This window comes from Mytilus edulis, chromosome 11, assembly GCF_963676685.1.
Source record: "Mytilus edulis chromosome 11, xbMytEdul2.2, whole genome shotgun sequence".
In the NCBI taxonomy this organism is placed as follows: domain Eukaryota; kingdom Metazoa; phylum Mollusca; class Bivalvia; order Mytilida; family Mytilidae; genus Mytilus; species Mytilus edulis.
The window spans coordinates 17,958,002-18,102,180 of NC_092354.1; the positions used below are offsets into that span (position 1 = coordinate 17,958,002).

Here is a 144,179-nt window from a genome sequence, read left to right on the forward strand (position 1 = left end):
CCAATTTTAAAAATGAGTATATGCTTTACCTCGTATGGAGCTATTAAAGACCTCGAAATGACAAATGTGTTTGTCTATCAGTAAAATGATAATTTATGAACTGTCTTATATTTTCTTACCAAAAAGAACGTGTAAAGATGTGACGCATCATTTCACAGAATTTGAATTTTTTGTATTTGGATATATTATACGAATGAAATGAAATTGTAAAATTAAATTTTGATCTATTTCCTGGGTTATGTTTGAAACAATTTAATATACATGATTTCCGGTAAAATATTTGATAAAAATTTATAATTATTTCCGTATTTTTTTTTTCATTTGTTACAATGATATTACATGTTTTATAAAGATGAGAACATAAATGTGTTTGTATTTATTACTTACTTTAATTCCAGTCTCTGGAAGTCAAACATGCAAGCTAAGAACTAACAGGTATGTCTATATATGAAAGGTGTGATTTTTTTAAGAAGGGGGGGGGGAGAGAGGGGTATAATTCTATATATTAATCAAATGTTATTATAACAGGAAAACTTAATTGTTGTCAAATATTTAACTGCAGTGACACTAAAAATATTTGCAACAAGTTTTGTTCAGTTGATTTTTTACATTTATTGATTAATTTATTGATTTAACGTCACTTTCACATGCACTATTGTGATATTACGAGTTCCAAGTAGTAAAATTGAAGTTACATGTATCATCTTAAACATTTCAGAAACGTCATTATGATTCGATTCGATCGTTATAGAATTGTTATGTCGAAAATTACCATGCACCATATATCTTTTTTTTTCTTTCTATCATTTGTCGATCGATTTATGGTTATTGTTTTGTATCTTGGTACTTTGTCGACCTTTAATTTTCATGAACGTTTATCACAATCTTTCAGTGGTATAGTACAAGATGTATGCTGTGCTGATCATGAATCAAACGCAAAAGGTTGCACGCGTAAGTCATCACTATATTATTTTTATAACCTCTGTTCATTATAACGTTCTGCGTCATTTATAATTAAAAGCGTGACTGTAAGTATCTAAAACATACACATGTACAAAAATGGAATCGACTGACGGTTCAATAGTTTTAATATGTAAATACAAAAGTCTTGTGGTTTAAGTCATAGCAGCATCTTACTATCAAGTCCTTTGTTTCTATCGTGATGTCAACTTCGCCATTAGATGAATACATATCCTTTAATACTCTGATGAAAGCTGGTTCTCGGCTGACTCCTACACTTCGTTGAGTTAGCACAATACAAGTGAGACCCAGTTTAATTCTTTCATTGGCAAATGCTTTCAGGGATGTTATGTTTTTTAAAAAGCATACACACATATATAATAAAATAAGAGGATGTTGTATGATTGACAATAAGACGACTATCAACCTAAGTTCAATTGATGTGAATGTGGGTTATATAGACAATCACACAACATTCAACAATGAGAAAAATCCATATCGCATTGATTCGGCTTTAAAAGCTCTCGATTTAAAAAAAAAAAACAGATAAAGCAGTTAAATACCAAAAACTAACGTCCACTGAATTACAAAACACACGAACTATGGAGTAAAATATGATTGAACTTCTCCTGCAAGAGCCAATAGCAAAACCTACTGTTTGGATATACATAACAGAGCATTTAGGTTGTTTTGTGCGATAAATGCCTTCTAGAATTAATATTTATGACTATTATTCCAATTATATTTTTTTTACAGCAGCAGACAATAAGTGCAGCCGCTTTTTGTTTTGGTTTGAATTTGTAACAGTTAAACAAAATATTTATAAATGTTTATATGTTAATATGTTGATAAAAAAAAACGGGAAGTGTGTACAAGTATAATGAACAAAGGGAAAAATCTTCATTGTGAATTCCGGATACAACCGTCGTTTCACAATCAGGCTTTGAGTCTTTGGTTGCCATTTTACCTTCCGGAAACCCAACTCGCATCTATATGCCTAAAATATGCAAGCCACAGTCAAAAGATCCCAGTGGTGATCGTTTTTTATGCAGTTAAGCTGCATTGTACCAACACCCTAGATTTGTGTTCTACCCAAAAAATACTGAAATACTTGCCATTGTTATTATCGAGCTGGCTTCTGTTATATGTTTTATATAACATGTATAACTAATTGAACACTTGGAAGTAGTGCTCATTAGGAATCCTTGTGTAGTTTATTATGACCTGTGCTTTTGGCTAAGATGTCAAAGACCATTTGTATGAAATATTTAATCGCCGAAAATCTCTTAAGACATATAGTTTAGATTTTCGAAATGGCAAGAGTCGTAGGAATATTGTTTGTCATCAATACGTAGTACAACAACGTCAGTAGTCTATTATATAATAAGTTCAAATGTGCATGCTGTTGGCTGCAATTTCAAATTAGAAGACGAAAATTTTCGCATCTTTTCAATTTGGAGGCAGGGGTGCAAATAAGCGGTGGTCTTCCCTTCCACCTTTTCACCAAAGTCTACAAATAAACGATCTAAAAACTTATTTTCCTCATTATTATTCATATAGAAACTCAAATAGAATTTACTGACCCCGGCCATATCAGAGACCGAGTCCCCACTTGTTTGTTTTTAACCAATGATATTCCTAAATTCCTAGGTTCTGTTATCAGAATGCTTTATATAGAATAAAGACATGATGATGTGATATAATAACATTAAAAACAACGACCCAACAGGGACCAAATTAAGAGTACATATGGCTGAAATACAGTGTATTATAGATTGTTCCCTGTGTTGTTTGGATAAACCAGAGTTATACAGGGTTAACATAACAAATAACATATTCTTCATCTGACATTAGCTCAATACTGATATAATATCATATATAAGAGCTCGACATTGAAAGGTGGCGTATCGAAAAATCCAAAGTTAGACATTCTAAGTTTAGTACTTGTTTTATAGTAAAATCGTAAATCATAACAGCATGAAATCTACAATTGGAACTATATCACAAACAGATCGCAAAAGTCGAGTGGAATTTCAAAGCGTGTTATCTGCTTCTAATCATTTGTACAAATCATGTATTTTCGTTATACTTTCATACTTCGATGTTCTAACGCGTAGATTCACAAAATAACGCAGCGAACAATTGTCGCAAAAAGCCAAAATCATACAAAAAAAATGTTATTGGTCACTAAATCAAAGTAACATTGGTGTCATTGCTAAGCATTTAAAAAATAAAAACCGTAAACATAATAAAAAATTATAATATACCAACATTAAGACGTGCTGCATATATAGTCTTATCTGGGGTCACTAACACATATAAATATAGATATATCATAATTTGATCAAATGTTTTAACAGCTTGTTCCAGAGGATACACATCGGAATTTGAACAAAGCTGCAGACCATGTCAACATAACACATATGGTGAAAGATGCCGATATGATTGTTCTTGCTCAGATTTTAAAATGTAAGTATGCTTTTGATTTTTTTCCCAGTATTTCTGGTCTCAATGGTTGCAACTTTTTAATTATTATCGATGTGAAAGGAGCAGCATAGCTGACAAAAAACATCTATTGAGGTTCAGTTAAATTGTCTCTTAACATTTCGATAAATTGTAGAAGATTTGTCATAGTGAAGATACATAAATGAAAAGTGATGACGTTTTAAAAACGGTCATCAAAAACAAAAATCCTATTGGCATACAACGTATTCTTTTAAAAATGCATGAGATAAATGTTTGATACGTATACGCTATCTATATGTTATAAAATTTTATTTCAGATGTAACCACGTTTACGGCTGTGTTGACCTTTTATCACGAACTAGTATTTCAGTGTACGAAACGTCTGGTAAGTTGGAAAGAACAATAGACATCATGACTATTATCATTTCTATAGTCGAAAATATGTATATAGATATACGGACGGTAGGTCGACAAGTAATGACAATAAATACTTTTGTTCGTAGTTCTCTATTCACTTCTATGTTAGCCAATACGTTGATCGATTAATGCGGTCATGTTAACTTATTTTAAATCTGTTTTTGCTGGTTAGTTTTGCTGTTTGCAGATATTTAAAAGATATTGTAGTGTTTGTCAACAAACGAGATAAAAAAAATAGTGAATAAACAGCTTAAATATTGAATGATGATTACTATTCGGTATGTGTTTTCTTTTCACATTGTTGACGACCATACAATGAGCGTTATTAATTTACAACTGCATTTCGTCTCTGGTAAATAGTTTGTTTATCGGCAATCATATTATATCGTTAATTTATATACTAGTGTGTATTCGTTAAAACAAAGTTGATAGTCTTGTTTCCTATTGTATTCCTAGCCGGAATCACATTCCTAAAAAATACATCTAAATAATTTATGCTGAGTACATACCAACACACACACTCACAAATCCAACTTATTGTATTGAGTTTATACTAAAAGTTTATGGTATAAAACAGTTATTTAAAATCTAATTGTTATTTTTCAGATAAAACGATATCCACTCTCAACCTTGAAGCAACTTCAAACGGAGAAAACATCGGTACTAGTGTACAAGGTATATGTTATTAGTTTGGTGGCCATCATGCAATTTTAAGCAATGTAAAACAAGTTAGAAGTTTAGTTAGCTATGAAACCAGTTTTGATCCAATATTTTCTACATAAGGAAATGCTTGTTTCAATTCAGGAATATGATAGTTGTAATCTATTCGTTTGTTGTGTTTGAGGTTGTAATTTTTCATTTGATTAGAGACTTTCCGTTTTGAATTGTCCTCGAAGTTCGGTATTTCTGTTATTTTACTTGTTACAACAATATAAGGAAAGGACTTGTTGCCGCCATTGATACTTTTTATACTTGTTTATGAACATTGAATATTTGATCGATTTATGCGTACTGAACACAATAGGTTTTACCCATCAATGATTTATGTAGTTTCAGCAAAATATATTGTCCAAATGCAATTGGTTGTAAATCATTGGAAAAAGAGGATTTGTTTATCATTTTGATTTGGTTGAATGTATTGTGTATAATTACCAAGATTGTGTTATTTTTGATTTGTTGGTGAGATTAAACAGTTGTCGTTATTAATACACGAATCTAAAATTCGGCATTCTGTTTCTTTTTAATTTGATCAATTTCATAATTATACCTTTTGATTACTGTATTATTATTTTTTTTCATTGCAGGGCAGTTGTCAAAAGAACTCATTGTTTGTTTTATATTATCAGTTTTTGTAATGGTTTTCGGTATAGGGTTTTGCTTTGTTTCATTCAAATATATGGCATTAACAAAACAGAGAAAAGCAACTTCCAGTATCATTCAATCACAAACTTCCGCAATACCTCAAAATAGCCAAAACATTGAAATGGAGAACCGTTTATATGACATCATAAACGAGACAGACATGCTAGATGATCAACAAGTACAGCAAATGGAAATGTCATCTGCGTATCTTGATGTAATTGACGATTCAAGTAAAGGAGAAAGCAGTGAAATGAAAAGTTGTACGAACAATGAGAACCCTTGTCAGTTGATGTCGAATACAGAGATGCACAGACAGGAAAACAATATGAAAGAAGATTGTTGTTCCATAATGAATGGTGATAGTACTTCCTCTTGCGAAGAATATCAACAGGATTCAAAACAAGATTACTTAAATCCGTATCAATCTATGATCCAATCTGAAATGTCACCACCGGAAGTAACGGAGTATCTTACATTAGCACCAGCTAACAGCAGTATAGACAGTGAAATGCCTAACCAAAAAAGTCATAAGAAAAATAGTCTGCAGCATATTCGAAATGTAGAGAAAAAGGCTATGACCAAGACATACGAAAATGTGTTGGATGTAGCTTACCCTTTGACAATGTATGGTTTACAAAAGTCAAATATAAGAGGACGAGAATTGAAGACAGTGGAAAAGTTGAATACTAGTAGCAAACCTTCTGGAAAAAACGAAACAAATATGCAATCAAAGGATGAAAACGAACATATACAATCGATTAGAAAATAAAATGAAAATTTACAATAATAATGAGTCAATGTCACTTTAGTTTTTCCTGTAAATTGTTTTGTTCAATTCTTTAAACTTTTTATACTTTTGTCAACACATCAAGGTAGATAATGAGTCTTATGCCGGCGTCACACACGGGCGTGTAGACCGGCGTGCACCAAATGTACAGAGAAAATTGACAAAGTCGGTATACATTAGTTAAACGCCAGAGGAATGCTAAACAATCGTTGAACGCTAGTTACATAAGTTTGAAGTACGTCGAAATACAAAGGTATACGCTTGGTGAACGCTACAACTCGAGGAATTTTTTATGCAGCATACATATCTTCATCCAGCTCAAGCGTGTGTCTAGCGTATACCTGTACGCTACACGCACATAATACATACGCTACAAGCTCGATAAAAACGCTACAGATAAGTTTGAGACACGTTTAGGGACGTTTATACAAATTAACTTATCATAGATACCAGGATTAATTTTGTATTTACGCCAGACGCGCGTTTCATCTACAAGAGACTCATCAGTGACCTCGAATCCCGAAAAGTAAAAAAGGCCAAAAAAGTTCGAAGTTGAAGAGCATTGAGGACCAACATTCCTAACAGTTTTGCCAATGACAGCTAAAGTAATCTATTCATGAGGTAGAAAAGCCTTAGTATTTCGAAAATTTAAAAGTTTTGGAAACAAATAATTTTTATTTTCTGTGTCAATCAAATCATATTGTATTCTTAGTGTTAAATAAGAGCTAACCAATAGTGTCTTCCAGTTTTATCCCTAGCTTATGTAACTTCAAGAAAGGAATTATTTAAATTACACCGATAATAATTGAGCTCTAGTTTACATGAGTGCTATACATTTTTGGGAAATAGCAGTTGTTTGTTGCTTTATATCATATTTGATTTCCGTTTATTGTTTTGAACATACCTTCGACGTCCTTTAGTTTTCTCGTTGAATTGTTTTACATTAGTTTTGTCGTTCAGGGATATTTATAACTGACTATGTGGTTTAGAATTTGCTCATTATTTTAGCCCGTGCTGTGACCTAAAATTGTTTACTTCCGTGTCATTTGGCTTCTGCTAGAGAGTTGTCTCATTGACGATCATATCTTATCTTCTTAATCTTATCTTCTTAATCATATGAATGTATTAATATGCTAGCCGGTTTATTTTTGACATACATCTAAACAGATGTAGGAAGATGTGGTATGAGTGCCACTGAGACAACTCTCCATCCAAGTAACAATTTATAAAAGTTAACCATTGTCAGTGTACGGCCTCACAAAAAACAGCAAGCTATAACGGGCCCCAAAAAACATTGCTAATAAATTTGACCATCGGTCACTGACGATTGCCAAACTTTAAGTCAAAGAGGTTACTTTCCACATGCTAATTGATTGTGTAGAAAAACGCAAAATATTTATTAAAATGTAAAAATTCAACATATTCACTCTGCACCTGCTATATTTGCAAAAGAAATGCAATACTAGTAGTCTTTTTTTTTTTTATCTTACCGACTTTTGAGTCCAAATTTTATATTTTTTCGACTGGTTACCTACCCTGTGGTTAGACATCCTGGTACCAAGTCAAGTACGAGCAACGTAAAAGAATAAAATCAAGCTTTCAATATATACAATTTTTGGGGAAAATTAACTGGCGTTTAATATTTTCTGTACACCATAAAATCATTGGAAAAAATTAGACTTTCCCCACCAATCAATCGTTTATATGTTTGATTTTACTTATTTTGGTTACTCTAACTTGACTGAGTAACTGGGTGTCTTACCACAGGAGAGGTAACATGTATAAAATCCGGAGTTAAAAGTTGGAAATATGAAAACAGTCTATTGGGATCAGTTTATGTATTTTGCATTCATGTAGTCAATAATTGAACCTTGGTGAAAAGAATTGGAGTTTTATCATTTAAGAATGTATTAATATATGCAAAACTGTAAGCCTACATGGTTTTTAAAACTGAAGTTCAAATAAATAAAGTAAAACCGAAAAACCTGTACAAATTATATCTCCCATATTCTGGTTTTCGTAGCATTAGACAACCCTAGTTAAAGTACAATGTAAGTCCATCTTAAGCTGACGTTTTGAGAATATATCAGAACTTAGACGACCTTTTAGTAATACACGTCTCATTATAAATAATTTATAAGTAATAAAGTTGGACAAGCTTTTTAAAAGCTACGTGTTTTGGTATAAAGCGTTCATAATTTATGATTTAAATATACACAACTGATTTTTGTCAATCAATACATACGTGATTGCTTTTACCTGTGGTAACTGATCATTGAAGAAATGAGGGGGGTATTGGATAGAGACAGAAATGTAATCCAGCAACAAACCATCTACAGACTTAAAAGAGAGTTTAAGTTGAAGCGCGAAGTTAAAAAAATATATATAATATTTTGATTGGTTGCTTTTGAAATCGTACGATTATGAGTACGATATTTGTATGTACAAGAAATATGTATAACGTTTCAAAAAAAAAGAAAAAAAAAAGGATTGAAACAAAAACAAAAAAAAGAATAAATAAGTTATGGTGCTGGTTATCATCAAATATCTGTTTTACGTCTTTGGTTGGGTTGTTGTCTCCTTGACACATTCCCCATTTCCAGTCTCAGTTTAATCGAACATGAAAACGAATTTCGTTTTGTAGATCCAATCAGTGAACGTGATACAACAATTCCTGTATTGTCTCTATAATAATGAGATATTCATATTTATATGCAATACATTTTAAGATAATCTTTATTTGTTTATCGATGATTGATAAACAAAAAAGTTATTAGCAAGCTTTGACTAGGTTTGAATATAGATTCTACCACTGCATCGAGTGTTATACGATAGCTATTCACTCTCGACTGTTACATTTTCAAATTTAAGAAAGGATGCTCGCCGAGCGTTTTAAATATTTAAAATTGAACTGTCGCGAGTGGACAAATATCGTTTGACACGAGATTTGGTGGTGGAATCTGTTTCTCTAATGGTTTTCTAACAATATGCAGGCAAAGTTATTCATTCTTTTCGAATCATATTCAAAACGATGTGTTCTTTCTGTAACGTCATCAGATATGGTCGCCTTTTTTCATGCTCTCACAATAGGCAATATAGAGCAAAGCAAGAACTTTCAACGTCATGAAGAACTGAGATGAAACGAGCAACAAGTTGTTTAGATTTGTTTACACAATTGGTGCAGAGAGTGAAAAATTGACGACGAATTAGAGAAAACTTGTTTATCCCAACATTTTCGGGTTTTAAACATACAATTACAGTTGTTTTAGTCTTAATATCTTTGGTTGATATAGTAGGGCTTTTCTTATTGTCAACGTTTTTTAATTACTTTTTCCAAACTTACCATGGAGTTCGGTATTTTTGATGCATTTTTCTATTCAATAATTAAAATTCCCAGGAATGTCCCTATATAATATAAAGATAAAAAGATGTGAAATGGTTGCCAATGAAACAACTTCTCAAGAGAGTCCAAATGATGTAGAGGATAAACAGATACATGTATAGACCACCGTAAACCCTTCAACAATGAGCAAATCCGATACCGCAAAGCAAGCTATAAAAGACCCCGAAATGACAAAATAGCTTGCTAATGAGACTTAATGACACAGTTATGAACAACTATAGGTCATCGTACGGACTCCTTCAAAGAGCAAAGCCTATACCGCATATTGAGCTATAAAAGTCCCGAAATGATAAATATTAAATCAGTCAAAGGAAAGTTTATAGAATATCATACAGTCATTTTCTCACAAAAGAAGAACGTCTAAACATGTGACGCATCATTTCACAGAATCTGACTTTTTTATGTGGAGATATTATACGAACAAAATGAAATTGTAAAATTCCATTCTGATCTATTTCCTGGGTTATGTTTGAAACAATTTAATATACATGATTTCCGGTAAAATATGTGATAAAAATTTATAATTATTTCCGCATTTTTTTTCATTTGTTACAATGATATTACATGTATCATAAAGATGAGAACATTAATGTGTGTATATTTATTACTTACTTTAATTCCAGTCTCTGGAAGTCAAACATGCAAGCTGAGAACTAACAGGTATGTCTATATATGAAAGGTGTGATTTTTTTAGGAGGGGGAAGGGAGGGGTTTAATTTTATATATTAATCAAATGTTATTATAACAGGAAAACTTAATTGTCAAATTGTTTAACTGCATTGACACTAAAAATATTTGCAACAAGGTTTGTTCAGTTGATTTGTTACATTTATTGATTAATTTATTGATAAGTATTTAACACCACTTTCAACATGCACTTTTGTGTTATTACGAGTTCCAAGTAGTAAAATTGAAGTTACATGTATCATCTTAAACATTTCAGAAACGTCATTATGATTCGATTCGATCATTATAGAATGAATATGTCGAAAATTACCATGCACTATATATCTTTTTATTCTTTCTATCATTTGTCGATCGATTTATGGTTATTGTTTTGTATTTTGGTACTTTGTCGACACTTAATTTTCATGAAAGTCTATGAAATACTCTACACTGGAATAATCCCAACCATCATCGAATTATATCAAGTAAACAGTTCGCAAAACTTTATTTGAAGATTTATGATTTGAAAAACGCGTAAAACTATATTTGATTGGTTAATTGTTGTAAAAATAAGAAGATGTGATATGTGATTTTGAATGAGACATCTATCAACCAAAGTTTGAATGTGAATCATAAGACATTGAAACTTTGAGCTGGCTCAGCTCAATAAAATAGAACATTAAAAGACTATGGAATAGAGGTATAGTTTCTTTTTTTTTAATTATCACAATCTTTCAGCGGCGTAGTACAAGATGTATGCTGTGCCGATCATGAGGCAAACGCAAAAGGTTGCACGCGTAAGTCATCACTTTATTATTCTAATAACCTCTTTGGTCGATGCCTCTGCTGGTGGACTATTAGTCCCCGAGGGTATCACCAGCCCAGTAGCCAGTACTTCGGTACTGGCATGAAAATACGGATTTTATTTTTTGTGTTATTAAAATTTGCTGTTACAAAATGATAAAAATTATTATAAATTAAGGAATGTATCTCCCTCATGCAAAGCTCTGATTCCTTTCACGGATTTGGCTATACTTTTTGGACCTTTTGGATTATAGCTCTTCATCTTTTATATAAGCTTTGGATTTCAAATATTTTGGCCACGAGCATCACTGAAGAGAAATGTATTGTCGAAATGCGCATCTGGTGCAAGAAAATTGATACCGTTAATTTTATTATTTTTATTGTTTATAGCGTTCTGCGTCATTTATAATTAAAAGCGTGACTGTAAGTATCTAAAAGATACACATGTACTCAAATGGAATCGACTGACGGATGCTTTCAGGGTTGTTATGTTTTAGAAAAAGCATACACACATATATAATAAAATAAGAGGATGTTGTATGGATGACAATAAGACGACTATCCACATAAGTTCAATTGATGTGGATGTGGATTATATAGACAATCACACAACCTTCAACAACGAGAAAAATTCATACAGTCAAGTCGGCAATAAAAGCTCATGATTTAAAACAGATGAAACAGTTAAATAGTAAAAACTAATTGTCCCTATGAATAATTATAATAATACACACGAACTGTGGATTAAAAAATGATAGAACATCTTGTGTAAGAGCCAATAGAAAATCCTACTGTTTATGTATACATTTCAGAGAATTTAGGTTGTTTTTTTATTAGATGCCTTTTAGAACTAATATTTATGACCATCCTTCCAGATAACGACGAAAAGTGGAGCAAATGGCGTCTATATGTAATTTATTGTCTATTGATAGAAATACTGCCATGACTTTGGTCTTAGTTTGTTCCTTACTGTTTTAATTTAACATGTTTAATATGCCCACTGAAAAAAAAAACCACATACGTTTATGAGATATGTGTACATATTAAAAAGAAAGATGTGGTATGATTGCGAATGAGACAACTCGCCACAAAGCCTACTCTGTTTTGTTTTATTTAAACATAATTTTTGGGAACACGTTCAGTACGCACGACATGTACTTCTGAAAGCAAGTACTCTCGAGTTTGCAAACAAGCAGTGGTTTCAAATTGTTTCCCCAGTGATAAACCCTTGCCTGAATTTTACCCATGGTTACAGGCATCGGCATTTCATTAAGTTCTAGCGTGAACATAAATTTGAAAAAAAAACATTAAAGCCAAATCGTTTGAAAATAAATGGAATTTGTTGTCGGTTTGGTTATTAAGCATCTCTCGTTTTTCGTTTTTACAAAGATAAGACTGGTTTTTTTTCTGAGTGATTTATTTTTACACTCGTCATTTTGCCATTATAACTTGATGTTCAGTGTGAGTCAAGTAAAGGATCTGTTTACAAGACTGTACTTTAATCTTAATTTTTTAACTCTTTTATACAAATGACTTGGATGGAGATTTGTCTCATTTGCACTAAAATTACATCTTTTTATTTAATGTTTTATTTTACAGCCTGTTCCAAAGGATACACATCAACGATAGGACAACCCTGCAGACCATGTCCAAACAAAACATATGGCGAACGATGTGGCAATGATTGTTCGTGCTCAGTGTTTCAAATGTATATATATATATGTCGTGTACAAGTTGCAATTTTGTATAATTATCTAATGTAACTGTCATTGAGGAATGCAAGCTTTTAGAAAATAGTTTCACACTTATTTAAGCCATGATGTACTGCATAAAACATAAAATTACATGAAAACACATTTTGCCAACATAAGTCATGACACATATATTTCTGAAACTTTGTGATCATTGTCCTCTACAGAAAAAGTCACCTTCTGGCCTATTTATTGTTGTTCTTTATGCATTGGTGAATTTAAATGTGTATTTTACTTCATTAAGATTTATTTTAAATTTTGTACAAAGTTAAAACCATTTTTAAGCAATATTTTGTACAGGTTATAACATGTATGAGGTACTTTTGTACATGTTATAACTTGTATTTTTGCATTATACAAGTTATAACATGTACAATATTTTTGTACATGTTATAACCTGTACAAAATCGCAACTTGTACACGACATATATAGTATAAGTTAAGAATCATTTACAATTTTTGTTTTAAGCTAAAACAAAAATTTGTATGGTGATAAAGTGTATTTGTTTTATGAATTTTGGGTTCTTGATGATTTAAAACATTGTACTTTATTTGGTCTTTTAAACTCTATTTGATTCGAGCGTCACTTATGAGAGCCCGTATTGCGTGCAAAATTTAATCCTGGTATGAGTGGTATTTTTTGTGAGATTTTTTTACGTGTTTCTCGGTAATTATGCATCCTCGACTTTAAACAATGTTTTACATTTTATTCTTAAGCATTCCTGGTGAAATTTAACATAAAGGCGTTTCAGACGCATTCAATTTGCATATTTTCTAACATTGCATTTACCATTCCTAGTAAGATTAATTGATTGATTGATTGTTGGTTGTTTTACGTCCAGTGCCAAATATTTCATGCATGTTCAGGACGACATAATAGAAGAGTACCGGACAACTGACATAAATTAAACTGTATCTGTAGGATCTATAAGGTGCACATATAAATAATGTATAATAAGAAATTTTCTGGCCAAAGGGATATAATCCAATGTGAAAAAAATTCATTCGATTCTCTTTAGTAATTTTATCTTCTGAACACAAAAAAAAATGGTGAATAAACATGTTGGTTGCACGTTGTATGCCAAAAATACGGTTGGATAGCGGACGCAGTAAATTCTCAGTAGAACTTAATGTAAGGGTGACGCTAAAACAGAATTTAAGTTTTAGAATAAGTTTTAAATCACAGTTCAAGGCATATATACAAGTTGAAAATATGCTGCACAGCCCAATATTATGTTTCGTCCTTTTCAAGATATATAATAGTGCATACAACATTGTCATGATGTATAAACTTTCCTTCCAGGATATATAAAATGTTTACGAAATTTCATGGAAAGAGTAGCACAGTATCAGCAGTAAAAAGGAGTTCCCATAGAAAGTTGAACTGTCTCCATTTTTAAAAACGCAACATATACGTTGTATATAAACTAAATAGTACATAATTTAGTTCAATAAATGCTTTCTCTAGTTCAGATACTTGTAAAACGGTTATAACAAACGAAAGAAGATATTTTCAAATCCCGTAAACTAGGTGTACCTGTGAAAATACCTATTGCATTGAGTGCAATATACAGTATACACATTACACATGTAGTAGTTTTATGAAAACACTTTTATTTCAGTTGTGACCACGTTAAAGGATGTGTAAAAATTCCAACAACGACCTCAGTACATACAACGTCTGGTAAGTAGCCTTACGGACGACATCACGAGTTGGTTGACCATTATGGAATAACCGTTTTACAGATGATATCGGATATGTTCCTTTTGTCGTAACTACAATAACCTTTCCCTTCTCACGGATGTGACTTACCGAATTAGACTATTTACCTGATTTGTAAAAGCATAAGCAACACGACGGGTGCCACACGTGAAGCAGGAACTGCTTACCCTTCCGGAGCACCTGCGATCACCGCAAGTTCTTGGTGGGGTTTGTGTTGCTTAGTCTTTAGTTATCTAATATGTTGTGTCTTCTGTACTATCATTTGTCTGTTTGTCTTTTATTTTTTTGCCGTGGCGTTGTCATTTTTTTTCTATCAATGGGTTTGACTCTCCCTCTGGTACCTGTCGTCCCTCTTTTTCAATGACTTTTAACTTCAAAAATTTATCAGTTAATCTATTCAGAATTGAATGTTTCTTTTTTGTGATTTTATAACGTTGTAAATTAATGCATAGGCCTATACATTTTGTATAAAGCGCGGTAAATTGCACACGATCAACGCTTTTACACCCCTTTTAAACTGCAAAAAGATACATTCTATTCTTTTAAATACATATAATTACATTAGATGTATGTTTCATTATAATACGTTATTCTGATTGGCTAAATAGAAATCTCGTGATATTCCTTAATCAATTGCATTAAACAATGCAACTTTTCATTCATGATGACACGAGGTCCTACAATAAAGTGCACAGGTAAATGAAATAAAAACTTGATAAAAGGCGTGTTTTCATGATCCTATAGGTAAAAATGTAATTATAAGTATTGAATGCCTTTTTTTGTAACTTTATAGGGTTGTAAAAGCGTTGACCGTGCGCACATTTTTAGTATGAAGCGCTTCCGCGCTTCATCCAAAATGTACTTCGGTCAACGCTTTTACACCCCAATAAATTTACAAAAAAGAGCATTCAATTCTTAAGTACTATATGTTACAAATATTATATTAATTATTTAAAATATTTTTCTTATCAAATAGGTTTCACAGAAAATCCCGTTGTACATAACACATCTACGTAACTAAGTTTTAATACATTTATTATTGTAATTAAATTGCAATACGCGTATCAGGTGTTCAGTCCGTAGAAGTTCATAATATCAATGAAAACGTATGAACCTCATACGTAAACGCAAGGAAGCTTGCTTATTTCGGTTGTTGATTTTCGTATCATATGAATGTTGTTTTAAATACATAATGATCTTTTTTATGCTCTCGTATGGCCATATTTGGCTAATACAAATTTTTCAATTCTATTCTATTTTGTTCTATATTCAACAGCACCTCTTGATCATTAATGATCGGCCATTAATAAATGTATGTAAAAAGAAAATAACACTTTATGCATTTTACCCTCGAAGAGCTTTTGCAGATTTACCTTCATCGCAGGAATGTTTCAAACGAAAAATTCTCAAGCCAGTGATGTATAAGTACAGAAACACGTTTTACAAAAGACCTTTATACAATTCGTCTTAAGATACAAGCTTAAGATACAATGTAGATTGTAATTTTAACACTTTTTTGTTATAATTTATTTCATAGATGACAGAACATATCCATGGCGCAAAAGAACACCAACACATTCTGAACATGACAGTTTTTCACATACGACAGTAAATTTTTCAGGTACGGTGCTTTCATAGTTCTTTTTGTTATCCTCATCCGTGCGTTGTGTTATATTTAACCGATCAATTTTCAATCTCTTACATATGGATCTTTAGATCCGGAAAAAAATCTAACATCTGAATGACACAATAATAAGGAGATGTGGTAGGATTGCTTATAGAACAACTATGCACCAATTTATTCACCTCTACAGCCTTCAACAATGAGAAAAACCCATATCAGGTATTCTTTATCTGTATCTGTATTAAAGTTTGGAATACTGATAACACCAATTTTCGAGAGAGAAAAAACACCAACAATTAAAGTATTGCCGGGATTTTATTATTTTTGATTACATTTCTTTATTACATAAATAGTTTACCTGAGTATTGTGGTCTTACCCGCTTGACACAATGTAATTTCTTTATGTTCGTACGTTGCTTTCCAAAGGCCAACAAGACTCACATTGTAGCTGGTGGTAGATATTTTTGATTAACCTACCCCAATATGAAGCAATGTATTTTTAGTTACATGATGTGTTAGTGACCTGATCACCGTGTAACGAATTTATCTTACCGACTATCTTCACATGTGGTATTTTGACTAGCGGCCTATCAAAGTGATCAAGTCTTCAATACTTACTATTAAGATCCTACTTCCATTTGTCTATACAGAAAACAAATGCCAACAATAATTTATTTTTTATAAATTTAATTCAATCGTTCATTACATGTATTAATTTCTTCGTCTGTTGAATCCTTTCAGATTTCTTTTTCGTTTTGAAAGAGAAGTAATTCCGTTATGCGAACAATAACAACTTGTTAGCTTAAATTATGTTTTATGAATTTATTTCAACCTTTCATCATCAATTTCTTCGTCTGTTGAATCCTTTTAAATTTTTCATCAACACCGGGTTGTTTATATAAAGGTTTGTGGCATCTTTTGTGTTTTGTAAGGGAAGTAGCTCCTTACTAACCCCATAGGTAACTAACCATGTATGGTAACTAACCCTATATTTTTTACGACACCCTATATCAAATTTATCAAATATATACAGTCACCACGTGCACTTTCACCAATCATATCTCTGTAAATCTATAGGAGGTAAGATAAATAGTGTAATATAATTGCTTTATTCCTCTCATCCTGGTTAAAATAACCCGGACCCGCTTCCCTAAGTGTCATGTTTATAGATATAACTTTATACAACATAAGTTATTTCTTATACATGAGTTAAGTATGACGTCCATTTTCACTTAACTAGTTTACAATTCGCCGTTTCAGAATCTAATGCATCCTGGGTAATATTTTCAAAAGTGTTCACCAAAACGTCGTGATTGGTTGAAAATGTCATAAACAATGGAAATTCAACCAATGACGTGACGTTATTTTCATTTTGGGGTACAAACAATGAAATTACCCATGATTCTTTAGATTCTGAAACGGCCAATTATCGCTGTGTTTTACATCCTTAGGTAACCTTTGGCTGTTTTTAGTTTATTCGACGGGTTGTTTTTTCTATAACACATTCCCCATTTCCATTCTCAATTTTATTTACTCTTTTAATCAAAATGGATTATGATTCTTTCAGATGAAGCAACTTTTCCTCAAGTTTTTGATGCAAGTAAAAATGGAGAAAGCAGTAATATCTTTCAAGGTATATGTGGATGGTTAAAGCTACCAATTATTATGCATTCACCCGACCACATGTTCTTTGTATTGCCTTGCTGAGTTAGCATTTATTCATTAAAAATACTATATTTACTTTTCTATGGTTTGTCTCCAGTGGCAAGTATTTCAAGCATTTTTTATAAAATAAAAATTACAAACAATAAATCAAATAAAGTTAGGTTCTGAAAAGAAAGTTGAAAAGCAAAAACAAAGAGATTTTATTATATATCTGGTAAAATACAACAGCAATATGTTTAATTTGTTTTGTTTTTTAAAAGTTTACATGTGTTCGAGCAAGATATTGTTAATTTGAAATTAAATCTGATGTATACTTCTTAAAGTATCTACGCAATGATTGTTTGTTTCCACTATTTTACGAAAAAAAGGTTAAATAAGAGAAAATAAACGAACTCCAACGAAAATGCAAATCAAAATTTAATGTCCCTAATTAAATGGCAAACTAAAGACACATCAAACGAATGGAAAACAACACTTTGTGCAGCCATTTTCTTATGTATTCTAAATAGTGGTTTAAACCTGGGGTTATATTTAGCTTACGACACAATATATGTGAACTAGTTTATAAACAGATATATATTTTTGGAAAACAAATACGTATTTTGACATTATTAACTCATCAAGTACTGATTTGTTTTGCAAACAATAGTATAGTAAATATGTTGGCTGTTTTAAATATTATCTTTTCCAGGACTGCTGTCAAGAGAAATTATTGTGTATCTTACATTATCAGTCTTGGTTCTGATTTTCGGGATGTGCTTATGCTTTTTATTCTACAAATACAAGACCGTGAACAAAAAGAAGAAAGCAACAATCACACAATCACAAAACCCTTCGCCAACCCCAAACAGTCATGGTATCGAAATGGAGGAACGTTTGTATGACGTCATCGATGACGCAGACTTGATAGAAGAACAGAAGCTGAAGGACAATCAAATGTCACCTGATTACCTCGATGTAATAAGCGGGTCAAATAGCACCGGAAGTGGTGACGGCAAAACTGAAGAAAACCATGAAAACATTTTCGAGTCACTGTCAACTGATCAGATAAAAATGCTTGTAAACAAAGTAATTTGTAGTTCTTTGAATAATAGAGAAAGCACTTCATCTTCCGGCGAAGAGCACCAGGAAACAAAACAAGAGTACTTAAATCCATATCAGTCCGTGATTAAAACGTCACCAACAAACATTAGAGAATATCTTACATTAGCAACAGTACACAACAGGACAGACAATTGCATGGTTGATAACAAATCAGACGTATTAATTAAAGATGAAAATATACTTCAGTCTCCCAGGGACCTAGAGGAAATCGGTTTACGTCGGCCGTACGAATACGAGAATTCTTTAATTAGAGTTGAATATGCAGTTCCCCAGCGATGTTTGTCAAGAATTCGAGGGCGAGAAACCAAGTCGTGCGAAAACTTGAATAGTAACCTGTTAAAAATTAAAACATCGTTAGGCAAAGACGATAAAAATGTAACATCGAATGTTAACAGCCTTGAATATTACAATTTAACTAGAACTAGATCAGAAAGTGATATCTTTTGTAAGCAAAGTTCAAAGGAATGATCGTTTCCATTTCGTAGGTTAAATAAAATGTTAAATATAAAACCGATTTATGAACTATGAACCGAAGCACTGTTCAAATCGAGTATGCATCATAAATTCCGTTGCACGTTGTGACTACGTTGTTGTTTAGAATTCTCAATTTTAGTAAAGCTGAAACACTATAACAACACAAAAATGTATTTATAATAAGTGGACTCCATAAAGGTAAAAAAAAAAATGTCGATATAAGACTTTATTCATATAGAGAAGTGAATAGCGCTTTGGATATTTTTTATCATTATCATCCTGTACAGTTAGATAATCAAATGTATTAAAAATCCAACTTCGATCCTTGTATTTCGATTTTTTCTGTCATGGGATTTCAACAATTATTTGGATTAATAAAAAAATCCGTGTTTGATGAAAGTCAAATTGTCCTGCGATACTAAACCTACAAAAAAGAAAGCAAGTGAGATTATATTGGTATATCCATCATAAACTGAAAATGAAAGATCATTAATTTTTATTTTTATCTGACAGTGTATTACTGCTTCAATAAACACTGCTCTAACTACTGGTATAGATAAATCTTCTTGGGACAATAGTGGTCATTATATTTTATTTTCTTAATATAGATTTATATGAAATAGCATTCGTTTGCACCTGTACGTGGTCAGGATCTGATTTCAGTGGTTGTCGTTTGTTCATGTGGTTCATACGTGTTTCTCGTTTCTCGTTTTTATATACTTATTTCCGTTAGTTTTCCCATTTAAATGGATTTACAGAAGTCATTTTGAGGGCCCTTTATATCTGGCTGTTCGGTATGAGACTATGTTCTGTTTTGAAGACCGCACTTTGCCCTATAAAGGTTAACTTTTACAAATTGTGACTTGGATTGATAGTCACAGCAGATATATAAAAACAGTGTTATTTTCGTTTGCTTGCTTTCGTTTGCTTGCTTTTAGAAATGGTCTAGGCAAGACTATACATTTATAAAAACTTTTCATTTTTTCTCCGGCGAGTACACGTTTTGGAAAAGATATCAAAGGTATAATAAAATCTCAATTAAACTGATAACGACATGGCATTAACAAGGCACGAAAAGACAAACATTACAATACAGTATAAAAAAAAACTTGGCATAGCAAATTTAAGAATGAGCCACAAACCCAACATGAAAAACGGGTGATCTCATGTGCAGAAAAAAACAAATGATTTGTGATCTGCTGAGAGTAAAATTTTATGCAAAAGATAAATTGTCAGTCATAAAAAAAAATGCTTCATTGTTTTGGTACAATACCCGATGACCAATGATGTAATGGTGGACTCGAGAGATTAAAAAATAAATTGCCAGCAAAATCAGTTATATTGGACATGTATTTTACGCATTTAGCATGTTCAGTCTGTGCATACATTTTCATTATATTTATTTTAATTATAATCATATTAACATGTGTAAAGACTAGAATTTTCCAGAAAGCCTTTTTTATTTCTTTCCTGATTTTAGCTCAAAAACAATTAGTCCATCGTTTCCGATCAAGTAAGTTATGAAATATGTAATAGTTTCCTTATGTTATATTTGCCTTTATGATCGCATAATCATTGAAATGAAAACAAATTGCGTTTTATTTGGATTTGTTTTATTATTTACGTTCAGTCGACTTGCTTGGAGTAAAACATGCAAAGTTAGGACTGAAAGGTATGTCTAACGATTCCAAGAAGCTGTTTTAAATTTAATGACATTTTAAAACAAACAAAAATGTCATCCAAATGCTTACTTTCATTAACACAAAAACTCTGCCAAATCATTTGTTTGGTTGACTTGAAAAAAAAGTATGTTTAGACAGAAAAGAGTACATTTTAAAGCTAATGTTGTGCGAAATACAAACATGTTTTCTTACTGTTTCGATCGTGCTGTTTTAGCACTCTTGGCTATTCATGTGGACCAAATTTTGTTGGAAAAAACAGTATTTGGAGGTAACCACTGATCTCAGACAGTCAACATATCAAGTAAGACAGGAGTCAAACGCACTTTGTCTAGTGCTTTAGAAGAATTCAAAACCTTATTGATGACTGAGGCTTTAGCCTTTATTAACAGATTTCATAGTTCGTTCTCATGTTGTACTATTACAAAACTGTAGCCAGTTAAGGAAAGGGTTGGGGAAGGTTGGATCCAGCTAACATGTCTACCACCGCCACATTTTTGTATGTTTGTGCCTATCGCAAGTCAGGAACCAGTAATTCAGTGGGTTTCGGTTTATTTTGCTGTCACAGTGTTATATATTTGTTTTTCGCTCATTTGTTGGTATATTTATAAGGCCGAGATTTATCTCGTTGAATTGTTTCACATTTGTTATTTCGTGAATTGTATAACTGACTGGCGGTATGGGCATTATTCGTTATCGGTTGCTGTAAGGTGATCTATAGTTTTTAATTTTATGATCTTTGGGAAGAGTTTCTCATTTAAAATCATATTACATCTTCTTTTTTATATTGACTGTTGAAAAAATATTAATCGGTAAACCGGGGTTCTCACACCTAGACATTAACGATGGAAATTGTCATAGTAAAACGTGTAAAATATACAATTTTTTAAACAGATATTCTGATTTTTTTTCATTGGTTGCCTTTTGATCAAAATATAATGGGCTCGTGTTTATATAAGGTGTCTAGAATTATGTAAAGATTGTTTGATACATTGTAGAGATGAAATAAAAACAGTATGTTGTGCTGATTACGAAGCAAAGGATAATGATTGCATTGGTAAGTCAATTTTATATTTATGTGTAAACGTGGTGAACTCTATAGTACTTGTAAACTTAGTCTATAAGCTACCCGAAGTTTGTTCTCTAAGGAAAAAGATATTATACAAGCAATTAAACATGGACATAAAAAAACACACATTTAATTTGATGATGGTTTAATGAACTCAATTTTATTCATACACATATTTCTAGAAAAGTAAAGACAAAATCAAAACAAAATCAAACAAGCGAGTTGTTTACGAAAGACACGTTTTGAATATTTGTCATGTCGTTTACCGTAATTTTATTTAAAATATTGACAAGTATAAGAATAGGCAGACAAGTACAAGAATAAGAGGTGACACCAACAAGATTTAAAAAAAATATACAAAAAGGTATTATACTGATATGTTTTTAATTTAATTTGTTTAAGAAGATGCCGGAGATACTAAGAGGATATTATATAATCAGATTATTGATAGACAATACATGTGAAAAATTAAGTTAAATGTTTTGGGATTTAAGGATATACATCAGCAACCGGAAAAAACTGCAGACCCTGTCCAAACAACATGTACGGTGCAAGATGCGGATATGAGTGCTCTTGTTCAGTTTTTCAAACGTAATTAAATATATAGCAAATGTATTCTAATTTATTTCTACTGTGTGTAAAGACGCAAAACCAATTTCCCCTGAACTTTGTTTCGCGCAAAGTATCTCTCCAAAGAGTCCTACATCAAATCTACAATATAATAATATAGACCAATCTGTGTATTTTGAAAATATTACAATAATTTGAATATACAACTATATTTGCAATGCCTGAAGATGGCCCAAAACCATGCGTATTTTAGATTTCCTATTATTTAAGTTCCAGTAGATTTAAGCATACTGTACTTTCGTGCAAGAAAACACATCTCAGTGAAATTAACTTTTTTTAACCGATATTTTTCTTTTTTTAAATGATATCTTGAATTGATGTTCAATATGATGGTCTATTTATTCGAAATATTTGGAATTCCAGCCACCATTTCAATAATTACAATTGTAATGGTATCTTCCCTATTCAAACAAGTATTGATTAACGAAAAATCATAAACTTTGAGTATTGAATCTACCAGATATACAATTTATGTTAAGTAAAAAATAGAAGTTGTTTTATAACTGTTTTGGACATATTACCATTCGAAAAATGTTCAATTGATATTACACTCCAAGGCTTCAATAAGAATATATCGTACGTTTTACTAAAGTGTTCATGATTTGCTGAGACCTTTGTGAGTCCTTTTTTACCTTTGTCCGTCTGTATGTCTGCATATCTGTATGTTTATACCTACGTACGTCCCAAAATTGGTTTCTGTTCACTAACTGTAGTTTTCCTTACACAATGCTCATTAACATTAAATACAGATCAAGTTGAAGTTATATGCGTTCATTATTATCGTTTTAAAATGTTAGTAAAATGGCCATTGTTACATTATAGTTTGTTTCTGTGTGTGTTACATTTTTGTGATGTGTTTTTGTTGTGTCGTAGTTCTCTTATATTTAATATGTTTCTCTCAGTTTGATTTTTTTTTTTTTCTATCTATTTATGAATTTTGAACAGCGGTATACTTATGTTGCCTTTATTTACCCCTTTACAAATCGTTTTCGTTCTTTCGCCTACAAATTTTGGTGGTGTCACTATTACTGTTCTTGAGTTATGTTCCTTTTTAACGTTATCATAAGCGGACTATCATATTTGTCCCATGAACATGTTTTAATTTATTTTCTGATTAGATTTTGTGAAATACATTACAGATACATTTATAAAAAAGAAGATGTGGTATGATTGTCAATGAAGCAATCCCCACAAGAGACCAAAATGACACATAAATTAACAACTATAGGTCACTGTAGAGCCTTAAACAATGAGGAAAGCACAGACACCTCTTCGTGTTGAGTACACACACTCATACGCTTATATTAGTTAAGAGTATTTGTTAAAATGTATGCATATTTAAATCTGCCTACCAGCTGTATAAATACGAGCTGAAATTAAATGTGTTTTTTCATGTAGATTTATTTAATTCCAGATGTGACAAGGTGGAAGGTTGTGTTGATGTTTCCTCACAAAATGGCACCTTAGTGATAACAACATCGGGTAAGGAATATCAGTAACATAAATGTTAATTGCCATAAATACCGAACTTCAGAGTGATTGTAAAACTTTATATTCTAAAGAAAATGTGAATTAGATGTAAGTACTAGAAAACTCCAAAGATATGCTGAGAACCTATGATGTTAGGCTCTCAAATCTATAGCAGTAGTACTAGTAATAACATATTTTACTTTTCTATCCTTTATATTAGTATTCCTCATTTAAACCCTTAACACAAATTGGAAGATTTGGTCCTGCTCTGTTTCGTTTTGAAAATGCAAGAATCGTGTTTTAAGGAGAAGTAAGTTGTATTTTGTTTACAGTTTTTGTGTTTTTTCTATGTTGTGATTTGTATACTATTGTTTTTCTTGGATTGTTTCTTGGTTTTTGTCACTGCTAAAACATTTGACTTTTCTACTCTTTACACAAGTATTCCACATTCCAAATTAAAAGACAAACTGAAAAAGTTGTTATTGCTTTGCTTCATAAAAAAGAATGGCCAACGTTGATACAAGTATCTTGTCTTAGAGAGGGATACATTCTTCATTGTAAAGGATCACTCTGGTTCAAACAAAATTTTCTCTGAAACTGATAATATCTAGATGCTTGATTTTTTTAATGACAACATATTTGTTACGTTCGGAAGATGTGCTTTTGGGAACAAATTGTGCCCCTCTACTTGCCGACTTGTTTCTTTATTATTATGAGGCTGACTTCATTCAGGAACTTCTTAGTAAGAAAGATAAGAAGTTAGCAATATCTTTTAACCCTACTTTCCGCTATATAGATGATGTTCCTTCACTAAATAATTCAAAATTTGGTGACTATGTGGAACGCATCTATCCCATCGAACTAGAGATAAAGGATTCTACAGATACAGTTAAGTCGGCTTCATATCTTGTCTAACATCTAGAAATTAAGAATGACGGTCGGTTGAAAACAAAACTTTATGACAAAAGAGATGATTTCAGCTTTTCAATTGTGAACTTTCCATTTCTAAGTAGCAACATTCCAGCAGCACCTGCAGACGGGGTATATATCTCCCAATTGATACGATATTCCCGTGATTGCATTTCCTATCATGATTTTCTTGATAGAGGGTTGCTGCTCACAAGGAAGCTATTAAACCAAGAGTTCCAAATGGTGAAATTGAAATCATCCCTTCGTAAATTTTAAGGACGCCATCACGAGTTGGTTGACCGTTATGGAATATCCGTTTCACAATGATATCGGATATGTTCCTTACGTCGTAACTACAATCCATTCACTTCCCTGTCATGAATGTGACCTTCCGAATGAAACTTTTTACCGAATTTGTTATCACATAAGCAACACGACGGGTGCCACATGTGAAGCAGGATTTGTTTACCATTCCGGAACACCTGAGATCACCCCTAGTTTTTGTGGGGTTCTTGTTGTTTTTTCTTTAGCTTTCTATGTTGTGTCATGTGTACTATTGTTTGTCTGTTTGTCTTTTCATTTTTTAGCCATGGCGTTGTCAGTTTGTTTTAGATTTATGAGTTTGACTGCCCCTTTGGTATCTATCGTAAAGTGGCTTTACTAATAAAAACTAGATATGTAATAAGAAAGACGTCTAAACTGTATGAATTTGTATTGATGACTAAAGTACAAGATAACGTCATAAGTAAACGACGTTGGATATACATTAATGCCGCGTTACGTGAACGTTCTCTTCTGTGCGTGATTACCAACAGTATCTTTCGTCCCTCTTTTGTAAGTTTGGCATCTTAGATTTGTAGTAGATGTGGTTCTATGTTAAGGAATGCTATAATGAGGATCTAAGGTTCTGATATATATTATCGTTAGTAGAAAAACTCTTTCTGAAAAAGAACATAACATATATAAATAACTAGCTATTCAAGATAATATAAGTAAATACTTAAACGGAATATCACAGAGTGTTATTGTTGTGTACCTTATAATGACGACTGATGTGTAGTTTTTTTTTTCTTGTTCTCATATCGCGGATCATAGGAAACGCAAATAATGGTTGGAACTAAGACAGTAATTTTAACTCGTACTTTGAAATAAAATAATGTTGTTATTTGTAGATAGTACAACTTTACCACAGGAATTAGATACAAGTATTTAAAAAAAAAAAAAAGTATTTACGATGAAAACACAGAAAAGAGCGTTCAAGGTACAAGCTTTTATCATCCTACTTGGAACTACCTTTTGAAATGCTTTTGCAAATTCAAAGTTCTTTTTCCTGTGCCTATTATATGTTGTTGCGTTGCATGCTTTCAGAAACAACGACTAATTCAGCTATCAGTTTTATCTGCACTAAAAAAAATGTATATTATAAAAATTGCAAAAGAGATCAAGAATGGTTAGTTCTGACAAATGAATCAACCGGAATGCAAGGCAAAATAATATAATACTGAAAACAAAACTTGTTATAAAGTTTTGATTTTTGTTTCATCTATTTAGTTGCACATGTACATGCACTGTGGGTAACCTAGATACCGTATAGCGGGTTATTTTCGCGGGGTGTAAATTTTCGCTTATTTTCGCGGATAGAACAAAATCACCAAAATAAATTCCGCCAATTTAAAAGTGTACATGCAAAGGTAATGTTAAAAATGTTGAATCCGCCAAAATAATAACCGCCAAAATATTTCGTATACCTTATTCAATGAAAATCGCGAAATTTTGCACCCGCGAAAATAACCCGCTATACGGTAATATGTATTTTGTTATCATGTTTCGGTAAAAAATCCAGTTTTTGCATTTAGAAAGGCGATTCATATTTCCATATAAAAGTTATGATACGGTATCAATTTGATGACAAATCTGTAACTATGAAAAACGTCTGCATTTTAAGAATTGAAGTTAATGACAAGTTCAAGTGTGTCAACAGAATACTAGTTTCACCAAAACCAACACGAGAAAAATAATTTAAAACGTTATGGAAATTATCAAATTCGAAGTCGGTAATACTTAAATATTTAAGTTGTTGGTTTTCTGGAAATAAAAACATAAGACATTTTAATGCAAAGAAAATCTGCCTTTGTCAATAAGAATTTGATTATTTCGTCTTGTTGTATCGATGTGTTCCTCCTTTTTGTGTTACCGAGAAGTTCAATACTGCTGTTATACTTTTTCTTCTAAAACCATCAGAGTATGTTGGAATATCATTTGGTACTGATGTTGAGTATATTTAGTGTTTGATGTTGTCATTTCAGGATTGTTGTCAGGAAAGGTAATTGTAATCTACATATTATCAGTTACATTGGTGGTTCTCGGAATATGTTTATGCTTTATATTCTACAAACACAAGATGAAAGCAACTATCACCCAATCACAAAACCCGTCGCCAATTCCAAACAGTCATCATATCGAAATGGAAGAACGTTTGTATGCCATTATCAATGACGCAGACATGCTTGACGAACAACAGCTGAAGGAAATTCAAATTTCGACTGATTACCTCGATGTAATAAGCGGATCAAACAGCTCCGGAAGTGGTGAAGGCCCAAATGATGACGCAGCTATCACCCGATCACAATATCCTTCGCCAACTCCAACCAGTCATCATATCGAAATGGAAGAACGTTTGTATGCCATTATCAATGACGCAGACATGCTTGACACACAACAGCTGAAGGAAATTCAAATGTCGGCTGATTACCTCGATGTAATAAGCGGATCAACCAGCTCCAGAAGTGGTGAAGGCCCAAATGCAGATACCAATGAAATCATTTTCAAGTCGTTGTCAGCTAATCAGATGAAAATCCTGGTCAACAAAGTAATATGTAGTTCTTTAAATAATAGTGAAAGTACATTATCGTCTAGAGATGATAGCCGGGAAACAACACAAGATTACTTAAATCCATATCAGTCCGTGATTAAAACGTCAACACCAAGCATTCGAGAATATCTTACATTAGCAACAGTACACAACATAACAGAGAGTACTGAGTTCGATAAACAATCAGGTTCACTTAGAAATAATGAGAATATACTTCGGGATCCGAAGGACCTAGAGGAGATCGGTTTGCGGCAACCATATAAATTATACGAAAATTTCTCAATTGGCGTTGGATATGCAGTCTATCAGAATTGTTTATCAATTAAAAGGGAACGTGAATCGAAATCGTGCGAAAATTTGAATATCAACTGGTTGAAAATAAAAACATTTTCCGCAAAAGACGTTAACAATAAAACATCAAGTGAAGATAATAGCTTTGACTATTATAATATATTCAAAACTAAATCAGAAAGCGACTTATTTCGTAAGCAATAAAATGTTCATAAAAACAAAATCGAGGAGTCATGCATCAATGCTCATTGCATAACTTGTATGTTATAAAAGTTTCTTTTTATTTATGAATCATAATACATCAATATTGCAGTTTAAAATACTGAATATACGATGATACACAAGTTTACGCATTATACGAGAACTATCAAAGCTTAGAACTACATGACTGTATAGTTTTGCTACATATTGATGTTGATATTTAACAAAATAAGTAAAGTGCGCATTGCTTATTTTAATCAATGGCATTATGTACAGTGATTTGATGTAAAAATAAGTAATAACTAATTAAACATGTTTGAAAGCCAACTACTAGGTTATTATATTTTTTTTGTTCTGTCATCTGATATTTACAATCATATTCTACCGAAACCAAATTGTTGGTTGAAAATAATGTCGAATTGTCCTGTAATAAGCTTTACATATTAAAACCCATTAGGGTTACAATATCTACGCTACTTCTGATGTTGAATTAGAACTTCAAATTAAATACTAGTAAAAACAGCTTGACTGGTTGATAAAAAGTAAAAGAAAAACGTCGTGTATCACGTTTCTTTTCATTATATCGTAATTATTTCCGCACAATGTAGACTCCTAAATATTAAGTTTTCGCCCCTAAATGAGGCGCGTTTTATTTTAATTAATTGTAACGTATGTTTAACAAAAATATGTCAATAGTACACGCATGTTCCATCTGCACTATCATTTTCTATGTTCAGTGGACCGTGATTTTGGGGTAAAATCCCTAATTTGACATTATAATTAAAAAGATCATATCACAGGGAACAGGTGTACTAAGTTTCAATTTGATATATAGGACTTCAACTTCATCATGTTCATCAAAAACTACTCTGAAAAAAACTATAACTAAAAAGAACTTTTACCTTAAGATGGACAGACGGACGGACGAATGGACAAACGTACGGGCGAATAGACGCACAGACCAGAAAACATAAGGCAACAACTATTTTCTTATCGGGGGAAGGGGGGGGGGGGCAGGGCTTGGATTTTTATTTTGTTCATAAATTTTTTCAGAACCTTCGTCCGATAATTTTTCTTTCTTTCTTTTGAGAAGGAAAGTAATTTTTGTTTTCCTATAATGTGGAACAGAAACACATTTTTTTTTTCGTCTCATAACCATAAAATTTACATAAAATTTATTTTAATTTTTTAATTGATGTAAAAGGTGAAGTGCATGGCTCTGTCTATATCCTGGCATTGGCTGTTGTCTCTGTGTTTTTTTTTTTTCGCCCACTTTCTACATTATGACCACGACCTATTCTCTTAGTGACAGTCCGTCTTATAGGTATCACAGTCCCTATGAAATGGCAAAAAGTTAGTAGTTTCAAATTATAAACATCCACTGTTTCCAACTATGATAATTGACATTCCATTGAAAAACGAGGTATAAAGAATGATACAGAATGATACAAAGGAAAATACTACCGGTATACAAGTCTGTGCCATACACAATCAGGGCCTTTAAAAGACTACTTATGATACCATATATATCCCTGTTATTAAAGGACCATTGCATGTTTATAATAGTTGCAGTTTTAAGTATGTCTTAATGTAGTAGCATACATGCGGGAGATTTGGAATGCTTTTAAATATTGTTGGATCAAACACTATAACAGGAAAATACAAAAAGTAATAAGGCATTTAAATAGAAATCTTAGGGTAATCTATATATACCCTGGACAGATGTTTATAATCTGCTGTTTCACTGTCTCAACTGTTGTTAGTTTCATTATTCTCAAATTCAGCAGTGCACAATTTTTTTTTCAAGCAGGTGACAGCATAATTATTTTTTCAGCAACAGTGCAAAACCTTTTTTTTTCTTTTAGCTAGGCCATTAAATTATTTTTTTCAAAAAAAAATCCCCCACCCCCATCCCTCTCAAGTTAAGAAAATGATTGTAGCCTAATGCCCATAAACTGGGCATAATAAATAGGGTATAAAAAAAGCAATCATATATATATATATATGTCAAAAAACACATGTTTGAATGGGTTGATGATAAAATGTGTATTTTAGGCTTATATAGACAAGTTTATTTAACAATATTTAAATGACTTATATCTGTATAGTCTAGACTATTTAAAGTACAAACTTGACCTTGGCAATACTATTTATAATTTCAGTATCGCCATTTTTTTGTCCAGGACAACATTTATATTGATAAACGATTATAAAGAATACCTTTATAATTTCTTAATCAAATATCAAGGATTGTTTGGATTTGTTAATAAACAACGTAAATAAAATGTAAGTAATGTCTCTAACTAAGTTCATATTTTAACTTTCGATTTAGCTTTGCTACACATACATATTTATAAAACAAACAAACAAATTCGTCAATAATGAAGCGTCAAATGAGCAGTCAAATTATAGTAATCTTAAAATTAAAATAAGGAGATGCATGTGGTTGGATTACTAATTAGACAAGTATACCAGAGTTTACATGACATGTATATAAGCAATTATATGTCACCGTACTGGTTCCAACAAGACTTCGGCCGGCATGAAAAATGTTTATACGAAAATAAAAAAATTACAACCTTATACATAACAATACAGTTACGAAAAACAAATTTTACTGACATGAACCAAAAAAAAATTCAGATTAACCAGGGTCGGATCAAGCCATATCTAAAGCGAGGACCCCTCCCTAAATAAAAAGGGGGTTTCAGCTATTGGTCTCCATTCAAATGCATTGATCGTCAACAAAAAGGGTTCCAAATCCCGTAATTCCTCCTTTGAATCCTCTACTGATTACAGGCTCATAAATTTATATGAACATACATATATAATTTAACAATGGACTAAAACATGACAAAAAGAGATAACAAAACTAAACAATGTCAAATCTTCCACTGCACTAAAAGAATTGAATAAGTACTTCTCTATTGTAATTAATGGAGGGCAGATATCAGAAATGAAAATCATGCTGATTCTTTTTTCTCAAATTATGTGCACAACCAACTCAATCAAAGTTTTTTTTTTTTAGTTGGAGCGCCAAACGTAAATTTAAAAAGAACGCCTTTCATTCAAAGTTTACCCCTTAAAGTTCAGACAGAAAAACAACAAAAAAACGTTGCGTATCACGTTTCTATTTCATTATTTATGGAGTCTTTATTTCTTACAATTTAAACTCATTTTCTTCCCTTCTAGTGTTTTATTAATCAACTGTAACCTAAAACATATTAAAAAAAAACAATCATACAGGTATGACAACAAACACATTTTGGTTAATAGATAGAAGAAAAAAATATGCATTTAAAGCTTACAAGTTTATTTATCAATTACATTTAAATGACTAAATCATTTAAAAAAACAGAATTGACCTTTGTAAAATTATTTATAGAAATATATGTCGGTGTCGCCATTTTGTTTGAAGAACAACATTATATTGATAAGCGATTCAAAAAGAATACCTTTATAATTTCTTAATAAAAAATCAAGGATTGTTTGGATTTGTTAATAATCAACGTAAATAAAATGTAAGTAATGTCTATAACTAAGTTCATATTATAACTTTCGATTTAGCTTTGCTACACACACATATTTATAAAATAAACAAACAAGTTCGTCAATAATGAAGATTCAAAGGGACAGTCCATTTATAGTCTTCTTTAAATTGTAATAAGCAGATACTTGTGGTTTGATTACCAATTAGACCAGTATACCAGAGTTCACGTGACGTGGATATAGGCAATTATATATATGTTACTGTATTGCCTTCAAGAGATTGGGCGGCATGAAAAATGTAAAAAAAAATTTTAAAAAATACGAACAATCTTATAAATAATACAATTTACGAAAGACAAATTCTACCGACATGAACGACAGCCCCACACTAACCAGCGGCGGATCAAGCCATTTTTAAAACAAGGACCGAACCCAGAATAAAAAGGGGGGTTCCATTTTTTTATCATTTCATATGCATTGTTTGTCAACTATGGAGGGGGTTCAACTCCCGGAACCCCTTCTCTGAATCCGCTACTGATAACAAGCTCATACATTTGAACATACATATATGATTTAACAATGAACTGAATCATAACAATAAAGGGAGATAACAAAACTAAACAATGTCAAATCTTCAACTGCACTTAATGAATTGAATAAGTACTTCATTATTGTAATTAATGGAGGGTATACAATGTAGCGAGATTTCAGAAATATAAACCATGCTGATTTCTTTTTCTTAAATTGGATGCACAACAAGCTCAATCAAATTAATGAGTTGTTTTTTAAAGTTGGAGCGCCGAATTTAAATTTAAAGAGAAGTTCAACGCCTTTTGTTCAAAGTTTACAACTGTAACAGCCCAGGTTGTGATAAGGGACTCCTGCGACAGTACTCCAGTGCACTTCTAGCTGAAATACATGTAGCCAACCAAAAACGTTATCAACAAGGGGATTAAGAAATGGATTTTGAAAATTAAAAAGGGTCTGGCATCTAGTTGATGTAATATATATATTTAGTGATTCTAAAAATAAAACAAATGGGTTAATGTCCCTTGAAGGTGAATAGTAGGTACCTTTAAGAAAATCGATTTGGAGAAGTTTGTGATTTTTATTCAAGGGTAAAATATCGTAATGATAGGCCACACAAAAATTACAAAATGAGTTATTGATTATTTTTGGTTGCTCTACGTCCAGTGGTGAATATTTCATGCATATTCAGGACAAGTACATGTCGACTTCACAATACATACAGGTAGGTTCTGAAATAAAAGTCGTCCGAGATGAAGATCGGGGCAATTTTTGACCACCATTGGAAAATTACAGGACAGGAAAAAATGACTTGCAACAGACCACCTACCGATCCCTCAACGGATTTTATCTAGCAGATTTTTTAGCATCGGATTTTATGTTTCTTTATGATCGCACATTACTGCGTACTTGTACATGCTGCACAGCCAAACAAACGCCACACTCAAGTGTGTTAAGGTTAGTCATTAGGAGACCTAAGTGACCATATTTATATTCCACAGTCACCTATGAATTAGACATTCTTGACTGGAACTAACAGTACAAGTTTGAGCTTTCTAGAAAGCTAACGACTGCTTTGCTGTTTCATAATTTAAGGTAAGTTTTTGTCATATAAAAAGGTAAATAACTCAATTCTTTAAAATATTTATAACAGAATCAAAGTTCTTTTATATAAATTGTAACGTAAACTTAACCCACAAAAGAACACAAGGCCTACGTTTACATTGACTACTGACGGTGTGTAGTCAATCCCTGCTTTAAACTATCTCAATGTAAACACGGCCATACTCTGGTTTAACCTTTTTTATTTTATTTTTTTTATTTTGTGGATAACAAACGGGAGATATTGTGCATTTGATAATGATGCAAAATCTGTAATTGAGGTCAAGTATTTTAAAAGACAGGAAAATAATCCGTACCACTGTTTTAACGGAAACAACACTAGTAAATATAAAAAAAAACAACGGTATGCAATATTTAGATTATACACAAATGTTTTATAACAATAAAATCAAAGTCATAGTAGATTGAAATACTGCGGAAAAGTCGGAAAGTGTTCAAAACCTTTAAAACTTTTTTAGGTTCATCCCATTTCTTAATTGGATTAATGATAACATGATAACGGACTCTTTCTCTCTCTTATGATATTGAATTAGTATGCGTGTGTGTCTCTCTTCTTCTTTTGTTTGTGTTGATGTTTTTAATTACTGCGTAACTTGTTTAAATCAGTGGCGGATCCAGAAATTTTGATAAGTGGGGGCCCACTGACTGCCTAAGAGGGGACCCGCTCCGGTTATACTTCAGTGATTCCCTATATAATCAACCCAGAAAAGGGGGCCCGGGCCCCCATGTGCCCCCCTCTAAATTCGCCTCTTTTGTTTTCGTCTTTTAATGCTCTTAAATAAATATGTGAATAATTAAATACCAAATTGAATGGTTTTTTTTTTATCTTTTTATTGTAACAGATTTCCACTGAAGATGTTTAAATGACAGAAATAACAGACACAATTTCAGTTCTGACTTTCGTCAGGTTGTTCTTAGTATTCCAAGTAAGTCTTAAATTATCAGTTACTATCTAATATTGATGTGATAGTTGATTGGTTGGTAGATTGTGGTTAATAAAAAGATAACGATGTGGTATGACTTGGGGCAGGAACATGCAGGATGTGGCGGGGTTAAAAATAGTTTGAAGGCGCCTCCCCCTAAACCAGTGGTGTGACAATATAACATTAGAACACACTACGGAAATAAGTTTAAAAATTCTTAACTCATCAGTTGATATAAATAGTAAAACATCTAACAAAAACATAGAGTACACGTGGCACGGTACTCATACATCCCTACAACAAACAGACACGAATTAGAGATATGATAATACTCGCAGTTACTGGTAGCTAGTTTATAGAATAATTAAATAGTTTCTGAAAGGTAGATCAATCGATAAAATGAACGGTAAATTCAGACTGTCATTTGACTAGACTTGTGTATGGATGGCTGATTTACCGTACAGCGGCAAATGTATACGCATATTCAGGAAGATAACATGCTAGTACGATATGAATATGGACCCCACTTTGTACAAGACCGACACATGAAGTCTAAATTTTACTATATTGAATATGAATGCACATTTGTACCCATATGGGTTGAAGGCATACATAAATCAACATAATAATTTTACAGTACATCATACAGAAAAAAACAACAAAAGAACAAAACATTATATACATATATGTATCTATCATGCAGTTGTTGAGTCCAACCTTTCAGTGCCCATGACTTTTAACAAATGAAGCAGCATACTGCATAATTGGCGGACAAGAAAGACACAAACCAATTTATCCAAATTATCCATGTTATCTATATCAGAATAGATATTTCTAACTTTCTGCAAAAATTCAAATCTCATATCTTTATATTTTGTACATGTAAATAAAAAATGCTCTTCATCATCTGTTTTATTTAGACAACAATGTTGACATAAACGTTCTTCCCTTTTTATATTTTTGTATCTACCCTTTCAATTTCCAAAATATGGTCACTCACCCTTAATTTAGTATTTTTTTTCCTTATTTCAAAGTTATTCTCTTTAAGTAAATAAGGCTCAGTTTCATATTTCGTTTTAAATTTACTATTATAATAGATAAATAATTTATTATTTTCTGTTAAAGAATTTAATTTTTCAAAGAACAGCTTTTTACAGTTTTCTTGTAAAATCTCTTTCGTGTGTTTATCCATTTTATATTTTTCTTTTATAAAGTCAATATTTTGTATATCAGATATATTTAAATGTGACTAGTTAACAAAGTAACAGTCCACATGAAGACACGTATTCCATTTGGTTAATAGCGGATAGTTGTCTTTTGTTTAATTCATACCACATCTTCTTATTTTCATCTACCTTGACTCATCATTCCTATACACCACGAGACCATCTTGGCGGTTGACTTTCAATTGGAAATGACGGTATGCTGGACATGTTGGATGTGGGCAACATTTCTCTATTCTGACGTGCATGTATTTCTACATCCGCACAACCGAACGACCTCACCTAGGCTATTATGTTTATACACCCCAGTCTATGCATCAGTAATAAATCTAAAGGTTTTTTTTAACTTATCAATCAAATATACATAGTGTGATATGTTTATAATTCTGTAAAATTCATTAGTTTAGAATTTTAAGTATTACTTTTTGTTTTTGTAAGAAATATCTTTTATACATGTATGTATCAACATAAAAAAAATATTGACCTTGTGATACACTTTCAGTGCTAAAATATCTGTATAGAGATAATTAGTATAGATTTACTGACTACAAAATCAATATGTATATGTATAAACATATCGGTACTCATATATATACATTTGATACTCATTTAAAATGATGTATACCAGTTTGAATGTTTTATTATTTGCAGATGTTAATATCAGATGCATACTTTTACAACTTTAAATGTCCTTCGGAAGCCAGTTGGAAATTTCGGGCGGAAGTAGAGTGCAACAGTACCTCGAACTACTTTTGCTTATACAATAACGTAGACTTGAAGTATGTTGAGGGTTGTAATGGACCAGACTGGGATAGAAAAGGTACATTTTCAATAGCGAATACGAATATTACCTAATATTTTAAAGAAGAAGTTTTGGGGTCGCTTTAATGTTTATGTGTATCTTGGAACACTATATTTTACGGGAAATTAATCTGATTGTCAATATATAATGTTCCTAGGTGTATCGAATTTGTAAAGACGATAAAACAAGCAAATATTTTTCGACGCTTGTAAAAAAAAAGAAGTTAACAACTATAGGTGACCATCCTTCTTTCAACAATGAAGAAAATCCATACCGCGTAGTTCGTTTTTCCCCATTGGAATCTTTATGGGGAACATGCATTTCGTTATTTTGTTTTAAAAGAAGCTGCTTTGCTGTTAATAAATACGAACCCATACGTCAATCATCATTACGTGCCGACCTGCTCTATTATTTTCCATTTGATTTTCATGAACTTGTTAAATGTCACTTTCAAGATACATATAAATGATGCAGCAACTCCATTACATCACACAACTATAAGAACTAGTCTACATGCAACTACACTAGACTGCTACCGATGGATTATATCTGTCTATAATTCAGCGGTTCGATGTGTGATTTAACTTGACAGTAACAATGAGGTATGGCGTCAACATTGAATTATCCGAACAGCAAAATATGGTATGAATATGATGTAAGACAACCTTTGACAAGGTTTCTTACTAGAACGAACACTTACATATATAGACTAGTAGAGGGTATGGATGGGTACTTCATATCTGTATTAATGTCTAGCTCATTATTCTTTATTTAAAAAAGGGGGTTACTGTATTTAACTGATAACGGTTACTTGACATTGTTCTTTTCTGTAATCAATATATTTTACCTAACCATAGACGAATCCGGGGGAGCCCCCACCCCCTTTCCCTTTTGTGGGAAAAATGGTTGTTTAATAGGGAAACACCGAAGCATGGCTGGAGCGCCCCCTTTTTTATAAAAAAAATTCCAGATCCGCCACTGATAGATCATTAATATTTGCAGTTATGCAGTTATTCTTAAAAAAAAATATACATTGTATTTGAATACCCCCGTATACTATATTCTTTATTATGTTTGATCCACTCTTTGTCCTGTAAACCCTATCTACACATCCAAGGTATACTATCATGCGGCGAAGTTAAATTCTAATTGTCCATATAAACAGTTTTTTTTTTTATTAAACTAAATTATAATAACTATGAAGATAGGAATTTGTTTAATTCGTTGTCCTTTTTGTGTTACAGGAAGTAAGCGGATTTATGTTGGAGACTTTAGCAGAGGAAAATGTAAGTCTGACCGTTTCCAGCCATTTAAATTCTTTACTAATGAAAGCATGACCGACTGTTACTATGCTAAATCAAACTGCAGTGAAGAAGGACAAATTCTGCAAGAAAAAAGTTCATCAAAGGAAGATAGAAGATGTCGATGTAATCATGAAAAGAATTATGCATTTATTAAAACTCCAAGAAATGTATGCTTTTGTATTCCAACAGAAGAAGACTGTTCCTGTTATATTAAATCATGTCCAGTAAACCAAACACTGGCAGCAGGTATTTAACTTTTAATTTGTTTATAAGAAGAAACATTTAATTTGACACAAGATATACAATGGTTTCGAAAAGCATGTAGAAAATATTGATAATGTGAAATTATGCAATGGTAAAATTAAATGAAACGCTATAAAAAAATAAAGTTTAAAGATCAAAAGATCAAAAGATAGCTTACAGTCTATAGTAACAATACCTAATTATGGCTTACTACATATATTTTGAACAGGTTAAATACTACCTTGCGATATAAAGAACGATTCAATTTCGTCTTTTATCATGAAAAAAGTTGACTAAGTTTCACAGATGTAGTTTTGAAGATTCTTTAAGTAGTATTAGCAAATCAATTTAAAAACATTTAGTTTATAAAAAAATCTATATCATATCCTGTTGTTACGATTTTATAATTCCCAAATAAAATCATGTATTCAATTTGAATTAAATGTTATATATATAATAGCGCCTGGTTAATCGTGTGTGTTAAATTGGTAGATTTAATTGGATATCACTTCGCCGTAGAGGTTGAATTTTATACGTGACGTAATTTCTTGTCATATAAAATTGAGAATGGAAAAGGGGAATATGTCAAAGCGACACCAACCCAACCATAGGTCAGTCAACAGCCGATGGCCACCAATGGGTCTTCAATGTTGCTAGAAACTCCTGCACCCGGAGGCATCCCTCAGTTGGACCCAAACCAAATATCTTTACTACTTCAGTGATAATGGACGTCATACTAAACTCCAAATTATACAAGAGACACTAAAATTCATACAAGACTTACAAAGGCCAGAGGCTTGGGACAGGCGCAAAATTGCGACGAGGTTAAACATGTTTTTGAGATGTCAACCCTCCCATTATACCTCTAGCCAATGTAGAAAAACAAACGCACAACCATACGCACAGTAAAACTCGGTTAAAGAGAAGTCCGAGTCTGATGTCAGCATGAAACATTTTTTTTTTATATCAAAATGACAATAATACATAAATAACAACAGACTTCTAGCAGTTACTGACATGTCAGCTGCAGACCTCAATTAATCTGATTGAAAGATCATGTCTTCATCATATGAATATCAGAAACTACTGGGCCATATTTAACCAAACTTAGCCACAATCATCCTTGGGGTATCTAGTTTAAAAAATGTGTCCGGTGACCTGGCCATCCAACCAAGATGGCCGTCATGGCTAAAAATAGAACATAGGGGTAAAATGTATATTTTGGCTTATATCTTTGAAACCAAAACGTTTAGAGCAAATCTGATAGAATAAAATTGTTGATCAGGTTAAGATCTATCTGCCCTGAAATTTTCAGACGAATCAGGCAACCTGTTGTTGTGTTGCTGCCCCTGAATTAGTTATTTTCAGAATATTTAGCAGCTTTTGGTTGATTGTTGTTTACTTAACGTCCAGTGACAAATATATCATGCATGTGTTCAGGACGAGAACAACTTAACAAAAAAATCAATAGGTATGTCCTGTAATATTGAGGCCATTCGGGATGAAAGACGGGGAATGAGTACTGCCGCTGGAAAATGAGGGTAAATAGGATAGGAACAGAACTTTCGCATTGCAACCTACGGACCCTTTAAAGAGTTGCTGCAATTTTTCTAATGATGAAATGAGCATTGCATGGTCAACATGAGGCACTGCTGACCGGACGTGGCTGCGCATTTAAACATCCAGCACAATCAAACGAACGTCCTACTTTTTTTCAAATATTAAACGGCCGGTCGAAAGAAGCCAACTTGTGACTTAACTTCTATTTCCCAGTCGCCCTTTGAAAAATAATTCTTACATGTCATACCTTGTCTTTACCTATATGTTGTTCACTTGAAACCAATTTTTTGGTTTCTAAATCACCTGAATAAAATTGCCGATCCTCTGGGGTTTCAATGAACTAAACATTTTATATATATATATGTCAAGTCGTTGGTACAAATTTGACTGAATGAAATGTGTTTTACGGGTGCTTGACGTATTCTTGAATGCAATGTTTCCTTTAATTTCAGATTATATTTGCACTCACAATGAGAACCTGGGAAAATCAAAATGTAAAGATATACACAAGTAAGATTATTTCCTAAATACATGCAGTTTACTTAACTCAAAGCAGTGTAATGAACTTTCATATTTCAATAAACTTAGTTGTCACTAGACTTTAGGCAAGCGTTTTTTTTGTTATCATTTTAGTGATATACTCAAGTTATTTTATTTGTAAGAAAATTCACGATCAAAGATACCACTTAATGTTAAGAACTTGCACAGTTGACTATCTTAACCTCATTGACTAGATAAACTGAATAAAATTTAAACAAAAAAATTGTAAGGGTTCCGCGGAAACCAGTGTCTCTCCTACTTTTGCTCTAAATCGCAGGCTCAACAAAAATGAGGGAAAAAATAAATAAAAATATTCCGCTTGATACTATCTTTTGATTGTGAAAGAAGCTTCTGTCCAAGTTTGGAAAAAATCCAGGATGAATCTAATAAATGTTTTAAAAACTTTAACTATATGGATATACAATGTAATGTTAATTTGAAGACAAACTAAGTCCATTTATTATAAGTAAAATACAGATACACAGGTACAAAATATTCACAAAATTTCCTTGAAGATACTAGATTTTGATCATAAACAAGCTTCTGTCCAAGTTTGATATAGTATAAGAAAGTTATCATAATTTAAAAAAAATTAACCATAGTGCGAGTGTGTTGTTTCATGGCAGAAAATCTAAGTCCATTTAAAGTAAAATACGGAAAAAAAATCTCGTTTTACAAAATTTACTTCTGGATACTATTTAATGATCATAAACAAGCTTCTGCCCAAGTTTGGTACAAACCAAGGATTGTTTAAGAAAGTTATTAAAATTTTAAAATGTATAACCACAGAGTGAATGTTATGTTTTCAGGCAGAAAAACTTAGTCCATTTATAGGTAAAATACGGAAAAAATGGAATTTTCTTTTTACAAAATTTACTTCTGGATACTATCTAATGATCATAAACAAGCTTCTGTCCAAGTTTGGTAGAGATCAAGGATAGGTTAAGAAAGTAATTAAAATTTTAAAAAACTTTAACCACAGAGTGATTGTAATGTTTTCCTGCAGAAAAACTAAGTCCATTTATAATTAAAATACGGAAAAAATGGAATTTTATTTTCACAAAATTTACTTCTGGATACTATCTTATGATCATAAACAAGCTTCTGTCCAAGTTAAGACTTAAGTCGAAGGCTCGACAAAAATGAGTTGCCTTCTATGGTATTGGGGGGAAAGTTTGTCGTTATACATATACGAACTTCTCGGAACGTCAACCATAGCAATTTTTTCAACGGTTTCATACATTGTTCAATCGACATCTTGATAGAATATTAGATTGTTCCTAGGCAACAATACCACTTAACGCCAAACAGTTCAGAAGACAAAATAAGTTCTGCAAGCCTAACAGTAAGTGATGCATATTCAAATAAGTGATGTAATGTGCAAATATTGACGTTAGATTCCAATGTCGTTATTGTTAATATATATATAATTGTAGATATTACGTAACCTTGAATGAAACAACAGAAGTCAGAATGGGGAAGAATAGCACGTGGTTAAATAAATCAAGTAAGATCTTAGAGTAGTTAACTCAATCTTTAGAATGCGCAAAAACGTTCAGACTTTATATATTAACTTTAGGATAGCCGATTAAGTGTTTCGTATCCTTCTAAATATATATTTATCATATACTTCATGCCTAATACAATGCTTTTTGCATATGTGTAACGACCGGAAGAAAACAAGCTGTATTTGCACACCCGGTCTGATAACCCCGTATCAGCGCAATGACGTTTCGACCCGGGAAGAAAATCCATACCAGCTTACGGTGTTAATCTTCTTTATTTTCGAAAGTATATGATAAAGAGATTAATAAATGGCCTTTTCCATATTGGCCCGCGTATCATCCATCGACCCATATCAGAACCTCGACTACGTCTCGGGATGATACCCGGGCTGATATGGAAAAGGCCATGTATTAATCTCTATATATAATCCAACGAACTTGCATAGAAAGTACATAATGCTACAGATATTGTTTTCAAACATAAGATCCGCAGTCAAAGGATTAAATGGAATTCCCAAAGTGAGCAAAGATATGACCCGAAATTAAACATAATCTTCTAACGTAGTACACTATTTCATTTAATCTCAGAATATGAGGGTCGTATTTTACATAATAAGTTTTCTGTATATGATTTCTTAAATGTGACATGCATTTGTTATATGTTTATATTTACACGATACCAAAGTGAACATATACAATATATCTATAAGTTTGCCTATTCAAGAGTGAGGGGTTTGGTAAGTATAATTTTATGACATCTTTGTCGACATATATAAGCGTTTAGAAGTTGCTGGCTCTCTGATTATCAAAAGATATCGCCATTCATTCATTAGTTCTGCTATTTTTCACCTGTTTGGTATTAGCATAGACGAAAAACATGTGTTGTTGCTTTATTTTTAATAAACAGTAGCAACTTTCTATAATAACTTTTTTTTCAGCTTCCAAACAGAGGGACAAGTTTATTGTTTTTATCATATGTTGTATAATTAGTAAGTATATAAGGTAGTATAGTGTAGTAAAGTATTTATTATTTCCATTATAAATTTAAAAATTGTTAATGTTCCTAAAATACAGAACAGGCTTACATATATACCCTTTTAATCCTCAATGTTTTTTCGTTTTGTCCCCTCGTAACGCGTTGCGGGGGACATTGAAAAAACGGGTTTGTCGGTCCGTCCGTCTGTCCAGTCTTTTTAGCACTCAATACTAACAGGTACAATTCTTGACACCAGCACTTCAACTATGTCTGAATATATCGTGCATGCGGAATATGCATTGTTTAATTTCTTATCAATTTTGGGTCATGCAATCCAAGGTAATGAAATAAATTCAAGTAAAAAAACACATAGTAGGAAAGAATTTTGATGACAGAACATGGACTCAAAATGCAAAAATAAATAAATAGGGAAACCATCGACATCGTTGTTTGAATTCACGTCGCTTGACATAATGTTTAACGGCAAACTATTATATTAAAAGTAGCTGTTATTTGTACAAAACTAAGCGAACCTCCAAAAAAGGTTGATCAATTCAGAAGTCAATGCTACGGTTCTTACATTAGTTTAACAACTTATCTTCACCTATTTAGGTATAACACATCATTAGCTTTTTAACACTGATTTGGTTCGAGCATTTCTTATGGTCCTGTTTCGTGTAAATTAAGAATAGCATTTCGCATGCACGAAATTATATATGTATCAAGTGTTACTTTCAATTAATTTCCAATATTTAAATAATTGCCTTAAAAATTGCAAACTCCTTTGTCATATGTTAACAAAATTAATGATGTCTTATTCTTATTTCTTTTCAGTTATCTGTGGATTTGTTGTTGTAGTTTTTCTAAAATGGAAAAATGAAACACAAGAATTATTTAGAAGATGTTTCATGAGAAGAAAAACAGGTAAAGTAAATTTCAAGTTCAAAAATCTTTTTTTTTTAAGTCAATGACCCAAAGCGACTAACTTAAGGTGACTGATTTATTCATTGCACACATACTTCGACATCTGGTGAATGAACAGTTATATTCTTAATTTTGATAAATCGTTGTAGATCCCGAGAAAATCGGTGTAATAAAGAACGAACATGGAAACATATCAACTTACACTGTGGAAGGATACGAAACAAAATCTCCTGAAAGTACTCTACTTGATGAAGAACAGAGTGTTTATAAAATAGAAGGTATAATTTTCTAAAATGGATTAGAGTTCAAATTTAAAAACATTTTTATTATCTTGATCACATCAGTAGCACGTTTTGTTTTTTTCTTCAGTGTAACACAATATTTGATAATAATATAAAAGTCCGTCGTTAAAAAGAACACAATAACAATAGGCTTTTATAAAGTTTATCATTATAATTTAAGATAGAACTTTATTTTTTAGTTTTTAGAAAATTTTAAAGACATTCTTTTTAAAAGATGCTTGCAGCAACTAAAAAAAACCTGTTCATTTATTTTATTGTTTCAGATAATGTTGATAGCAAAGTCACAGCAGTCAACATAGAAGAACATCATCTAACAATACGAGGTAAGTAGTCACTGCAATTATTACCAAAACGGACTTATGAATTCCAGAATAGCCGACCTACATTACCGATAACCTGTCAGAGTTTAATATATCCTCTTCTTTATAACAAAACATTATTGTATAAAATTTCAAAGCATATGCTTTTTTTGCGCACCAGGGAAAAACAGAACAACCTTGTTATAGTTATTTGATGATTTTAATTACAAATAATGCAATGCCTTCCTAGGTACACTGCACTCTAAATATCCAAACTATATTAATAGGAAGTTGCAAAATTCATGACACATATATTTTGTAAAAATCAATTGTTCCAAATTTAGATGAAGCCAATGTTATACCAATAGAAAAAGAGATAGTGAACACAGTTGGCCGAAGCAATCTTGAGTCTTTGGAAAGTACAACCATTGAAAAACCACTGGGTATTAGTATTTACATTTAAGATTTACACTTTAAAAGTAAAACCATGTCTCAGCAGACATGCATGATATATTTTGTTCTTGTATAATGTGAAAAATATCATTGTCAATTGGGTTCTAACATCGGAAAGTTCAGCATTATTATATACAATAGGTAGTCTTAGTTTTTGGAAGTTCAATCTCATAAATTGACGAAGAAGACAGAGCAAAGTAACAAACAAAACACAAATTGAGAGAAACCTATGAACTTCCAAGCGAAACCAGGTGACAGTTTGTGATTTTTAACTCACCTGGCCCGAAGGTGAGCTTTTCTCATCACTTGGCGTCCGGCGTCCATCGACGTTAACTCTTACAAAAATCATCTCCTCTGAAACTAGTGGGCTAAATTAATCTAAACTTAGCCACAATCATCTTTGGGGTATCTGGTTTGAAAAATGTGTCCGATGACCCGGCCATCCAACCAAGATGGCTTTACGGCTAAAAAAAGAACATAGGGATAAAATGCAGTTTTTGGCTCATAACGCAAAAAACTCAAATTTAACTGGGGTTTAAGTGTTTATCAGGTCAAGATCTATCTGCCCTGAAATTTTCAGATTTACGGTCAACTCGTTGTTAGGTTGCTGCCTCTGAATTGGTAATTTTGAGGAAATTTTGCTGTTTTTTGTTATTATTTTGAATATTATTAATAGATAGAGATAAACTGTACACAGCAATAATGTACAGCAAAGTAAGACCTTAAAATAAGTCAACATGACCAAAATGGTCAATTGACCCTCTAAGGAGTTATTGTCTTTTATAGTCAATTTTTAACAATTTTCATAAAATTTGTAAAATTTTTACTAACATTTTCCACTAAAACTATTGGACCAAGTTCATTATAGATAGAACAAATTGTAAGCAGTAAGAATGTTCAGTAAAGTAAGATGTACAAACACATCACCCTCACCAAAAACACATTTTTTTCATGAATCCATCTGCGTCCTTTGTTTAATATTCACATAGACAAGATGAGCGACAGAGCCTCTAATTTTTTAATTGAACTGAAATCATTATCTGCAATACATTTGCATAAAAGTCGTGTCGATTCAGACATGTACCAAGCAACAAAAGTTGTTGACGAACTAACACAATAGCTTCTGTGTTGTATTATTGATTCGTATTGCCAATACATAGCGGATACGGAACAGAATATCATTATTAACTCTACGGGACTCATAAATAAACTCACAATAGATACCAGGGTTGAACTTTTGTACCTGCGCAAGACGCGCGTTTCGTCTTCAAAAGTCTGTCAATGACGCGTGAATTGAAAAAGTTGGAAACGATGAATAAAATACGGAATTGAAGAGTTTGGAGGACTGTAGACGTTCGTCTTGTGAAAATATTTCCGAGATTAAAGTTCAAAACGCCAAAAATAAAATATGTACAAATCATTTGGGTTGTGTGTAATCTGCTGATTGGATGGAAAAGTAATCAAATGTTTTTTGCAAATACGTTGTTGGATTTTTTTCTCAAAAACTAACGGTAATAGCTCGTTAATATTGTACATTTGTTAATATTTCTTATTATCTCTGCTTCCAAACCGTCTTCTTTTGAATATTCATGTTCCGGAAAGTAAATCTCATTAGTTCCATGTGATAAATATACATTCGTATAAATTTAACTTTTTAGTATTTGTTGTGTTATCAAACGAGTTTATACTGCACTCGTTCTATTTGTGCAGTCAAAATGCAATGACTGTATATTTCTATGTCATATACAGTCACTGACCTGATATCACTTTTCCTCATGAATATTTAAATTGAAATTGCCGAAATTGTAATTAATTATTCATACGACCTATTCAACCTGTTCTTGTTTTCAATGTATACAACGACTCAAACTACTTTCTTTTACAATTTTTAGAGAAAAAAAATATTTCACTTAAATCATTATGTTTTATGCTTATTGTTGATATTTTAGTTCATTCTCAAACAATAATTCCTTCACCATCGATTAAATGTTTCATTAGGAAATGTACATTTCATTGTGTTGTATATTTCTCCGCCTGCATGAGATGAGGCCTTTTTATAAAAGGGGGAGTTAAATCAAATAATAAAATTAACACTTTACAAATCAATTGAAAATGTTGTTTTAGATTGCAGTATAAAGACAATAATAGTGCATTGACTTGACATATCAACGATATAAGGATTCGGCACGAAACGGGGAAAATGCTCGGCATAGCCTCGCTTTCCCCGTTTCTAAGCCTCATCCTTATATCGTTGATATGTCAAGTCCATGCACTATTATTGTCTATTTTTTGCGTTCTGAAAAGAGCTGACGTACTCAATACAATATATTCATAACATTTTCATTAAATCCAAATAACTAAACAATGTGTTCCGGTATGAAATCAAGTTCACACCACTTGACATAACTCAGTGCAAACTATTGTTTATGTGTTATTTCCAAAATCAAATTGTGTGATTTAGTGACATGCTAGAGAAAACAATGTCATATTTTGAGATAACAAAACAAAAACGTTGCCTAAAACATACAGTATTGAAGAATTGATATAAAATTTAGCTACATATTTACATTTTATGGACATCATAAATGTTGTTTAAACAACAAATGTAAGTTTTAAACTACCTTGACTGGCTATAAGCCCTTGTACGGTCGGCTGTTGTTTAAATGGTGCTTTTTACTGTACTTATGATTTTCGAGTACATTGAAATTAATTGTTGCAGATACCGAAGAAGCCACAATTTCAGCAAAAGAAGTAGATATTGTGGAAACTTTTGATAAAAATGATTCTAAATCTCTAGAGATTACTGCAGTTAACTGCGAAAAAGGTATAACTGATATATTCAAAAGTTATGAAAAGAATTAAATTTAAAACAACTACAGTAACTGTCATAGTATTAATATTCTGCTAAACCTGCTGACAAAAATGTTGCTTTTATTGAAGGTTAAATGTTATTGCCACTTGTAATTGTATCATATGCAAAGTTTATTGTAGATGATTTATGCAATGACGTAAATGATACAATATTAAAAAACCATTTGATTTCTTATAATTTTATAGATTTTGGACTTTTAAAGTGACAACTAAACGAGTCGAAAGTAAATAAACTCATGAAAGATACCAGGATTAAATTTTATAATTACGCTAGACGAGTGTTTCGTCTACAAAAGACCCATCAGTGGAGATCGAATCCAAAAAAGTAAAAAGGCCAAATAAAGAACAAAGTTGAAGAGCATTGAGGGTCAAAATACCTTAAAGTTTTGCCAAATACATCAACCTTAAAAATTAATAATGATTCTATGAGCTATAGTATATATAAGAAATTTGAATTGTAATCTACATTAGACATACTATTTGTTTTTTTAAGGTTGTGGATATCTATCTCCAACCATTATCAATTTAATCATTTTCTCTTTGAATGTCCATGAACAAATGGAGGTATGGGATATATGCAAATGAGAAAAAAACGAAATATTTGTACATACACTTTTGATATTTTTAATTGTACTGGTATATCAAAATATTTTTGAATTCATTACTTAAAGTTCAGAATGAAATATAAGTTAATGAACTTATATGGAGAATTTTGTTATCAATAAATAGTAGTGGACTGCTTTTAGTAAAGTCTGTACTTTTCTGTTATAAATCAGAACACAATCATAAATCCTGATATTAAATATAAAAAAAAAGATGTGGTATGACTGTTAATGAGACAACTTTCCAAAACAGACTAACATGACACATAAATTAACAACTATAGGTGACTGTAGAGCCTTCGACATTTAACAAAGCCAATACCGCATAATCAGCATTTACAGGCCCCGAAATAACAATGTAAAACAATTCAAACGAGAAAACTAACGCCCTTATTTATTTTTGAATAAATTGAAGCCTAGTTCATTTTAAAGAAATGCAATATATTCAAATTTCCAAATGAAGAACAATTGACGCTAGAAATAGATAATGATTGCATGGAATAATCATGAGTGCACGGATTGTAAAGATTATAAGACTAAATCAGTCATATTATTAAGAGGGTGTCCATGGAAAAAACAGGCAGTGGATGGCACATATTTTTTTTAAGTTTTGTTCATCTGTTTCATATCACAAATTCATTCTTTCTCAAAGTTTTTTTTTTATCAACTGCAACAAATTATGAGAAAAGAAATACATAGAAAGCACTGAAAATTCACTGAAAAAGGGGAGATAACTCTTCATTTTGTACAAAATTTTGTTGCATTGTTAGTGAACTTTGAAATCATTTTCGTAGCCATCCACAGTTGATTCAAAAATATCTTTGACATATATATCCTTTGTATGATATACACATTGCATTGGAACCAAAAATTCAGTGGGAACAACAATTTGTTGGATTTGCCTGATATTTACTTGGACAGCCTCTAAATTTTATATCATTGCGAAAAATTATAATTGATGCATTATGAACTTATCTTCTACATGAAATGAATTTAGCAAGGAATTAAGATTGAGGTTAATATATATAGAAATAATATCACATATAAAAATAATTAAAACAACAGTTATCATAAACATCAAAAGAATGATTTAAATTAAAAACAGTTAATTAATTTTACGCCTTTGTTTTTCATATTAATTTGAATGTTTGAAGTAATATTAAACAATGTCCATTATGTTATCCTTTCTAGTTGAACCAAGAGTAGATGACATCAAGTACTATTTACGAATAGTTCATTTACTATTCAGAGTGGTATGTCCAGTAGTGAGAATGTATTTTAACCAGGATACATGTATCAAACCTGAGCAGTTACGAAAAACACTTGATACAAATAAAGCACAGTTGAGACGAAAATACAGAATGAAAGATTTTGTCATCAATAATGACCAGTGGAAATTATTATATGATCATGTTAAGGGTAAAAAGTTAACTCAGTAGGATATATTAATAATGTTAAATAGTTTTGTGTCTGCTACATTGTATCTGTAGTTATACTCAAGGACTGTTATAGGTAAAAAAAAGATATATTAATAATCGTTTTACCTGTGATACAATGAGTTTTGTAAATGGAAATTGACGCTTGTTTTAATAATGTTTACATTCCTTTCATTCTTGGGGATTCAACTGAAGTTCAAATGGATACGGATGAAAGTGAATAACGATATTTTTTTACTACTTTTGACAAAACTGAACCAAACTGGCTGCTACAAGAGAATTATTATTTCAATATTTAATTTATAATTTATCAAAAATTGAACATAAACAAATTATACTTTAATTAATTTTCTATATATCGTAGCTAATATCAATTTAATTATTTCTTACAAGGTTTATAATTATATGTCTTTATTTCATTTCAAGGAAAAACACTTACTTCAGAGGATTTTGACTTAGGACTCATGATATATCTATTACCAACAATTAAGTCTATCGACCTCGGGGATTTATATCCAGTCAAAACTAATACGAGAATCAATGCAACGCTTACCAGAATTAAATATATAAGAAATAATGTTATTCAAAGCATAGTCGAATCACATTCAGATGAAAATTATCATCAATTTCTGGATGATCTTGAAGAGGTAAGAACATTGTTGTTTGTGTTCGTGTAGTTGGTTGATTACAAACCTTTGATCAGTCTTCATGTCGTTTCATTCAATACCAGTTGGTAAAGAAATAGGGTTTGGTATTTTGATCATAAAAAATACACTGAGAACAGACAAAAGTTTTGGTATTAAAACAACATTTACAGATAAGCAGTATTTTTTATGCTGCACATCTACATTTTGAAATCTCACCCCTTGTATATTGTGATTAAACAAATAAGTTCAATAAACAATAACTGAACATAAATTGATATAAAAAAGACGTTAATTTCTAGTTATACCTGAGTTTAATTTTTTTTTTTAATCTAAACATAATGTGTTTGGCCTTTTTAATGTATGCACGAAAGTTTGAAGAGAAACATAAGTTGTCTTGCAACTAGTCACTTAAAAGAGCCCCGATGACTGATTGTTCGAAGATGTTTAATAACTATAGGTGTATTCCACCATTGATTTTTCCCTATTAGTCTTTGTTAAATTGACACTTTTAAAAAAATTGTACAGTATTTACCTTTATTTCAACCAAAGAAATACTTTGCATGTTTAAAGTTTAATCCTTTCCAGTGATACAGTGAAAATTTCACACTACATTTCATTGTATATAAGAAAGTAACCTACGCCGGAAGTAAACAACCCAATTTTTACACTGTTATTTACTGGTTACCTGCTTTGGTAACTATGTAACCTTTACGTTCCAAAATATTTTTTAAGACCATCAAATAAAAAAAGAATGATGCTTTGAGACATCCAACATACATATTTACGACTCAGAAAAATTTAAGTGCATTGAAATGCAGGGTTAATTTTCTACAACTGTCAAATTCAAGGGAATATTTTTTTAGGCCTACTTTCGTTACATGATTTGGTGGTATTACACCTATACTGCTCGCATGTCAAAGCTAAGTAAGGAGTTTGAATCACGTACGCGGCAGCTTTTGTTGAATCAAATCCAGGTTTTCTGACTTCCTCAACCAATAAATATGACAACTGCTATATAGCCAAAACCAATCAAGCAATCAATAAATCAATTAATATTTATAGACAGTTGGTTTGTCAAGAAGCTGATTTCTTTTGTTTTCTTGAATTACGATCATGACAATGTTGCATTTATAATTAAACAGTTACTTCACAATAAGTTTCAGATTTATAACTTCTGCTAGTAAAATTCTACTGAATAAATTATACACATAATTTATCACATATCCTATTTAATAATTTATACGTTCATGTTCTGCTAATAGATTTTTTTTAATAGGCTGTACTTAATTTGTTGCCACCACATACATATTTCAAGGAGAATGACAAAGACAAGAAACAACTTATTGGTAAGATGCATTAGTTAATCAATTTGAAGGAAATCTTTGTTTTGTTTTTTTATGTTTGTTGAATAAACACTTGATTATCACAAAATTGTTTTTTTTTTATTAATTCTCTAATTGCCAAGGGTACATAATTAAGAACCGTGTTTTAGAAATGCTCTAACGGCCTGGGAAGCAGAACATGCAAGGGGCTAAAAAGGTTAACATTTTTCTATAGATTATGCGTTTACTAAATAAAACATGTTAATGCGAATAACAGATGTAATATTTCTGCCCCTTATCCAAAATATCCTCATTTTCATGGTATTCAAAATATCTCGCCCTTCAGTCTGCTTACATTAAGTAGTATTATCAGTGTGTTAATTTTTACTTAGTTCAATTCTTGAATATATATGACGTGAGTACCACTGAATAAAACAATCACAAGTGACCATGTATGTTTCCAATTTGCTTAAACCTAATTATTTGTATCCAACAGATGGGTTTGTGTTGCACCAATCTGAAGTGTGCTTTGTATATGTTGTATAGTGTTGTTGATTCCAGTTTGTTGTATTTTGATTATTCTTTAACAAAGCATTCTTATAACTTTTTATCTTGATTTTTTTCGTTTATTTATTTCAGATAGACTCCTTTTATTGAATCCCATAAATGTTAACAATGATAAGCTGTTTGCCTTTATCGCTATGTCTGAAATATATCCTTCTATAATACTACAGAAACTCATTTCTGAATTTTTGACATTAAATGAATTAAAAATAGAACAAGTACTAGAAGAAGAAAAACATCAGCTTTATCACAAACGACATAAAACAGAAAAATGCTGTACGTGCATAGAAATATCAGCAACATATATGAAAGTGCTTACCGAAGAACAATGGGAAGCATTGTATGAATTGAGGGGTTGTACCAATAGTAATGACTGTAAATGTATGCTCAAAATATGTAGTAAATCAGTTGTTCCGAGGAAAGATTTCAAACTTGATTCATGTGATTTGTCATTGGTCGTGTCACTGATTCTTTATATACCAAAAATATTGAAATATTTTCTTTGCATTTACGGTTTTCGCAACTTCTTGGTGAATTATCAACATACAATTTACCATTATATGGAGAACAAGAGATGTTGTAAATGTAAAGAACAGCTAACTGGAAAATTAATACTAAAAGAAAAGGAATGGAATAAGATTTTTATTAGAGATAACAATAAATCTTGCCAGAACAGTAATAAGAACTGTTGTTGCCGTTATAAACCAATAGATGGAATCGAATGCTCAAACGTGAAAGCGACGTTGTTGTCAAAAATTGTATATGCGGCAGGCCCTATAAGTGTTCTTACAAAAATTGGACAAGAAACGTTCTTATACTTTATAAATTGGACAATTGATGATGTAAAATTATCTGGGGCGTTAAAAGAACTATTAAGAATGATAAAACCAGATGAAACATTTTCTCGTGACATTTTACATCGGATAACATCCAGTAACTTCACTCAACTAGATAAAACTTTGACACAACATATTAATCCGCATAGATGGATTTCAAGACACTTGCAACATCAACAGGTATGTCTTTTACTGTAATTAATCTCCTAAAGCATTAAGAATGGAAACGGGAATGATGTCAAAGAAACCTCAATCCGATCTAATAGAATAAAACATCCCATGGCCACTAATGGGTCTTCATCACAGCGGGAAAATCCCGAAAACAGAGGCGGGCTTTAGCTGGCATCTTTTACAAAAGTGTGATAAGAGAATGACTTCCATGTTAAAGGCCTCAAAGAGACCTATAGTTGTTAATTTCTGTGTCATTTTGGTCTCTTGTGGAGAGTTGTCTCATTTGCAATCATAACACATCTTCTTTTTTATATAAACATAGGACATATGGTCAATACATACAAATGTCTTCTTTGAGATAACCACTGATTAGAATGAAATCATGCAGGGCATGGATATTCCTTATGCGAAGTTTAACCAATGTTATTACTTTCACCATCCAAGATGGCAGCCAGCTGGAGACTTCGTTTTACAAAGGACTCTATAGACAATACTAACACATTTTTTCTTTTAGAGAACCCCTAAACGGAATGAAATCAACATGGTATGAATGTTCCTGATTGGATGCTGACCAAGAGTTACTGTGTTGAAGCCCATCAACAATCGTAGGGGGCTTATAGCCGAGGACTTCGTTTAACATAGGACAAAATGAGCAATACATACAGATGTCTTCTTTGAGAAACCACAGACTGGAATGAAACCAAATATGGCATGAATGTTCCTAATGAGGTGTTGACCAATTGTTGTTACTTTGTAGCTGATTGATCATCAAAGATTGCCGTAAGCGGGGATTTACTTTAACACTGGACCATATAGAAAATACATACAAATTTCTTCTTTTAGAGATAAGCTTAATGGAATGAAATCAAACATGGCATACATATCCCATGAGGTGCTGATCAAGTGTTGTAACTTTGTCGGCCATCCATCGTCCAACATGGCCGCCAGTTTAGACTTACATGTAGTTTACCATATGACCCTATGAGAAATGCATACAAAAATGCATACAACTGTTTTCTTTTAGGTAACCACTGAATTGAATGAAACCAAACACGGCTTGAATATTCCTAATGAGGTGCTGGTCATGTGTTGTTTCTTTGTAGCCAATTAAACATCAAAGACGGCTGCCAGAGGAAACTTAAGTAATGAAAAACCCCTATGTGAAATACTTAAAAAAGTTTTCTTTTGAAGAACCACTGGATGGAATTAAACCAAACATGACATAAATGTTCCTTATCAGGTGCTCATCCGATCCACTAACAAAGATGGTTGTCAATGGGGAACTTTATTAAACAAAAGATACTTAGGGAAATGTATTACTTTTGAGGTGCTTACCATGTGTTGTTACTTTGTAGCTGATTTGTCATTACCAATATGAAGTAATTTTCTACAATTTCAATGAATTTGTGAGTGATTTCTGTACTTACAAAAATCTTCTGCGTTTGATTAATGTACGATGCTAAAATAAATATTAAATCTAATTTGGCCTCGATGATTATAAGTATATCAGTTATGATTTTAATCTCTTTTTTAACATGAATTCAAAAAAAGTAGAATCAGGTGAGCGACACATGCTCTTGAGAGCCAGTAGTTGAATTTAACCTAAATGGACAGTTTTCATTTTTTTTACCCTGGTATCTATAATGACTTAATTTTTACAGTATTCGCACGGCATTTAGTTCATAGATTTTGAAAACATGTCTTTTTAATTTTTGTTCTCAGGCCACAACTGGAAAATCTCTTCAAATTCTTCTACTCGATAAAGGTATGTAATGTTCATTAATAAATGATAATAGAAATACAAATTCAAAAAAAAAAGTTGTGATGTTTCACTACTGTCGCGGTTTAGCAGGGGAATGTTTTGAAATATCAGATTGTGTATGTGCATATTCTGAAATAGAAGACGGTTTTTCAGTATTTTTTTAGGGAAAGATTGCATGAAATGCAATCAAAACAATATGTTACTGCCTTGATATCTATTCCTTTCAAGGCTTATCACTACCTTTTTTACACACAAAATATAGTGCATTGATCGTAACAGTCTATACTTCCGATCCATGAACATTTCCAGAAATTAATCAATGAAATACATTATATATATGCTCAGATATTCAAGTCACAAAACGATGTTACGCCTGTCAAGAAAATTGCATGACTTTTGCAAGGTGCAGGAATATAATATCTGTTTTTAAAAAATAAACGGTGTCATTGCTAAAGTCATTTTTAAAGTATGAAGATACATCTGTATCTCCCATTCTCCAGTATTGTAATTAAATCAACCACAACACATGCTTTATTGACAATTCAATATTCAATTTTACTTCCCACTGATAAATTTACGCAGACTTTAAAAATAAAATTGAGAAAGGGAATGGTGAATATGTCAAAGCGACAACCACCCGACCATAGAGCAGACAACAGCCGAAGGCAACCAATGGGTCTTCAATGTAGCGAGAATTCCTGCACCCGTAGGTGTCCTTCAGCTGGCCCCATAAAATATGCATAATAGCACAGTGATAATGGACGTCATACTAAACTCCGAATTATACACAAGAAACTAAAATTTAAAATCATACAAGACTAACAAAGCCCAGAGGCTTCTGACTTGGTACAGGCGCAAAATTACGGCGGGGTTAAACATGTTTATGAGATCTCAACCCTCCCCCTATACCTCTAGCCAATGTAGAAAAGTAAAAGAATAACAATACGTACATTAAAATTCAGTTCAAGAGAAGTCCGAGTCCGATGTCAAAAGATGTAACAAAAGAAAATAAATAAAATGACAATAATACATAAATAACAACAGATTACTAGCAGTTAACTGACATGCCAGCTCCAGACATCAATTAAACTGATTGAAAGATTATGTCTTCATCATATGAATATCAGGTACAATCCCTCCCGTTAGGGGTTTATTTACCCTTTTGTGCTCACAATAACTTTAAGTGTATTATTTGTTGCTATATATCATATTTGTTTTTGTATCTAGTAATGTGTCCATAAAGCAAGCCGTTGGTTTCCTCTTTTGAATTGATCTATATTTATATTTTCATGGCCTTTCTAAAGCACAGTTACATATTGTGCTTAATAGTTATCAAAGGTACCAGGGTTATAATTTAGTACGCCAGACTCGCGTTTCGTCTACATAAAACTCATCAGTAAATCTCATATCGAAATATTTAAGCCAAACAAGTTCAAATTTGAAGAGCATTGAGGGTCCAAAATTTTCAAAAAGTTGTGCCAAATACGGAAATACAGTCTGGGATAGTGAAAATCCTTTGTTTTTCGAAAGAAAAAAACATTTTTTTTTTTAAAATTTGTGAAAATTACCATATTATTGACATTCATGTCAACACCGAAATGTTGACTACTGGCTGGTACGAAACAAAACGTCCACCAGCAGTTGCATCTACCAAGTAGTGTAAATAGTTATCAAAGGTACCTTAAAGTTGATGTTGTATAATGATCTTTAAATTATTAAGCAGGATCTGTTTCCGCTTCCGAATCACCCAATTTTTTAGTGTGGTTCGTATTGGTAAATCTTTTGTTTTCTGTGTTGTGTTTTGTGTACTGGTGTTTATCTTAACGTCGGGTTTTCAGGTTTTTTTTTTTTATTTTGCCATGGCATCGTCAGTAAGTTCCAGACAGATGAGTTTGGATATCTTCTGCCTCTGTTTATTCCTACGTCATTTTGTCATTATTGGCGTGTTGTCTTTAGAAATTTAAAAACACATCCTGTTATTTTTAAATGAACCTCGTTACATTCTCGATATGCGTTTTCAAGTTCTTGACTTCGTTTTTGTTCTGTTATACATGTTCCTTCAATATGAAATGAAGGATTTTTCTTCGAACTATTGTTGCAGTCTACATAAATGAAGATATTTGTTTTTGTAAGGGTGAACATTTACCGGATTTGTAATCACATAAGCAACACGACGGGTGCCACATGTGGATCTGCCTACCCTTCCGGAGCACCTGAGATCACCCCCAGTTTTTGGTGGGGTTCGTGTTGTTTATTCTTTAGTTTTCTCTGTTGTGTCATGTGTACTGTTGTTTTTCTGTTTGTCTTTTTCAATTTTAGCCATGGCGTTGTCAGTTTGTTTTAGATTTATGAGTTTGACTGTCCCTTTGGTATCTTTCGTCCCACTTTTTTTAAACGTATTTTCACGTCTTAACTTAAGAAAGTTAAAACGAAATAAGTTACACAGTTTGCTACAAAAATTTTACGATATACATAGGGTTAGTAATTTCTTACGGTGTAAAAGAAAAAAGCTCGAACCCCATATGAAATTTACTGACCTTATATGTATCGTAGTATGTCAATAGCACATTATGTTACCGTCTGTGACAATATGTGGCATTTGGACTAGTGGCATATCTAGCGATCAAGTTTTCAATATGAATAATTTCCCATGGTTTGTGTACAACAAATGTCATCATTTACAATTTATTAGCTTTTAATGCATTTATTCCAATCGTCCAGTATCAACGTCTTCGTGTTTTGTCATTGTGAAACGTTTCAAATTTTTCTAAACGTCTTGTTCATGTTGTTGTTTATTTGAAGTAATAGGTAGTTGTGCAATTTTGCCGCATTTTCATGAAATTTTAGAAGCAGTTTGAGTATATAGAACTGTAAATTGATAACGATGAAAATAGATATTAAGTAAGTTTTATACTTTTATATATATAATATACAGCCCTGACAATGTTCTGTAAAAACTCACAAGAAGTACAAATATATCAAATGCACGTAAATATTCCTTAAAATTGACATGATACTGCCACTAAAATGTCTGTTTTGTATGAAAGTAATAGGGGTTTCGAATTCGTATTTGTTATAAATTACTCAACGGTTTCTCTGTGATATATTAAAACGTATAAAAATAGAAATTCTTACCAAGACGTCACGATCATTTTTGCCTTTTTTAAGTGCTTTTCCACGCTGTACAGAAGATTCAATTTTCATTCTAAAAAGATTATATCGGCGACCCCCTATAAATTTAATATCAATAAAAAGGACAGTTAGGTGACTAAACGTCACTTTTATATAGAACATTCTTAGAACAGGCTTACAAAAAATATTAATTTTGAGACAAAATCCCTGTACTTATCTACTATATTCACATGTATTTACTACATTTATTCTACTATTTTCCGGAAATTATATTTGTTATATCTCAAAAGTTCACAAAGTTCCATTATTTGAGATAATAATATAATGTGTAATATACAATTCAATTTGGGAAGATGCAATCATATCTTAACTTATTAAATGAGTGCCCTTTAGGTTGTAGTGGATTTTTTTTTATTACAAATTAAAGCATTTTCTGTCTAAAATCTAATTGATAATGTCTTACATATCCTAAATCATTTAGGTAGTTGTGAATGAAACCTAGTATTTTGTGTGACATCTGTGCACATGATTTATTGAAACCTGTAAATATATTTACTAATTTTAGTTTTGAAATGACAGAACATATCTAATTCATATAACTAATGTTTAAAACATGTTTTTTTTAGGATTTAATCAATACAAATCAATGTTTCCTTTGGTTAATTTGTTTTTATTGGCAAAATCTAACATGTGAATATACAGAATAAAAAAACATTTATTTGAAATTTTTCGTTTAGATGATTTGCATGTTAAAAGTGTACAGATCCCTAAAGATTTCCCTTTACCTCATAGAACGTAAGTAATAACTACAACCTTTGTTTTGAGAAAGTATTCACCACAGGCATGCTATTGGTTGAAAGCGCAGTGTTGTTTATCAATTATTCTGAATAGAGTAAAACAAAATCATTTTGGCTCTATCGTTCTTCATTGGCAATACATGAACACATTTAAAGTTAAAACTTAAATTCCTTACAGATAAAAACTGTATACTAATGCATCTCTCATTAAAAACACGTTATACCTCTTTTTTGGATCCTTTTATTGACTGCTTATTTATGTTCATACATTGTTGTACACCTTGCCAAATTACCTTTTTACCTTTGTATCCGTCGTTGTTCGTTAACTTAAGCAAACATCTTCTCCTCTGAAACTACTTAATAGAATTTAACCAAACTTGGTCACAATCATAATTAGTTATAAAGTACAAACAAATATGTGTCCGATGACCCTGTCTGTTAGTCAAGATGGCTGAGAAAAAATAGTACATAGTGCAAAATGCATGTTTTGTCTTTCATCTTGAAAACCTATGAAAGGGAAAAATCTGGCAGAGCAGATATGGTGAGAACATGGTTATCTGCCTGCTGTCCTTGTTCGTCAGAACTGCCTTGTAGGAGTTATAGAATTTTCTTAAAATCTAAAGTTTTATAAATTCTAATAATGAAAATTTAAAGATTTTTATCTTTTGTAGAAATTATATGACAGATCTTACTACCGACGAAAATAATTTCTTAGTTGTAGTTTACGTACTAAAACAAATACTATGTCCTGTGATAAAAAATGAATTTACCACCCAATGCCCTAAGCATGTATTAGATGAAATCAGAGATCGTATATCTGAACTGCAAAAACCCAGAGACTTGCGTAAAGTTGAAAGTAAAAGCGGAAAAGAAAAAATTTACCTGACGCAAGATCAACAAACACGATTAATTTCGCAAAAAGGTGAGTTTATTTACAATTTTGATAGCTTACAATGAAAGTTTTATTTTGTTTTACATATCATTATCCATGTTTGTATCTTTGAATCTTGCGCCATACTTTGTATATACTGCACATTAAATTTTGTTCTAAATCTTAAGAAATTAACTTAATATATGTTCTTTATTACAATGTTCAAACGAACATAATATATGTATGTGCTTAACTTGCTGTAATTTTCTTGTTCCATTCTGCACCTCATTTTGAGTAATAAAAAAACTATTATTGTATAAATTTATATAAATAAGACCAGACTATTTTTCAAACTACCAGACACGGTGCACTTTTCGATGAACAAAGAAAACAGGACGTGTAAATGTTATGAACCTAAATTCTTAGATAGAAATAGGAAGATGTGGTGTGAGTGCCAATGAGACAACTCTCCATCCAAATAACAATTTAAAAAGTAAACCATTAGAGACTTTTGCAAAAGCTTCCCAGAACAGTAGGGACTATCTTACCTATAAATGACTACGTTATTTCCATTTCTGTAACTTTATGTTTGCTCTTATAAACAAAAATAATGACATGCAATATATGAAAGACTATGTGTTTAGCTGTAATGTTGCATATTTGAAGTAAAACCCTGAAATTTCATAAATATAGACCTTTAAGGAAAGTGACAATATTTTTGAACGAACAGTCATAACTTAACTGGTGTGTGCAAAATGTTCCGTGGATCCATGACATCCTTGGCATCAATATACTGTAACAAGTTTAATATTAAATCAAATTATTATTTTCTGAATTTATATTGCTATTAGTAAAATATAGAAATTGACAATATTTGTTCGTCTATTTTTTAGAAGTGTAAGAAAACTTCGATGGTTGATTTTTGTCTTAAAATGTTTGCGGAGCGTTCTTTAGAACATTACTTGATTGATTGCCAAAGAACTAAATGGGAGCCCATGTGATTGTTTTGTCAATAAAAGCAATAAATCTTGATTTTTAATGGCTACATTGGAATAAATTTAGATTTTTCGTATGCGAGTTAATCATGATGAGTTACAGATTTAGTTTAAGTTGTGTATCGCTCCGCTAATTTTTACCGAAATTACGGGCTTTGGACTTTGATAAATTGTTGAAAATCACAGTTATACGGACTTTTTTTCTATACGCCTTCAGATTTTGAGTTGATTTTTTATATGCGAGACTACCATTATGTTTATGTCCACAGGTGTTATTCAAATTGCAGATATTCAACTGTTTGTGACGGGCCGTTCGTGTCGCTTTGACACATCTAGTTTTATTGGTCACGTCGACTTGAACTTATATATTTTGATCTTACATCTTAACATGCTTGAAGCTTATATTTCATCATAGGGAACACGTCGAAAGTTCATTTTTATAATTACTTCTAATAATATAAATACCTGGTCAAAATTTCATTGACTAATTAATTGAAAGAGAAAACTTTCTATTGTGTAACATGTAATTACAAATCAATTTGAAACGCACTGAACATAGTTATAGCGTTAACAAATGTTTATTTTTATAGGAGAAGAATCGAAGAACTTAGATTTGGAGCTGATGGTTTACATTCTGAAACAAAGATCCAATTCTGAATGGAACAAAAACTATATCGAGCATTTGGACGAGATTGAAAAGATCAGAGGGGAGATTGTTCAAAGCAAAAGTGGAACTTTAGACCAAACAACGTTCGAAGATTTTATGGACCGCATTTGTAAGGTACATGTATAACGAGACATCAAAACTATAGTTGATAGTAAACAAGTATAAATGTAAGGTCGCAAAAGTTTGATAATATTTAAAACCAGTGAACTTTTGGTATATACTAACACCGAGAAAGAAACCAGTAAGGTCCAATGAAGCACAACGAAACAAGACCAAATGCATCATGTTATCTAAACAAGTTGAAAGAAAACGTTGTACGTTAATTTGCTGCATTTAGGTTATAAACAAACATCGAAAGCCTAGACATCGTTATGACGGACCCTTATTTTGAGCCGTTGGATATACGGCTGGTTAGAGAGAGAAAAAAAAACCAATATATTTAGGCTATGATTTTTTTCTACTCAGATGCTCAACGGTTGAAGAGAAGGATATTTTACCTTCATGGAATTAAAAAAAATATGTACTATTGATACATTCATATAATTTCTTATCCGTTTGTATATATCTTTGAATATTTATCACACCTAGAAATTAAAATAAATCCAGACAGAGGACATACAATTTCTGTATACATATGCATATACATGTATATCTATTTATATCTATACAAAAAAGTCATGTATAACAATATTTGAATGAAACTGGCTTTCACAAGATGGCTAATTTCCATGACATTTAAGAATGTACACATAATTTCAGGCAGTAACGCATTTGGGTGGACAAAAGTACACGGAAGAATTGTCAAGCCTTCAGCATATAAAAAATATTCTCGGTAAGAAAAATAGAAGTCTTTAGGTTCATGCGTAATGGTTGCATAATGCATACCTTGTACACTTATTTTGTGATTATCTTTAAGATTATGTTGACCAAGTTATTGAAACTTTTAAGTATCTGGAAATAAAAGAGAGCTCCATACATCACGGTACACAAAAGAATCGTGGCTGTGTGTTTTTTGTCAATATCCATTTGATCTGTGTGCCCTGGAACTTTTAAACTATTGGGTTTCCACACTTTGGACAATGTTCAAAGGTTATTCGTTTGTTTTATTAAGTGTTTGATTTTTTGAACAATTTTGTCTTTAATTTGGTTTGAAATACATGGACGATGTGGCATATACATATGGTCACTCTTGTATGGTCTTTAAACGACTGGTAATAGAACTTTTGCCAAAGTGGATCATCTATTTGGCTGTACAGGAATACGGCCATATCTGAAGCACACTTGCAACAACTCCCTGAGGGTCCGTAGGTGGTCTGTTGCAAGAAAAACAGTACCTACCTCAATATGAGCCCATGTTTTAGTGGTAGTTCAAATTTCTCTGACGTTCATCTAGGATAGCCTCTATTCAATGACGTAATAAACTTAATATATTTATTTGTTCTCGTTCTGAACAAGCATTTTTCATATATATATATATACACGAACAGAAAAAGGGAAAGACACATGATCGATGATTTGCCAGTTTTGTTGACAAAAGATGACAATCTTTAGACTGGAGTCGAGCGAACCTGCCCCCTTCGGAGTTCGAACTCACAACATCAGATATTTTCATATTTCTTTATACTCTTTATCGGAAAATTCAAAACTGGCAAAAATCATGTTATTGGAATGTCGAAACAATATCACCTGGCTGCACTGTGTGGACTAGTGTAACCTTTCCTTGTTATTAGAATCTAGAGTTGTAGCACAGTACAATATATTATATGAAAGTATAAAACTAGGCCAACAAAATCTGAGCTCGAATCCCGTCGAGGAAAGTACGAAAATTTGCTGATTCAACATACAAGTACTCGTATAATATACCACCAATGGCTGTATAGCCATTCAACAAGTAATGTTTTTTTTTTCTCATAAATGGTACCACGGTTTTCTTCTTCTTCTTTTTTGGTAAACACTTAGTCTTCAAAATGTCATGTACCCATTTAAATATTTCGGTGAAATTGTTGATAGAGGGATATCTTATGAGCAACATAATATTTGGAAATTTGATCTGGCTCTTTTAAAAGTGTTCATGTAATCATTGTTTTAACTGTTTTAACATTTCTATACATAAATATACAGCTTCTACATGTTATTTCTGGGTTTTTTTTCAGAATGAAATCTAAGATTCCATAGCAGCGATAAAATACCAAGGAACATAAATGTCTTATTTCAGCAGTGTTCAACTCAATACTAGACTTGTATCTTTATGATTTATCGAAATTCAATTTGACCGGACAAAATGTATATGGTGGCAAAATATGAGGCAATTGAACAATTTCTGATTCATTCTTAACATAAGAGTAGTGAAGCAATACGAAATTGTTGCCGGTTAATTGAAAGTACCAGTCTTTTACATGTATTACAAATCATGTCAATCCATTGAGATAAAATATTCCGTTTTATAAATGGAAAAATCTGGACTCAATTCTTTCTCTTTTATTAAAATTTTATGCTGAATAGAAACATCAGTTAATTCTATTTAGTTGTAAAATAAAATGTTGATAACAGATGAAATGATATCATGCATGTTTACTAGAACTGGTGCTAATTGAGTAGTAAACACGGCAAACATGCAGATAATATAAATAAAAGAGAAGTTTTTACTTCAGGGTTTCGTACCTTTTTGTCCTTCTTTATTTACTATCATGTAGCATTTTTTTTAAATGTTCAATGATTCCACATTCACAACAACCTGCCATCTTGATCGACATGGCTTAAAATAGAACATTAGGGTAAAATGCAAGATGTATCTGTTATTTTAAAAAAGATTTAAAAATTTAAAAAAAGAAAATCTGACAGAGCCAAAATGCTCGGAATATATAAAGCTCTATCTTTTGTTCATTATCATCAAAACGGTGGGGTGATTTTTGTCCAGTATTTTGAAAGCTATAACAGATAGAGAATCTTTAATTGGAAAAAAATCATCAAATTAAGATCTTCGTTCAGATCCTTAAGAGGACTCGTTGATGAAGTTATTGCTTTTTGATAACAATTTGACCTTTTTTATGCATTTTTGATATCTAATAGATATAGGAAGATGTGGTATGAGTGCCAATGAGACAACTCTCCATCCAAGTGACAATTTATAAAAGTAAACCATTATAGATCAAGGTACGATCCTCAACACGGAGACTAGCCTCACACCGAACAGCAAGCTATAAAGAGTCTTACTAATTACTAGTGTAAAACCATTCAAACTGGAAAATCAACGGTCTAATCGATACACAAACGAGATGAACCGCATAAACAAACAACAACTGCTGATATCTGATTCCTGACTTAGGACAGGTGTAAACAATTGCATTGGGATTAAAGTTTTAATGGTACCATACCTTCGTCCTTTTCTGAAACAATAGTATATTAACATCACAACATAGAAAGACACACCCTAAAAAATCATTTGGAATGGCTAAACTGAATCAATAAACGTAGTAACACAAATAAACACACAATGAACGAAAACAATGATCTGTGATACAATGTTAATACATAGTTAATAAGACTAAGGAATGAAAAGTTAAAGTAAAACTGAATATAAAACCGTTTACATTTTAACGGGTCTTTTCCATGTAACGAAATACGTATATTTAGATGTAACATACATAATAAAAACGAGTTACATTTTTACACAATATACTCCTTCCAATATTCAGTCTCGGAAAGACATGATTATATCACAACTATGTCTTAAAGTTATTTCATCGTTAAGTTGCTGTCTCATTGAAGTATATTGTTTAGTTTAAACAGTATGTATTAATGAAAAATTACAAGAATAAAATGTTACATGAAGTTCAAATATGGGATTTGAAAACAAGTCTGGAAAATCTTCAATTAATTAATATACCTTACCAAAAATTGGTGTATCATAAACATTTTATGACAAATTAGATTTAAAACACGTATACAACTTGCCTCCTCATGCCACTAAAGTTTATTTGTTTAAGTGCAAGAAACGCACATATTGCAAAGAGTCAGATTACATCACATGACAAATATACAGCTTTGACTTCGTTGTTTTGTTCCTTTATGTTCGGAGTACCTGAATGTAGAAAGCTCTATAGTGCGACTCTATTACTAAATACTTGATTGATTAACGTTCAGTGGCAAACATTTCATGCATGTTCAGAAGGTGAATAAATACAATAAGTAGGTCCAGTAATAGAGGCAGTCCGAGAAAATTAGAATGCCACTGGAAAATTTTGGTATATTGGATAGGGACAGAAAAAGGCCACCTACGGATCCCTCAAAGATCGAGGTTTTACTGTGGTTCTCAGTGTCTCTAGTCGGACGTTGTATTGATAAGGAGTTGGAATTCTTACTTTATAACTTTCCATGGCATGTAACTTTACGGGGAAAAAGGGGGGGGGGGTCTTTGAACACAGTGAAGAAAGTCCAGATTTCGAATTTTGTCATCTGTGTGTTCTTTCATGCTTCTTTTTATGCACATACAAGCCAAAATCCAAATTTCTGTGAAATCAATCTATTTTTACGAATACTTGAAAACAAAAACCCAAACCGTTGAAATGTATATACTTATATACATATTCAATATTGAAATAGACGAGACCTCTGTCTGCATTGAGAGGAAAACAATAGATGATGCTTACAAAACGCATCTAATCACCGCTATAAAAATGACACTTTTATAAAAAAAATAAAAAAAAAAGAAGATGTGGTATGATTGCCAATGAAAAAACTTTTAAAAATAGACCAAATGACACAGAAATCTATAATTGTAGGTCACTGTACGGCCTTCAACAATGAGCAAAGCCCATACCGCATAGTCAGCTATAAAAGGCATCAAAATAATAAGGTAAAAAAAATCAAACGAGAAAACTAATTGCCTTATTTATGTACAAAAAATGAACGAAAACAAATATGTAACACTAAACAAACGACAACCACTGATTAACACATAACAGACTCCTACATGACTTGGGACAGGCACATACAAACATAATGTGTTGGGGTTAAACATGTTAGTGGGATCCCAACCATCCCCCTAACATGGTACAGTGGTATAACAGTACAACATAAGAACGAAACATATTTTGTATATTATACTTTTTCTATGCTTTTGCCGTTGAATACCTTTCAATTATTTTAAGCACGAGAGTTCGATTCTCTAATATGTTTACTATAATAGTAGAGTATTTTTATATTTTACATGGCAATCAACCTAGCTTTCTCAGTTTCTGCAATATAGAAATTCAGGGGCGGATCCAGACATTTTTAAAAGTGTGTTCCAACCATATGCCATTCAAACGCATTGATCCTAAAACCTAAAACAAAAAAGCGGAGTTCCAATCCCAGGACCTAAGTATATAAATAGTACTATTAAAAGGGTGATAACTACGGAAGCGTATTTATAGCGCCACACATTTTTTTCTTCCTATGTTTGCGTTGTAACATTGGAAATATCAAAACTTCTTCAGCCCACTGTAATCGCAAAACTAAGTCAGCATGTGACCCAACGCACCACTAACTAGCATGGTGAAATTCATATGTACATTATGTACAGAGACAAAAATAAAACGAAAAAGTCACAAAAAATAATTTTATTTATGAAATGTACATTATTTTATACCCCTAAGGCATATACAAACAATACAATACAATATACATAATGGAAAAAAATAACATATTAAACATCATATATAAAGTGGTAAAACAGTAATATACGAAACACGAAGACTATAATTATATACATACTCTAATTTTTTAGGAAATGTCATTAATACTTGTTGACTGTCGTGAAAGTTTGTATATTATACTTTTTCTATGTTTTTCTCTGCATAGCAAGGTGTTTAAGTATAATAAGCATTAGTTATCACAATGAATTAGCTGTTGAAGCTTTTCATGTTATTTTGTAATAGTGTGTTGGAAAACTATCCGAAATTTATGATAAACCATAAGGTCAATAAAATGATCAAATATGAGAAATAAGAAGATGTGGTGTTGATTGCCAATGATATAACTCTCTTTAAGAGACCACATATGTCACCGTGCACATACATTTTTAAACATGTGATTGAAAGCACCAACCCTCCCTTACCGGACGTAACCTTTTACAAATAAAGTTCTCATTCCTTAATATAAAAAGCTATGTAGAATGTACATATTTCCTACTGAAAGTAAACATTAAAGGAATCTTTGCCTCATGCAGATCTGAGCTCCGAGTAAAGGTGATAAATAAATAAGATCAAACTATAAGTTACGGGCGTTTTTCAATAAAAGCATAACTTTCAGACCTAAAAAAAGTGGAAAATCAACTTGTCTAAAATTTAATTTCAAGAGTTATCTGAATACCTCTATTATAGACCTGTTTGTAAACAAAAATTGCAATCTTAAATATTCTCTAAAATGATATAATTTTCATAATTTGTGTACAGTTTCGTAGGGGACTTGTGTACCCTATGAAACTTCTTCTTAACACATATATTTTTTGCAATTTTAAATGTTTCCTATAGACATTCCAGTTGTTTACTTTAAAAACTAGGAAAATCTCATTTTTTTCTGAATTGGAAAACCATTTTTATCGATAAAGAGTAGACAGTACTTCACATATGAAGGTACAACTCATGTTACGTAGTGGACATTTTGATGCGTTTCGTAGTGGACAAAACCGTTTCGTAGTGGACAAAAAGTTTCGTAGTTGACATCAACCCTATTATATGTTAAGAAAAACATAATAAAAATTACATGAAACTAACCCTTGTTATTTGGTTTGGACGAATATAATCGAAAAAAGATTTAAAAAAGACTGCATGGTAGTGGTAGTGTCCACTACGAAACGTTCTTCTCCCATACTTGTTTCGTAAGGGACAGTTTCGTAGGGGGCGTATTCGCATGTTTTATTTTTTTTCCCACAATCCCTATATTCACAGTGTGGGAACGGAACTGTACGGTTTTCTAATATTTTGGTCATTCGGGAGACTGTCAAGCGGTGCTCCGACATTCGAAAAATAACAAGTTGCTTGATGGAAACTTTGACGAACTTTTATGTTCCTATATAACGTTTCTTCTTCAAGTTTTGATAGCTAAAACATTCTTTATGTAAATATGGACCAATAAAATAATAAGAAAGATATATGCATCGAAACGTTTTTCTTAGAATGGTGGAGCTCCGTGTAAAACGATCAAAATTGTCACACAACAGCGATCAAAAATGTCAAATAAACATCGAAAAATCAATGTTTGCTACCTGGATTTTCACATGTACCTTTTCTGATATATAGTCTTACCTGTCTGAAAGTTTCAAAGCCATTGTCCCAGTAGAAGTCCAAATATATTCATTTTCTCCATGTCGGATATTTTTATTGACTGTACAATCGCTCGCAAGTTGACTGTAATATCACTCGGAGACTTCCTGTAAATCACTTGGAGCTTTCCTGTAGAATTGCTTGGCCAAATTTATTAAATACATTGCATATGCATTGCATTGGTTGTTTATTGCTGTCCTATTTGTTCATCTATGGTATTTGAAGTGAAAATAAGCACAAAACAAGTCATTTTGACAATTAAGATTCTATCAAGGAACCCTTTTAAGGTGACTATATCAGAGACAAAAACAAAACGTGTACACTACACATAAAAAAGAAGATGTGGAATGATTGCCAAAGAGACAAATTTCCACAAGAGACCAAAATGACACAGAAATTACCAACTATAGGTCACCGTACGGTCGTCAACAATGAATAAAGCCCATACCGCATAGTCATCTTTAAAATGTCCCGAAATAACAATGGAAAACGACTTCGGAAAACTAAGGGCTTATTTATGTACAAAAAATGAACGAAAAACAAATATGTAACACATAAACAAACAACCACTGAATAAGTATACAAGACAAAAAGAAAAGGACAGTACAAAATATGTTAAGAATCTAATCTTAAATAAAAATGATAATAATCCTCGTACAAAGTAAATATTTATATATACCGAAAAGATTCTCTGGAAAGTTAATTGACATATTTTGAATTTTACTTAATATATTATTCACCAGCAATTTTAGAAAAATAATAAATACATATTTGAACAATACAACAAAGAATTTTTCAGCACAGGATCGGGATATTGAAACTTGATATGTACCATAGTTTGTTTGAAAAAGTGTGAGGGAATCGACACATACACCACAGTTCCATATCGACCCTCTGATTGGTTTACCAGAAGATTGAAAATGGTCATGTGGTGTATGTTAGATTCCTCACACTTTTAGCAAGAAACTACATTGTACCACATTTTCTTTCCTGTGATATCAGTTGAGAACTTTGACACATGTCATTTACCAAATAAAAAAGTGATTGGCTATATGTGCAGATACACCATAGGATGAACTAAATTTCAAAGCAAAGCTTTATCGTGAAATTTAGCCTCTCTTATGGTGTATCTACACATACCCAACACTTTTTAATTTGGTATAACAAGGAATTCGAATGTGGAATTGTGGTAGCTAACCACTGACCCAAGAAAAGACACGTATATGTCAATAAACATGATATTAAAATAGAAGATGTGGTATAATTACAAATGAGATGTCTGTGTATTACAAGCTATACATGTAGCTACTGGTAGAAAAGGCTCCAGTAAAATTAAATGTTATCAAGGATAGGACAGGACTTGTTATCTGAAAGACAGAGAAAACACAAAATTCTTCAACATTTTTTTTTTTATATCAATGTCACGATTCAGGAACTTTTTAATATTCCCAACTATAGCATCCGACAAACAAACGAAACAGTTGTTTTTATTTAGGGAAAACAACATTTTATCAATTTGAAACCACATTTATATTTTCAGCATAAAAATAAGGAGTTGTGATATGATTGTCAAAGTTAAAAAATAAATGGATTTAAGCAATTATAATCGGCTATAAAAGGTCCCGAAAAGAAAAATAAGAAACAATACCTTTCGAATTAAACTGACGGCCTAATTCATAATAAAACAATTTACGAAAAACATATATGACAGACACGAACCAACGATATTCTGCCTCAGTGCATACTAGTATAACCATAAGCCACAGTAATGTATATCATTTATTTCGAAAACCATGAAATAACAAGTTCTACATATGTGTGCTGTGATGTTGGTAAAAAGCTACAAAAAACAAAAACAAAACCTTAGCTAACTCATCATACTCATGACTACAAAAATCATAAAACTAACAGTTCAAATCTATGTATCAAAATGAATTTTCAATCAAATCATTCAAAAATTATAGCACCAAATGGCTTTCCATACTTTTGTAAAAACAGTGACAAAATTAACAATCATCATATTTCACTTTTGGCTGATATACACATATACAAAATTTATCTTGATGTGGAAACATATTAACTTTCATCATACAATCATTAAAAACTATGAATTATAAACTTACATTGTGAGTTGGTGTAGTTTACGATACTTTTAAATGCCTGTGACCACGTTCATGCTTTCAATTTAGGAAACAAAAAAGTACGGGGGACAGTAACGAAGTTCAAAGTACAAAAATCTAGCAATAAAAAATAGTCCGGGAAAACTTATGAAAAATCGATAGAATTTCTGTTAAACAATAAAAAATCAACACTGGTAACAGTACACTCCCCGTCTATTATCATTCCCATGATAATATTTTACAACAAATTTATGCAAATATACCAAATGTAAAAATAAGTCACAATTTTGACTATTACGAAAAATCAATGCTATCGAAGAACATTCCTTCAGCATAAAAAACACACTAAAAATACAAACAACAGTTCACTTAAACCTTCCCTTGACACCATTTGCGAGTATGGTCTTGAGGAAACGATGATAGTCCGTCGGACGGGGACGATAAATGGCTGGCCCGTGTTAAGAGAGAGCCATATCTCTTGCACGTTAAAGACACCCTTGTAGATTTCGAAAAAGAGTAGGCTAATGCCGCTACAAGGCAGCACTCGCACCCGCAAAGTGGAAAGGGATTCATATAAGTTGTAAAACTTGTTTCCCAATCCACTATAAATAAATATGTTTAAACTAAACTAAACCTTTTATAATTTGTTCAATATTGTCAATATTCACAATCAGTCTACCAATAAAACCATCTCACTAATCGGTCTAGTATATGTAACAGCTTTTCCTTCCTTGTAAATGCGGAGGCGAGCCTTGCGTACTTTTCCATCATCGCTTTTGAAAACTTCCTCCACAATGCCTAGTGGCCACTTTCCTCGGTAAATAGATTTGTCTCTCATAAGAATTACATCACCAACTTTGATATCGTCTTTGTCAACGTGCCATTTACGTCTCTGTTGCAAACATTGTAAATAATCTGACCTCCAATGCTTCCAGAATATATCTGATAGAACTTGCACATGTTTCCATTGTGCACGATACATATCCTTGAGATTGTATGTGTCCGTTATCACAGGTAAGTATTCTTGTTTTCCAGTTAAGAGCATTGATGGACTTAAAATCAAAGGCATTTCCGGATCTGATGATATCTGTGCAATGGGTCTTGCGTTAATAATAGCGGTCACTTCAGCTAAGAATGTTGTTAAACTTTCATGAGTCAAACTTTTACTACTAGAAGTTAAGATAACAGCGTCTAATATTCTTCGTGTGACACCTATCATCCTTTCCCACACTCCTCCCATGTGGGAAGAGTGGGGAGGGTTAAATTTCCATACTGAACCAGATTCACATAGAAAGTTTTTAACTGTCAAATCTTCAACATTTATAGCTTCAATATTTGAATCATCTGTGGCACCTATGAAATTTGTCCCACGGTCAGATCGATACACTTTGGCTTGTCCGCGTAATGACTGGAACCTACGAAGTGAATTTATAAAACAGGAACTGCTTAATGATTCTATCACTTCTATATGAACTGCTCTCGTAGTCATACATGTAAATAAAATAGCCCACCTTTTACTATTTGCTGAACCTCCATGTGTCTTACGAGTTAATACTTGCCAAGGTCCGAAGGTATCCAAACCTACAAATGTGAACGGAGGCCCTGGTGTTAGTCTATCAGAAGGCAAGTCCGCCATTTTTTGTTCCTGGAACTTTCCTCGAAGTTTCCTGCATATTACACACTTTTGTATAAATGAAGAAATTAATCGTTTAGCTCCAATTAGCCAGTATCCTGCACTCCTTAACGCACCTTCAGTTAAATGTCTACCCTGATGTTTCACTGAATTGTGATAGCGGTCTATAAGAAGCTTACTAATGTAACTATTTTTCGGAATGATAATTGGGTTAATTTCTCCTGTCGGAAGCCAAGACTTTGCCTTTTCCAAACGTCCTCCTACACGAATCAAACCTTGTGAATCCAAAAATGGCGAAAGAGAGATTAAAGATGATTGTTTTGAAATGTTTGTGCCTCTAGCCAAACATTCTATCTCTTGCGAATATACTTCCTTCTGACATTCCTTCAAGATAAATAATTCCGCTTTTTGGTAACTATCAACTGACATGACATTTTGACAAAAATGCCAACCTTGGCACGACTTATCCTTTAAACTGAATGACTGAGCCACATGTTGCAAAAATGATATAGCTTTCACAAGCCGTCTCCAACTAGAGAATTTTTTAAAACGCCCCACTATTGGCGCAAGCGCATCTATTGACGTTTTCGATGCACTTATCTCTTTTCTAATCTCTTTATCATTATCTGGACTAACTAACGGATATAATATTTTGACATCACATTGAGCTTCTTCGTCAGAGTTCTTCATCCACTTCGGCCCAAGAAGCCATGGATTGTTTTCCTTATCAACAGATATTGAGTAACGTGTACCGCAATCTGATGGGTTTAAATGTGTTGGGACAAACTGCCACTGATTTGACGACGATACACTCAGAATGCGTTCAATTCTGTTTGACACGTAGGTGTGAAAACGTCGGGTCTGATTAGTGATATATCCTAACACAATTTTGCTATCAGAATAATACTTGATAGAGTCCAACGGAACATCTAAATTTTCAGATATTATTTTTCCAATTTCGGTTGCCAAGACAGCCCCACATAACTCTAATCTTGGTATTGTGTTTCCGCTAAGAGGTGCTAGTTTCGATTTTCCCATAATAAATCCTACGGTACTGGTCCCATACGTGTCGATAGCTCTTAAATATGCCGAAGCCGCAACTGCCTTCTCTGAAACGTCTGAAAATACATGTACTTCTAAGTTGTCCATAACACTGATTGACATAGGTATATACATACGCGGTATACTAAGTTCTCGAAGTGACAAAACAGGGATCCTCCATTCATTCCATTTCTCTTGAAAACTTTGTGATAAACATTCATCCCAATCAGTACCCGGTGGGGATGCATCTCAAAACAAAATCTTTCCGCTAATTGTGAGTGGTGACAAGAATCCAATCGGATCAAAAATACTATTCAATGACGAAAGAATACCTCTACGGGTGCAGGGTTTATCATCTTGTAATGGGGTAAATATAAAGCTATCGGTGTTTAAGTCCCAAGCGAGGCCAAGGCTGTGTTGTACCGGAAAATAGTCTTCACACAAGTTTAAATTCTTGAGATCCTTTCCAATATCATCGGTAGGGAAAGCCTTCATTACGTCGCTACTATTTGATGTAATCTTGTGTAACCTAATGTTACCTTCTGTTTTTAGCGCCATCTGTGTTCTTGTTATAAGATCAATTACTTGTTCACTTTCAGGCAAGGAAATGAGCCCATCGTCTACGTAAAAATCCCTGTTAACGAAAGTCTTAACATCTGAGCCGAACGTTTCATTAGAGTTTTCAACTGTCTTACGTAATCCGTACGTTGCCACTGCAGGAGAAGCGCTATTGCCAAAAACATTGACACACATCCGATGTTCTATAAGCGGATTATCTGGGTTATTGTCCTTGTACCAAAAGAACCTCAAAAAGTTTCTATCTTCTTCTCTCACGTAGAATTGATAAAACATTTGTTCTATATCAGCAGTGGCCGCAAACTGGTCACTGCGAAAACGCAACAAAATACCAAGTAGGTTGTTAGTGAGATCTGGTCCTGACATCATAACGCTATTGAGAGATACTCCTTCGAAAGATGCTGAGGAATCAAATATGCCTCTTATCTGGTTAGGCTTGTTCTGATGGTAAACGCCAAAAAGGGGGAGATACCAACACTCCTCATCTGTGATTATGGGAGCTACCTCTGCTGCTCCGCTAACTAATACTTTTTGCATAAATTCTACAAAATGAGTCTTTTTTGTAAAATTTTGTTGGAAAGATTTATCGAGTATTTGAGCCCTTTTCCATGCTTGACTCCTATTGTTCGGCAATCGTTGTCTATTTGGTCTAAAAGGGAGGGGTGCAGTCCAGTGCCCATTTGAATCTTTCTTAAATTCAGAATCCATGAGATTAAGGAACAAGCGGTCTTGGACTGATGTGCCAATCTTGTCGTCGTCTTTGGTTTTAATAAACAATGGGTCATTGTTACATCTTTGTGAATGAACATTATCTCTGATATGAGCCAATTCAGTGTTTTCCTTTACATACAAAGTGTTAATACAAGGTTCAAATATAGTTCCTCTACCATTGTTCATTACATTAGTCTTATTTACATTGACAAAATTTGGTTTGTTTACTTTGCCTAAGCAAACATCGCCTATAATTACCCAACCGAAAAAGAGCTCCTGGGCAAATGGCGTGCCCTTCGGTCCTGTCAACTGTCTAAACACGTGGTGCGCTTCTGGGACATCTCTTCCAATCAAAAGTTGAATGTCTATATTTGGATTCAAATCTAACATTTGATGAGCTATCTCCCGTAAATGGGGATAGGATTTAGCAATATCCGGAGTCGGAATTTCTGATTTTTCGTCTGGGATTGCACTGCACTCTATTACTGAATGTATTTCAAGTTCTCCATTACCAGACAATGACTCAACTATCAGACTTTCTGCACATCTACCATTCATGATAGTGCGTCCAGCACAAGACGACATAGTATACTGAATGGCCGATGTATTTATACCTAATTGATCAAACAGCTCAGTCTTCGCAAGAGTTCTGTTACTTTGGTCGTCCAGTATAGCGTACACATTAACGGCTTTATCTGGGAAGTTCTTCGGGTACACACGGACCTGAACGGTTTTTCCACATGATTTACCACTAAATCCACATAAAAACGTGCACTTGGATGACACTATTTGATCATTAGCATTTTGCGTTGTATCAGATGATTTCTCTCCGCCGTCAGGACAACTAGATTTTGCAGTTACATGCATAGCGGTTATATGATAATTACTTCCACAATGATCGCATTTTACAGTTACAGTGCAATTTCGTGACATATGAGTTGTCGAATGGCAGCATTTGAAACAAATATTATTGTCCTTCAGATACTTTCTGCGTTCTTCATAAGTCATCGCTTTAAAGGCTCGACAAGTATTCAAATGATGATTGGCTTTATGAATAGGACAACGTACTGTCTCTTTCTCTTCCTTCTGTTTAATATTAACATCCGTTTTTCGGTTAAACACTGACGTTGCACCATGGTTAACTTTTCGTGTTTCATTTTTCCTAGAATACGACGTTTCAGTATTACTATAAATAAACGCGGGATCATTTTTGACAGCACTAACCTCTCTGATAAATTGCACCAAGTACGAAAAAGGTGGAAATGGTACGTTGTTCCTCAGTTTGTATTGCGATGCACGTGTTGTCCACTTCTTTTGTATATTATATGGTAACTTGTCCACAATTGGTAAAACACCAGAAGAAGAGTCGAAATATGACAATAAATTTGAAAATGTCTCATTCTCTTTCGAAGATTCTATTTGTGTGAGAATATCTAATAGCTCATAAAGTCGACTATGATCCTTGTTTGTTAACTTTGGAAACTTCTGTAGTTTTGTTTTAATTGCAGCTTCTACCATCTCAGGTCTACCATAGCGTTCGTCAAGACGCTCCCATATACATGTATACGACGAAGACCAGCATTTGGATTGTTCACATTTGACGCACGAATATTTTGCGAAAACTTTGAAGATTCACGGCCGAGCCATTTAACTAATAAGTCCATTTCTTCGGAAGCCGTAACTGAGAGTTCTTCAGTAATACTTTTAAAGGTAGCTTTCCATGAAGCATAAGTTTCGGGACAGTCATCGAAATTCTGAAATCTAGAAAGTAATAAATCTTTCTTCAACAAAAACTTTGTCAAGTCAGACACTACAGACTGATCATGATTTGGTGGCAGTGGTGGTTGAGTTAATTCAAAATCAGCTGCATAAGGATTTAATGTTTGTTTTTGCCGAATTTCTGGTTTAATATCTTCAACTATCCATCGATCCAAATCGTCGACTTGAAATTTTGGCAAATTCCTTGGCGTAGGAATTATGTTTAACTGGTTCCGAGGTGCCGGAGTATGTGAACTAAATTTGTCTTGATTGTTCGGAATATCTTGCGGAACATTATTATTCTTGTCTTGAGATTTGAGTTGTTCCACTTCATTAAATTGTTCATTTACATACTTTTCTGTTAGTGTCATTTTCACTTTTTGTAAAGACTCTTTGTCTTCTTGTAACAACAAGGATCTTCTATCGCTCTCGGCTTCTTCTAAAACTTTGACCTCGACCTCTGCGACAGCGGCTTCTGTCTGTTGTTTAAGCAGTGCTAAATCTGCATCAACTTCAGCTTTTTCATGGTCCTTTAAAGCTTTAGACTGTGTTTCTAATTCACTTAATCTTGCTTTTTGCTTAATTAATTTTGTTTGTTGTTCCGCATATTGTAACTTTGTTCGTTGAACTTCAGCATTTACACGCTTCCTAGCCATAGCTGAACTCGAAATTGAGCCGCTTTTACCACTATTGTTTGAACGGACAGACTGTACAGGAACTACTGACATAGTTTCAGCTGCGGTTAATTTCAATGTCTTAATTTGTTGTAATGTATTGTCAATGATTTCAGTGCACTTTTTAAACTCAGTCTTAAAGGTGGGTAATGCTTCATTACTGTCTTCATTATTCTTGCGTGTCAAAAACTCAATATATTGATTTGAGTTTTCACAGTATTTTTCACGAGACTTCAAAATGTTTTTCTCTAGTTTGCGTAGCGGTTTCAGCTCCTTCGAGCACTCTGAGAATTCTTCGAGTAAATTTTCTATAGTTTCCCACGAACCGTCAATTTGCTTAAGGTATTTTATCTTATGTGAATGATAAAGTTCTTTACCTTTCTCTGTCATTTTATGTTCATGTGTTACTGTTGTTTCAGGCGGAAGTGGTTGTGATTGAGCCATTTCATAAAATTGTTTGTAGGAACTACTGCATGTTATTCTGTATCGAACTGTGTCTTTGCAATCTTTTTACTATTCTGCCTCAGTGCATACTAGTATAACCATAAGCCACAGTAATGTATATCATTTATTTCGAAAACCATGAAATAACAAGTTCTACATATGTGTGCTGTGATGTTGGTAAAAAGCTACAAAAAACAAAAACAAAACCTTAGCTAACTCATCATACTCATGACTACAAAAATCATAAAACTAACAGTTCAAATCTATGTATCAAAATGAATTTTCAATCAAATCATTCAAAAATTATAGCACCAAATGGCTTTCCATACTTTTGTAAAAACAGTGACAAAATTAACAATCATCATATTTCACTTTTGGCTGATATACACATATACAAAATTTATCTTGATGTGGAAACATATTAACTTTCATCATACAATCATTAAAAACTATGAATTATAAACTCAATTGTGAGTTGGTGTAGTTTACGATACTTTTAAATGCCTGTGACCACGTTCATGCTTTCAATTTAGGAAACAAAAAAGTAAGGGGGACAGTAACGAAGTTCAAAGTACAAAAATCTAGCAATAAAAAATAGTCCGGGAAAACTTATGAAAAATCGATAGAATTTCTGTTAAACAATAAAAAAATCAACACTGGTAACAGTACAAACGACAACCACTGAACTACGAGCTCTTGACTTAAAACAGGTACATAAAGAATTTGGCAAGGGTAAAAATGTTTGTGTGCGCTCATTTCTCCCCAAAACTATCACAGCACAAGACCAAACTATAAAAATCAGATGAATAATCGGATCATCATACTATCATTGACGATATAAGACCAGGTGCGGATCCCGCCTTTCTACAAAGGGGGATCCAAACCACGGAACACCATAAAAATCGAGAAAAAAAATTAGGCTTCAACCACCAAAAACTCCCGCTCCCCGCATACCAGATCCGCTAATGCAGGCTGCAGTCATTCAAATAAAACGTTCAAAAATCATTAACACTTTTGAGTGTGTAATTTAGGTTAAAACAAAAATCGATAACAATACCAAAAATCGTAACAGAAAAAGGAGAGAAAAATCATACCATACATATATTGTATTGGATTGCAGTAGTTTTAATAAATATTTAGATGACAAAAGTAGGCCTATCATGGAAAACATAAACTGATCATGAATGTGGCAGAAGAAGTTTAGCATTATCTACTTAAGAGTTATAATTAGTCATATGCCACTAGAAACTATTACAGCAAAATGCATTGACTAGCTTGCTTGCTAGCTGGACCGTGAAGTCATAAGAAGGTTAAGTAGGTTACCCTCCTTTCGGAGTAGTCTAGTTGCCCAAACGATGAAAAGAAAAGCTCCGAGTGATTGTACAGGAAGGCTCCGAGTGATATTACAGTCAACTTGCGAGCGATTGTACAGTCAATAAAAATATCCGACATGGAGAAAATGAATATATTTGGATTTCTACTGGGACAATGGCTTTGAAACTTTCAGACAGGTAAGACTTTATATCAGAAAAGGTACATGTGAAAATCCAGGTAGCAAACATTTTTCAATGTTTATTTGACATTTTTGATCGCTGTTGTGTGACCACTTTGATTGTTTTACACGGAGCTCCACTATTCTAAGGAAAACGTTTCGATGCATATATCTTTCTTATTATTTTATCATTGGTTCATATTTACATAAAGAATGTTTTAGCTATCAAAACTTGAAGCAGAAACGTTATATAGGAACATAGGAGTTCGTCAAAGTTTCCATCAAGCAACTTGTTATTTTTCGAATGTCGGAGCACCGCTTGACAGTCTCCCGAATGACCAAATTATGAGAAAACCGTATAGTTCCGTTCCCACACTGTGATATTGCAATAGTATAAAGATTGACTGTATTCATCAAAGCATGTATTAAGCTGTACACTGATATTTTTTTCATAATTTTAAAACCAGATACTGAAGGAGATTTGACCCGTTTCGTAGTGGACATTTACAAAAATACGGTATCACTCTGGTGCATTTAATGTGCTCAATTTTTCTTACCAACAATTTAATTGCCGTTATAAAATCATCACTTCTTTTGTAAGACCCTAATGATTATATCTCTTGCAAACAAAAATTACACTGATTTTATAAAACTGTTTATTAGCAAATTTTAATGACTTCGTTTCGTAGTGGACATTTTGTTAGAGACACACCTTCTGAAATTAAAAATCCCATGTTAACCGCTGTTTATTAGAATATGTTGGCTCTAAACATACTTTTGAATTATTAAAGAACTTATATTTGGTAAAAATAATATTTATTTCTACACTTTTTTACGATATTTTTTAGTATGAATGTTGAACAGGCGGGGTAGGGACATGCTATTTTGGTTGTTTTGGACCATTCAGGAACCAATATCTTATTAATCCCTCTAAAAAAATAAACTGTTTCTTTGCTTTAAAATGTTAAATCTAATTCAATGTACTGACTGCACAAAAAAATACTTGCAAAGATCAAACGCATGTTTTTTAAAGTGGCTAGGACAAGAAAGTACGTTTTTATTGAAAAAAGCCCTTATAATAAGGTTTGAATAATCGAAAATTGCTTTTAATAAGGCAGCAACCAATTTATTTTTGTATTTCAGAAAAATCTGATCAATGCTTGGGGTCAAAATTTGCAAAAATTGAAAACCATTGTCTCATTTTATTTCTACCATAGGGTTCATTCATTTAGTATGTGCCTTATGTGTCTGTTTTCAAAGAAATAATATGCAAAAACCCAACGGAGGCCCCATTCCAATAACTCTCCTGTGATGAAGGGGAATAACCTTTTTGCACAACGCTTAGCGTGACGTCACTTTGGATACAAATAGAAAGGGTTTGCACACTAACACTGAAAATCACACATTGATATCGTCAAAGTAAGTTTTGTAAGACTATTCGCTATATTCATTCTAATACATAATGCAATAAAGCATAGGAGATTATTTTTCTATTCTTTATCAAAACAAAATTCATGGATATTATATCACATTTATTCAGTCACAAGTTTGTCTTGGTTTCTCTCTCTCTCCACAGTCTCTAGAAATGTTTGCGGATCATTTTCATCTATCGTAAACCAACTTATTTTCGCGGATACTTTATTTCGCGTTTAGCCTTTTCTATTCCACTTTGAATTTTACTTTACGATACTCTTAATCATTTTATGAAGTTCAATTAAAGGAAAGATCCAAGTTTTACAAATTGGCGACGACTTATAAACGCGTTATTTTTCTACTCGCGAAAATTAGTTGGTTTACAGTATTCCAAATGTTGTTACGTATGCTTATTTTCGCCCTTTGTACACAATTGTTACTGAACTTTCCTGCATTTTTTGTCGCATAATCAAATTTCCCATTCGTATTTACTTTTAGCCAGGTTATTTAATTTATGTTCAGCTCTATAATCAACTGCTGACCACTGTTTGCGTATCTTATCTGCACCCCTACCTCATATTTGTGTCTTTAAATTTCGTTAGGTAACATTTTCGCACCATAGGACTGGTTTAGTGGGTCAGTCGAGGTTTAAATAATTTACTGTCACTATCCTATATAAAACACCACAGTGGTGGATCCAGAACTTTTCATAAGGGAGGGCCCGGCCCGCTGACTTACCTAAAGGGGGAGCATCTCCCGGCATGCTTCAGTGATTCTCTATATAAGCAACCAAATTTTCCTAACCCTCAAGCCCCCCCCCCCCCCTCCCCCCAAAAAAAAGTGAATCCGCCTTTGTACCAGTAAAAACAGTAAAACTCGTCCGACCCACTGAACAAGCCCCTGTGATTTTCCCTCCAAACTTCATATTCCTCTCAGATCTCTGGTTCCGCAACTAATGCAGTAATGCCAGTATGTGCATTATTATATTACTATGCCTATGGTTTTGCTCATAGTTGTCAATTTCTGTGTCATTTTGTGTGAAGTGGAGAGTTGTCTGTTTTTCGTCGACATCGAACTTTATATATTGTATCTATAGCTGCTCATTCGAATTCCTATCACAAAAGGATAGTACACTTTATTAAAAAATAAAGTCATTATTTTGTATATACATGTACGGGGCCATAAAAAAAAGAATATGCTTGTTTGCCCCAACCCTACATGTACCTACCCAGAAAAAAGGTGCCTTCTCAAAATCTGCAAAATCCCAAATGCAAAAAAAGTTGTTTTTTAAATTAGATAGGCATGAAGAATAAAAAAACATCTGACACTTCAATTTATTTTTTGCTGAAGAAAAACAAAAAGAAAACGCCTACCTAACTAACTTTGGGTAGGTTTTGGGCAAACCAAAATATTTTTCAGTGTGGCCTGGTGGTCTCATGATAGTGTGTTTCAATAAATGCGGGAGGTCGTGGGTTTGAACCATTCCCAAAGACTTTAATGTTTGTATTCACTGTAAAGCACACAACATTTAGAAGTAACAGCAAATATAAAAAAGAAGATGTGGTATGATTGCCAATGAGACAACTATCCACAAAAGACAAAAATGACACAAACATTAACGACTATAGGTCACCGTACGGCCTTCAACAATTAGCAAAGCCCATACCGCATAGTCAGCTATAAAAGGCCCCGATAAGACAATGTAAAAAAAATCAAACGAGAAACTAACGGCCTTATAGTTATTTATGTAAAAAAAAAATGAAAAAAGACTGATCTAATCAGAGAATAATCTAAATCCATGTATTACGACATGTCTTGTGGAATGTTAAGGCAAAACAAAAAAGTTTGTGTGTAACCCCTACTTAGGCCATGGAAAAATAATTGATGGTTTCCCCTAACCCGACCGGGTCAATTTTTAACCGCCGGGTCATTAGGGGAAACCAACAATTAATTTTCCATGGCCCTATCCTAATTTTTATCCCTACCCTAAAGATGTGTTTGGCTATTATTGATTATGCACTGTTGCTCCCATTGTATACGGCCATAGTTATAGACTCGATGTCAAAGAATAATAATAAAAAAAAAAATCTTACCTGTAGACCTACCCTGTTTTTTCTCAGCATGTGACAGTTAACACACATATTTTTTTGTTTAGCCTAACTTGTGCGTGTCGGTTTTCGAAAATACGTTATTGCTCTCGTCCGGAATATGCATATTAATTTGCCGCTGGACTTGGAGCAGCGAGTTAGCATTACCATCTTCATCTTTAGAATTTATGCGGGAGTATAAATGTATTTATGATTAATACACTTTTATTGTATCGACAAAAGAAGACTCACGATGCTGACATGTCACATTGTGCGGCACTCTTTAGAATTTATGCCGGGGTATAAGTGTGCTTATCATTAATAATGAATAAACTTCTCTTGTAGCTACAAAAGAAGACTCACGATGCTGACGTGCGCGGCACTGTTTGTCTTATTTTTATCTGGAGGTTAGTATTAATTGGATAGAACTTATATACTTTATTCCAAAAGGTCCACAAGGTCAAGGAGCACGAGAATATAACATGATTTCACAATTTTAGATGATGAGGAACACCTTCATTGTCAATTTAACAGTATTATTTAAAAAGCCACTATCCTAATTCAAACCATTTAGACTCAAACTCATCAACTTCGAACTATTTTAGATCCTAATAAAAAGATGTTTTTTTCTAGTGTTAAAAGGAGGTGTCGCCTCCCTTCCCCTTTTAGAGCTATACACGAGATCTCAAAAGACATGTTTAACCCTGCCACATTTTGCGCCTGTCCCAAGCCAGGAGCCTATGGCCTTTGTGAATCTTGTATTATTTTTCATGTTAGTTCCTTGTGTATATTTCGGAGTTTAGTATGACGTCCATAATAACTGAACTAGTATATAATTTTGTTTATGAGCCAACTGAAGCACGCCTTCGGGTTCGAGAGTTTCTCGCTGCATTGTAGACCCATAATGATTGGTGTCTGCTCTTTTGTCGGTTTTATTAACCCTTCTCTTTAACACATTCCCCATTTCCATTCTCAATTTTATTATTGCTAATACTGTCGATTTCTAAAAATTGCCATGTTGGTGGGATGTCCTTTTTGATAAATGTTGATCCGTCAAACAGAAAAGTGTGTGTATTTACTGTTTATACATGCTGATAGAAAACTAGGGTTAGATATGGAAGAATTTTTATTTCTAATAAAAAAAAATTACGTTGAGTCTATGGGAGGGATTTAGGGAGGTAGGGGTACAGTAAACACACACAAACTAAGTGTGGATTGGCCTTATGAAAATAGAAAAGTTATCTACAAGTCTATTACTTTTTATGCCCCATGCATTGATCGGGGCATTATGTTTTCTGGTCTGCGCTATCGTTCGTTCGTATGTACCGCTTCAGATTTAGTTTTTGGTCGAGGTATTTTTTGATGAAGTTAAAGTCCAAACAATTTGTTCCCTATGATATGACTTTCTCATTTTAATGCAAAATTAGAGTTTTTACACCATTTTCACGGTCCAATGAACATAAAAAAATAAAAGTGCGAGCGGAGCATCCGTGTACTATGGACACATACTTGTTTTGTAATCTTTCAAACATTTTAGTTTCAGCTCTTGGATGTGAGAGATTATGGGTACAATTTGAAAACTCTTGCTATTATTCAAATCAAATGCCAGAATCTCAACGGAGAGCCTTCCAACGAGTAAGATCTGCTAGTGCCGGCATGGTTGAAGATATCTTTTTTAAATGGCAACAAGCAAAGGTATGTTAACTGTAGACCTGTAGAAACAATAAATATCTGCTAAGGGGGATGAATTGTCCTTTCTGAGGGGTGTAAAATTTATACATCTACAATGTAAGGATCTTAGGGGATGAATTTTTTTTTTTTGGTCATCTTTCACGTACATTTATACACAAAAACATTCGAAGGTCTTGCAGCAGTAAAATTAATGATTAATAATAATTGCCTGCAAACATTACAGGTTTTTTCAACAAGATTGAGCCAAGGTTACAGAAACTTCAAAAGACTAGAATATAAGGGATGTTTTCAGCTAGTTTGCAGAGATCTTAATATATTCTATTACTAGTAACAATTCTATATGTTTGCATGACTTAGAGCATTGCCTATTGTAACTTCCATTTTAAGTTGGATATTATTTTTAGCTCACCTGGCCCGAAGGGCCAGGTGAGCTTTTCTCATCACTTGGCGTCCGGCGTCGTCGTCCGTCGTCCGTCGTCGTCAACTTTTAGAAAAATCTTCTCCTCTGAAACTACTGGGCCAAATGAAACCAAACTTGGCCACAATCATCATTGGGGTATCTAGTTTAAAAAATGTGTGGCGTGACCCGCCAAACCAAACAAGATGGCCGCCATGGCTAAAAATAGAACATAGGGGTAAAATGCAGTTTTTGGCTTATAACTCAAAAACCAAAGCATTTAGAGCAAATCTGACAGGGTAAAATTGTTAATCAGGTCAAGATCTATCTGCCCTGAAATTTTCAGATGAATCAGACACCCGGTTGTTGGGTTGCTGCCCCTGAATTGGTAATTTTAGGGAAATTTTGCTGTTTTTGGTTATTATCTTGAATATTATTATAGATAGAGATAAACTGTAAACAGCAATAATGTTCAGCAAAGTAAGATTTACAAATAAGTCAACAGGACCAAAATGGTCAGTTGGCCCCTTTAGAAGTTATTGCCATTTAAAGTCAATTTTTAACCATTTTTCGTAAATTTTATATATCTTTTACAAAAATCTTCTCCTCTAAAACTGCTGGGCCAAATGAATCCAAACTTGGCCACAATCATCATTGGGGTATCTAGTTTAAAAAATGTGTGGCGTGACCTGCCAAACCAACCAAGATGGCCGCAATGGCTAAAAATAGAACATAGGGGTAAAACGCAGTTTTTGGCTTATAACTCAAAAACCAAAGCATTTAGAGCAAATCTGACAATGGGTTGAATTGTTCATCAGGTCATGTTCTATCTGCCCTGAAATTTTCAGTTGAATCAGAGAACCCGTTGTTGGGTTGCTGTCCCTGAATTGGTAATTTTAAGAAAATTTTGCTGTTTTTGGTTATTATCTTGAATATTATTATAGATAGAGTTAAACTGTAAACAGCAAAAATGTTCAGCAAAGTAAGATTTACAAATTAGTCAACATGACCAAAATGGTCAATTGACCCCCTAAGGAGTTATTGTCCTTTATAGTCAATTTTTAACAATTTTCATAAAATTTGTAAAATTTTACTACCGGTTACATTTTCCACAGAAACTACTGGTTTAAGTTCATTATAGATAGTGATAATTGTAAGCAGCAAAAATGTTCAGTAAAGTAAGATGTACAAACATATCACCAAAACACAATTTTGTCATGAATCCATCTGCTTCCTTTGTTTAATATTCACATAGACCAAGGTGAGCGACACAGGCTCTTTAGAGCCTCTAGTTTTAGTTTTCTTTTCTTTTTTTTTCAAAGATAATTATTCTTTGTTAGTAACAATTTCCTCCATTACATTATGCTATAAACTTATAATTTTTTAAGATCAGCACCAAACTAATAGAATTCAACAAAATTTTATTTTCAGTTAGCATGCGAAAGGAAAGGAGCATACCTTGCAGAAATCGATTCCGAAGCGGAAAACAACTTTGTAAAGCAATTGGCACAGAAGGTCCCAAATCATTGTAAGTATTTTTATCAATACAAGACTAGTGTTTAAAAGAGGGCAGATGCCAAATAAAAAAAATGTGTGTTTACAACACCCTTACCTACTAAGATTTTTATCCTCTACCCGAAAGTTTTATTGGACCTTTTTTATTAAGCATTGTTCTAGTCATAATGTCGCTCCAATAGACTCAATGTAAACAAAAATAATAAAAACAAACACACTTTATTGTTTAGACTGATGTTAGTCCATTTCTAGCAATATTTCTAGAATTTTGATTGGTTAGGGTTCACATTACTACAGGGAGATGTGTAACTATCCTCGGCATAGTATGTTTCTAGAATTTTGATTGGTTAGAACACGTCGTGACAAAACCCATACAGCACCCGGATGTTGCTATCCATTACAAGGACACAGACTATAAAATGACAAAAAAAAAGGAACCTGGGTGTGTGCAGCATCTAGGAAACCAGTCACTTTCACAGATTGGTGGAAGATAATGACAATAATAAAAAAAATCTAAATTCTATTTCTTCATAAAAGAGGGACGAAAGATACCAGAGGGACACACAAACTCATTAATCGAAAATAAACTGACAACGCCATGGCTAAAATGAAAAAGACAAACAGACAAACATTTATAAGTACACATGACACAGCATAAAAAACTTAAGAATAAGCAACACGAACCAAATAAGATGTTTTGTTAGGTTGTAATGTCAATGACATATAGCTAAAGAAGGAACCTGGGTGTGGGCAGGATCTTGGAAACCATTCACTTTCGAAGATTGGTGAAAAATAAAGACAATAAAAAAACACAATTTTCTAAATTTTATTACTTCATAGTTTGTGAAGGTGGTTGGTGTGGGAAGGATCTGGTAAAGTAAAGATTTAAAAAAAAAATGACGATAAAAAAAATACTTTTATCTTAATTTTATTTCTTCATAAGCTGTTTGGTTAGGTGGTAATGACATAGCTCACGAAGGAACCTGGGTGTGGGCAGGATCTGGAAAACCATTGACTTTCACAGATTGGTGGAAGAGTACAGATGGAAGAAGGAAGGATGAACCTGATAATAAAGGAAGATCTGGATCTGATTGTCTCTCATTGTCCAAATATGACAACTACAGTGCATGGCACGATAGCGAATGTAGCTTGAAAAGGAGAAGAGGAGACTTTAAGGGAATTATTTGTGAAAAACGTAAGTATAAAAGATGACGAATTCCATTTCTTTTTCTAAGTAAAATTAATAAGAAGAGGAGACTTTAAGGTTATTATATGTGAAAAACTTAAGAGCTTATAAAGATGATGAATTCCATTTCTTTTTTTTTAATACAAACTTAATCAATATGACAACTAAAGTGCGTGGCACAATAGCGAATGTAGCTTGAAAAGAAGAAGAGGAGACTTTAAGGGAATCATATATGAAAAACGTAAGTTATAAAAAATGACGAATCCCATTTCTTTTTTAAAAGCAAAATTAAATTTTAAGAAAATATTTTTTTATTGAAAATCTAATACAGACTTAAAAATGTACTAAGTTGAGGTTCTGGAATAAGTGTCAATTTTGTACTCAGATTGTACAATCCAAGATGGCGGTATACCATGAATCTACCTTGAGAATGTACTGAAGTGAAATTAAAAAATAATCTAGGATTTTAAAATCCTAGATTATTTTTTTTTAATTTCACCTCAGTACATTCTCAATTAAGGTAGATGTATGGTATACCGCCATCTTGGATTGTACAATCTCAGTACAAAATCGGTCTAGTTAATTGCCTAAATCTGCAAATTTGGAGACAGATTTGCAATTTAATGGTTAGACTTTTTTCTATTAAAGAATACTTGTAAATTAATCGTATTATACAAAATATTTTAACAAATATAATTTTTTGGGTTTTTTAAAATCATTTTTTTTTCAAATGAGCCATTTAAGGGAAAATAACTCTTTTAGTACAAAATTTATACAGGGCTAACAGGGAATTTTTTTCTCTTTTCTTGTAGCAAGAAAATAGTTCTGTGACACAATATTTTATTTTTATTTTCTTAAAACATACTATGAAACCTTTTTTCTCACAATTTATTTCAAAAATCTATCTCATAGAATTTTTTTTTATGCACACTAATGTGCTTTTTCATAAACAAACTAACCAAGTATTGGCAATTTTCAACGCCTCATAGCTTGAAAAATATCACGGTGACCCGTACTTTTTATTAAATTTTTGAAAAGAGCATAGTAAAATCTTCATTTTGGCAAATTTTAAAAAAAAATCTATCTCAAAATATAAATTATACTTGTGATCTTCCTTAAATGTTTATGTTCATCAAATTATAAATGCATTTGTGGCTAAGCATGATACAATTTAAGGATACTTAAAAGTTTTGTTTTTCTTTTTTTTCAGCGGCAGAATAAAAGACATGGACGAATACAAACCTATGAAAAGAACTGTCACTAGAAGCAATTAAAGATTAGCTATTAAAGAATGTCTTAAAATATACGAAAACTTAATTTATTGCACTTCCAGTGATTTACAAAATATGAAGCATCGAGTTAAAAAAAAATCAAACTGTTCCAGTCCGATTAAAATAGTTACTGTAATTCAAAATTGTAAAACAAGAGTACAAACACTGAGTTGTCTCATGCATGAAAATCAGGTCAAGGTCATAAATGTATCAATCCTGGCAGACAGACATGTGACACATAATGACGGGCGGGCGGGCGGCTCGGACATTACAATCATTTGTTGTTCCCTGGATACACAAACAAGTGACCTTTTATTATATGTTCCTTTAAATTGGGGAAAAAAGACACAAATCAACAAAAACAACGTTAAACCAACAAAATATCGGATGTACCCCGCCAGACAAACATAGACAACTAATAGTTATAATATTCAATTAGACCCACAGACTTCTTACAGTAGGTTAAGATATAGATCACATAACAAAACATTACATTGTCCGATGAACCATGAAAATGAGGTTTGAACCCTTCCAAACGGAAATTTTTAACTATCATTCCTTACGGGTCAAGTGATCTTTTACATCACTTGGGGTCGTTAGTCCGCTTATACAAGTCTCTCTTCCGAAACTAATAATTCAAATGTTACCGAACTTCGCCACAATCATCATTAGATTTTTATACCCAACCTACGAAAGTAGAGAGGCATTATGTAATTATGTATTATGGTACATTGTATGTGTGTCCGTACGTCATTCGTCCGTCCGTAAGTAGTGCCATCTATCCAATTTCAGCTTTAAGTTTGTAGTCCAGTCTAAGTTTTTGGTAAAGACGAAGGCCAATAAACTTGAAACTTAGTACACATGTTCCCTATGATACGATCTTTCAAATTTCAATGCCAAATTAGAGTTTTAATCCAAATTTCATAATCTACTGAACACAGAAAAACATAGAGCGAGTAGGGCATCCGTGTACTTACTATGGACACATTCTAATCTTTAAAAATGTACCATTTTCCCTCTTCCCAATCAACATGGGGATAAAATCAAGAAAACCTCTGTGAAAAAAAAGAAAATCCAACAGAATTAAAATGTTCAGAATGGTGAATTCTATTTATTCGTGTCAAAACAATCAGCAAACTTTTAAGTGGAGTTATTGCCCTAAAATGCAGAATTTTACTATTTTATTTTCATTTATGTAACAACATTGAACAAGGAGAAGGGGTATGATTTTCAATGAAACAACTATTCACTGATGTGGTTGTAAGCAATTTTAGGAAACCATACGGACTTTAACAATGAGAATGAGAAAAACCTATACCGTATAGTCGGGGATTAAATGCCCCGACATAAAAAAGTGTGAAAAAAATCAATAGAGAATTCTTACGGCCTAATTTATAACGTAGCAAATTTTGAAAATCAAATATGTCCAACATGAACCAACGACAACCATTAAAGTGCGGGCTCTTGGCTTGTGATTAAAATATAATAATGTGGTGTCAACCTTCGCCTTGAACAGTGACACAATAGTACAACTATATAAAAAAACCACCTATAAATATCAATTGAAAATGGTTCTCATCAGGTCGATACACTGCAGAGAAACTAAATATCACTTGAAAAGGGTTTCACTCAACAGAAAAAAAAACCAGATTGGACTTTCCAGGGTATTTATTCACCCTTGGTACCAAAACAAAAAAGACAAGGTACATTTCTGAGAGTACTGACAGCTAGTTTAAAGCCAATATTAAACGGCTAATGACAGAATCTGATTTTAAGACTAAAGTATTTAAAATCAGAACACATCCAGCATCCAATGGATTAAGTATAAAGAATCGATTTAACAGTCGGAGAAACTAGTGAGTTTAAGCAATACCAAAAAATCTATAGATACTCTTTCAGAATGGATCAAGGCTGTGCGATCGTTGGTACACATCAGAATTTTAAAATTGAATTGGTCTATCATTACCGATGCTACAACCATCTTTAAAAACCCAAATGTTGCAAAAAGCTTGTCCAACCTCCATGGCAAATATGTTGTCTCAACAGATAAAGCCATCAATAACACCGTTTTTGTGTGTTAGATCACATAACATAAACTGCTTGATAAATAAATAATAAAATGTAAAGGTATTGACAATTCACTCGAAAATTCAAAATGATAAAAGATTATCAAAACAAGAAAAATAGGATAAAAAAGTAAAGAATACAGAATGATTTGAATAATTAAGAGGTTGATGTATGAACTCTCAAGTGTCGTTCAAATTAACTTGTTCCACTTAATCCTTTACTTTATACATAAGATTTTTCACCAGTATGAGTTCTCGTGTGCATCTTTAGGGATCTGCAGTCCCTAAACCCTTTACTGCATACATGTATATATCACATGTGTGAGGTTTATTCCCAGTATTAGTTCTCGTCTGTATCTTTAGGGATCTTCAGTCACTACACTTTACACTATGCATCACATGTGTAAAGTTTTGTTTTTCACCAAAGTAGGTATAAGTATGTATTAAGGGATCTGCAGTCCCTCAGTAAATTACCCTTTACTGCATATATCACATGTGTAAGGTTTATCCCCATGTATGAGTCCCCGTGTTTATCTTTAGGAGTCTGCAGTCACTTAACACTTTACTCTTTGCATCACATGTGTAAGGTTTTGTTTTTCACCAAAGTAAGTACGAGTTTTTATGTATTCTGGGATCTGCAGTCCCTAAACCCTTTGCTGCATATATCACATGTGTGAGGTTTATCCCCATTATGAGTTCTCGTGTGTATCTTTAGGGGTCTGCAGTCACTAAACACTTTACTCTATGCATCACATGTGTAAGGTTTCGTGTTTTACCACATTAGGTATAAGTTTTCATCTACAATCCCTAAACCCTTTACTGCATATATCACATGTGTGAGGTTTATCCCATGTATGAGTTCCCGTGTGTATCTTTAGGGGTCGACAGTCACTAAACACTTTACTCTATATGCATCACATGAGTAAGGTTTTGCTTTTCACCAGAAGGTATGAGTTATCGTGTTTATCTTTAGGGGAATGCAGTCACTAAACACTTTACTCTATGCATCACATAAGTGAGGTGTTTCCCCATGCAGTATGAGTTATCGTGTGTATCTTTAGTGTTCAGCTACAATTGTAATATCATTAAATCCTATACTGCTTGTACTACACTACGGGTTAAGAACTTGAATACCAAGTGTTCAAATATAAACACAAAGTCGTTAAAAACTGAACAGCACACATTACTAGTATTATTATTTAGAACACCATAATACGCTCAAATAAATACAATAAAAAAAAAAGTTCACTACTTTTGAATGAAATCTAAGCCATAAGGCAGCAACCATTTGATTTTCGGGGGGGGGGGGGTTTGGTGAAAAAAATAATTTGTTTCGGACCCTGAGAAAAAAAATTTGTTTGTTTCACCCTCAACTGCCACTATGTGTAATGCTAAAATTGAAAGAAAACAAATGTTTTCGGTTTGAAGTTTGCACAGAAAAAAAAACCCATAGCCCCCCAACCCCCCCCAGAAAATCAAATGGTTGCTGCCTTACTTAACCGTTTGTTTGTTTCTTGGTAAAATGTTCCCTTGATCAATGGCATCAGCATGCAGAAACAAGTTTGAGGTTATTAATAAAACAAATTATCATTTTCCGGATTTAGATTGCTATATGCAAAATAAAGAAATTTACCATATTTTTGCGTCTATTCAGAAGAGCAGGAAAAAAAAAGATTTTTGATTTTTCTCGATATTTTGGTGGAGTGTCTTGCTTGATTGCAAAAGAAATAAATAGGTGTTCATGTGCGTGTTTTTTTTTCAATTAAAGACAATTCAATTATACTTGATTTTTACGATGTTTGTCAGTAGGCTATGGCACTAAATTAAGTTATATTTAAAAGTTTTAATCGCAATAATGTGATTTAATCAGTTCCATCGTATACACGTATATGTGCTGTCAAGTATATGCAGGTTTTTTTCCTTTGCCCCTATCGGCATCGACAGTCCCTATCAATATAAAAGATCATAAAAGGTTTGAAGTGCCTCCTTTACTCCAACGAGATTTTTTTTTATCAAGCATATAAGGGTCTTACAAAACAGGAGAGTTATAAAGTATGATTTCTCTGAAATCGCTTATTGGAATTATTGTATTACCAAAAATCAGATGAATGCTTTTGAGGTCGAAGATTAGAAAAAAAACAATGTGTAAGGGTTTCACTGAAACTAGAGTCTTATAAAAAAGAAGATGTGGTATGATTGCCAATGATATGTACAACTGTCCACAAGAGACCAAAATGACACATTTACAACTATAGGTCACCGTACGCTCTTGAACTATAAGCTAACCCCGTACCGCATAGTCAAATATACAATTCCCTACTTTTTATGTTTGTCGCAGGCTCGACAAAAAACGGGAGAAAAAATAGTAAAAAAAATCCTCTAGATATTATCTTTTGATTACTAAGGGCTTCTCTTCAAGTTTGGTAAAAATCCAGGATAGACAGTGGTAATTATAAGAATCGAATAAATCTTTTAAAAAAATAATCCCGGCGCAGACTGCATGTAATGTTATCTGGAAGAAAAACTACAGTTGTCCATTTATTTTAAAAAGTACTAATATACGGTAAAACAGGAAATACAATTTTACAAAATTTCCTTCTAGAAACTAGCTTTTGATCATAAACTTGTATTAAAACTTGTGTTCAAGGCCTTCAAGTTTATCTGAAATCATTTGATAGTTTAAGAAAGTTATTAAAAGGAGTAGGTCCGGTAAGAGCACTTTTTGGCCTCAAAATATAGCAGTTTTACAAAATTGATAAAATGTAAACTTTTAGTTATTTATTGAACAGTAGAGTGCTTCTGCTACATAAATATGGGCTATTTTTTTTACTATACAATGAACATATATCGGGTACTGGCACCTTAAAGTCATGCTAAATTACTGAATTCTTCAAAATTCTAGCATTTTAGTTAAATTTTAGACGGTTTTCGTGTAAAACGAAAGTGGCCGCATTCGTGTTCATCCTTAATATTGAAATGGAAGTTGTATTTTATGATAATACATAACATATATAAAAGTTGAGGATGAACACGGATGCGGCCACTTTCATTTTTGACAAAAATCATCCGAAAAGTTACATTTTTCGGCATATTTGGTTGCTTTTTCATATTTGAGCTTGAATCGGATCGTTTTTAATGACTAAATCAGTTCAAATCTTTCACATAAACTAATTGATTCAAATGAAATAGACACTTAAGTGTTTAAAAAGTGGTCAACATCTTTTGTCAGATGAACCTGAAATTTGAGGCCAAAATCGGTCCTTAGCGGACCTACTCCTTTCAAAAAGACAGAGTGAATAGCCACAGACACCGATGACGGAATGCAGTATCGCTATTTTTCGGTTTTGCGGTGGAAGTCGCAGGCCCGACAAAAATGAAAACTTTAGCTATAATGTGTATGATATATTTATTTCAAATAAAACCCTACAGGTGCCCCATTTCAATTACGTGACGTCAGGGGAATAACCTTGTTTGCACAACGCCTAGCGTGACGTCACTGGATACAAGAGGAACGGATTTGCAAAATCACCGTACAAATATCGTTAAAGTAAGTTTTGTAAGACTGCTCGCCATATATTCATATCTTATACAAACTCAATGCTTACAGCGCAACCGCTTATTATTGTGCATTTACATTTCCCCCTAATCAATAATAACACATTTCGACGCATGCACGATCTGCGTTTTTTCTCTCCTAAATGAAATATTGAGAAAGAAAATGGAGAATGTGTCTGGGACAACAACCCGACCAAAGAATAGACAACAACCGAAGGCAACTAATGAGTCTTCAATCATGTCAATGCAGCGAGAAACTCCGGCACCCGGAGGTGTTCTTCAGCTGGCCCCCAAAACAAATATGTATGGAAAAAAATAATGGACGACTGTATATATAAAAAAGAAACTAAAATTAAAGTTCATACTGACTGCATATTTTATACTTCTGGGTTCTGAGAACGAGATGATGTTCACTTTTTGTTATTCATTTAATAAGGGATCAACCTATTGATATGGAAAAAAAGGGGGGGGGGCGGGGACTCCCGGACTGGATTTTTTTGGCGGATCATTTTCATCCGGTGCTTCTATTTGTTTATTTTTGCACTTTTGTATAGTTTCATATTTACACGTATATATATATGCACATTAGTCCAGTCGAAATGTTTTGTTCTAATCTAACGTTATAGCACTTAGCAGCATTAAGCCCAAAATGCACAGAAAAAGTCCAATAGAATTTAACTTTAGGAAAACTCAAATTTTGCGTTAACATTGCCATTGGAAAGGGAGATAACTCCGAGTTTTTTTAATCAGTTTTTGGTTGATTTTCCTAAAACTCATGTAAAATATGATATTTTGACGGGGGTTGCAAGTTCTTTTTTGATTTAATATATTATAAAATCATCTGCCCATGAAATGTACAAAACCGAAGTGTTTTCAGACACTGTATGGCATGTAGTAAAACTTTGAAATGTCTCATTTTTCAGATACTATATCATATGACATGCAGACAGTATAACTTTAACGTGTTCCTCTATTTTCAGACACTGTATGGCATGCACCAAGACTTTAAAATAATATTTGTTTCTTTTTTCAGACAATATATGACATGCAGTAAATTTTTTAAATGTCCCATTTTTCAGACACTATATCAAATGACATACAGACAATATAACTTTGAAACGTTTATCCCCTATTTTCAGACACTGTATGGCATGCTGCAAGACTTTGAAACGTTTATCCCCTATTTTCAGACACTGTATGGCATGCTGCAAGACTTTGAAACGTTTATTCCCTATTTTCAGACACTGTATGGCATGCTGCAAGACTTTGAAACGTGTATCCCCTATTTTCAGACACTGTATGGCATGCTGCAAGACTTTGAAACGTTTATACCCTATTTTCAGACACTGTATGGCATGCTGCAAGACTTTGAAACATTTATCCTCGATTTTCAGACACTGTATGGCATGCAGCGAGACTTTGCAACGTGTATCCTCAATTGTCAAGAGAGTATAACTTTGAAACGTTTATCCTTTATTTTCAGACACTGTATTCCATGCGGCAAGACTTTAAAACGTTTATCCTCCATTTTCAGACATGTTTTAACTTTTTTCTTTTTTTCCACACTTTATGGCATGCAGTAAAACTTTAAAATGTTTATTCTCTATTTTTTTTACACTTATTGGCATGCATTAAACTTTGAAACGTTTATCCCCTATGAGCAGACACTGTATGGGATGCAGCAAGACTTTGAAACGTTTTCCTCTATTTCTATTTTTAGACACTCACACTGTTTGGCATGCAGCAAGACTTTGAAACGTTTTTCCTCTATTCTCAGACACTGTATGGCATGCAGCAAGACTTTAAAACATGTACCCTCAATTTTCAGACAGTATAACTTTGAAACGTTCATCCTCCATTTTTCAGACTGTATGGCATGCGGCAAGTCTGAGTCTTACTTTAAAACGTTTATCCTCGTTTATCTTCTATGTTCAGACACTGTATGGTATGGAGTACAACCTTGAAACGTTTAATTTCAGAAAATATGTAGCATTTAGTATAATTTTGAAATATTTATCTTTAATTTTCAGACACTATATGGCATGCTGAAAAAATTTGAAAAGTTCATTCTTTATTCCTAGACACTTTTAATGGCATGAAGACTCCAGTATAACGTTACTAAAACGTTTATCCTCTACCTTTTTAGACAATATATATATATGGCATGCAGTAAAACTTTGAAACGTTTATTCTCTTTTTTGAGACACTTTATTGCATGAACACCGTGTATCATCAGTACACCGGAAATAGGTACTAACCAAGCTGGCATGATCGGTTTTGACCTTACACGGTAACAAAAATCTTTGTTTTGCTTTATCAATATTCAATGTACATTTCTCAGCATTTGAAATTCTTGCTCCCAAATAATGTTGCATCGGTTTCTTCCTATTTATTTTATAAAACAACTTTGATATTTTAATGAGAACAATTAACTTGTACATTTGTAAATAGTTGTGAATATCAACACCAACTTTCAATTTCGATACAGTTGTCGAGACATTTGCATATTTTATCTGAAAGAAAGCTATTACAGGGCAAAATTAATAGTTACCAATCACAAACCTATTTGTGATTATTCGTTCCTTGTCCTATTTGGATAATAAACGAGCATGAAAATAACGTTTTTGTGTATGGTGTACAGCAGCTTAACTATGAACCGTACATAATGATTTATTTGGTCAGCTAAGCACCGTACACAACACTTCTTTTCGGGATAAAATGTCGAAAAATAACATATGTTTGAGAGATTCCAATGCCAATTATTGAAACAGCTAAACTTATTTAACACATACATTGGTCTTCTAAGAAGACCAATGTATTTAATGCTTCTTCTATCAGAAAAAGAGTTGCAATGCATATAGAATCATATCGGATGAGACGAGCGACAAATTCTTTAACAAGTTTTTGCACATATTTTCAGTAATCGTTATTGTTTTAGGGAAATAATGAGACATCTCTAATCATTAACCAACGACCAAACCATTTCTTGTAACACCAATTATGTTTAGATTGAAGTACACATTGGTATTTTGTGAACAAAACAAAGATTTTCGTTACCGTGTAAGGTCTAAATCGACCATGCCCGCTTGGTTAGTACCTATATCCGGTGTACTGATGATACACGGTGATGCTGCTAACTTTCAAACGTGCATCCTTTATTTTCAGACACTATTTAGTATTATAATAATATGGCAAACACTTTACCGTAAAACTATATAATCTTTATCCTCAAGTCAGAGACTTATATATAGTATTAGAATGCAGTAAAACTTTGCAACGTTATTCTCTATTTTCAGACACTATATATCTTTATGGCTCTGAAACATTTATCCTTTTTTTTTCAGACACTATAACAAAGACAGGACCACGTGACAGGAAATCATCATGGCACATGTTGCTATGCACATCCTATTGGTGATTTGTACGGTACTTATTGTGGGAGCCAGTAGTATGTATTTATATCTAAACTTCTGTTTCTAGAAGAAAAAAAATCTATTGTACATTTCTCTACTTTTATGTGTAATTAGTTAAACAAAATTAATGGTTACCAAATTCCGAGAAAAATTCTAAACTGAAATTTCCTAATCAAATGGCAAAATAAAATTAAAGCTCAAACACATAAAAAATGATAACAAGTTGAACTGTCATAATCCTGACTTTATATGGGCATTTTTCAGGTAGAAAATGGGGGATTAAACTTAGTGTTATAGCTTGTAAATATAATGTCTTATAATAGAATCACTGTTTGTACACACTAAGTCACTTCAAATGTTATATATTCCTCAGTTGCAATAGAGTTTTGTGTGTTCAGGAAGATCCTGATTTTGCTTATTCTGCAGACTCGATTTATTCTGGTGTGTACAAATTTTGCGTTGTATTTTCCTAGTCAGTATTTCGAAATTCTGCTTTAATTATGTAATCTATCAAAAATTAAATCCTTCATATTTTCATAAATCACAGCTAAATCTTACTACTTTAGGTCTTTCCATTTTTCTCAGTATCATTAGTGTCTTAGTGTGATGAGTTAATTACTCTGAATAAAAATGATACAAATCAAATCATATCAAATAATTTTATTGGTGTAAATTCCTATACAGAAATGATACCAGCCGACATTTACAAATTACAAATACAAAAATAAACAAACAAACAAACAAAAACAAAAAAACAAACCAAACATATTTTCTCAATAACAAGAGATACATATTTTATATTTACATTGCGTGGAAGTGTTAATCATGCAATATTATTAATTCAAGCCATTACAATTTATCTTTAATATCATAAAAGCTCTTTGAATGTTCAAATCATACATATCGCTTATTCCAGCTACACTTAGTAGTTACAGTACTAATGTCCGTATCATTACTTTTCAAAATGAAACTAAACTTCATCTTGTTCACACATATTAACAAAACATGGAACTATATCACTGCAGTGATATTGTTTGCCTTAAATTAGTGGAGAATACAGGCTTTTTCCCCTGGAGAAGAATCCCAAATTGAAAAAAAATATGGCTTAAATTATTCCCAAAAAGACAACTTTTTTCCCAAACAGTTCAGTCTCAGTAGTAATTGTGCATGAAAACAAACTGAAAAAAAAATCATTTGAACATTTTTCATGCCTAAAATGACTATATGTGCAGATTTAAGGGTCTATTTATGTATCATCACTGGTAAAATGGGGTCTTATTTTATAACAGGCTTTGACTCTTGAAAATGGGTCTGTAAATTGAAGTTTCAGTCAAATTCATGGTATATTTGAAATTTCCCAATTTGATGAAAATGACGCATATTTTCCCAATAAAAAAGGGTAGAGGTAGTTTTGAAAAAAGCCAACAATATCACTGATCACTTAAATTACAAAAGAGTACATTTCTATTAAGTTCTAACGCTTTACATTGAATGAGGAAATGGGACTCATCTTCAATTCCATCCTTACAAATTGGACAAATCTCTGTTCTAAAGGTGTTTTAGTATATCTACCAACTTCTATTAGTAATTTACTATTCCTAATTCTGATTTTTACCATTTTAGAAATAAAACTTTTGTTAAGGTCCAGTACTAAGAAGATATTTTTCTAATTCAAAATTATTTTTAACTTTGCGATATGTTCGATACATGTAAGAGCTCGTCTTTCAAGTAATCACGAAATCGTTTTCTTTTGAACGCCGTCATCTAGTAATAATTAAGAAAAAAATCTGTCTACTTTTAATTCGAGGTACATTAAACAGGTGAACTGAATAAGTTCAATAACACATGTTTCTTTTCTGTTGTCAAGAATACACTGTTTCAATTTTTGGTATGCTATATTGCACCAATCATATAATTTGTTGACAAATGTTGGTTGGCTTTATAGAGATTCACTAAAGCGTGAAGGCAGTCATTGGGCCCCCACTTATGAAAATTTCTGGATCCGCCATTGTTAATATGGTGTATACAATTATGTCAGAAGTCAAATGAAGCATACATGTACGTGCTGTCTCAATTTATCTGCATTTCTCCATTTCTAAAGAACCGACTGATCTAGAGGAGTACTTAATGAAACCAATCCGTCAAATTATGACCCCTCTGGATTGTTTTTTTTTTTTAAATAATAAAATAGTCCTAGATTAGCAAATTATCAAATACTACGCTGATGTACGTCCATTATTAATTTTTTTTTAAATACATGCTTTCTTCATGAATGTTCCTATTTATTCTGTTGGCAGTTCATATGATTTTTCTACTCTCTACACTACACTTCCACACAATCCTATCAAGAAAATGCGTTCATATTAAATTAAATGGTCTTGTTGAAAAATCTCATTTCAAATATATTTGCTCTACTTCGTTTAAAGCCTTTTTCTATAACAAAACAGGAAAATATGCCAGATACACTTACTGGAAATGTGAAGATATGATTGAAGCATTACATTGTCTCCTGGATAACGCCATATATTACGGATTACAAATGTGTCGAGGTTTCTGATTGGATAACAACACAGAGATGTCAGTATATATTCAGGAAACTGCCGGGGTATATACGACGTTTTTATCCCCAATTGGAACCTCAAAAACGTCATCATAACACCGGTTACTATGTGACGTAGTCATAAGCTATCAGACTGTCAGAGGTTCACAGAGGGAAAATAATGACGTGCTTCAGTCAATAATACATTTTTGATACAAAATCAAGCAATTAACACTTTTAATACTTTAATTTGATGTTAAAAGTGTTATTATAAATTATTACATACACGATAAAATTATGTTCACAGCAAATTAGAAAATCCTTCACGTATGCCGAACATATCAGGTTGGGTTTTTCAATATATATGTGTTGTCAACAAATACCTGCACTGGAAAATAACATTAAGTCAGGGTAATCCGTAATATATGTGTAATTCAGGTCTCAGAAAGGGTATATACTGTGACATTCCCGGCTTAGGGCTTATATCCCCTTCGCCTTCGGCTGATTTTTCATTCCCTATTGTTAATTTTCCTTTTTAAGACGGCGATATGCCTTTGTCTCCATCTTGTATGGTGATCATGTATCCCAACTCGTTCTTTACACCCGTCTGTCATATATTTTAACGAACGAGATCTATAAGACGTATTTATACTTGTATGCAAATTTGTCCGCCATTACGTAAAATCACACAGGTTCCCGTAAACTTTGAAATCATTATTTAAAATATTTGACAGCACAATTTAAAAGTGATTGTTGCTTGACGTCAATGGGTGATTCGGAGTCGATCTAAGGTCATTCGGAGGCGAGAAACAGCTAAATAGTTCAATACCAAAAGTGGTAAATTGTTAAGTCAGGGATTTCGTTACTATAAATTACTAAAAACTTTTACTAAATTCTTTCATCGATACGAATATTTGATTAGTAAATTATTAAAAACAGTATTTCACATCCGAAATTTTACGGTAATGTTGTAAATAAAACTACCGTAATATTAAATATGTGATTTGTGAAAACTTATCGAAACTTTAAACACTCGTATTATATATGGTTGCATTTCTGAAATTGTTTATTTTCTCCCTCAAAGGCCCTTTATGTTAGTGATTTTGTATAAATTTACATTGTGTCATAGATCAAATGCATTCGTTCAACGTATTACTTGTTTGTTTTCCTATGTCTTTCAATTGAGTAAAGCCATTTCAATTGATATTTTATAGTGTGTCCTTCTATGTTGTGAGGTTACACTATTGTTTACGGTAAGGATGACGGTTGGTACCTATCTTTTAAAATGTTTAACCCCGTTTGCACCTGTCAGGAACCTGATGTTCAGTGATTGTCGTTTGTTGATCAGGTTTTTAATATAGTTGGTTTTCACGTTTGAAAGGTTTTACACTAGCTATGTTTGGGCCCTTTATTGCTTGCTGTTCGTTGTGAGCCAAGGATCCGTGTTGAAGACCGTACTTTGACCTATGATGGTTTACTTTAACAAATTTTGACTTAGATCGGGAGTTGTCTCATTCGCACTACCACATCTTCTTATATCTATATACATGTACAAACTTAGACAAACAAGGTATTAAAGCATAACGTTTTATTTTTTTAAATTATCTTTCTTGATCTGAAGTTCCATCCAACTGTCCAAATAAACTTTTTCTTTAGTAGGTAACTCAGGGTCTTGATACATTGGTTGTGTTTGAGGATGGTATAACTTCTCCCGGTAAACTAACATTCATGTTTGAGGATGGTATAGCTTCTCCCGGTTAACTAACCTCCATGTTTGAGGATGGTATAACTTCTCCCGGTAAACTAACAGCCATTTTTGAGGATGGTATAACTTCTCCCGGTAAACTATAAACATTCATGTTTGAGGATTGTATAACTTCTCCCGGTAAACTAACATTCATGTTTGAGGATGGTATAGCTTCTCCCGGTAAACTAACATACATGTTTGAGGATGGTATAACTTCTCCCGGTAAACTAAACTCTATGTTTGAGGATGGTATAACTTCTCCCGGTAAACTATAAACATTCATGTTTGAGGATGGAATAACTTCTCCCGGTAAACTAACATTCATGTTTGAGAATGGTATAGCTTCTCCCGGTAAACTAACATCCATGTTTGAGGATGTTATAACTTCTCCCGGTAAACTATAAACATTCATGTTTGAGGATGGTATAACTTCTCCCGGTAAACTAACATCCATGTTTAAGGATGGTATCACTTCTCCCGCTAAACTAACCTCCATGTTTGAGGATGGTATAACTTATCTCGGTAAACTAAACTCCATGTTTGAGGATGGTATAACTTCTCCCGGTAAACTATAAACATTCATGTTTGAGGATACTTCTCCCGGTAAACTAACATTCATGTTTGAGAATGGTATAGCTTCTCCCGGTAAACTAACATCCATGTTTGAGGATGGTATAACTTCTCCCGGTAAACTATAAACATTCATGTTTAAGGATGGTATAACTTCTCCCGGTTAACTATACACATTCATGTCTGAGGATGGTATAACTTCCCCCGGTAAACTAACATTCATGTTTGAGGATGGTATAACTTTTCCCGGTAAACTAACCTCCATGTTTGAGGATGGTATAACTTCTTCCGGTAAACTAACATCCATGTTTGAGGAGCGTATCACTTCTCCTGGTAAACTAACATTCATGTTTCAGGATGGTATTACTTCTCCCGGTTAACTAACATCTATGTTTGAGGATAGTAAAACTTCTTCCAGTTAACTAACATCTATGTTTGAGGATGGTATAACTTCTCCCGGTAAACACAATTCATGTTTGATGATGGCATAACTTCTCCCGGATAACTAACATCTATGTTTGAGGATGGTATCACTTCTCCTGGTAAACTAACATCTATGTTTGAGGATGGTATAACTTCTCCCGGTAAACACAATTCATGTTTGATGATGGCATAACTTCTCCCGGACAACTAACATCTATGTTTGAGGATGGTATCACTTCTCCTGGTAAACTAACATTCATGTTTGATGATGGTATAACTTCTCCCGGTAAACTAACATTCATGTTTGAGAATGGTATAGCTTCTCCCGGTAAACTAACATCCATGTTTGAGGATGGTATAACTTCTCCCGGTAAACTATAAACATTCATGTTTGAGGATGGTATAACTTCTCCCGGTAAACTAACATCCATGTTTAAGGATGGTATCACTTCTCCCGGAAAACTAACCTTCATGTTTGAGGATGGTATAACTTCTCCCGGTAAACTAAACTCCATGTTTGAGGATGGTATAACTTCTCCCGGTAAACTATAAACATTCATGTTTGAGGATGGTATAACTTCTCCCGGTAAACTAACATTCATGTTTGAGAATTGTATAGCTTCTCCCGGTAAACTAACATCCATGTTTGAGGATGGTATAACTTCTCCCGGTAAACTATAAACATTCATGTTTAAGGATGGTATAACTTCTCCCGGTTAACTATACACATTCATGTCTGAGGATGGTATAACTTCCCCCGGTAAACTAACATTCATGTTTGAGGATGGTATAACTTCTCCCGGTAAACTAACCTCCATGTTTGAGGATGGTATAACTTCTTCTGGTAAACTAACATCCATGTTTGAGGAGCGTATCACTTCTCCCGGTACACTAACATTCATGTTTCAGGATGGTATAACTTCTCCCGGTTAACTAACATCTATGTTTGAGGATAGTATAACTTCTTCCGGTTAACTAACATCTATGTTTGAGGATGGTATAACTTCTCCCGGTAAACACAATTCATGTTTGATGATGGCATAACTTCTCCCGGTTAACTAACATCTATGTTTGAGGATAGTATAACTTCTTCCGGTTAACTAACATCTGTTTGAGGATGGTATAACTTCTCCCGGTAAACACAATTCATGTTTCAGGATGGTATAACTTCTCCCGGTTAACTTACATCTATGTTTGAGGATAGTATAACTTCTTCCGGATAACTAACATCTATGTTTGAGGATGGTATCACTTCTCCTGGTAAACTAACATTCATGTTTGATGAGGGTATAACTTCTCCCAGTAAACTAACATTCAAGTTTGAGGATGGTATAACTTCTCCCGGTAAACTAACATTCATGTTTGATGATGGTATAACTTCTCCCAGTTAACTAACATCTATGTTTGAGGATGGTATAAATTTTCCCGGTAAACTAACATCTATGTTTGAGGATGGTATAACTTCTCCCGGTAAACTAACATTCATGTTTCAGGATGGTATAACTTCTCCCGGTTAACTAACATCTGTTTGAGGATGGTATCACTTCTCCCGGTAAACTAACATTCATGTTTGAGGATGGTATTACTTCTCCCGGTTAACTAACATTCATGTTTGATGATGATATAACTTCTCCCAGTTAACTAACATCTATGTTTGAGAATGGTATAACTTCTCCAGGTTAACTAACAGCAATGTTAGATGATGGTATAACTTCTCCCGGTAAACTAACATCCATGTTTGAGGATGGTTTCACTTCTTCTGGTAAACTAACCTCCATGTTTGAGAATGGTATAACTTCTCCAGGTTAACTAACATCTACGTTTGAGGATGGTATCACTTCTCCTGGTAAACTAACATCCATGTTTGAGGATGGTTACTTTCACTTCTTCTGGTAAACTAACCTCCATGTTTGAGGATGGTATAACTTCTCCAGGTTAACTAACATCTATGTTTGAGGATGGTATAACTTCTCCCGGTAAACCAACATTCATGTTTCAGGATGGTATAACTTCTCCCGGTTAACTAACATCTGTTTGAGGATGGTATCACAACTCCTGGTAAACTAACCTCCATGTTTGATGATGGTATAATTTCTCCCGGTAAACTAACCTCCATGTTTGAGGATGGTATCACTTCTCCTGGTAAACTCACATTCATGTTTGATGATGGTATAACTTCCCCCGGGTAACGAGCATCTATGTTTTATGATGGTATCACTTCTCCCGGTAAACTAACATCCCAAGGTATAACTTCTCCCGGTAAACTAACCTCAATGTTTGAGGATGGTATAACTTCTCCCGGTAAACTAACAGCTATGTTTGATGATGGTATCACTTCTCCCGGTAATCTAACACCCATGTTTGAGGATGGTATAACTTCTCCCGGTAAACAAACATCCATGTTTGAGGATGGTATAACTTCTCCTGGTAAACTAACATTCATGTTTGAGTTGGCTGCCAACATTATAGTCATACTTGTTGAAGTTGTTCTCTTACTCTTCGCTGCTTTAGGTCTCCGTCTTCTGTCCAGTGTATCATTTGTACCAAACAACAGTTCATCAACGTCTTTTCTAAATTTTGCATAACATGCATTTATACCGCTGATGATCTCCTTTTCATTGCCTCTTGTGTTTCTCCTCCTTTTCCCTAAATGTCACGTAAACTGATGGTCTCTTTTTCGTTGGCCTCGTTTGTTTCTCCTCCTTTTACCTGAATGTCGCGTAAACGATTCGGGTTATCTCCTCCTTTTCCCTGAATGTCGCGTAAACGATTCGGGCTATCTCCTCCTTTTCCCTAAATATCGCGTAAACGATTCGGCTTATCTCCTCCTTTTTAGTTATCTCTGGTGGAAGGTAAGTCATCGTTGTTGAACTCAACATTATCAAGAAGCGGTGTTGGATTTAGATCTATACAGGGCTTGTTCAATGCCGTTTGACACTTTCTTTCTTCCGTGGAGAGACGTCTGCTCTTATTCTGATTATTTTGAGATATAGCTGTCGTGTTACTTATAACACTTGATACAGAACGTGATCCTGGTTCACTAAAAGGTACAACTCTGTTCTTATTAAATATGATTCTAAGTCTCTGAACAAACCTTACCAAAGCGAATCTCTATTCTTTGTTGCTTCCTGTCTAATTACATAAATTTCTTTCCACAATTAACTCCTATTTTTTTATGCTTAAGTCTTTCATGTCGGTAATCTCATGCAGCAATTCGTGATCCTGAAATGCTCGCTGGTGCTGCACGCTGACGTCGACTGCATTGCAACGTGACTATGGGAGATGCGATTGCTTGTTGAAGACTGGACGGAAGGGAACAGGGGAAAAGATAATGTGACTAAATTATCAGTGTTTTATTAATACACATGATTATTCTCTTTTTTATAATAGTATAATCACAATACAATTAAGCAATTTAGATTGAAACTAAAGGATCCAATAGAGGATACTCCCGTACATTAAAAATGGAGGAAATACAATGTATCAAACAAGCAAACAATATACCGAAAAAAATATGAAAACATTGAAGATACTTAAGTTTTTTTGAAATATTTTAACTTTTTTTTAACTTCGGCTAAGAACCAACGTCTCACTATAGAAGAAGAATAGTTTATACAAAGTGTCATGTTGGTCTCTTGTGGACAGTTGTTTCATTGGCAATCATACCACATCTTCTTTTTATAAATTTAAGATATTAAACTCTGGTTATTTTTCACATCATTCTATCTTTATGGGAAAATAAGATAACTCGGTTTTCGATAGTTCAGTTTAAAATATTTAATATGTATAGTGGTTTGGAGAACAAGTTATTGAAACTTATATAAATCCCTTTCCATTTTGCGGTTGCGAGTGCTGCATTGTATGGGCATTAGGCTGCTCTTTTTCGAAATCTACAAGGCTGTCTTTTACGTACAAGAGATATGGCTTTCTCTTAACGCGGTTAGCCATTTATCGTCCCCTTCCGACTGACTAAAATCGTTTCCTCAAGACCATACTCGCAAATGGTGTCAAGGGAGAGCCGAAAATTCAGTCCCTGAAATTTTCATCCCGGAACTGGAATCGAACAAGTATCCTTTGTGTTAGTAGTCCGATGCCCTAACCACAAGACTACTACTTCAATCATAGTTTGTCTCTTTTTTTTTTTAAAGTTAAAAATGTTTATGTACATTCCAATTATAATTTTCACTAAAGAATTTGACATAAGATTAAAGTTTCTGTAATAAAGTGGTGGCTGCCGTGTGGTGTTTTTTTTTTTTTTTTTTTGTGTGTGTTTGTGAGTATGTGTGTTTGTGTAAGGGTGTGTTACACTTCTTTCATGTATTTGTCTTTAAATAAAAGGGCCTGTGTTCGAGTCCCAGAGGATACCAATTGATAATGTAATGACAATTATGCTCTCTGGTTACACACGTGACACAAGACCCTTCATCCATGTTTTCGAATAAAAACATGAAACAAAAAAGACCCAGTTTCATATCATGCTGCGTTCACACGTTATTCGAATTCGATTCGCATAAACTTATTCGATTTAGTTTAATTCGCATTCAAAACGTTTTACATCCTAACGTCAATTCTAATCCGAATTGCAATGCGTGTCAAATACTGTCCTAACGACATTACCTTTAAATCCGTATTAACAAAAACGCATTTCTGATTTTTTGGAAAACTAAGGCTTTTCTACCTGAGGCACTTAAAGCGAGGAAATCACTATGTGATCCGTGTAAACTCATCAAACCTTTAAACAAACTTATATTATACTAGAACACACCCGCATAATCGCGGGCATTCAGAGCGTAGTTTAAAGTATGTAAAGTGTTGTTGGAAGAATTTTGTGAAATATTGAATGACTGGAGAATTTCAGCAAAAGTATCATAAATCATAGGTTATTGGGGACAGGAAAATGTTCAGTTTTTTAATCCCTCCTCCTTTATTTTCAAAATTCCCAATTTGTGGTTTTCTATCAATTTCAATATGAATATACATTTAGTATGTTATGAACATTTAAGTAAGGAGCCTGTACTTGAGTGGTTGTCGTTTGTTTATGTGTTACATATTTGTTTTTCGTTCATTTTTTGTACATAAATAAGGCCGCTAGTTTTCTCGTTTGAATTGTTTTACATTGTCATTTCGGTGCCTTTTAAAGCTGAGTATGCGGTATGGTCTTTGCTCGTTGTTGAAGGCCGTACGATGACCTATAGTTGTTAATTTCTGTGTCATTTTGGTCTCTTGTGGAGAGTTGTCAACATGGCAATCATACCACATCTTCTTTTTTTTTGTAATCAATGAATTTTGTAAAAGATTTAATGACTGGAGAATTTCAGAAAAGGTATCAAAAGTGCACATGAATAATTTTAGCGCTTATCTGTATATTATGAACATTCACTATATAAATAAAGTGTATTTACTTTCAATTCTAAGTTTTCTAATCGATCCATGGTGGTCATTGATATAGTATACAGACCCTCTCTATTTAATAAACTCTAAACGTGTATTTACTTTCAATTCTAAGTTTTCTAATCGATCCATGGTGGTCATTGATTATGATATAGTATACAGACCCTCTCTATTTAATAAACTCTGTGACCACCGTGGATAGTAAACTTGAAAATGATAGCAGATAGAATTCTGAAAATACACTTTATTAGAAAAACGCAAACCGGAAGTATAATCTGACTTAAAATTTTGTCCAATGACGGGACAATATCCGGATGCCCTTTTTCTCGTTTTTCTCCCAAAATAACTCAATCTGAATAATCATATGAATGGATGACAAATGCGACTGTGCACTGTACCTATAGGACACAGAGGCGTGTTGGTTAATTTATTGTGGAAAGAAGAGAAGCGACACCCAAAATGAGGTCTTCTCGTTTAATAGTATAGATAAGCAAAGGTTAGCGTACCAATATTGTAATAAGATCTCTGAATATAGTTTACATTGGCACTAATATCGATTTTGTCATTAGCAAATTAAAACATTACTAAATTGTATCTTCTTTTGAGGCGGGATGTATAGAGACACAGATACGTTAATTTTTATCTCTATAGAAGTCGCTCCTCACTATCCTACTACCTGTCGATACATCCATTTTCGGCATTGCACAAGTCATGTCTTCTCTGACTGTTCATGACATTAAAATACTAAATCCCTGGGATGTGTTTTAGTTGATTTTAGTCTCTGATGAGTGATTTTTTTATTATCAATTGTTTTTGGCTTTTAACTAGCTGTCAGTAACTGCGAGTACTCTCAAATCGTATTTTCTTGTTAATTCGACCTGTTAATACTGTTTATAATGCTTTTTTGTTATTTTATATTTATATGGATCTTGTCTATATACCAGCTTTGATTATTTGGAATATATTCTAAGTTTCACTGCTTCTTACTACATTTGTATAAACCCAAGATTTACCTGTATTTTTTTAAAACCGTTTTTTTTCTAAAGTGAATATTTTCGAAGGGTTAACCATTTCGCAGTGGTGACTTGCCATGGCTTTGTTTGGACTTGTTAATGTTTGTTTGCTTCTTGGCGTTGAATGTTTGTCCCTAATATTTTATTAACTGTGCATTTGCATTCAGATATCGCAGATCGAATTTATTCGTTGATAGTGTATTAATGTACGTTTTTTGATTGAGTTCAGCCTGCCAATTGATATTTTAATGTGTGTTTTTCTATGTTGTGATGTTATGCTATTGTTTCAGAAAAAAGGAGAAGGTTTGGATCCATTAAAGCGTATAATCCTGCTGCGAATGTCAGGAATCTGATGTACAGTAGTTGTCGTTTGTTTATGTAATTTATACGTGTTTCTCGTTTTTTAGCTCACCTGGCCCGAAGGGCCAAGTGAGCTTTTCCCATCACTTTGCGTCCGGCGTCCGTCGTCGTCGTCCGTCGTCCGTCGTCGTTAACTTTTACAAAAATCTTCTCCTCTGAAACTACTGGGCCAAATTAAACCAAACTTGGCCACAATCATCATTGGGGTATCTAGTTTAAAAAATGTGTGGCGTGACCCCGCCAACCAACCAAGATGGCCGCCATGGCTAAAAATAGAACATAGGGGTAAAATGCAGTTTTTGGCTTATAACTCAAAAACCAAAGCATTTAGAGCAAATCTGACAGGGGTAAAATTGTTTATCAGGTCAAGATCTATCTGCCCTGAAATTTTCAGATGAATCAGACAACCCGTTGTTGGGTTGCTGCCCCTGAATATGTAATTTTAAGGAAATTTTGCTGTTTTTGGTTATTATCTTGAATATTGTTATAGATAAAGATAAACTGTAAACAGCAATAATGTTCAGCAAAGTAAGATTTACAAATAAGTCAACATGACCGAAATGGTCAATTGACCCCTTTAGGAGTTATTGCCCTTTATAGTCAATTTTTAACCATTTTTCGTAAATCTTAGTAATCTATTACAAAAATCTTCTCCTCTGAAACTGCATGGCCAAATTAATCCAAACTTGGCCACAATCATCTTTGGGGTATCTAGTTTAAAAAATGTGTGGCGTGACCCGGCCAACCAACCAAGATGGACGCCATGGCTAAAAATAGAACATAGAGGTGAAATGTAGATTTTGGCTTATAACTCTGAAACCAAAGCATTTAAAGCAAATCTGACATGGGGGTAAAATTGTTCATCAAGTGAAAATGTATCAGCCCTGAAATTTTCAGATGAATCAGACAACCTGTTGTTGGGTTGCTGCCCCTGAATATGTAATTTTAAGGAAATTTTGCAGATTTTGGTTATTATCTTGAATATTATTATAGATAAAGATAAACTGTAAACAGAAATAATGTTCAGCAAAGTAAGATTTACAAATAAGTCAACATGACCGAAATGGTCAGTTGACCCCTTTAGGAGTTATTGCCCTTTATAGTCAATTTTTAACCATTTTTCGTAAATCTTAGTAATCTATTACAAAAATCTTCTCCTCTGAAACTACATGGCCAAATTAATCCAAACTTGGCCACAATCATCTTTGGGGCATCTAGTTTAAAAAATGTGTGGCGTGACCTGGCCAACCAACCAAGATGGCCGCCATGGCTAAAAATAGAACATAGGGGTGAAATGTAGATTTTGGCTTATAACTCTGAAACCAAAGCATTTAGAGCAAATCTGAAATGAGTAAAATTGTTCATCAAGTGAAAATCTATCAGCCCTGAAACTTTCAAATGAATAGGACAACCGGTTATTGAGTTGCTGCCCCGAAATAAGTACATGTAATTTGAAGGAAATTTTGCAGATTTTGGTTATTATCTTGAATATTGTTATAGATAAAGATAAACTGTAAACAGCAATAATGTTCAGCAAAGTAAGATTTACAAATAAGTCAACATGACCGAAATGGTCAATTGACCCCTTTAGGAGTTATTGCCCTTTATAGTCAATTTTTAACCATTTTTCGTAAATCTTAGTAATCTATTACAAAAATCTTCTCCTCTGAAACTCATGGCCAAATTAATCCAAACTTGGCCACAATCATCTTTGGGGTATCTAGTTTAAAAAATGTGTGGCGTTACCCGGCCAACCAACCAAGATGGCCGCCATGGCTAAAAATAGAACATAGAGGTGAAATGTAGATTTTGGCTTATAACTCTGAAACCAAAGCATTTAAAGCAAATCTGACATGGGGGTAAAATTGTTCATCAAGTGAAAATGTATCAGCCCTGAAATTTTCAGATGAATCAGACAACCTGTTGTTGGGTTGCTGCCCCTGAATATGTAATTTTAAGGAAATTTTGCAGATTTTGGTTATTATCTTGAATATTATTATAGATAAAGATAAACTGTAAACAGAAATAATGTTCAGCAAAGTAAGATTTACAAATAAGTCAACATGACCGAAATGGTCAGTTGACCCCTTTAGGAGTTATTGCCCTTTATAGTCAATTTTTAACCATTTTTCGTAAATCTTAGTAATCTATTACAAAAATCTTCTCCTCTGAAACTACATGGCCAAATTAATCCAAACTTGGCCACAATCATCTTTGGGGCATCTAGTTTAAAAAATGTGTGGCGTTACCCGGCCAACCAACCAAGATGGCCGCCATGGCTAAAAATAGAACATAGGGGTGAAATGTAGATTTTGGCTTATAACTCTGAAACCAAAGCATTTAGAGCAAATCTGAAATGAGTAAAATTGTTCATCAAGTGAAAATCTATCAGCCCTGAAACTTTCAAATGAATAGGACAACCGGTTATTGAGTTGCTGCCCCGAAATAAGTAATTTGAAGGAAATTTTGCAGATTTTGGTTATTATCTTGAATATTATGATAGAAAGAGATAAACTGTAAACAGCAATAATGTTCAGCAAAGTAAGATCTACAAATAAGTCAAATGACCAAAATTATCAGTTGACCCCTTAAGGAGTTATTGCCCTTTATAGTCAATTTTGACCAATTTTTCGTTAATTTTTGTAATCTTTTACAAAAATCTTCTCCTCTGAAACTCCTGGGCCAAATTTAACCAAACTTTGCCACAATCATTATTGCGGTATTTAATTTAAAAATTGTGTGGCGTGACCCGTCCAACCAACCAAGATGGCTGCCATGGCTAAAAATAGAACATAGAGGGGAAATGTAGATTTTGGCTTATATCTCTGACACCAAAGCATTTAGAGCAAATTTGACTGGGTAAAATTGTTTATCAGGTCAAGATCTATCTGCCCTGAAATTTTCAGACAAATCAGACAACCTGTTGTTGGGTTGCTGCCCCCGAATTAGTAATTTTAAGGAAATTTTGCAGATTTTGGTTATTATCTTGAATATTATTATAGATAGAGATAAACTGTAAACAGCAATAATGTTCAGCAAAATAAGATCTACAAATAAGTCACCATGACCAAAATTTTCAATTGACCCCTTACGGAGTTACTGCCCTTTATAGTCAATTGTTTACAACTTTTTCGTCATGTTTTTAGGAAATATTTTCCACTGTAATTATGGGCCAAGTTCATTATAGAGAGAAATATTTGTAGCAACAAGAATGTTCAGTAAAGAAAGATCTACAAACACATCACCATCACAAAAACACCATTTTGTCATGAATTTATCTGTGTCCATTGATAATATGCACATAGAACAAGGTGAGCGACACAGGCTCTTGAGAGCCTCTAGTTTTATTTTATATAGATTAGACCGTTGGTTTTCCCGTTTGAATGGTTTTACACTAGTAATTTTGGGGCCCTTTATAGCTTGTTGTTCTGTGTGAGCCAAGGCTCCGTGTTGAAGGCCGTACATTGACCTTTAATGGTTTACTTTTTTTAAATTGCTATTTGGATGGAGAGTTGTCTCATTGGCACTCGCACCACATCTTCCTATATCTATCTATCTGACAACTTAGCTGTATTTGGCAAAACTTTGAGGAATTTTGGTCCTTAATGCTCTTCAAACTTCGTACTTTATTTGGCCTTTTTAATTTTTTTGGATTCGAGCGTCACTGGTGAGTCTTTTGTAGACGAAACGCGCGTCTGGCGTATATACTAAATTTAGGCTAATTGGATAATGCGATTTAGCCAATTCGAATTAAAAAAAAAAGAAGAGTGTGTGAACGCGGTAAACAAATTCGATTCGAATTAAATAAACGTGTGAATGAGGCATTAGAAAAATAAACACCACTGGAGCGTGTAGAGGGGCGTAAAAAAAGGGGGTATCTGCACGGAAGAACTCGAAATAATTGACCATTTCACGATAATCGAACAATTAAAAATATCTTGCACGTTGATATTTTTACCCATTTAACGAAACACGGTGAATAACAAAACTTTTTTCACGGCTGTACGTGAAATGAAAATGGCAAAACACGTTGCACGAAAATAGCCCTTTACCACCCTCCGTGTAGATTCGGTAGAGGATGCATTTGCTAGTTTCCATTCATTTTTCTATTTCAGCATGCAGACAAGGCTGGATAAGTAAAGGTTCTGGTAGACTACAGTACTGTTACTACATTTCTGCCGCTGGGGATGTCAAATCACAGAGTGATGCCACGGTAAGTTTGTTTGTTACATTTCATTTGTGAATAATTTAGTTTTGGATGTATTATGTCTTCTGATTGGCTGATAGCTTTTGTCTCTCAGCGAATAGATTTTTTTTGTCATGTCACAATTATGTCATCTGATACATCGAAATGAGTATTGAAAAAATAAGATTTGTACGATGTTCTGTCATATTCTGTATAACAACAATGACCGAGTTCACTTGAAACTCTAGTCCGCTTCAGAGTTTTAAGAGTATCACGTAAACACATTCGAGTTGCTATTCGGATCAACTCTAGGTCACTCTAGGGTAAGGCCCTGACTACGCTGTAAGCATAAAATAAGGAAGAAAAAAAACTGATTGGTTTGACGTCATTCGAAGGTAAACTCGAATTTTTGAAACACGAGTAACTTCAGTAAGTAAAGTTGACAGTAGAGTTTCAAGTGAGCTCGGCCAATTATATACCCACTGACCAGCTGTTGAAAAAGGTTTGATTTTTACCGAATTTGAGCATATTTATAAATTTTATTGTAAGTTTATTTACAGGCAGCACAATTATATTGTAAGTTTAGGGAGCTACCATTTGATTTTTATGGGGGGTCTAGGATGAAATTTGAAAAAAATGGGCAGGACAGGAGTTTTGAGTTAAAAAAAAAAGGCAGGATGAGACACTTGCAAAAAAAAAGTCAGGACGACAATTTAGGTAAAAAAAAGTCAGGATAAACTAAAAAAAAAGAAGACAGGACCGAACAGAGTGCAAAATAAAAAGGCAGGACAGAGATTACAGCTAAAAAAAAATGCAGGACAAAATTTTTCATCCTAGCCCCCCCATAAAAATCAAATGGTAACTCCCTTATTTCCATTGCAGGCAGCATGCAAACAAATGAACGGGATGTTGTTTTTCTCCTCTGATTCTTATGAAACTAGAGAGTTTAAAAGATATATCAGTAATAATCGGGTACGTATAATTAAACAAACCGTTGTAGCTAGGCCAAATAAAATGATATGTGTCTCTGTCTTTCCCATTACATCTTTGAAAAAATAGGGTAGGTTGGTAGGCATTTTTTTTATTTTACATTTTTTTTTAAATTGAGTGACAGTCTATTATTGATGAGAAATTCTGACTTAAACAGTGCTCATTGTAAAATAACAAAAAAAAAAACTTTAAGCTAGGCTATTTCTAAGCTTAAGATATTCGGTAGGTAGGGGAAAAGGACCCAATATTTTTTTTTGGCCTTTAAATTACGTGTTTATATGTAATTATTTATATTTATTTGTTTGTTTTTGATAGTGATAAAGAAAAAGATTATTATTAATTTATCCACCATTTTCTACATCAGAACATACCTGTACAAAGTCAAGAATGTAACAGTTGTATTTTTTTTTGTTGAATATTTTTTTTAATGTCTTAATGATACATGTAAATATGTTTTTATATTGACCAAACATTTGTGTTCGTGTTGTTCATTCTTCTATGTTGTGTCATGTAAGCTGTTGTTTGTTTGTTTTTTTCATTTCCATGGCGTTGTCAGTTTGTTTTGGATTTATGAGTTTGACTGTCCCTTTGGTATCTTTCGTCCCTCTTTTGTGATTAAGTGATTACTTAAACACCCCTATGGGGGGCCTCCACAATACAGAAATGTAAGACAACATGAACAATAATTTACTGTCAGGTAAACCCAACAATCATAGAATAGCATGAACGATTTTTAACCCAAAAATGAAGTAAGATAAAATACTTTTCCTGCCTGCCGTACCTTAATAATTTCCACATGTTAGAGGAAACCAACATTCATGTTTACATTGCCCTACCCATGTCAAAAAAGAGGGGCGAAAGATACGAGAGGAAAAATTCAAACTAATAGATCGAAAAAAAACTGACAACGCCATGACTAAAAAAGAAAAAAAAAAAAACCCGGAGAAAAAAAATATTTCACACAACAGATCTAGAACATAGAAAACAGTAGACGCAACACAGACCCCGCCAAACACTGAGGGTGATCTCAGATGCAGATCCTGCTCCAGATGTGGCACCAGTCCTGTTGCTCATGTTATTACAAAAAAATGAGTTCCCTTAACTTCATTCAGCTTCCTATAGATGATAAATATAAGAAGATGTGGTATGAGCGCCAATGAGACAACTTTCCATCCAAGACACAACTTTAGGTCAAAGTACGGTCTTCAACACGAAGCCTTGGCTCACACCGAACAGCAAGCTATAGAGTGCTCCAAAAATGACAGGTGTAAAACTATTCAAGGGTAAAACTAATCTATATAAAAAAACGAGTAACGAGAAATACTTATGAAGCACATCAATAACGACAAATACTGAACATATGGTTCCTTACAAACGCTTCGTGTTTAAACGACTTGATAGGTACCAACCTTCACCCTTATCTGAAACATAAGTGTTACATCACAACATACTAAGATGGTGCATATTTTTCTTCAATTACAGATATCTACTCCGTTTTACTGGACATCTGGACATAAAGACAACTACCAATGGACTTGGGGTGTTGACCCCTTTACGTACCCATTTCACGCCCCTAATTGGGCCGCAGGACAACCTGACGGGGCTCTTAAAGGAGAATGCATAGCAGTCCAAACACAAGGTGCAATGATGGAAGACCAACCATGTGGAAATAAATACAACTATATCTGCAAGTCACGAACATAGGCTTAGGAATTCAAACTTTGTTATTAGAATACAATGTACTTTTGATTTGTATCATTTGAGTACACTGTGTTCACAGCTGCTTGGAATTATGAGAATACAATGTACCTTTGGTCAGAATCAATGGATATTATTATGATATTATGTCTTTTTATTCTTAAAACAGATAAACAGTCCATCATAATCAAATGATGTTTGCATTCTTTCATTTGATTTAAATTATTAAAACCTTGTATCGAAAATGGCTTATTATTATGATATAATAATTATGTTTTTATATTCTTACAGCAGATATACAGTCTATAGCATAATCAAATGATGTTGTCATTTTTTCATTTAATTTGAAATTATTAAAACATTGTTTCGAAAATGGCTTTATATTTTAAATTAAACTTAACGGATTTTACTGATAGTTTAGTATCTTTTGTGTCCATTTGTGTTAAATTTCCACTAGATATCAGCACGACGCTTAATTCCACTTCTAGGAAGACTTATTTTTAAACGTACTTAATGTTGGAATCCGTAAAAAACTCGAAATAGGACGTTTTTTTTTCCATTGCAAGAAACAACGTCATAGAGCTTTTATGTCACTACCAAGTTGCGTTAGTTGATGCGCATAAAGAATTATTATACTAAGATGTTTGATCTTTAAGGTGTAAAACTTTTTAATTACGTTGTGTTGTAAAAGGAATATTAAGCTTCTCGATGATCAAAATAGGTGTTTGTCAAACTGCTATATAACAACCAGTGTAATTTTTCTAACAAAACGGAAGGTTAAAACTTTTTGAATTTTTTATATTTTTTAAGCTTCTAAATTATAGTCCAAATTCGTCCAACTGCTAAATACCCATTGCATTTATTCCGGTGAATAAGTTCAAAGTATATATTTTGGCAAATCCTATTCTAGTCTAAGTGTTGGGTATCCCCTTAACATAGTACTGGTATTTCATTGTGAGTAAGCTATAAACAACACCAAATAGACATCAACTAAACGACACAACATGAATATTTGTCACTTCGAGTTCATCCCTCCCGTTGATAGTTGTACGCTTGATAAAAGCAAGCAAGCGGCTGAGCAGGCTGATATAGGCAAAGGAAAGGTGATCGAGGTGTTTTATTTAGACCCTATATTAATGTGATAACAACTAAATAATACAACACGAATTTTTGTGAAGGCTTCGGTGCGGTTGACAATAGTTTTTCGGGTTGACAATCTGTTCTATCACCCTCTCAGCTATGTGCTATTTATATAAGGGAGCTACCATTTGATTTTTATGGGGGGCTAGGATGAAAAATTTTGTCCTGCATTTTTTTTAGCTGTAATCTCTGTCCTGCCTTTTTATTTTTCACTCTGTACGGTCCTGCCTTTTTTTTTTTAGTTTATCCCGACTTTTTTTTTACAACAATTGCCATCCTGCCTTTTTTTTTTTGCCAAGTTACTCATCCTGCCTTTTTTTTTTTACTCAAAACTCCTGTCCTGCCTATTTTTTTCAAATTTCATCCTAGTCCCCCCATAAAAATCAAATGGTAGCTCCCTAATGGCTAGTCTGTTCTATAAATTACCCAACGTCAATGTGAGAGCAACTCAACGACAAAACATGAGCTTTTGATACTTCCGTGTTGGCATGTTTCTTAGTGTGTTGGTTAACACGTTCTATAAATACCCTACGTCAATGTGACAGCAGCTATACAATGTAAAAAAAAACATGACTTTTGGTCACTTCCGATAGGCAAGTGTCATGATGTGATGGCTAGTCAAAATTTAGTCCTGGTATCTATAGTGAGTTTATCTATTAATAACCCAACGTAAATGTGACAGCCCTAATACGACACAACATTAGTTTTTGTCAATTCTCTGTTATCATGCATGTGGTATAGTGTGTTGGCTAATCTGTTCTATAAATAACCCAACGTCAATGTGACAGCAACTAAACGACACAACATGATTTTCTGTCCCTTCCGTGCTAACATGTGTCATAGTGTGTGGGCTAATGTTATATGAATACCCTATATAGCTAATTCTAATGAGACAGCAATTAGTAAACGACTCAATATGACCTTTTGTGTTAGAATGTGTCATATATCTGGTCTGTTGGCTAATCTCCACGTCAATGAAACAGCAACTAAACGACAACTCCATGGCCAACTACGTCTCTTCCGAGTAAGCATGTGTCACAGAGTGTTCGACTAATCTGTTTTATAAATATCTCCACGTCAATGAAACAGCAGCTAAACGACACAACAAAGATTATGTCTCTTCCGAGTAAGCATGCATGTGTCATAGTGTGTTAATTGATCTTTTTTATAAATACATGTACAGTCCACGTCTGACTCAATGACACAGCAACTAAACGAATCAGCATGAACTTTTGTCACTTCCTTGTAAGCATGTGTCAAAGTGTGTGGGCCGATCAGCTGGCCTTTAAAACCTCAAAGTCAATGTGACAGCAATTACGTGTTAGTATGTTGGCTAATCTGTTCTATAAATACCCCAATGCCAAAAGGACAGCAACTTAACGACACAACTTGAGCTTTTTCACTCCCATGTTACAAAATAATGTAGCATGTGTCATATGATAGTGTGTTGGCCAATCAGTTCTGTAAATGCCCCAACGTCGATGTCAATGTGGCTGCAACTTGATGACACAACATACATGACTCTTTGTCACTATTGTGATGGAATGTTTCAAATGGTGGTATAATCTGTTCTATAAATACCCACAAATCAAGGTGACAGTGACTAAACGACACAACATGAGTTTTTTTTCTCTTTTGTCACTTCAGTATTAATATGAGTCGTATATCCAGTCTGTTGACTAATCTGTTTTCTATATATCGTCGGACCATGTCAATGAAACAACAACTAAACGACAACAACACCAACTACATGTACGTCTCTTCCGAGTAAGATGTGTCATAGCGTGTTCGACTAATCTGTTATATAAATACATCCCACGTCAATGAAACGGCAACTAAACGTTAAAACGACACAACATCAGCAACGTCTCTTCCGAGTAAGATGTGTCAACGTGTGTTTGCTGATCTTCTTTATAAATACATCACACTTCAATGGGACAAGAACTAAACAATTTAGCATGAACTTTTGTCACTTTCATGTTAGCATGTGTTGCTGAAGTCTGCATATAGGCCTCTATGATATTTGTAATTTATTGAACATTTAATCGGGTTCATCTGTGCCCACGAAATCAACGAAAATTGGTATCCCACGAATAATAGTGAATATAAAGTATAATGTGTTGAACTAAGCGTACATGTCTTTATAATTATAAACTATAGTACTCCAACATTTCTGTGAAAGCAACCCAACGATTGAACATGAGATAGTATGACTTCCGAGTAAGCATGTGTCATAGTGTGTTGGCTAATATGTTCGTTAAATACCCTCACGTCATTGGGACAGCAACTTAACGATTCAACATGAGCTTTTGTCACTTCCGTGTTAGCATGTGTCATAGTGTGTTGGCTAATCTGTTCTATATAAATACCCCACGTCATTGTGACAGCAACTTACTAAACGACACAATATGAGCTTTTGCCACTTCTGTGTTCGCTAATCTGTTCTATAAATACCCCGCGTCATTGTGACAGCAACTAAGCAACACAGTATGAGCTTTTGTCACTTCTGTGTTCGCTAATCTGTTCTATAAATACCCCACGTCATTGTGACAGCAACTAAGCAACACAGTATGAGCTTTTGTCACTTCTGTGTTCGCTAATCTGTTCTATAAATACCCCACGTCATTGTGACAGCAACTAAGCAACACAGTATGAGCTTTTGTCACTTCTGTGTTCGCTAATCTGTTCTATAAATACCCCGCGTCATTGTGACAGCAACTAAGCAACACAGTATGAGCTTTTGTCACTTCTGTGTACGCTAATCTGTTCTATAAATACCCCGCGTCATTGTGACAGCAACTAAGCAACACAGTATGAGCTTTTGTCACTTCTGTGTTAGCATGTGTCATATTGTGTTGGCGAATCTGTTCTATAAATACCCCACATCACTGTGACAGCAACTAAACGACACAACATGAGCTTTTGTCACTTCCGTGTTAGCATGTGTTATATTGTGTTTGCGTATGTTCTATAAATACCCCACGTCACTGTGACAGCAACTAAACAACACAACATGAACTTTTGTCACTTCCGTGTTAGCATGTATCATAGTGTGTGGGCTGAGCTGGTCTATAAATACATGTACCACACGTACGCCAATAAGACAGCAACATAACGACACAACAAAAGCTGTGTTCTACTTCCGTGTAATCAAGTGACGTAGTGTAATCTTATATGTTCTATAAATACCCCGATGTCAATGTGACAGCAACTTAACGACACAACACGAGCTTTTGTCTCTTCCGTGTAAGCATGTGTTAAAGTGTGTTGGCTTATCTGTTCTTTAAATACCTCATGTAAATGTGAAAGCGACTAAATGACACATCACTTTTGTTTTAGCATGTGTCATAGTCAGCATATATGTCAAAGTATGTATGCTAATCTGTTCTATAAATATCCCAACGTCAATGTGACAGCAACTCAACGACACAACATACTATTTTGTCACGTATGTGTTAGTTTGTGTCAAAGACTAGTGTAAATAGGCTAATCTGTTCGTCAATAAGACAGCAACTAAACGACACAACATGGACTTTTGTTACTACTCTGTTATCATGTGTTATAGTGTGTTGGCTGGTCTGTTCTATGAATAACCGGATGTCAATGAAACAGCAACTAAACGATTCAGCACGATTGTCCTTACTTCCTTTTTTTTTTGAATAAACATAATCTTCTAGTTTAACTAACCATCCAGTGTAATAAGAATGGTGCCTAGTGTGAAAAAAGTCCTCTAGTTAAACTTACCATCAAGTGTAATAAGAATAGTGCCTAGTGTATACAAATCTTATAGTTAACCTTACCATCAAGTGTTAAAAGAATGTGGCTATTGTAAAAAACACCTCTAGTTAAACTTAACATCAAGTAAAATACAAAAGGTTCCCAGTGTAAAAAAACTCCTCTAGTTTAACTTACCATCAAGTGTAATAAGAATGGTACCTTGTATAAAAAATGTTCTAGTGAAATTTACCATCAAGTGTAATAAGAATGGTACCCAGTGTAAAAAAATCCTTTAGTTAAACTTATAATCAAGTGTAATAAGAAAGGTGCATAAACAAAACTATAGTTAAACTTACCATGGAGTGTAATAAGAATGGAACCCAGTGAAAAAAAATCCTCAAGCTAAACTTACCATCAAGTATGATAAGAATGGTGCCTAAACAAATCATCTAATTAAGTATAATAAGAAAGGTGCATAAACAAAGCTATAATAGTTAAACTTACCATCAAGTGTTACAGTAATAAGAATGACACCCAGTGCAAAAAACTCCTCTAGTTAAACTTACCATCAAGTGTAATAAGAATGGTGCCTAAACAAATCCTCTAGTTAAACTTACCATCAAATGTAATAAGAATGGTACCCAGTGTGAAAAAAACCACTAGTTAAACTTACCATCAAGTGTAATAATTAAGAACAGTGCATAGTGTAAAACAATCCTCTTGTTAAAATTACCTGGCATCCAGTGAATAAGAATAGTGCCTAAACAAATAGAGGATCAGAGTGCTAGTTAAACTTACCATCAAGTGTAATAAGAAAGGTTTCTAAACAAATCCTCTAGTTAAACTTACCATCAAGTGTAATAAGAATGATACCCAGTGCAAAAAACTCCTCTAGTTAAACTTACCATACATTTGGAGGTCATCGTAATGCCATTTAATCCAAGTATGCATGTTTCCTTAATCTTACACTATTGATTGTCATGTTTCTCACTTTTAATTTTTATTTTGAGCTCAAAATACGAACTTCTAAAATTTGAAATCAGACAAAATTTTTTTTTTTTTTTTGGAGGGATGGGCTTACCGTCGAGGTTTGGAACACGAAGTTATGAGGCATATAACTTCTGATAGCGTTTATTATCAAAATACACCTAAGCAACAGCCACTTCCGGTTGCATGTCCAGTTAGAATACAAAATTGAATCCTACGTCTTGGAGATTGGCCATTTCGCACTCACACAAGTTTTCTGTAATGTGTGCAATACTTTTTGGTTCACCGTTAAAAGATGAAAAATTACCATGAAAAAGTCTGTAGCAAGTTTTTCAAAACATCTTTGTTGTTTCCCGATACAACATTTCCGAAGATGCCGGTGAGTGTTTCACTCGAGAGAGTAATCGAATTCGTTTTGGAGTGAGTATAAAAAAGAAGATGTGGTATGATTGCCAATGAGACAACTATCCACAATAGTGGGAGATATCATAGACATAATTGTTCAAATCGTGATACAAGCATGAAATTTGGTATAAAGGTTGACTAAATGATACTTATAAAAAATCCGCTGCTGACCAGAAAAAAAAATCATTATTTCAAGATGGCCACCACACAGTTTTGGAAATGGCGTCATTACAAATTGGCAATAATTCGTTAATCCTTTGAAAGGTGTGTTATATGTAAAATCCAATGTTAGATTTGATAAAAAAAAGTAAATGACAGTTCCTAAATTACGACTAGACAATGCATTAATGAAACTAAAGGTGACTTCCGGTTTCAAAATGCCGGCAAAAAAGTCAAAAATTTCAATTGCTTCTTTCTTTCACCCAACCCCAGTGTTCCTGACTTGGTACATGTACCTGTCGAATACATGAATCAGGCCGAGCCAAAACAACTTCTCCTTGATTTACTTCTCTTTTGATGTGCTCAGGAAAAGAACCTCTTGTAGGCGGAATTGCATCACAATGCCGCTACTTCCTGGCAAACAATTCACATCGTGCCTCGCTTTATACGTAAGCAAAAAAAAAAAGCGTCCTTTATATCTGAAAAATATCTGGTTTTTCAGATATACTAGCAAACAACCCTATGTCATTACTATATCATAGTCCAAAACATACATGAAATACTTGCCACTGGATGTTAATCTAATTCATCGCTGTATCATCATCGACATGTCAAACCTGACAAGGTAGCATGGAAACTGACTAAAACAAATATGATTGTCAATGAACTATGGAAGTTATACTATTATACTAGCAAACAACCTTATGTCACTACTATATCAGAGTCCTAAACATACATGAAATATCTGCCACTGGATGTTTAGCAACCAACAATCAATAATTCATCGCTGTATCATGTCAAACCTTACAAGGTAGCATGGAAACTAAAACAATTATGATTGTCAATGAACTATGGAAGTTAAACTATTATACTAGCAAACAACCTTATGGCACTACTATATCATAGTCCTAAACATACATGAAATATTTGCCACTGGATATAAAGCAACAAACAATCAATAATTCATCGATGTATCATGTCAAACCTTACAAGATAGCATTGAAACTGACTAAAACAAATATGATTATCAATGAACTATGGAAGTTATACTATTATACTAGCAAACAACCTTATGTCATTACTATATCATAGTCCTAAACATACATGAACTATTTGCTACTAGATGTTAAGCAACCAACAATCAATAATTTATCACTGTATCATGTCAAACCTTACAAGGTAGCATGGAAACTGACTAAAACAAATACGATTGTCAATGAACTATAGAAGTTATACTATTATACTAGCAAACAACCCTATGTCATTACTATATCATAGTCCAAAACATACATGAAATACTTGCCACTGGATATAAAGCAACAAACAGCCAATAATTCATCGCTGTATCATGTCAAACCTTACAAGGTAGCATGGAAACTGACTAAAACAAATATGATTGTCAATGAACTATGAAGTTATACTATTATACTAGCAAACAACCTTATGTCATTATACTATATCTTATATAGTCCTAAGCATACATGAAATATTTGCCACTGGATGTTAAGCAGTGAACAATAATTATTCATCGCTGTATCATGTCAAACCATAGAAGGTAGCATGGAAACTGACTAAAACAAATATGATTGTCAATGAACTATGGAAGTTATGCTATTATACTAGCAAACAACCTTGTCATTACTATATCATAGTCCTAAACATACATGAAATATTGGCAACAGGACGTTAAGCAACTAATATCGATACTAATTAGTATGTCAATGAACAACGAAAGTTATACTATTATACTAGCAACAGATCGTTGGCGTTTCAATGGGCAGAGTTGCCTCCCTGGAAAGATCTGATATTGTTATATTTGACCATAATTATAGACATAAAACAGAGAAATATGCTATAAAAATAATATTAAATTCCACTAAGAATGAGAATTGATGGATTTAATAAATTTAATGAAGAAAGTGAACAACTATTTGAAATAGTACACTGTTTTCATTCCTTCGGAAGGTACATTTTGTACGAGAATTCTTAGAAACTATCTAAATCCAAACCAGATAGTGGTTTAAAAAACAAAAAGAATATTGGCAACATGATAATTAATCATTAAGCCAAAGACATTGATTCACAGTACCCCACCACGGGAGGCTTTAGTATACAATCTGTGAAACATATGTAAAAAGACGTGATGCCGTTTACTTTCAAGCGATCACGTACAAGGAAAACCGAATGATTCCTGTTATATTCATGTATAGACCCGACATGGTATCTACCTCTTCAATTGTTAAACATGGAGACATTTGTATATTATCAAATAGCTAGGTGTTAAAACATACACGACAGTCTGCTGTTGAATTCCACAGTATAGCACTGATAACTACTATCTCTATTAGATCTCGTGTAGATTTATGATAGATTAGATCACGTGAATAGAGACAATAAGTCTTTTTATTATCTATATGAATAATTAACCAAAGATGCTGATCTACTTGGTCAGTTTCTTTAGTCTGTAAAAAGACTAGACGTAGACCTATATGCACGTGTAGTAAATTTGAAAAAAAAACTGTTAGAAAAAGACACACATCTATCTATGATACTAGATACGAAATAAATATATAAAGGTCGACCTCTGATGAGGGTTTACCTGGGATTATTCCCGAAAGAACCCGAAACATTGCATATTAAATTCTAATGAATTAAGCAATAAAAAGTACGTACAGTGGAGATCACTTCTAACCTCTCATTAGAACTGTCAGAATATTCTGTCATAGAACTGTTCTAACCTGTCCTAGAACAGTTCTAGCTAGAACAGTTCTACCCTAGAACTGTTCTAGGTAGAACTGTCAGGATCAGTTCTAGGTAGAACTGACTAAATCAGTTCTAGGTAGAACTGTCAGGATCAGTTCTAGGGTAGAACTGTCAGGATCAGTTCTAGGTAGAACTGACCAAATCAGTTCTAACCGTAGAACTGTCAGCAGAACTGACTAAATCAGTCAGGACTGTAGAACAGTTCTAAATGACGTCACTGCAGAAAGGGCAATTTAGAATTTAGAAGAAAAAATCAGTTCCAATTACTTTACTATATATAATAGCAGATTTTTCTATATTTTTTACTGATCAAAATTTATATATACAAATATCGGTGGATAGGAGGTTATCCAACTCATCGGAGAAATATTTTTATGAGATTGCAAATGAAACATCATTGTTTACGTTTCTTCGTTCCCCGTTTTTAACAGTCTCTTCGTAAATATAACTCTGCATTTAATTCAAGTAAATTTAATCTTAATTTACCTTGTTTGCCTTGGATTTACATTCATGATTTAAGATTCTGTTTGGACAAATGCTCAAACGAAAATTGTACAGTGGATGAATTATGGGATATCATAGTAATGAACACAGTGTTGTTAAACGCAAGAAAACTATGTACATTTGCACCTCGAGATTTGCACTGAGGTCTCAGATTTGCATTATCTCGTTGCCAAACTTATCCATAACGATAATGAATAATATCTGGGAGTCTGGAACGTCAGAAAAATATACTCGATCTGAACATGAATGAAATATTTGCCACTGGACGTAAGGCTACAAACAAAACCAATCATTTTTCTTCTTCAAATTATATTAACAGTATAGTCAGTATACCTTTCCAAGAAGAGAACTTCTCATACATGTACTTTTCATTTTAAAATAAAGTATATGAATCAGTGATGTGAGTGTTGGATGATGCCCTGAATAGTTCTGTTTAAAAAAAAAACATCATGAACTACTGACTAAATAAAAATTCACTTTTTGTGACGGTTCATTATTTAATAATTTAAGTTTGGATGTAATGGGTCTTCTGTTGTTATTGTGTTATCAGCGCCCATAGACATAAGTTAGTCATGTTTGTTCAATTTCCAATATTGCAGTTATTTATATATACTACAGTAAAAAAAATATAACCGAAGTACTATTCAACTATATAGACTCACATAAAAAAGCAAATATGGTCAGATTTGGTTGATGCGGTCAAAAGATTTTATTATACAACTCAGTCTGAAGTATGAAAACTAATGATATTTGTTTACGATTCAATACTTTGAATTAAAAAGAGGATATACTGGCACTATAAATTCATGCGAAAAATTTTGACGTCATTGTTTTCCAATATTGCTGTAACTTGTATATTACAGTCCCTCTTGACCTAAAATTAGAACTGAATTACTGTGCAGCTTTATAGATTTGCAGAAAGAAAGAGAAAATAAGGTCAGTTTAGATTGATGCGGTCAAAAGATTTTATTACACGACTCAGTCTGAAGTATGAAAACTACTGATATTTGTTTACGATTCAATACTTTGAATAAAAAGAGGACATGCTGGCACTATAAATTCATGCGAACAAAATTTTGAGGTCTTTGTTATCCAATATTGCTATAACTTGTATATATTACAGTCCCTCTTGACCTAAAATTATAACTGAATTACTGTACAGCTATATAGATTTGCAGAAAGAAAGAGCAAATATTAGTTCAGTTTAGATTGATGCGGTCAAAAGATTTTATTACACGACTCAGTCTGAAGTATGAAAACTACTGATATTTGTTTTCGATTCAATACTTTGAATAAAAAGAGGACAAGCTGGCACTACAAATTCATGCGTACAAAATTTTGAGGTCATTGTTTTCCAATATTGCTATAACTTGTATATATTACAGTCCCTCTTGACCTAAAATTATAACTGAATTGCTGTACAGCTATATAGATTTGCAGAAAGAAAGAGCAAATAAGGTCAGTTTAGATTGATGCGGTCAAAAGATTTTATGACACGACTCAGTCTGAAGTTTAAAAACTAATGATATTTGTTTTCGATTCAATACTTTGAATAACTAGAGGCTCTAAAGAGCCTGTGTCGCTCACCTTGGTCTATGTGAATATTAAAGGAAGCAGATGGATTCATGACAAAATTGTGTTTTGGTGATGGTGATGTGTTTGTACATCTTACTTTACTGAACATTCTTGCTGCTTAAAATTATCTCTATCTATAATGAACTTGGCCCATTAGTTTCAGTGGAAAATGTTAGTAAAAATTTACAAATTTTATGAAAATTGTTAAAAATTGACTATAAAGAACAATAACTCCTAAGGGGGTCAATTGACCATTTCGGTCATGTTGACTTATTTGTAAATCTTACTTTGCTGAACATTATTGTTGTTTACAGTTTATCTCTATCAATAATAATATTCAAGATAATGACCAAAAACAGTAAAATTTCCTTAAAACTAACAATTCAGGGTCAGCAACCCAACAACGGGTTGTCCGATTCATCTAAAAATTTCAGAGCAGATAAATGTTGACCTGATAAACAATTTTACTCCATGTCAGATTTGCTCTAAATGCTTTGGGTTTTGAGTTATTAGCCAAAAACTGCATTTTACCCCATGTTCAATTTTTAGCCATGGCGGCCATCTTGGTTGGATGGCCGGGTCACCGGACACATTTTTCAAACTACTAACCCAAAAGATGATTGTGGCCAAGTTTGGATTAATTTGGCCAAGTAGTTTCAGAGGAGAAGATTTTTGTAAAAGATTACTAAGATTTACGAAAAATGGTTAAAAATTGACTATAAAGGGCAATAACTCCTAAAGGGGTCAACTGACCATTTCAGTCATGTTGACTTATTTGTAAATCTTACTTTGGTGAACATTATTGCTGTTTATAGTTTATCTTTATCTATAATAATATTCAAGATAATAACCAAAAACAGCAAAATTTTCTTAAAATTACTAATTCAGGGCCAGCAACCCAACAACGGGTTGTCCGATTCATCTGAAAATTTAAGGGCAGATAGATCTTGAACTGATAAACAATTTTACCCCATGTCAGATTTGCTCTAAATGCTTTGGGTTTTGAGTTATAAGCCAAAAACTGCATTTTACCCCATGTTCTATTTTTAGCCATGGCGGCCATCTTGGTTTGATGGCCGGGTCACCGGACACATTTTTCAAACTACTAACCCAAAAGATGATTGTGGCCAAGTTTGGATTAATTTGGCCCAGTATTTTCAGAGGAGAAGATTTTTGTAAAATATTACTAAGATTTACGAAAAATGGTTAAAAATTGACTATAAAGGGCAATAACTCCTAAAGGGGTCAACTGACCATTTCAGTCATGTTGACTTATTTGTAAATCATACTTTGGTGAACATTATTGCTGTTTACTGTTTATCTCTATCTATAATAATATTCAAGATAATAACCAAAAACAGCAAAATTTTCTTAAAATTACTAATTCAGGGCCAGCAACCCAACAACGGGTTATCCGATTCATCTGAAAATTTCAGGGCAGATAGATCTTCATCTGTTTAACAATTCGACCCCTTGTCAGATTTGCTCTAAATGCTTTGGTTTTTGAGTTATAAGCCAAAAACTGCATTTTACCCCTATGTTCTATTTTTAGCCATGGCGGCCATCTTGGATGGTTGGCCGGGTCACCGGACACATTTTTTAAACTAGATACCCCAATGATGATTGTGGCCAAGTTTGGTTTAATTTGGCCCAGTAGTTTCAGAGGAGAAGATTTTTGTAAAAGTTAACGACGACGACGGACGACGACAGACGACGGACGACGCCGGACGCCGGACGCCAAGTGATGAGAAAAGCTCACTTGGCCTTTTAGGCCAGGTGAGCTAAAAAGAGGACAAGCTGGCACTATAAATTCATGCGTACAAAATTTTGAGGTCATTGTTTTCCAATATTGCTATAACTTGTATATATTACAGTCCCTCTTGACCTAAAATTATAACTGAATTGCTGTACAGCTATATAGATTTGCAGAAAGAAAGAGCAAATAAGGTCAGTTTAGATTGATGCGGTCAAAAGATTTTATTACACGACTCAGTCTGAAGTATGAAAACTACTGATATTTGTTTACGATTCAATACTTTGAATAAAAAGAGGATATGCTGGCGCTATAAATTCATGCGAACAAAATTTTGAGGTTATTGTTTTCCAATATTGCTATAACTTGTATATATTACAGTCCCTCTTGACCTAAAATTATAACTGAATTACTGTACAGCTATATAGATTTGCAGAACGAAAGAGCAAATAAGGTCAGTTTAGATTGATGCGGTCAAAAGATTTTATTACACGACTCAGTCTGAAGTATGAAAACTACTGATATTTGTTTAGGATTCAATACTTTGAATAAAAAGAGGACATGCTGGCACTATAAATTCATGCGTACAAAATTTTGAGGTCATTGTTTTCCAATATTGCTATAACTTGTATATATTACAGTCCCTCTTGACCTAAAATTATAACTGAATTACTGTACAGCACCCTTTTTATGGAAGATCAATGCATTTGAATGAGGACAATAAATTTTAGTTGGACCCCCCCCCCCCCTTTTTTTTTAAACTGCTGGATCCGTCCCTGGTGGTTTGGGCCGAAATAACGTATTACATTAAGGTCAGATAATTTTGTTATGTAAAACGAGTCATCCTGACTCCCCGAATGACAAATGTAAAATAAATGAAATAATAATGCCCCCCCCCCCTCCAATATTAACGGCTTAATTTATGTTCAAAAAATGAAAGAAAAACAAATAATTTATGTAACACATCAACAAAGAAAATCACTGAATAACAGGCTCCTGACTTGGAACAGGCACATACATGCAGAATATGGCGAGGTTAAACATGTTCTCTTGCCGATTATAAATCTGAAATAAAACCGGCAAAATAGCAAAACTCTATATAATATTAATCGCTATTTTGCCGAAGCCTTTATATTATGACAAATATTTCTTCAAACTTATAAATCAATTCTAGCCGTAGAATTTATAAATCAATTTTAGCCGTAGAATTTATAAATCAATTCTGGCCGTAGAATTTATAAATCAATTCTGGCCGTAGAATTTATAAATCAATTCTAGCCGTAGAACTGTTCTAGAAGTAGAACTGACCAAATATCTGGTCAGTTCTAGCTAGAACTGTCAGGATCAGTTCTAGGGTAGAACTGTCAGGATCAGTTCTAGCTAGAACTGTCCAAATCAGTTCTAGCTAGAACAGTTCTAACCTAGAACTGACTAAAAGGTGTCAGGCTGACAGTTCTACATACTGTTCTAGAACAGTTCTCCTGACAGATTCTGACAGAATTTATGAGAGGTTAGAACTGATCTCCACTGTAGTGTCAGGTCAGAAATATTGATACCATACCATGAATAAGTGGGTTTATGGTCAATTTATAAAACTAATAGGTACATTTGAACATACATAAAAAGAATCTGTCATTCTTGGTGTTGCAATATTGGCTTCAGTAAGACAATCATGTCCATCCCCTATCACACAATATATCACCCAGAGTTTTATAACAAGTCATTTCAATGTGCAATCCACCAAACATGACGATACACTTACCTTTTCTGTAAAAATCAGGCCATTCCCAGTGAATTTTCTTAGGAATTTCAAAAGTGGCTGATCTGCAGTTACAATTGATGTTTCTCCGGGATTCACCACATTTTTGCCTTATCCATCAAATACCTGAGAATTGCCTGGTAGTGCATACAAATCACTCTTGATGTCTATAAATAGTTTGCACATACGCAAATTAAAGTGTTAAACACATGTGTGTCATAACCTTGAAAAAATGTTAATAAAACAATTCGTAGTATCATTAGAAATCCAAAAACACTAAATATATAGTAAATAGTTCAAATGTTTTTGAAAGAATTTTGTAACATTTTCGCCCTTGCGCAAATACTGGATATATCAAAAATTCTTTTTAATAAATATGTAATGTTAGGAAGGTAGCTGCCAAACCTGATAATTGGGTTTTACTAAAAGGAGTTCAAAGAAAAGTTTTCCAGAAAAATCAGTATTTTCAAACTGAAGAAAACCGCCATTTTAGAAATGGCCGTGGCCATCTTGAAATTTTTTTTTTTGAATGGCCAACAGTTATTTCTTAAAAAGTATATGATAATGATGCTTTGTGGTAATGTTCATGCTTGTATCATCATTTGCACAATTTCCTCGATTTTGCTTGCTAATGTCTTCCACTACAAAAGACCAAAATGACACAGACATTAACAAATCAAATATTTTATTGTCATATAAACTTTACAGTTTGTGACCAACATATATTAATACAATAAACACAATAAACATAAATACATACATATTAAACATACAAAATATCAACAGCATTAAAATTTATAACAACAAACAAGTTGTTAAGAGTCCCCTGCCCTCAGTTCTAATGACTTTTTCAAGAAGGATCCTAACTTATTTGTTTGTAAAGGTGATGATGGATTTAGTAAATAATGAATTTTTTCTTCTTCATTTAAATTATTAAAGTTACTATTTTCTGTACATATGTGATGAAAAAAGTCATTTCTTAGAGTTTTATTATACTCACAATATAGTAAAAAATGTTTCTCATCCTCTAGTATTTTACATTTATGGCAAAGACGTTCCTCTCTTGGGATTTTAAAATATCTCCCCTTTTCAATCAAGAGGGAGTGATCACTTATTCTAAATTTAGTGATTAATCTCCTTATCTGAAAATTAGATGTATTTAGATAATATTCTAGTTTGTAATCTTTTTTAAGTTTTTTATAGAGAAAAAATTTACTTCTATCATCGATGTTTTGAAATTTATTTTGAATTAAATCTTCATATCTATTTTTCATTTTTAACTTTATATCGTTTTTTATTTTATTTACATCTTTTATGTCCTTACAAGTAGAAAGAATATTAAGGTCAACGTTAGTCTCTTTAACAATATTTTTAGCATATGTATACCATGAGTAAGTTCCTGTCAAATCTAGAGACTGTGCTAGAGAAAAAGCTTCCTTTAACAATGAATTAATATTATTATTAACAACTATAGGTCACCGCACGGCATTCAACAATGAGCAAAGCCCATACCGCATAGTCAGCTATAAAAGGCCCCGATAAGAGTGTTTTTTGCAATTGTGCAAACGAGCTTTTGATAGGAACCTGGTGAAGAACTTTGATGCCAATGATGGAGTTAGTAGTTGGTGGTTTCTATGGAACGCCATAACTGTCTTGTTATGACCATTATATGAAGGTAAATGCACATCATATAATGACAAGTGAACATCATATAAAGGTAAATGCACATCATATAATGACAAGTGAACATCATATAAAGGTAAATGCACATCATATAATGACAAGTGAACATCATATAAAGGTAAATGCACATCATATAATGAAAATGGTTATAACAAGACAGTTTTGGCGTTCCACAGGTTTCGGCAAAATCTTATATGGAGGTCTGCTTTATGATTTTTCTCCATGTTTCGGTGCATAGAGCCACAGTCGTGACTTTTCTCTGACCATGATAGTAACTTAACAGGAAAAGACACCATTTTCCAGCTTTAAAATAAAATATTTTGAGTCATATTTTACTATTTATGAAATCAAAAGCACATGTCTTATACATGTAAGACTAACAAGAATGTGTTCCCCAGTACACGGATGCCCAAGCCGCATTATCATTTTCTATGTTCTGTGGACCGTGAAAATGGGGGAGGGGTCTCTAATTTGGCATTAAAATTAGAAAGATCATATCACAGGGAAATTACCTTGACCAAAAACTTGAACTTGAAGCAGGACAGACGGACGAACGCACAGACCAGAAAGCATAATGTCCATAAACGGGGCATACTAATGAGGCATAAAAACAGGCAAAATGAAGTACCTTCAGTTTGTAATGTGCTATCATAACATAGTAGATGTGTTTGAATTAAAAAGTGTCAAATAAAGACCGATTTGTATGCACTTCTATTCTTTCTTTTTTTTTAATCAAAAGCCTCTTCGGATCCCCTTGAAACTGAAAAATCTGACTCCCCGAGCGACACTTTATTTGTATTTTTAAAACCAATGCATTTTAAGTAAGAAACTGGTAATTGTTGAATTCCATGATAGGAATTCAATTTTATATAAATGATACGGGGGGAAGTCGTCTAAAGTAGTTTTTTCCCAGAAATGTGCATATGAAGCCTCAAAATCTGCAACACGGAAAACTAAGGAGAGGTGTTTGAAAAAACGGAGCACTAAAAACGACTGCTTCTGCTTGCAGAAAATAGATTATGTCTCAGTTCCGTCCGTGCAATACACTATATTGCAATTCATGATACTAAGTGATTCATGATAATATGGTACTAAGAATTCTAAAAAATATTCATGATAATATGGTACTAAGCATTCTAAAAAGAGAAATGTTCGATACTTGATCTTACTTTAATAGTTTTTCTTCGCTTCGAAATTGCCACCCCTCGTCATAGCCGACACCCCCGCATGTGGCGTTCTACACGGTGATGAATATAATATAAATAATTTTATACCAAAAAAAAAAAAAAAAATGCTCCTGTTCTGATACGTCGAGCGACAGATATTTAGTTTTGATTTGGTTTGATATTTCAAATACTTTTTTCTCAGCTGATTGAGGGTTTAACAATTTTTCGATTTACTGATAAGCCCTAACACAAATCTAAATCTTTTTTTCAGAGATTGACAGCATTCGGATGTACTGTCAGAGCTGATTTTTGCCAGTTATTGTTTGACCAAGTATAAACGTTAGAAACACGGATCCTAGGCTCACACCGAACAACAAGCAATAAAGGGCCCCGAAATTACTAGTGTAAAACCATTCAAGCGGGAAAACCAACGGTCTAATCTATATTTATAATATAAAAAAAAAAAAACAACGAGAAATACGTATGAACCTCATACACAGACGACAACATATTTGTTACTTTACTAACTATTTTCTTGAAAAGACTGATGCTAAAAATTAATTGAAAATATGCTACAGACTCGGTATTTCGTCTAGGCACGTTCTTTGTTCCTGGATTATTCCTCAATTATTACTCGATTTATTTCACTTGACTGGGCGGAGTATAACCGATTCGCTCACAATAAACCAGTCCATCTACAGGGGCGGATCCATGATTTTGGAAATGGGGGGCGAAGTATGAAAACTTTGCCGAGCGTAGCGAGGCGAAATTTTTTTGGACCTTTTTTTTGGTTGAAAAACATAAAATAAGTGTAAACGATGCACTTTTGTTTATGGTTCCTGACGTGGGGCATATATATTTTATAGTTAAATTGTACGCGTTTGACATTTTGATACCGTATTCTCCCCATTAAATGTCGATCATTAAATGATTGGATGGATTCAAAGCAATATATTTTCCATCCAAAGCAATATACATGTATTTGATGTGGGACTTGTAAGTAAAAAATGGACATGGAAAATTCTCGTCTGTCGTATTTTTAGTTAGCGTAACCTCACATATTTCTTGTTGTAAATAAGATATTCGCCGGGCTATTATATGAAATTTACAATACGACCGACACGAGTTAAGAAAGACAAACAACAATTTGTATCCAAATGTATGGTTGAAATGTTTCACCCAACAGGTAAAGTGACGGGTTCCAAACCAACCAAAAGATACGAATTAGTCTGAAATGGCAACGAATTTATGAATGACGATCGACAAATGGGGTCATTAAGGCCAAACCTAGCAATAATATTCGTGCATTGTAAGTTGTATATATGTATCCCATGAAGAGCCTCTCTATATATGCCTTTTCCTAACTGTGACGTTGCATGTATTGTTACCGAACAGGCGATATATATGCAACCGTTGCCAAACCTAAAAAAAAAGACCGTTGGCATTTTGAAAGGAGCACAGAAAGCCTAATTATAGGCTCTATGGCATAGTAAGGGTTAATTCTTCGATTAATTATTCTATAAATATTCATCTTGTACAACACATTTGGATTTTTTGAAGTACAGTCCTTTATGATTTTGCAGCGATAAAACAAGACTCACGATGCTCAAGTTACGGGCAATATTTGTCGGATTTGTAGCAGTTCTAGTTGGAGGTTTGTAACAATAATATGTAAGAACTTTATTGTGCAATGTTTTAAGGGCCATTTTGAGGCTATATTTTTACTACGTTCACTGCCACGCAGGGGCCACTTTTGGGCCATTGTTTTTTTTTACTCTGATGCTATAGAATGATCATTGTCCGTGCCTCTTTGAGATGCACAAAGAGCGCCAAATTATTTAAATACTGTATTTTTGGGGAAAGGTTCGTATACTAACTACGCAACTGAAAAATAGTTCATCAATAAGATAATATATTTTTCTGATAAATCAAATTATGCTATTAATATGTCTCTTATATACATAATTTTTTTTTCATTCTCTCAAACATAAGTTAAGCAATGATGATTTAGTTCGCTTTCATTATTGTCCATTTTTTTTCTTTACTAAGTTAGGACTGTATTTGCTAGCCATGGAATGCTATGGACAAAGGTTTTTGACAGTTGAGTTACCCTTGAAGTTCTCAAGGCCGTTTCAATTGATTTTTCTTTTAATTTACCAGGCGCCGAGCTTGAATCCACGACTTCGTGTTGAAAAATCTTTTAGAACGTAATATTATCCATGTAATTTATCTTATATAAGAGATACACGAAACGGCTGGCACATGTAGAGCAGTATCTGCTCGCCTATCTGTTTTTCGGAATAGGGCTTTCGTTACTCAGTCTTCAGTTTTCAAGTTAATTAGTTTCGTTTTTTAAAAACTCCTTTGCTCGGAATTAAATTCTCTTCGTGCCCTTTCGCAATATGGAAACATTAGAATCTGTCCCTTGTGAGCGTTTTTATATTCACCTGCTCTTGACATGGTATGTTGTAGCATGTTCGGCATGTTCCTGTTCGGGTGAATAGCTCCTGTAAAATTTAGCGCCGAAATGTAAAAGATGTTTTTAATTAGCAAGCGATATAAAAGTAAAGAAGATGTCAAACACGACATTGGTTACTTTTTAAGAATTAAAATAAAAAGAAGATGTGGTATTATTGCCAATGAGACAATTCTCCATCCAAGTCAAAATGTATAAACATTTTAAAAATTAAAGATCAGCAAGGTACAACGCACCCAAAAAATGACTCGTGTCAAACCATTCAAACAGGAAAACCAATGTTTCGAACTATATAAGAAAAACAAGAAACGAGAAACATCTATAAACAACACCAACAAACGACAACCACATCACAACCCTTGGGTTGACCTGTTGGTATTTGGTTGTGTGTCTTTCATCTATATAAATCGAGAAACGAGAAACAGTTTAAAACACTTATGAACTACATAAACAGACAACAACCACTGCAATTCACTTGTTATGTATATATTTTAAGATAGAATGACAAGACGTTTTTACAATCTGTGACAGAGTGTTTTTTCCCGCCGCTTCGGTCAAAAAGGAATTTACATAGAGAAGTTCGAGTAATCGTTCTTTCAACATTTTTTTTCCTTTTAATAATGAATATTGTATATAAATGATTGATTGTATTGCTTGACCCGTAAGCTTATGGGTGTAATTTTGCAATAAAGATTATATAATAATATATAATAATTATAATAATACAATGTAACCACCTTATTTAAAGGGGTAAGGGTTAAAATCAGTTAGTACTTATCTGCCCTGATGCCCTTACAATCATATGGTTATGTTTTTTTCAGAAACAAGTGCCTGTGGACGTCAAAATGCTAATGTTAGTCACAACAGCACACATGTCAGTACGTGAAGCTAACCTCGATCAATGAAATTTATAATTTAACACAATGAGAATGTTTACCATAAGAGAAGTACTCGTTAGAATTATGCATTTATCGTTTAGTTTAGTTAATTTAATATTTTATACGGAAAACAATTGTTTTTTTCTATTATTTGAGAAATTATGAAGAACAACTAACACTGTTTCTGCTGCACACACACACACACAATAAATAAAATTGCCATTGCCTAAAGTTTTATAACAATTTGTTTAAAACTTAAGATACACTGTTTTGAAAATGTAAGCATTTATTTTTATCCATGTCAGAAGACAGACTAGGATCATGTTTGCAGCAGTTATTCAAGGCTTTAGATAAGGGAGAAGCTTTGGTACCAATTAAAACATTTAATCCTGCTGATATTGTTTGCACCTGTCCTAAGTCAGGAATCTGTGTCGTTCGTTTATGTGGTTCATAAGTGTTTTTCATTTCTTGTTTTTTATATAGATTAGACCATTGTTTTTTCCGTTTGAATGGTTTTACACTTGTAATTTTTTTGGGCCCTTTATAGCTTGCTGTTCGGTGTGAGCCAAGGCTCCGTATTGAAGACCGTACTTATGTTTATTGTGAATTGGATGGAGAGTTAGGGAGCTACCATTTGATTTTTATGGGGGGGGGGGGCTAGGATGTTCTTACACTAAAAATTGTACGATAAAAAAACAAAACATATCGTAAGCTATACTGAATTGTTTATATCATACGAATATGTTTTGTTTGATTGCATTTTTTGTCATATATATAAGGGGAGATAAATCAGAAGATGTATACTTGCATACTCGAATGTGGTATGAATTAAACTATTATGTCTTGTTAGGGAGCTACCATTTGATTTTTATGGGGGGGGGGGGGGGGCTAGGATGAAAAATTTTGTCCTGCATTTTTTTTTTAGCTGTAATCTCTGTCCTGCCTTTTTATTTTTCACTCTGTTCGATCCTGCATTTTTTTTTTAGTTTATCCTGACTTTTCTTTACCTAAATTGTCGTCCTGACTTTTTTTTGTTGCAAGTGTCTCATCCTACCTTTTTTTTTTTTTAACTCAAAACTCCTGTCCTGCCTATTTTTTTCAAATTTCATCCTAGCCCCCCCCCTAAAAATCAAATGGTAGCTCCTTTATCTTATTTGCACTTAAACAACTGTAATATCTTCCTATATCTATTTAAGAATTGAATGCTCTTTTTTGTAAATTTATTGGGGTGTAAAAGCGTTGATCGAAGCTTCATACTAAAAATGTGCGCCCTGTCAACGCTTTTACAACCCTATAAAGTTACAAAAAAGGCATTCAATACTTATAATTACATCTTTACCTATAGGATCATGAAAACACGCCTTTTATCAAGTTTTTATTTCATTTACCTGTGCACTTTATTGTGGGACCTCGTGTCATCATGAATGAACAGTTGCATTGTGTAATGCAATTGATTAAGGAATATCAAGAGATTGCTAGTTAGCCAATCAGAATAACGTATTATAATGAAACATACATCTAATGTAATTATTGACATTTAAAGACAAAATTATGTATAAAGATTAGCACACAGTTCTTAGATTTTCTAGTTTTATTGTGGGTGAAAGTCAAAGCTAGACTATAAAACGTTGGGCGATTCAACAACACGAATTATATTTTTTTTCACTATTTTTCGTCATTTGAAGACTTCAAGTAAAACTTCTTCAGCAAACACTTAAAAGTTTTGCTGATGTTAAACCATACACTATTGTATTTTCCTCACATTTATATATATAGTGTTTAATGCAATGCGATATACTGTACATGTAACAATTTAAGCTTGTAAAACATTTTACTATCTTAATCTTTATAACTCTTTTTACCATATACAAGGATGTTCGCTACTATGTTTAAAAAAAAACCAAGCTTTTATAAGACTGTTATAAATTAGTAGTAAATACTGTATATATATAAAAAAAGAAACTTAAAAACCAGAAAAAAAATAAGTGTTCCTGTCCTTGTTTTCGGAATATAGGTAATTGAAAATTCGGCAAGAAATAATTCTCTCTAGACTTTTCATACATTTAACATTGGCACCACTCTTATTCTTTTTTTTTTAAGGATTTACAAATGTGGAATTTACAAAAATGTTTGCACCTGTCCTAAGTCAGGAATCTGATGTACAGTAGTTGTCGTTTGTTTATGTAATTTATACGTGTTTCTCGTTTTTCGTTTTTTATATAGATTAGAGCGTTGGTTTTCCCGTTTGAATAGTTTTACACTTAACTAGTAATTTTGGGACCCTTTATAACTTTTTGTTCGGTGTGAGCCAAGGCTCCGTGTTGATGGCCGTACATTGACCTATAATGGTTTACTTTTATAAATTGTTATTTGGATGGAGAGTTGTCTCATTGACACTCACACTACATCCTCCTATATATCTATTTGAACAATATGATATATATGTCGTTTACATTTTATTATTTTGTACAGGTTATTACTTGTACAAAAACTTTGTAAGAGTAATTACTTGTATGATGCAATCATACAAGTTATGACTAGTACAAATATATTTGTACCATATATTTGTACCAGTAATTACTTGTACAATTTCTGTGGAGAAAAAGATAATAACTTGTACAACACAATATCTTTGAGTTATATTTGTTTTTTTTTCGAAAAATTACTTTGCCTTCAAAAACTCCTTTTTTTGGTTTGTAAGTCTGGATTATTTTTGTCATTTGTTTCTTTGTTTTTTTTTACTTATTTCTTTGTTTGGTTATTTTTTCTTATCGTTTGGCGTAAATTTTTTTTTATTATCAATCTATATTGAGTTTGTTTTTTTTTCTTCATTTTTTTTCCAACTTTGAACATGTATGAGTATTATTTTTTAAATGTTAGAAGAATACAGACAAACGACGGACGCAATGTAACACCATAAGCTAACATGACTTTTTTTTAGCAAATTTAGCTAAACAGCGTGTTGCTACATACGGACTAATGGTGCAAAGTGACAATTGCCCCCCTATTTTGTATTTATTTTCGGCAATATTCAGCAAAACTTCTTTGATATGTCTACACAGCTACTTTTGCATAGGTACTATTTCTGTACCAAAAATATGTAGTACTGGAAGTCTACTTTTAATATTCAGTACTATTTTGTTACTTAAGAGTTATTGTAATATAATAGGTACCTGTATTTTACAGTACTTGATTTGTACTTGAAATTTAAGTACTACAGATTTTTGATTGCACGGTTACATTTTCAGCATTTTGAAAGTTTGTCTTTTTCAATTCTCTTAAAGTTATGATGTTCAAACCTGGAATATTGTGATCATTTTTGGTATTTTTTTGTACCAATATTTTAAGTACAAATCAAGTACTGGAAAATACAAGTACCTAAATATTACAATAATTCTAAAGTAGAGAAATTGTACTAAATATTAAAAGTAAATTTCCAGTACTACAGATTTTCAGTACAGAAATAGTACAAAAAAAGTACCTATGCAAAAGTAGCTGTGTACAGTCCATCGGACCTCTGTCTACTCTTTGCACTGGTATTATAACATTGTCTTCAATTTCCAAAACTTTTAATCATCTTTTAGAATTTGCTGTTTTAAGCAATGGGTAGAGTTCACCACTAACAGTACCATTATACATAATTCCGTCTCCTTTGCGAATGAGTTTTTCAATTTTTGCTACATTCAAAATACCAGATTGCCGTAAGACATATCTCTGAAGTGCTGTCTTTTTGTAACTTAATTTGACTTCCTTTAAATTACAAATATTCTCTCATGTATTTTAACATGTGAATATCGAATAATTAGAAGAGTTTCGTCAAGTTAATTATGTCATCATGACATTATTTGCTACACTGTTTTCCATTTTTACACTTTCACTGTGTATCATCAATACACCGGATATAGGTACTAAAGAAGCAGGCATGGTCGATTTTGACCTTACACGATAACGAAAATCTTTGTTTTGTTTTATCAACATTCAGTGAACATACATGTATCTCAACATTTAAAATTCCTGCTCCTAAATAATTTTCGCATCGGTTTTTTCCTATTTATAAAACAACTTTGATATTTTAATAAAAACAATTAACTTGTACATGTGCAAATAGTTCTTAATGTCAACACCAACTTTCAATTTCGATACAGTTTTCGAGACATTTACATGTTTTATCTGAAAGAAAGCTAATACTGGGCAAAAGTCATAGTTACCAATCAGAAACCTACCTGTGATTACTCATTCCTTGAAACATTTTGGATAATAAACGAGTATTAACACCGTACACACTTCTTTTTGGAATAAAATATCGAAAAATAAGATATGTATGAAAGATATCAATGCCAATTATCGAAGCAGCTATACTTATTACAAACACACAGTGGCCTTCTATCAGAAAAGATATGCAATGAATGTAGAATTATATCAAATGAGACGATCACCAACTTCTTTGACAAGTATTTGCACATGTTTTAGTAATAAACTTATGAGACATCTCTAATCATCAACCTACGATCAAATCATTTTTTGAAACAACAATTATGTTAAGATTGAAGTACACATTGATATTATGCGAACAAAACGAAGATTTTTGTTACCGTATAAGGCAAAAATCGTTAACGCCCGCTTGGTTAGTACCTATATCCGCTGTACTGATGATACACGATGACTTTAGTTTTGACTTTTTTGAGGTTTTGCTCATATATTTGTTATACAAAAAGTAGAAACATGTTGAAAGTTCATACCTTTAGGTTTTAGTCATCAATTGTTTCTTTAAAGTAAAACGATTTGTTGGGAACATCAAATAGGCCAAGGTAGAATAATGATTTGGACAAGTTATTATCATTTTCTCATTAGAAATTGTACGAGTAATTACTTTACAATTGTATTTGTACAAGTAATAACGTGTATGATGGCACCATACACTTAATTACTCTTACAAAGTTTTTGTACAAGTAATAACCTGTACAAAATAATAACATGTACACGACATATACATATTTGTAATAAAATTACGAAAAGAAAAGCAGTGCTTAGCGGCGAAAATAAATTTGGAAAAACCAGAGGATTTCGACTACCTGACAAATTCAAAAACAAGAGGGGTACGTGTGCTTAAATTAAGATCCATTTTGTTTTTCTGTTTCAGCATGCAGACAAGGCTGGATAAGTAAAGGTTCTGGTAAACTAAAGTATTGTTACTATATTTCTGCCGTTGGGGATGTCAAATCACAAACTAAAGCCACGGTATGTATGTTAGTGATTTCATATGTGAATAATTAAATTTTGGATGTAACATGTCTTCTGATTGGCTAAAGGTCACTTGTATATCAGCGAACATATATTAATGTGTCATGTTACCGCGAAGTCATCATTTTTTTTCAGGATTATTTATTAACTCTTAAAAAATAGAGTTTATAATTAGAATATTTAAAAATTGAATACTTCATTTTGTAACTCCATTGGAGTGTAAAAGCGTTGACCGAAGTACTTCATTCTAAAAATGTGCGCACGGTTAACGCTTTTACCACCCTTTGAAGTTACAAAAAGAAGCATTCAATACTTAACTTATAATTACATTTTTAAGCTAGGATCACGAAAACACGATTTCTATAAAGCTTTTTTTTAATTTACCTGTGCACTTTATTGGGAACCTTGTGTCATAATGAATGCATTTTATTGTGTAATGTAATCAAGGAAAAACGCGAAATGTGCAGTTAGCCAATTAGAATAACGTATTACAATGAAACATACAGATCTGTACATCTAATGTTATTATAAGGAATTGAACTTGTGACAATGACTTCTATTTATATTTAATTTGATCTGATACATTAAAATGATTATTAAAAAAATCAGATTTATAAGATAATCTCTCCAGAAAGTCATTTACAAAATACTACTTATAGTAACTGCTATGAAATTTATATGTTACAGCACAAATGTTCATTTAAATGCAAAAAAATACGCCATTGGTGACATTCCCCATTTCTATTCTCAATGGTCGTTTCAAAAGTTAGTGGGTAAATTTACTGTTCGTACATCCAAACGAAAATAACATTACGTCAGTGGTTGAATTTTCATTAATAAGATAAGATAAGATAAGATATTTTTATTCCAATTAAAGGCTCAATGAAGACCAAAAGCAATTTATTACAATGATTTTCATAATTGTTACAATAATAGCTGTGGAATGACATAAATCTAAAATGTGAATTTAACTTTTAATATGACATTTCCCACCAAATATCATACATAAAACATAAGCATAAACGATGTATTTAAAGTTGATTATGCAAAAACAATTCAACAAATAAACTCTGTAGAGCTCTTATCCGAGATGTTGGTGTAAACTTTTGAAAATATTACCTAGAATGCAATAAAGTCTGAAACGGTGAATTATATTGCTTAGTTCATAGTTTGTGCAAAGTCGAAGTATGAGTTGAGAATTTTCAAAATGATATCTCCAGTTAAAAAAAGTTCGATTGTTATCAAATTCATAGTTTATTTTCATTTTAGGCAGCATGCACACAAAAGAACGGGATGTTGTTTTTCCCTTCTGATTCTTATGAATCTAGAGAGTTTAAAAAATATGTTAAAAGCAATCAGGTACGTATAAAAATATATAAATAACACATAACTGAGAGGGTGATAGAGCAGATTGTCACCCCGAGAAAACATTGTCAACCGCGGCGAAGCCAAGGTTGACAATACTTTTTCGAGGGGTATCAATCTGCTCAACCACCCTCTCAACTATGTGTTATT

At 33.1% G+C, this 144,179-nt stretch overlaps 8 protein-coding genes across 15 annotated transcripts in view; 5 read left to right on the forward strand and 3 right to left on the reverse strand.

Annotated features, from left to right (window-relative positions):
- The first annotated feature begins 9,953 nt into the window (after window positions 1–9,953).
- On the forward strand, window positions 9,954–19,200 carry LOC139494047 (uncharacterized). Its single transcript, XM_071282213.1, has 6 exons — window positions 9,954–10,055; window positions 10,800–10,858; window positions 12,465–12,573; window positions 14,239–14,300; window positions 17,531–17,596; window positions 18,320–19,200. Exons 1-6 carry the CDS (start codon window positions 9,973–9,975, stop codon window positions 19,198–19,200), a joined length of 1,260 nt encoding a protein of 419 aa, XP_071138314.1. The 5' UTR covers window positions 9,954–9,972.
- Window positions 19,201–30,460: 11,260 nt separating this feature from the next.
- On the forward strand, window positions 30,461–63,853 carry LOC139495260 (uncharacterized). 7 transcript variants are annotated; one of them, XM_071283531.1, is made up of 23 exons: window positions 30,461–30,613; window positions 33,346–33,439; window positions 34,309–34,392; window positions 36,264–36,432; window positions 37,659–37,964; window positions 39,974–40,031; window positions 41,498–41,568; window positions 42,505–42,555; window positions 43,377–43,466; window positions 43,616–43,744; window positions 44,032–44,091; window positions 44,412–44,510; window positions 47,240–47,344; window positions 49,185–49,412; window positions 49,856–50,076; window positions 51,353–51,422; window positions 52,038–52,978; window positions 54,692–54,734; window positions 58,601–58,658; window positions 59,332–59,582; window positions 61,117–61,307; window positions 61,953–62,025; window positions 63,347–63,853. In XM_071283531.1, exons 3-23 carry the CDS (start codon window positions 34,330–34,332, stop codon window positions 63,349–63,351), a joined length of 3,282 nt encoding a protein of 1,093 aa, XP_071139632.1. In that variant the 5' UTR covers window positions 30,461–30,613; window positions 33,346–33,439; window positions 34,309–34,329; the 3' UTR covers window positions 63,352–63,853. The 7 variants fall into 7 exon arrangements, with proteins under 7 accessions (XP_071139632.1, XP_071139636.1, XP_071139630.1 ...); XM_071283532.1 differs by lacking the exon at window positions 30,461–30,613 and adding an exon at window positions 31,719–31,848; XM_071283535.1 differs by lacking the exon at window positions 44,412–44,510.
- A 7,434-nt stretch (window positions 63,854–71,287) lies between these two features.
- Window positions 71,288–73,414, reverse strand: LOC139494048 (uncharacterized). Its single transcript, XM_071282214.1, has one exon. The coding sequence runs from the start codon at window positions 73,412–73,414 to the stop codon at window positions 71,288–71,290; it is 2,127 nt and encodes a 708-aa protein (XP_071138315.1).
- A 126-nt stretch (window positions 73,415–73,540) lies between these two features.
- On the reverse strand, window positions 73,541–75,445 carry LOC139494049 (uncharacterized). Its single transcript, XM_071282215.1, has one exon. The coding sequence runs from the start codon at window positions 75,443–75,445 to the stop codon at window positions 73,541–73,543; it is 1,905 nt and encodes a 634-aa protein (XP_071138316.1).
- A 644-nt stretch (window positions 75,446–76,089) lies between these two features.
- LOC139494050 (uncharacterized) lies at window positions 76,090–77,454 on the reverse strand. The gene has a single exon (XM_071282216.1). It carries the CDS (start codon window positions 77,452–77,454, stop codon window positions 76,090–76,092), a length of 1,365 nt encoding a protein of 454 aa, XP_071138317.1.
- A 2,829-nt stretch (window positions 77,455–80,283) lies between these two features.
- LOC139495263 (galactose-specific lectin nattectin-like) lies at window positions 80,284–88,747 on the forward strand. Its single transcript, XM_071283540.1, has 6 exons — window positions 80,284–80,365; window positions 82,792–82,853; window positions 83,984–84,141; window positions 85,967–86,063; window positions 86,994–87,245; window positions 88,447–88,747. The coding sequence occupies exons 2-6, from the start codon at window positions 82,811–82,813 to the stop codon at window positions 88,455–88,457; spliced, it is 561 nt and encodes a 186-aa protein (XP_071139641.1). The 5' UTR covers window positions 80,284–80,365; window positions 82,792–82,810; the 3' UTR covers window positions 88,458–88,747.
- A 5,277-nt stretch (window positions 88,748–94,024) lies between these two features.
- LOC139495264 (lithostathine-2-like) lies at window positions 94,025–116,703 on the forward strand. The gene is made up of 5 exons (XM_071283541.1): window positions 94,025–94,120; window positions 97,473–97,576; window positions 113,700–113,797; window positions 114,653–114,742; window positions 116,243–116,703. Exons 2-5 carry the CDS (start codon window positions 97,513–97,515, stop codon window positions 116,462–116,464), a joined length of 474 nt encoding a protein of 157 aa, XP_071139642.1. The 5' UTR covers window positions 94,025–94,120; window positions 97,473–97,512; the 3' UTR covers window positions 116,465–116,703.
- Window positions 116,704–135,485: 18,782 nt separating this feature from the next.
- The window catches only part of LOC139495261 (lithostathine-2-like), a 10,415-nt gene continuing 1,721 nt past the window's right edge, over window positions 135,486–144,179 (forward strand). The window contains exons 1-4 of one of the 2 annotated variants that reach the window (XM_071283536.1): window positions 135,489–135,723; window positions 137,367–137,423; window positions 142,564–142,661; window positions 143,934–144,023. In XM_071283536.1, coding sequence (XP_071139637.1) covers window positions 135,672–135,723; window positions 137,367–137,423; window positions 142,564–142,661; window positions 143,934–144,023 — 297 coding nt within the window. In that variant the 5' untranslated portion in view covers window positions 135,489–135,671. Of the gene's footprint in view, window positions 135,724–137,366; window positions 137,424–142,563; window positions 142,662–143,933; window positions 144,024–144,179 lie in introns of both variants that reach the window. The other variant, XM_071283538.1, reaches the window with a different exon arrangement.

Coding starts and splice junctions, on each gene's coding strand:
- LOC139494047 (XM_071282213.1), top strand. CDS start 9,973: ATGAGAACATTAATGTGTGTATATTTATTACTTACTTTAATTCCAGTC. Junction 10,056..10,799: donor TGCAAGCTGAGAACTAACAG/GTATGTCTATAT, acceptor ACAATCTTTCAG/CGGCGTAGTACAAGATGTAT. Junction 14,301..17,530: donor CTCAGTACATACAACGTCTG/GTAAGTAGCCTT, acceptor TGATTCTTTCAG/ATGAAGCAACTTTTCCTCAA.
- LOC139495260 (XM_071283531.1), top strand. CDS start 34,330: ATGACAGAAATAACAGACACAATTTCAGTTCTGACTTTCGTCAGGTTG. Junction 37,965..39,973: donor AAACCAAACACTGGCAGCAG/GTATTTAACTTT, acceptor CTTTAATTTCAG/ATTATATTTGCACTCACAAT. Junction 44,092..44,411: donor ACATCATCTAACAATACGAG/GTAAGTAGTCAC, acceptor TTCCAAATTTAG/ATGAAGCCAATGTTATACCA.
- LOC139494048 (XM_071282214.1), bottom strand. CDS start 73,414: ATGTCAATCAGTGTTATGGACAACTTAGAAGTACATGTATTTTCAGAC.
- LOC139494049 (XM_071282215.1), bottom strand. CDS start 75,445: ATGCATGTAACTGCAAAATCTAGTTGTCCTGACGGCGGAGAGAAATCA.
- LOC139494050 (XM_071282216.1), bottom strand. CDS start 77,454: ATGGCTCAATCACAACCACTTCCGCCTGAAACAACAGTAACACATGAA.
- LOC139495263 (XM_071283540.1), top strand. CDS start 82,811: ATGCTGACGTGCGCGGCACTGTTTGTCTTATTTTTATCTGGAG. Junction 82,854..83,983: donor TGTCTTATTTTTATCTGGAG/GTTAGTATTAAT, acceptor CAAACATTTTAG/TTTCAGCTCTTGGATGTGAG. Junction 84,142..85,966: donor TTAAATGGCAACAAGCAAAG/GTATGTTAACTG, acceptor TTTTATTTTCAG/TTAGCATGCGAAAGGAAAGG.
- LOC139495264 (XM_071283541.1), top strand. CDS start 97,513: ATGGCACATGTTGCTATGCACATCCTATTGGTGATTTGTACGGTACTT. Junction 97,577..113,699: donor ACTTATTGTGGGAGCCAGTA/GTATGTATTTAT, acceptor TTTCTATTTCAG/CATGCAGACAAGGCTGGATA. Junction 113,798..114,652: donor AATCACAGAGTGATGCCACG/GTAAGTTTGTTT, acceptor TTTCCATTGCAG/GCAGCATGCAAACAAATGAA.